Source organism: Manis javanica, chromosome 2 (genome assembly GCF_040802235.1).
Source record: "Manis javanica isolate MJ-LG chromosome 2, MJ_LKY, whole genome shotgun sequence".
Taxonomy (NCBI): Eukaryota; Metazoa; Chordata; class Mammalia; order Pholidota; family Manidae; genus Manis; species Manis javanica.
This window is the reverse complement of record NC_133157.1, coordinates 132,564,362-132,708,540: the sequence shown is the minus strand read 5'-3', so window position 1 is coordinate 132,708,540 and position 144,179 is coordinate 132,564,362. Positions and strand designations below refer to the sequence as shown.

At 40.8% G+C, this 144,179-nt stretch overlaps 1 long non-coding RNA gene across 2 annotated transcripts; it reads right to left on the bottom strand.

Moving 5' to 3' along the window:
• Window positions 1-99,039: 99,039 nt before the first annotated feature.
• LOC140845226 (uncharacterized) lies at window positions 99,040-101,516 on the bottom strand. 2 transcript variants are annotated; one of them, XR_012124001.1, is made up of 3 exons: window positions 101,327-101,516; window positions 100,349-100,505; window positions 99,040-99,640 (listed from the first exon to the last, which is right to left on the bottom strand). It is a non-coding gene; the product is annotated as an uncharacterized lncRNA (long non-coding RNA). The 2 variants fall into 2 exon arrangements; XR_012124000.1 differs by having other exon boundaries at window positions 99,040-99,637.
• Between the last annotated feature and the right edge of the window lie 42,663 nt (window positions 101,517-144,179).

The window sequence follows — 144,179 nt, the reverse complement described above, 5'->3', positions numbered from 1 at the left end:
TGCCTGGCTGTCTTCAAAAACACCCACGTCAGAAAAGTGTTGAAGAGCCAAATGAGGCTTTTGCTGGTGTGTGATTTTGCAGTAATGTTGTCATGATACCTTCACCAACATATGTAATGACTTATAAGGTGGGCTGCTTGGAAATTAAGGGTAGCAATAAAAATAATCCTATTGTATTTTAATGTTTTTCTTCACATCTGCAAGGACTCAGTTAGACTTAAATTATTGCCCTAACAGGCAAAGGGAGGAGAGGGCATTCTTGTGCCTCCCTTTTAGAGGGGAGAGACATTTCCCTTCAGGAGAAATCAGGCTGGAAACAGCCATTTAACTATATTACTATTAAGTGGAAACATTCCTTGATTTTTAAATGATATTTGACAGCGGCTCAATTGTTTTGATGGTAGTTTACTCCAGAAGGCACATATCTCTTTAGTAAGTCTTTCTATTTGAAATATAAAATACATATAAAAACTGTACACACCAGTTTTTATGTACACATCTGTAGAAAGCTTGATTGTAGTCATGGAATGAACATACCAGCATGGCCATCCCCTTAAGAGAGGTACAAAGCATACAATGTTCCAGAAAAAACCCTTTCCACCACCAGCTCAGCCAAGAATTGCCATCTCCTAATTTCTGCCATCATAGATTATTGTTTGCTTCAATCATTTTTATAAATGGAACCATATGCTATCCTTTTTTAATATATAACTTTTTGTAATAACTTATTGCATTCATATGAGATTTTGTGATTTTTTTTGTTTTCAATTCTGTCTAGTTTTCCATGGTATGACTATATGATGACTTATTTATCCAGTCTATGCTTGATGACCATTTAGTAGTTTCCAGTTTGGAGCTGTTTCACATAAAGATGTCATGAATATTCTCCAATAATGTCCTTGACTGGCTAGGGCATTGGCTATGTAAGTGAAGCTCTGTTGGACACTGTCAGATAGATTTGTCAACCAGTTAATCAAAGTTTCCCTCATTTCCCGCAGGCCAGGAGGGTTCTATTTGCTCCACACCCTCATCGATTTGTTGTCTTGTCCCTTAGCCTTCCTGGTGTGTATGCAGAGATATCTTATCATGGTGATAATTTACTTTTCTCTGATGATTGATGAAACTGAGCACCTTTTCATATGTTTATAGGCCATTTTAATATCTTTTTTATGAACTGTATATGCAAGTCATTATCCATCTTTTCCATTGGCTTGTCTTTACGTATTCTGTACATAAAGTGTTTGTTAAAGCATATATCCTTTTCTCATTGTCTCAAGCCTGCAAATGCTATAGCACTTACTTTGGGTTTTCACAGATGACTGACCACAGCCTGGTCATTTCAGGCATTGGAGACCCTGTTCTGTCTAAATCGAGAACATGAGACCAACTAGTGGAGCTCATAGTTTCAACATTCAGATATTTCTATTGTCTTTGGCAAAGGATTACACTAACATTGTTCCTAAACTATTAATAATAGAATTAATAAATACAGCATGTAACTATAAATCACTTTCTTTAAATCACTGTTGGATATGTATAAAAAAATTTAAGTTTCTTGAATTTTGTGCCATGTTTTATATCAGTATTTTAATATTACCAACATGTATTTTCAAGATTTCAAACATATTATTTAAAATTCAAGCTTTCAATATAGTTATTATATTTCATTGTTCTTTTTAATGTAAAGTCATCTTTAAAACTTTTACTTAGCCTTCCTTTGGGGTTTACAAATACTCTATAATCTGATTAGAGGCACTATGATTAAATAATGTTTTCTTTTAAAATTGTTCACTTTCTTTAAAGATACATCTTTTTGATACCAACCTTTGATATTAAATGGTATAAAATTTATTAATACATCTCTTTTCTGATAATTGGCACTTTCTGCCTTGCAATACTATAAATCTTCTTTTCACAAAAATAACATAAATTTGCCACAACTAATCATCAGGGAAATGCAAATCTAAACCACAAGGAGGTATCACCTCACACCAGTGGGAACCCTCCTACCCTGCTGGTGGTCTGTGAATTGGTGCAGCCACTGTGGAAGGCAGTATGGAGCTTCCTCAAAAAATCAAAAATAGAAACACCATATGACCCAGTAATTCCATTTCTGGGAATTTACCTCAAGAAAACAAAATCACTAATTCGAAAAGATATATGCACCACTATGTTTTTTGCAGTGTTATTTACAATAGCACAGATATGGAAGCAAACAAAGTGTCCATCAGTAGACGAAGGGATAAAGACACACACACATGTGCATGTGCAAGCAGTGTGCTACCAGCTGACTCAATGCTTTAGCTCCTTCCTTTGCTCCCACAGGATGAGCTGAGATGGCCTGTCGGGTCCTTTGCAGGTATAGCCTCTGGAAAGTAACCCAACCTGGTCCAGCTGGCTGTCCTGACACCTGACACTCACATTCAGGTCTGGCTCAACAATTTCCCATGCCAAAATAAGATGGGGATTTGTTGTTATGTTGTGAAATCAGAAGATTCACTTTGAGGACCTAATGGAGTCCTTGAAAGTTGATATCCAGTCACTGCAGACATTTAGACAAACTTGCAAGCATGTCTTCCACACTAGACAATAGGAAAGGGACTGGGGCCCATGCAGCTTGCCCTTTCCCTGAATCCTAACACACTGGCTGGCACGAAGGACACTTGCAATTACCTGGATGCATGATGATGAACTCACTGGAGACTAGAGGAAGGAATAAGGACAGTCTGCTGGAAACCGCTCATCTGACATTGCTGGAAACCCTTCAGGGAACAGACAAGGAGAGGCCACATATGTGAACATTCAAGAAGTCAAAGGACAGATCATAGGGCATCGGTCATGCACTTGACTCCATGATCCTCTGAAAATGTCTCCAACAGCCTAGCTAAATCAACAGGAACTCACAGTAACTCCCAGTGGGCTTTAGAAAGCAAACGTGACATGTGGGAATCTAAATCCAGGATGTGTGAGTTATATGCAACAGTAACTATGAAAAAAAGCAATCATTTCCAGGAGCCAGGAGGTTTACACTAAAGAAAAACTGCAAACATCCCATTCTGGAAATGTTTTACAAGTATATTTTTATGGATTAAATTTTTGTCATACAGTATCATCAAGATTCTGTCACATTTCAATGTTATTGATTTGAAACACAAGTGGGTTTTGATATCATTTATTCTGGGCTACACACTGTGTAATTATTCAAATGCTTCATTTTCATTTGGACTTTCCTATTTGTTTTAAATGTTATTACTTGCTCCAGTGCTTTTTCATTTTAGTGAGCACACTGATAAATATTTCTATCAATTGGAGATGTAGTTTTTGCATAAGTAACTAAAATGCTAGTACCATGGTTTAATACAATATCAGACACCACAGGATCCCATAGCAGCAATTAGGAAGTTTGTCTGCATTTGTGTAATCATAAAGGCCTTACGGAAAGGTTTAGAGAGTGCTGATAATTAGTAATTTTAATGCTTCATATCTTTCTAAAAGGCCTAAGGCACAAAGCCAGGGCTGCTCTGAGGTAAATGGTGAAGTATACTAGCTGTGCTTTTCATATATCTCATCCTCTCCTCTCGGTTCATGACTGATTCTCCAAGTCAGGGCAGGGGTACCCTTAGTCAGGTCAGCCTTGTAGATACATCTCAGTCCTTATTCCATGGTCTTCATATCAGGACACTCAGTGTTCCTCTCCACTGAGTGGACATTGGCCGCCTGCTTTGTCTGCCACTGTTGGAGGCTGACAAAATAGTCTCCTGAGAATGTAGCGCACACTCTACAGGGACTGCGTCCAATGGGCCCTGGCCTGCGTAAATCGGTGTTATTCCTAGAACCTCTGTTGTTTGGTTCCTGCCCCCTGATCCTTCTAACTTCACTGCTAACATAGTCAGTTCACTGACACAGTTGATTCTTCATTGTATTTTCACCAGTGGCAAAAAAAAGTGAGGTGCCTTTTCTCTTGTTAAATAAAACTGAATTTATTCAAGAATACAGGGGAGTATTTTCCTGGATTCCTTGAACAGGATCAGTGACCCAGTATAGGAAATCTGCACGCTGTCAAACAAAGCCTGCTTTTCCCTGCACCCAACTGCTCATTTGCATGGCCCAGAACTCAGCAGGAGCAACAGCACCTGCACCCCTCATGGTCCCCAGTGCTGAGACTGTTAGCCTTTCTGCACGGACCAGTGATGGGAAGGATGGACCACAACTGCTGAGTTTTGACTTGCCCTTAGGTCAGGGAGTTACAGACCAAAAACTGAACATAAAAGTATACACACTTATGCAACCACACTCTGATAATATTGCAGATTATGAAACAGCAAGCTAGCACCAATTGTTTTTCATGGTCAGTATTCCAACAATTACCCCATTTAGATAATGACTCCTGCGTAAAGTTCCTACAAAGTGAAGTTCACAAAAATTGACAATATGAAAATATGTTCAGGGTTAGAAACTGACGAGACAAAAATGTAAGAATTGAAACCCAGAAAAATCTACCAAAGTATAGTAATTACCCTGTGCCCTGCTTCACGAGATGTCCACATATTATAAAAGCAGTTCTCAACAAAAACTGTGACATCATCTTTTTCTTTTCATGCAAAGTGGAGCTAGGATTTGAACCTGGAATTTGAACTGGTTCTAGAGACAGTGCTCTGAACCACTATGAAAGACAGCCTCAGAGCTAAATAGGTGTGCATTTGAACCATAAGGGATATTGGAAAAATATGTATATTAACTCATAAATATTACCTACTGCTGCCTTCTTTCTACAAAGTCTTGTTTATCTTTCCACTTTTGTTAACAAAGCATTTGGAATTATTCGGACAATATGTTGTAAGGCAGCGGTCAAGAGTTTTCTTTTTCTTTTTTTCTCCTTTCTTTTCTATATGGGTACTTATTTAATTAACCAATAGCAATTACTGAAAAGATGCCCTCGTTCCTTATTTTGTTGGCTCTAAGCTTCTTAAATCAAGTGTTACTGTTTCATTTCTTCATTTAGTTAGTTAGCTATTTCGTTACTTCCTTCTGGTATCACTGTTCTATTCCACTGGTCTGGCTGGTTATCCTGTCTTAATGAATGTGGCTTTCAAATGTCTTGCTTGATACCTGGTAATTTAAGATCCTGACCACATTTTTCTTAAAATTTTTCTTGGATATATTGGCCTTTGACATTTCTATATAGATATGAAATAAGTTTATCGATTTCCACACTGAAAAGAACTATACTGTATTTTGATTGAGATTTCATTAAGTCTATACACAATGTTCATTTTTACAATATAGTCTTTCAAAATGTACATGGGATATTTGTCATTTTATTTAACGTACGTCTTCATTTGCCTTAACAATATTAGTTTCTGTGGGTTCTTGCTCAACTTCCATTAGATTTATTCATATGCACTTAGAGCTTTGGGTGTTGCTAATGGTAGTTTATAAAATTTTGTTTCCCCAAAATTGTTTTTAAACTGGTTTATGCTAGCACTTATAAAATAAAATTCCTTTTTTATATATTCAACTTATATCCACTATCATTGCTAAATTTGCTTAATTCTAATTGCTTCTCTTGAAACATATTTGGATTTTCTCCAAAAGCAAACATGACATATATGAATAATGTTGGCTTACTTTAGTCCTTTATAATCTATGTTTGTTTGCTATCTTTCCTTGCCTTGTTACACAGACTAGGACCTCTAGAACAATAATTTCTTGAATTGGTGAATCAATTCAATCCATCTTTGTCTTGTTTCTAAGCTTATAGGGAATTTGCTCAGCTTTTCACAGTTACCCATTATAGTTGCTATATTTTTTTTAGATAATTTATCCAGTACAGAGATTTCTTTTTGTTACCTGATTTGCTAATAGATTTTTATCACAAATTGGTGTATCATTTTCCCAAAAGTTTTTCTGCATTATTTGGATGAAAATATGAATTTGTTTCTCTCTTCCATGAATGTGGTAATTATACTGGGTTTAATTTGCTGTATTCTTTATAGTTTCTGGAGGTCAATGCCGACATACTTGTTTATAATCTCTTCTTTTTTAAAAATAAAAGGATTTAATTTCCCTAAATCTCAGTTTTAGCCACATCAATGTCATTTCTTCAACTTTCATTTAGTTCAAAATACATTCTGGTATTGTGATTTATGCACTCTTATATACAGTGACTTATTCTTTGGCTCATAAGTTATCCAGAACACATGTTACTTAATCTTAAAATATATGCAAAATTTTGAAAATCCTTATTTTTCATTATACAGTTTGATTCCGCTATGTATAGAAACTCTTTTTTGTATGAATTGTATCATTTGTTATTTGTTGAGACTCAAAATGTGACTCAGTTTATGGTCAGTTTTGGTAAATACCCTCAGTGTTCTCAAAAACACGTGTGCTCTGCAGCTGTTGGGCAGCGTTCTTCATGATCAATGAGGTCGTGTCAGTTCTTCACGGTGTTCAGGTTCTTCATATCCATACTGAATTGCGTTCTATTAGTCATCTACTTACTGTTAGAATTATAGATGAGTCTACTGCATTCAAGTTTTAATTGTGATACTAAAACTATTTTTAAAAGGGAAAACTTTTACCTGGTAGGTTAAAACTTTCGCCTTTAAAAAAAATGTTTCTCTTCATCTCTCCTATTCCGTTTTTGCTTAAAGAAATCCACTTTGCCTGATATTTGTGTAGTTACATATTCTTATATTTTTGGTTAATGATTGCATGGTATAACTTTCTCCATCCAAATTCAACTATTTATTTCTGTATGTGGTGTGTGTGTCTCTGAAGCAGTTGTGTTCTGTTTTATATCCAACCTTTACACACAACACTTATAGTGGTTTTTCTAACTACCTCTCCTATTTGACTCTCTGGTTTCACTTTTTCTTTTCAATTGAATTGTCTTTCTTTTGAAAAACTTAGTTTTTTTTGTAATTTTGTCTTGCACGCTATCACCTTGGCAATTTCTGTTCTCTTAGAAAATTGACTAACCAAAGGCTAGGGCAAAGGTTAGTAAAAACAATCTTTACCACTTCTCAGATAATTCAGACTCATGAATATTCAACACCATCAATGGCTTCTAACATCTCTGAAATTTCATATACATTTAAATTCTATCTATAGTTTAAATTCCATGCATTATTTTGCTATTTCATATAACTAATGTTTATTTAGATTTGAATATTTATTACTCTGTGGATAGCTACATCCTTCCTTCCATCCCTGATCATTTTCTTTCTAAGAGAAAAACATTTTTCTAGTGTCCTTTTAATCCATGTCTGCTCAGAAACAATTATCTTAATTTTGGCTTGTTGAAAAGTCTTTATTTTGCCTTCATTTGTGAAGCACATGTTTCCTTATAGAATTCCATATTGGAATAATTTTTGCCATCATGTTGAAAACATCATCCCATGTTTCCTGGTTTTACTGCTGCTGTTGAGATGTCAGATGTCAATTATAATATTGTTCCTTTGAGGTTGATGGCTTTTTTTTTTCCTTGGCTTGGGTATTTGTAAGACTTTTTCTGTATTTGGTTTACAGCAGTTTTTTGAGGATAAATCTGGGTGGCTCCCTTTTTATTCCCCTGTTTTGAGTTTGTAGAGATTTTCAAATTTGTGGCTTGAAGTATCTAATCAGTTTTATAGAGAATATGGCTTTTACAAATAAGTTAGATTAAATGTCCTGCTTTGTTGTATTACTTTCTCTCTGCACTTCAGGCTTAAAATTTTCTTCAGATCCATCTCCAGCTGTGTTTAATATGCTGTTAAGTCCACCCGGTATGTTAATTACTGTGTTTTTAAGCTCTGGGTTTTTTTCATGTGATTCTTTTATGGCGCTTTCAGTTCTCTGCAGAAAGTACATAGTGAGTTTTATTATTTTTATTTTTATTTACTTTAATTGTCATATAACATATATACTATGACAGTTACAGTTTCAACAACTCTTAAAGTGCATAGTTCAGTGGGATTAAGTGCATTAATGTTGATCACCAGCACTGCTTTTCATTATCCCAATTTTTCATTATCCCAGATGAAATTTCATACCCATGAGGCAACACATCCCCCTGCCAGCCACCGCCAGCCCCTGAGGACCACTACTCTACTTTCTATTTCTATGAATTTGGCTCTTCTTGGTACTTCCTGTAAGTGGAATCATGCAGCATTTGTCCTTTTGTGACTAGCTGACTTCACTTCGCAGAATGTCCTCAAGGCTCATCTATGCTGTAGCTTTTATCAGAATTTCCTTCTTTTTAAGTCTGGATAATATTCCATTGTCTGGATGGGCCACATTGTGTTTACCGATTCATCCCTCATTGGACATTTGGGTTGCCTCTGCCTTTCGGCCATTGTGAATAATGTTGCTGTGAATATGGGCTAGCAAATCTCTCTTCACATCCTCCCCTTCAATGCTTTTGGTTGTGTACCTAGAAGTGGAATTGCTGGATTGTGTGGCGATTCTATGTTTGATATTTTGGGGAACTGCATACTGCTTTCCACAGTGGCTGTGCCAACGTCACGTTTCTATCAGAACAGTCTTCCAGTTTCTCTGCATCCTTACCGAGACTCGTTTGTTTGCACGTTCGATAGGAGCCATGCTAAGGGGTTTGCAGTGCTATCTTGTGGTTTCAATTTCCATTTCCCTAATGGTAAGTGATGTTGAGCATCTTTTCATGTGCTCATCAGCCACTTACACATCTTCTATGAAGATACGTCTATGGAAGTCTTGTTCATTTCTAAATTGGGTGGATTTTTCTTTTTGTCATTGAATTTTATTCCTGAGCATATTAACATACTTATTTTAAAATTCATGTCTGATAATTCCATTATGCCAATCTTCTACTGGATTTACTCCATATGTTATGGACTGAATATTGGTGTCCCACTCAAATTCATATGCTATGAAGCCCCAGTCTTTAAAGTAACTGCATTTGGAGACGAGTCCTTTATTTTAACCTTGGTTAAATGAAGTCATAGGGGTGGGGCCCTGATCCAGTAAGACACCAGAGAAGCCAGAGAGCTCACTCTCTCTCTCTCTCCACCATGTGAGGACACAGGGAGAAGGCGGGCAGGACTAGGACGCTCACCAGGAGCAGAATCAGCTAGAAGCCTGATCTTGGACTTTCATTCTCCCAAACTGGGAGAAATACTTTCTGTTGTCTAAAGTCTAAACCCCCCAGTCTGGTATTTTGTTATGGCAGTCCACGCTGGCTGAAACTGACTAGATTCCTTTTTCTCTCAGGTCCTGAGGAGCACATTGCTGTATATCTGCTTCTTTGTGGTTGTATAGCATGTATTGTTTATAAATAAATATATAAAGATATTTTGAGATGGTGGATGAGATTATCTTCCTTCAGAGAGGATGTATTTACTTTTGCTTCCTAAACACAGTTATGCTTTGGGCTCCAATATCCCCATCACTTTGTCCCAAAGAGACAGGCAGATGTTCCATTTCCAAGTCTGTGCTCACTTGGGGTGCCCTCTAAGAAGTTCAAACCAGCTACTGGAAGACTTACCAGGGCCTCCACCCTTGGAAATTCTGAATTCTAGTATGCAGTTTCCCAGCTGAATGCTGTGCTTGGTCATATTAATGCATCTGACATTACTTCTGATGTTTGTTGACTGTGTCAAGCCCCTTCACTCCCCTTCCCTTCCTTAGCAGGAGATTGGGCCGAACTTGTCTGTCTTTTCAAGAAATATGCACAATTGCCCAGAAATTCAAACCACACAAGATGCAGCCTATGTACATGGGAGCCTTCACTCCACACCTGCCCCAAACCACCGTATAATTCAATGAGCTTCCTGAACCCATTAAGCTATGTTCACACTTGCTGGGGAGCCTCCCTGGGAAACTTTACTCTGTGAGATAAACTTTCCTTGCATGTGTTGCTCATAAGTCTCAACACTCAACCAAAGTTTGGGTAGAAAATCCATTCTGTTTCTGCAGAATGGTGCCAATATTAGCCTATCAGTCTTTGATTCTACATTTTATAATTGGGCAATTCCTCAGTGGGGGAAATATGCCAAATATTTAGTTCACCTCCTGGATTTTGGGGTCTTGTCTCTGCAAATCCTTGTGACCATTAAGTTTGTTCGCAAACTGTGCACTTAAAAAAATCCAGCTTAGAGAGCTGTGCTTAGCAGGAGACAGGGCCAAACAAACTTGTCTGTTTTTTCTGGAAATTTAACTCCTCAAACCCATAGATTATTCTTTTTTTTTAAACATTCTTAAATTTAGGAATCATGTTCAGTGCATTCCACTGGTGTTGTAATCAGAAAGAATAATAAGGTTTGCAAATGTGATCCATGCTTGAATTTAAGTAAGCATAGCAGGTTGCATTGTTCACAATTACGTCCTTCATTTCCTCGTGGGGTGACTAGGCATCCTGCCCTATTGAGTGTACAGGCAGCATGGCTTATGCTCTGGGTAATGAGATGCTATAGAAATAATGTGTGCCATTTCCAAGAAAAAGCTGATAGAATCATGGCAGAGACACTTGAGAATAAGGAGACATTTCAGGACATGTTTAAAAATCATGAAGTGCCAGATTCCTTGATAGTGACTTGCCCGCTGTGGGTGAGGTAAGGTTTTGTCGCCTCACAGGTGCTGTCTGGATGCGATGTCAGAGCTGACTTAGTGGCTCCTATAGTCTGGTACTGGCTCCCTGGGGACCTGCCACGGGAAGAACCCTTCCTCTGAGCCACACCCCATCCACCTAGGCTTCTCCCAGAAAACCAGAGCCTCAAGTTAGACCCTCTGCTTACAGCCAAGCCCAGCCAGCGTGCAGCTGAGTCCAGCCTACATCAGGCCAAAGCCAGCTGACTTACAAATCTGTAAACACAAAAAACAGATTCCTGTGGTTGTGTGCCATAGCAGAGGCCATCGGCTCGCTGCCCGGGGATCTCAGTCTTGATCATGTTCGGGAACTCTAGCTAAACCCTAATTGCTGGTATCTGCACACTTCCTCTGAGCTGAATCCGGCCTTCGTGCCTACATGCAAGGGGAGTTAGCTCCTCCTGGGAGCATAAAAAACAGATGGATTTTTATGTCATCATACCCACACATAAATAGATACACATTTTGAAACAGCAGTCTATGGGTGGTGGTTGAAACTATCAGACTGAGTGGGATGACAACAGGAGAGACTGTGTCTAGAGAAAAACGGGGCACACCACTTAGTACAGCGTTGATGACGAAGCCAGGAAGAGGCCTGAGGAAGAGACGCTAGAGAAATAAACACACAGTCAGGAGAGCAGCGGCACAGGACCCAGAGGAGCGGAGCTTTCCAGAGAGTGCTGACAGCAGAGCTCCGCAGAGCAGGAAGGTCCATTAAGGGAGAACTGAAGGTTCGATATTGTAAAACCAACGTGGATAATAATTAGGAATGGTTTTGGAGAAGAAGCAATAAATGCGTAAAAACAGAAAGCTGACTTCAGCGAGTTTCCCGGTCAATGCTGAGCAGAGAAGGGAGACAGTGGAAATGTCCTATGACTCAAAGAACCCTCCTGAGAACATAAACCATATTAGGAAGCAGTTCAAGTCCCACCCCATGAGGCTCAGCGTATATTGCAGCTGTGACCCCACACAAGGGTTAGGGCAACTGCATTTGTAAATGCAAAGTTCTTAGTAACCACATCAGAAAGAATAAAGAAAGTAATGAGATTTTAATACTATGTTTTACTCCTATTTCAAAAATGTATCATTCCAACATGTAATCAATGTGAAATATTATGCGCAGGTTATTTTTTTTTTTGCACTGTAACTCGTTAAACTCTGGTGTGCATTTGCACTACCTACATCTCAATTCAGATGAGCCACATTTCAAGTGCTCACAGATGCATGTGGCCAGGGAGGACTGTCATCAGCACAGGGGCAGGATTCTCAATGCAGTAAAGGTACACTCAAAAGAGAAAACAAAGCCAAATTATTAACAAACTGTGTTATAATGCAGAAAAATCTTTATCAATGTGCTTATGGGCTGAATGACAGAATTAATTTAGGAAACCTCTCAGTTGACTGTTTGGATGTTAGATAATAGCTAATTGACTATCATGTTTCAAGAAGGAGATACTGTGATTTACAACCTCAGGAAGAATGATGTGTGTATCATCCAGGAAAATGGAATATCAGTGGTAGATTGTGCATTTTATCTCAGAATATACAGAAAGTTGTCATTTATATACATGGACTGCCTAAATGCCATGTTTTTCTGATTTAATAAATGATCATCAAATCACTGTTTTCTGAATTATTTGGAACACCTCATGGGGACTATTTCTAATCTAAATTATTGTGAGTATATTGCAAAACTTATTTTAAAAGCTTTATAGATATGGCTTTGAAATATGTCCAAGCATTTCCAACATAAATCCTATGGGAGCATATTACATTGACTGATCACCCTCAAATTTAACTGGCAGTGGCTTTTCTATTACCCTAACTCCAAAAATACTTTATAACCAGCAAAAATAAATGTTCCAAGTAAGAAACATGGGATGGGTTGGACATCAAGAACAAAATCAGGTAGCTGGAGCCCTAACGCTTTCATACACCTCTCAGAATCGGAAGGGGCAGCTGAGATACGAACAATGTTATGTTCTTTCTGGGAATATTTCTCAGGCTGCTCTGTTGCATGGAGCTTGGTAAATGCTCTCAGGAAATTCTTCTAAGCTCTCCTGTGCAGTTCCTAGTTACGAACCTTGGAAAGCATAGGTGACATCAATCCAGGGCTGTCAGATTGATAATTTAAAAAGGGAAGGGCATACATGAGATATACTTACACTAAAACAAACAAAACTATTCACTATTCATCCAAATGTAAATTGAACCAGATGTGCTGTTTTATCCAGCCACTGTTTTCCTCATCAATTTCCCAGTATTAAGACATTCCCTGGAAGATTGTGGGGTTTTATGCTGCCAGAGCTGGCCTCAAATCTTCATCTCTACAGCTGCCATAGGTCCTGTGCACAGATTCAGGCATCCCAGCATTGGAGTCAAAGCCACGGCACCAGTAACGATCTAGCCAGCCTGCTGCCCTATGGCATGCAGAAGGCAGTTACCTTGAGGACCAGTCAGCCACCACGTTCTGTTCTGAGAGGGCTCAGCCTGATGCCCTGTGACCTTGAAGCCCCAGCCTTCCCTAATTCTCCCACTGTGGCACCTGCTCTGGGAATGAGGGCCTCACTCTTGCTGCCCCTTTGTGCACAGTTGCGTCTCCTCATGTCTAGCCTCCTAGCTGGTCTTGCAAATGAGAGGTTGGGAACCCATGTGCTTGCATTGTTCTTAATATGCTCAGTTTCCAGCAGCTCTGAAACCATGATTTTCTCCAGCTAGACAGTCATGAACTGTTAAAAAGACCATGGGATGTTTTTAGAAGATTTCACTCAGTGTGAAAATTCACAACCTTAGGTGGAAAGTAATGTGTCACCTTCTCCGAATAGGGGGAATCTCTTCAGAGACAAAGGACTTTGGAGGAGTCCTGTCCCAATCCATGCCTTCCCTGGAGGACCTGCTGAGCAGTGGGGAACCAAGTCCCTTGCTCCATGTTGTCTGGTGATATTTCCTCATTTCCTTTACATATTTTAATGCAATCAGTACAGTTCACATCTGCAGAGCAATCAAATTACCAAGTCAACATAATCCAATGAAATGCTGAAGAGCCAAATAATCAAATTCAGGTTAATATTAATTGCTACACTTTCCGCACCTGGATTCAGAAAAGAAGAGGAGATGGAGAGAAGGTGGAACAGGAAGATAGTAGGAGAGGCGAGCTATTCACTATCCATTAAATAATTACTATCGTGTCGTCTGAGGTTGTTCAAGCTTTTTCTCCTCTGGCTTATCCTGAAATCTTTAATCTATAAAAAATGAGCTTTTTTGTCATCGTTTGTAGTGAGTACATAATTACAGGCATAGTTTAGCATCATCCAATGTGCATAAAACTTGGTGAGTTACTCAGGAACATACAAGCAGGTAAGTAGGAAGAAGGAGGCAGTGTGTTCTTTCCCATGTCTGGGGCTTTGTATACATAAAATTGCTTCTCAGCTTCATATTTATTTAATTCCTACAATGTTAAAAAAAATGTATGCCTATAAATAAATGGATCTTTTATGTCAAGAATAACTTAACTATAAACATGTCATGCTTCCAACTACCTTCTATTTTCTCTGCGAGGAATGAATCTCATTAAGGTAGAATAGCAAGAGGTAGAAATTCTTTATTTAATTCTGATTGTCTCTTTCACTCTGTTTAACTCTGGGTATCACTTCAGTTCTGAATCTGAGTTTCTTCACTTGGAAAATATGGGGTTTATAATATTGATCTTGCTTTACTGATGATTATTAAATAAAATAATTCATTTGAAATGGTAGAAAACCATAAGATAATGTCCCAGGAGGTTGCAGAGGTGATGCAGTTGATTTTTGAAAGTGACAGTGAGGAAATCTGAGTAAGATGTGGACTGTACTTGGTAACAGTGGATTAATGTTGGTCCATGATATGTGGCAAATGTGCCCCACTAACATAAGATGTGAGAACTAAGGGAAAGTGGGTGTGGGGTCTGGCAATTCTCTGTAATATCATCTCATAGTTTCTGAAAATAAAGGGTTTATTTAAAAAATTAAAAAGTTAGAAAACATAAAAAAAACAAAGGAAAGCAGGACGTGCACGTGCATGGTGGCACAGGGTCCAGGCTGAAGAATGAAACAAGAGCACATTTATATGCTGTTACAGAGCAAGGGGTCTGTTGGCATCACCCCCACGTGCCCACCACACCCTCCCAGAGTGGAACAGGAGGGGTGGCTCCATGCTTCTGGGCAGCGTGACCAGGAATGTGAGATCCCAAAGGGCCCCTCACTGAGATGATTGGCATGTGAGTCGTGACCTTGGGAAGCACACTTACCATCATGAAGCTCAGGGATACCCGCTGACCGACTCAGTCCTGAAGCGACTCTGTGGTTACATTGCCCGGCAGAGTCTCTGGGAAGCCAAAAGCCTTCCCTCACCAGAATTTTGTATGGCCTTGCTGACGGATAGCTTCCTTTTGGGGTCTACTTCTTTCCCAGGTAGGCAGACTAATGAAGCAACTTCAGAGTCTTGAGTGAGTCAAATTTATATTCAGGCTACCATGGTTTTATTTTTGGGAAATTTTATCAATGAATTATGAAATATTCATCTCTGCTTTACAGCTAAATCATTTCAGGATAAGTCTAGAACTCAGAACCACCTGAATCCTATTTTACACTGATGATACTCTCATCGGGGACCAAAATTTAGCATTTTGTAGTGAACTCAGCCGATGTTCGGAGCCATGCCTCCAGCATGCGTGGATGTCCGCGCCACTGGAGAGGCCGTGGTGGACTTGGAAACGTCTCTCTCCAGAGTTGGAGAGCAGCAGTGCCAAACCACCTCTCCTCCCCTCATCTCCCCGTCCCCTCTCCCTCTCCCCGTCAGTCACTCTTCCTTCTGCAGATCCCAACCCTCAACCCCAGCCGTGCCCCGGGCATCAGCTTTCCTGGAAGGCATTTCTTCCTGTCTCCAGACCCATCCTTCCTGCACAGAAGAGCTGTAATTAGGTACAAAAGCCAGGATGTTTGAGGGCTGCCTGTGGAGGGTCCTGAAACTGCTCTCTCACTCCCCACCAGCCCCTGTGAGCCACGCGGCGCCTTGTAACCGAAGGGAACCGACCTGAGCTGCTACAGTGAGGACTCCGGCCTGGTCAGGGCACCTGCTGCTTCATGGTGCGTTTCTCGGCTGCTGTGACAGCGCTGTGCTCCTGGAGGGCGGAGGATGCAGAGGGGAGATCAGCTGTATTTGCTTTCGAATAGGAGAGCAGACCATCACATCTTCCTTTACACCATAAAGTTGTTCTTTTTTAACTTGTATTGCTTGAAACACACAGACAGGAAGGAGGGTAATGAACTCCGGTGTCAGTGCCGTCCAGCGCCAGTATCCCTCACGGCCTCCCATCGAGTCTGGGGCTTTGCCTCACAGTCCCCTGGCCCCTCCCTTCCTTCCTCACCGTTGCTGGATTATTTAAGACAGATCTTTGGCAACATGTCCTTTAACTCAAACATTTTCTTCTGCATTTCTGATTGAAAAGAAGATGTGTGCATGTCAGGTCAGTATACCAACTGTACCATTGTTGCCCCTAAGAGAGTTTAAAATAAGATTTAGAGTCGTTTAATGACTTATCCATATTTTAATACCTAATTATCTCAAATAAAATGTGTGGGGTTTTTGTTTTGTTTTGTTTTGTTTGGTAAATATTTGCTTCTCTGAATTAAGATCCAAATAAGGCATAAATATTGGGGTTTGTGGACCTGAGAGTTGCCAATGTAGAACACTCTGCTTTCTCTGAGGGGCGTGTGGGGCTCAGGCACAGAGTCCAGGATAATTCCAGAGACTGTGTGCCTCTTGCATGCTCAGATTTGGAAAGTCTGCACCTGATGGACAGTGAGACAGTGTGATGGATAATGAGCCATTTTCACCTGGCCATTTCCGTTGCTTCTGAGACTACACTTTCCTTTTTTTCAATACAAAACAATAGCTACTGAACATCCTGACCTTTACCAAGTCCACCTTGGGGCAAGTGAAAAGGAAGGAAGACAGAAAATGTAGAAGCCATATGGTTGAAGAGGAGAGAGGATTACTCACTGAACATTCTTTGCTATCATAGTGTAGGGGGAAAAATCATAGGTTTTATGAAAAATATGATTTTTTGTCATAGGAGAAATCAGAGAAGCTAAGGCACCTTCTTGAGGAAGACAGTGGTGGGTGTTGGCTAAGAACTCGGGATATCAGGAGAGAAATTGTTAAAGCTCTAGGCTTGTCAGTTTGAAATGTTACTTACCTTCTTGAAGCCCGGCTTTCTGTGTGTAAAGGGGAGCAGCAAGGGGATTCCCCTTGGGTATTGGTTGACTTCACAGGAGGTAGCTTGGGTCTAACTAGAGATGCTGCATCATGTCACCACTATGCTCTCCACCATCCTCGAGGTTAGTTTTCAAAACTTAGAACACACTAGTAGCCACCATGGGAGTGGAGGCCAGCTCTTTGGGGACACGAGCCTCAAGTTGTGTTCAATGACTAGACATGTTGGACGTTCTCAGGCCTGGAGAGTCATGAAAAGAGCATCTCTTCCTGGGGTGACTGGACCTGCCTTCAATTCCAGGGGATGATGGGGGCTGACTCCTAGAGCCAGGGCTCTGGGTTGCTCCTTGACAGGGCTTGGGTGAGTCACTATTGGGGAGGTGGGAGTGAGAATGGGGTTCTGGCATGAGTCTCTCAACTCATTTTCAAGCAGGCAAGGGTAGGATTGGCTTGGAAGGAACAGGCTCAGCTGGGTTGGTTGCTGTCAAATGAGAAAACACCATGGGGGTATGTTACCCTTGCCTTCTGGGCCAAAGCTTGTCCTAGCCTCTGCACCCCCAGAAGCCCTCTGAGACTCCTGGTCTTAGTGCCTCCACTCCAGTGTGCATTCTGCTCCATGACCAGGCTCCAGGTGGGCTTCATCCCAGGGAGAAGTCCACATTCTGTACAGTGTACAGTTGAGCAGATCAGCAGCTGAGGTGGCTTCAGAATGGGCAGGGGTCCCCAGCTGATCTACATATTGATTGGAAATGAAATTCTAATCAAATCCCTGAAAACTATTTTATAGACTTAGACAAATTTAATAATGATGATAATTAATAATACTAATCATTATTATTATTCAAACTTGGAAGGATTTCATCTCATACCACTTTTGGGTTTTGTGTTTACACAAATAATTCATGTCCAGCTTGAAAATGCTTAAAATATAAATGCCTTTTGCGGGGAGCATCTCAGACTTTTAAGAAGTGTATATATGTCATACCATCCCTACAGAAACTTTGCAAACTAAATGCCTGAGGGTTCAGCTTCACTTGAATGATTTTAAATTTCACTGATATAAATGTCCAAAGTTCCTATATTCCAGCTGTATGGTTTTAAGAGCTCAGAGTCCATTCACTGTATTAGCAGTAATCCTTGAATGTTCTATGCTCTCATGGAAACTCGGTTCCACCCCACCTGCTTCTAACCTCCACAAAAATGCACTCAAGTCAGGGCACCATTTTACTATAATGCTAGGGCTGCCAGAGCAGAGAGAAGGCTCTGCTCTCACAGGGGCCGACACACAAAGTTCTCACAGGGCCCCTCAGGCATGGTGCACCTTGATCCAGTGTTCTGTGCTCCTTCAAAAGAAATAGTCCCAGAATCTGAGCTTACAGAGGCACCACCAGCCTTCAATTGAGCAAATGAACATCCAAATTCTGCATTTGCTTGAAATCAACTGGGAAACTGCCATGATATGGGAAGACCACAATAAACAGAAACATTTATTTAATTATTACTAATAACTAATTGTTAATTAATGTTATTACTATCAATGATATTGAATATCAGTGTCTTTAGTTGTAACATTTATAGCTGCCAAATCTTTTCATGTATTGTAATATTAAATAGGGTATTACTTCTATCCTTTGGAAATTGTTTAAATTCAGATTTGTAAAATTGCATTAGGTAATATATTATTAGCACAAAAATCTCTGGATTTTGAGTATCTCAGATCCACTAACTATCATACACCTGAAATGATGTGAAAATATGAAGCAATACAGCATAAAAATTCTTTATTGCTTCAAAGGTGCAAGTTCTATCTGAATTCAACCAGTAGGTACGTGTTCATACATACCACTAACGGTTTAGAAAGCAGATTCTTTCATAAACTCGGTTGGAGATGGCTTACTCTCTGTGTACATCCCAATATCATCTGATACCAGGTATGAAATATTAAAGGACTAGCATAATGGCTCTTTAAATAGTGTACCTGGTAGTGTATGGTATATGTGACCAAACAACCTAAAATATCGAGGAAGATATTTACAATGTAAAGTTAGCCATTTTCAATGTTCTGAGTGTGATCCAGGATGTGTAACTGCCATATGTGCAAATCTGACATGGGAGAATGAAGGTGGATGGGCTTCGTCTCATCAGTGGAGAGCTCAGGACTCTGCATGAACCTGTCAGCAGGTCAGTGCATTTCTGCAGGTACGTGAGACGGCCCTCTGGAGACAAACTGGTGAAGTGACATGCCAGCCTCGGGAGCAGAGAGTTCTCTGTCAGGTGAGACTCAAAGCCAAGTACTGGAAGTGACTGAATTTCAACCAGTGTTCTCAATGGGTTTCGGAAATACACATGTATGCAAGTGTGTACTCTGAGGCTTGATGTTTCTGCATCTTTCTTTTTAGTGGACAAACCATTAAATTAAACAACTTCCTATGTCAGGAAATGACTTGGTTCACCTTAAATTCTTTAGCCAACACAACATCTAAATTTTGTGAATAAAAACTCCATGATAATTTTGCATCCTTGCTACCAAAAGGGTAAACTTCATGATGGCAGTTTCGGCATCCAGTGGACTTAATGAGAAATGCAGACTCTTGGGCTCCTGTATTGACTGGGGGGTCAGATCACCTACAGCAAGACCCCTCAGCTGGGGGTGCTTGCCAGCCTCTGAAGAGCACTGCTCTATGCCGCACTTCCCCCGTTTCTGAGATGGAAAGGACAATTACTAGGAAACATTGTAATCATTTGGTTTCATTTCATAATCTTTGTAAAAGTCATTACGTCCTTTGAATTGCTTGGTCATGCTGGCTAATAATTTCAGTTCTGGCCTCTAAATGTCATTCAGAAGATTGGCTAAGAAAATCAAAATGAAGAATATTAAATTATGAGGACTTGTTCCATTCACTGCTTTTTTCCCAATCTGGAGAGCTTTATTTTTAGATGAATAATTGCATCCTTTGTACTGAGAACAAATTAATAATCACTTATATTTAACAATTCCAGTTTCACCATTGGAAAGGCTTACGTACCCAGAGTAGAAGACTGCAATGACAATTGCTTAAAATTTAGCCTGCCTTGTGGAAAAGAAATCTGTATTCCAAGGGCAGCTGGTGTTAAATGGGGACATTTGGGTTACTAGGCAAATATTAAATTAGATGAGTTTGCAGAAGCCATAAACATGTTATTCCAGAACCCTACAAGAAGTAATAACAAATAGGCTTTGAAATCACATTTTAATTAGTCAGACAAACTGTTTTACACAGAAACCCTGACACAGCACCAGCTATGGGGCCATGAAGCTAGTTAAACATATAGATACAAGCCAGTCTATTTGGAAATAAAAATGTACCACTTAATAAGCAGTTTTACTCAAAATAATGACTTCCGTAAATCATTATAACTAGAATATTATTGAACTGAGAATATGCCCTATTTGACTTTATTATTATTTGGCCTTATCTCTGGATACCATAACAAAGTTCCATTTATTAGATGCATTTTTCAATAATATGAAATTGTATTAATATGAAAAAAACAAGCAGAAACTGTCAGAACCAAGATTGTCAGAAAAACACAGTCAAAGGTTTACAGCAACTGAGCAAATGCTGACCCAAGAAAAGTCAAATTAGAAATGGGAGGAATGTGATCCCCACCTTCTGCTGGCAGCTGCAGTTCTGAAGATAGACGCTCAGGCCATCCGTGCGGGCCCCAGCCCTGTCCAAGGAGGGCAGAGTGAACTGTGTGAGCAAATGGCATCTATTCTAACTTGTCTGCTCTGAAGGACTAGAGAAAAGGTACTTTTCTGTTTCTGCTAACTCAGACCTCACTCAGGCCAGAAAGTCAAGGGTACTGCTTGAAAACATCGAATAACCTTGCACGGAAGATTAAAACCAGCCTCACAGGCACAGAGAACAGATTAGTGGTTGCAAAAGGTTGAAGTGGAGGGTGGAAAAAAATGGGTGGACTGGCTTTTATTTTCCAGTTTAGATAAATTGGATAAAAATTTTTTAAATGTATATGGAAGGGAAATTTATGCTCTTTTTCTTTTTGTCTTTGCAGGATGGATATTTGGAGCTACTCTGACATTTTGTTGATGTCACTACCCCAGAATGTTTTATATCTTTTAAAAAGCATTACTGGAAGAAAGATGCTGTGGAAGAACAAAAAACTTAGAAGGAAACAGTGACTTTCTTACTGTTTGTAACATATATTAAACTCTTCAAGCAGAATGAAAAATTAGCAAAAAATAAGTGTGTTTGCAAGGTAGTGAGTGATAAAGATTATTCAACTGTAGGGTAATAGCTAACCATCTGAAAAAAAACATGCACTATGATCGATACACAAATTAAATTACTGCATTCACTTCTTATGTAATGAAGGTGATTATGTGATATCAAGGTATGTAGAAGAAATTTCTAAAGAAAATTTCTAAAGAAAACAAGAGAAACCACACACAGTACCTTGTATAGAATATCAAAAAATACATGACAACTTGGAAAAACATGTTGGCTTTATTTCAGAAAAATAACATAACACTATAACAATAATACAGGTAAATATATATTAAGTAATACTCTTTATAGTTAAGAATACTATTTAACATATAACAAATGATATATATTAAAATATATATGGAAACTACAGTTTTTAACTGATTATTTAGCTTCATTTTTCAATAATATCATAAACAGTTGACAACTTTAATTGCTTCTGAGACTAACTCTTTAAATGTTTTTCAAAAGTCCATCTAAAAAATTTATATTGTGTTTAACCAATGAAAACCTTTCCTTTTTTGAGCATTTAGGACACTTCTAATTCTTATCCATTATGAAAACACTATGATAAATATCTTCTATATGCAACCTTGTGCATATGTCTGATAGTTCTTTTGGAAAAAATTTCCTGAAGTGACATTTCTGATTCAATTTATCTCACTGAATTTTTCAACTTATCTCACTAAAATGATTTATTTAGTAATTAAATATATTTGTACTCCCATAAATGTTTTATCAAAAATAAGAATCCTCTGTTTTCTCATTCTTTATAAAAAATTTCAATCTTCTAAAAGGGAAATTATGTTTATTTGTTTTGCATTACTAATAGAAAATTTTCTTTTGTGAGTGCATTTATTTATTTTTCTTTATGAAATTTTTATTTAAAATACTTAACCACCTCTTTTAGGGTACTCTTTTCACTGATTTTTAAGTTTTGCACATTAAGGTTATAATATAACACATTGTGGTATGTTATAAATACATTCCATGTTTTTCTTCTGCATTTCATTTCCTTATTCTATTTTCCTTTACTTTTCAAGTTTTCTAGAATTACTGCAGTCAAAAAGTCAGGAGGAAATTAATGAATCCATAGATGACATTTATTCTAAAACAAGGATTTGGAAAATTGAAAGAAAGGAAAAAATTGCTGACATGTGGAGGAAGAATCTTGAACATTTCGTCCAATCTTTTTTGTAGATGACGAATCCAGTTTCAGAGAGGGAGGGAAATGTGATCAGGGTCATGCCCCTCACTGATGACAGAATGACAAATATGACCAAAGCTTCCAGGCCATGTTTATTCTTTATAGATGAAGCCCAGAGGCATTTAAAATGACAAGATCAAAACTCACATCTCTTATCTTTGACACCACACTTCTCTTTTCCATTAAAAAAAATCCATAAAAAGTATTTTGTCCAGTGGCTTGCTTAATACTGAAAAAAATTAAAAGTAGATGAGCCCAATACAGATAAAAATTAGAAACACTGCTTGCTTCTGAACTTTAAATGTAGAAATTCTTATCTATATGAAATAAATAGAAGCTGATAAAATTCAGATTATAGTGTCAGATGACTCAAATACCCAACTGCACTCTGAACCCAGCCATCTATCTCACTAAGTGTTCTGATAGTTTTCAGGGAACAAAGTTAAATGATAATAGGAACCAAAGTGTCATGCTATCAGTAGCTGTGATTTTTATCCTATAAGCTTTTGTGGAAAAGACTTGGAAATTGGATGTGAACCAAATGAAATTGTTCCCAAAATTTTAGCCATGGACCACCTTTCTTGTTCCTGTAGAACACAGAATCCTGGGCCAGGGATAGAGTCAAGGAGTCACTCTGATCAATATATTTTTTTGTTAATGCTACCACTAATGAATGTACCTTGTTAATGATCTAAAATTTAATCAACAAGACTGAAATTTCTCTACCATAAGGAGGAATGAGAAATGGAGTAAAAATTGGGAAATTTGATAGACATATAAAGCTATACTCCTTAGAATAAATAAGAACTTGATAAATATTCATTGATGCTCCTCCTACTCATGATGGAAATTCCTAACCATTGCAAAGAATAAAATGCAGTAATTAGAGATGATTAGGATTCTCAAAATCATACATTCAGGTGAAATGAAATATTTCTCCAGAAATCTTCAAATGACAGTTTTCTGAATTAATTTTAAGTTGGGATAACCCAGAATGAGCTGAACCTATCCTACTGATTACTCATGCTGAGAGAATATAATTATGATGATTCTAATATTGTTCAAAATAATTACTTTGGTTCAGCAAGTTCAACAAAAACTTGCACTAATATGAGACCATTTGGAGATAATGTAAAGATAATCATGAGCAAAATCTGGAAGAAATATTTAAGTGTCAGACCTGAAAACCAACCTGGAGATCTTAGGCAATGTTTTTTAAAAAACTTGATATTGTTCTTTGATTGTGCAATTTATCATTTTTCATTGAAAGGGGTGTTGGCTTTAATTGTGATTCCAAATAGCATGCATTCTACAAGTCAGTTCAGTTTTTGTTTTTGTATAGTCATAAACATTTTAAAATAATTTTAATTGGTGGGCTAACTTTATGAAGGGTAGAGATTTTATTTTAATTTATTAACTACCTTCTTTGAGAACATTTGAATGAGAAGCTGTAATTGAAATTTTGGATGGAGATTTTGGAGGACTCAAAATCATTACCTATTTATTCTAAATGAAAAAATAAATAAATATAACAAGGCACCTCAGCATTAAATGAATTTTTCAATGGACTTGAGAAACATGACATTTTCTGAAGACAAAGGAAATGCGTATTAGAATGTTCAGACCAATTCTAACTTAAAATTTGAGACTATTCATACCCAGCAAATTTTTCCTTAATATTAATTACTGAAAGTTCCAGACTGATATGTCAATGTTAAAATGTTAAATGTAGAGAGAAAAACAAATCAACCAATAGTTAAAAATTTGAACTGTTTATTCACTTATGCATCAAATATTTATGGAACTCCTATTAAATTTTAGGCTTTGATCTCTGTTCAGGAATATTTCTATTAGCCATGTTTTCCAGATTTACCTGATCCTAATATTCACCTGAAATCAGTGGCAATGATTGTCCAGTTTCCTATTGTTTCCTCCTACCATCTTTACAATGTGGCAGTTATCCTCTTATTTTAAGATTTTAAGGTGCCGTTCTATCTCCAACATCATGATCAATTCAAGGCAGGAGGAAGAAAAGAAGTGTATCAGGAATGCAAAAACATCTCCCAGGTCCTTAGAACTTCTGGCCCATGTCTCATTAGCAAGAACTGTGGCCCAGGGCCACTGTTTACTGTAAATAAGTCAGGAAAATGTGCATTATATCTGGATATATTGCTTCCCCAAGCAAAATTAAGGTTTGGTCATCAATAAAGAAGGGCATGATATACATTGGGCAGACAACCAACAGTGTCTGCTTATCACTTGATGAGAAAGACCTAAGTGTTTAAGGAAATGATAAGATTGAATAAAATCAGTGTGTAAGATTTTGTAAGACAACTATTGCTTCTTATTTGGTATCAAGACCAAATATACCTCTCCCTACTTTATGGCCTTCAGAATCTATGTTGGCCTGAATCTTTGTTTCTTTCTACATGAATTCTCTTAATTCATATTTTTAATCCAAGTGTGTGTGTTAATAAAACTGAGTTTCCACAACTGGTTGTGTGTCAAGGTCTAATTGTATGAGAGGTGCCAGAATGATGGTTTCCACATAGGGAGGCAATGCCATACAAGTGCATGCAAGGCAGACAGCAAGGTGAGGGATGGGAGCATTCTGTGATCCATCCAATTCTACCTGAAGGAAAGCAACAGAGTGAATTTAAGAAATGTTTTTGGCCCATGGTAGGTGGATGATACCTTGTTCCTTCTCATGCAAGGAAGTTCTTTGCACTTGGTATTTTTCATGTGTGCTGCTCAGAGGCCCTGGCTTGCCTGGAATTTCTATTGAGATTCAACTCGAGCTGCAATTCTAAAATGTAAGAATGTCTACTGCACAGATTCTAAAGCAGAATACACTTTGGTTAGTCCAAGAGGAAATGAATGGTGAAGGTCAGTTAGATAAGGTAATGGTTTGAGAATTTGGGGGAAGATCAAAGCCAGACTTTGAAACCACCTATGCGCGCACAACACTCAACTACACCGAGCTCCTGGCCCCAGCCCACACCCACGTGGCACCGGAAACCGCTGCCGCCCCTGAACTGGATGGGGCTCTACCTCAGCCGCATACCCCCAGCGCGACGGTGCCAGACCCGGGGCCTCGTACCAGTCAGTGCTCTGGCGTCAGAGGGCAGGGACCTGCTCATTCTCTGGGAGCAGCGCCCCCGATGCTTCCTGAAACACACGGAGGGGTTGAGAGGAACTGCCCGTCCTCAAGTGAGCCATGCTCCCACTGCAAATCCTATTCCAGGGTGGTTTCAATGAAATGCCCAAATCATTTTGATTCCATTTAAATAATGACACATGAGAAATACATCCCTAGAACTCTTAGTGACAGTAATTGAGAAAGAGATGGTGCCAACCTCAGTAACCTGCAAGTCTGTTTCAGAAAAACAAAACAAAATACCCCTCCCCCGCACATACACATGAAGCAATAAAACATAAGCTTGATTAAGTTACAGCTGTCTACCTTCTTGCTTACAAGTCCTTTTGTTAAAAACCTGTTTTCTAATATTTTCCATCTCTCTGCTTTCTTATTCAGTCTCCTGATCTCCTATTCAATCTATAACTCTCTCATACAGTGTCTAGAAATGGGGATTGTATTAAGAACATTTAATTGAAAGCCACTGAGCCTGTACATAGTAGGGTATTTCACAGAGACATTCTTTTCTCTTATGCACTTTTCCGGGGCATGTTCAGGCTCTGCCTTGCGGAGCTTTAGGAAATGGATAATGGTATTTCAAATAATACACAAAGAAAAGCTGTAATTAATAGTCTTCTTTTGAAGCCCCAAATCATGTTTTTTTTCAGCAAGAAAAATAGGCTTAAGGCTAGAATTTGTTATGAAGGCAAGGTTTTCAAAACAGGGTTAGCCTGTCAAAAGTCAAGAGGAGAAGGTGAAGATTGCAGGTTTTCTCAAACAAAGCAGAGAAGATTCTGTGTTTATTACTGTCACATCATGTGGATTGGCTCCAAGTATGACAGGATAAGGTTTAGAGTTTGGAAAAGGCCTTGCTTAGTGAAAGGATAAGGGAGGAAGAGGGGTGTGAGTAGATCAGGGTCTCAACCCCCTGCATCTCAGACTGGAGGAGGTATCTTTGGAAGAACCCATCTGTGTGGGGCCTGGAGAATGGGGCTGGTGACACATTCCAGCTGCCACCTGTAGGAGGCTGCAGGCTGCTAGGAGCAACCCTGCCCTGGCCATTCCCACGTGCAGGTGCAGAGAGCTGGATGGCTGGGGGAGGGCAGGAGAGAGATTCAGATACCATTGTGTGCCCTGATTCATCTTCTGTGCATAAATCCTGAAGACGGATCCCTTTGAAATAACTGGAGAGCAACAGCAGAGGGTCTCTGCCCCCTTCCTGCATAGGATGCTGAGGTCCCTCATTTAGCCAGCCCTTGACCACTTTAGATTCAACCTTGTCATAGGCAGGCAGGAGACACTCCTGAGAACAGCTTTCCATGGCTACCCTCTTTCTTGGGGGTGAAAACCATGCAGAAACAAATGCCCCTCAGAAAGGAGCTATCACCTGAGCTAAGAATCCTGTCAGAAGAGGGTGTGGTTGCAGAACTGGCTTTGAGATGGCCTTGCAGATCTGGGATGGTGCAGAGATGGGGCCAAAACGAGTTTAGAGTTGCAGGTGCATCTCAGCTGTGGGGTCATTTGGAAGAACGCTGAGCCTGAGCAATCCCAGTGAATGCCCTCCTGGGCACCAGAGGTTGGCAGGGGATTCCACTGAGGCAATGAGTGTCTTAGGCAGACATAAATTATTTATTATATGTGTGTGTGTACATATATGTATATATGAATAAACATATGCGCATATGTCTCACCACTTCTAACTATACATGTAATTTATACATATGTGTAAAGTACTTAAAGCCAGGGAAAATGAAACCTTTCTATTCCATACTTAGAAAGGTAGACATTTTACTTCTCAGATATAACAGCTGTTATCTGAATTTCCCTGTGTTCCTCTCAAATAAAAATGATCTTTTTTTTCCACAGGAAACAAAAAATAAATAAGGTTCTGGATTAATCTTATCAGCAATTCTGGCATGTTATTTATCTGCTTGTTTACCAGGTCTTTCCCAAGATTGTTCTTCCTGGATGCTCACACCTTGTCCACTGTGTCTGCCCCACTGATGCCAAGCACACAGCATGTGTGTGAATGATGTCTCTTGGTCATGCTCAAGCTTTCTAGGATTTCATTCTGGTTTTGTACTTTTAGACATTTAAATCATAGGAGCCCCCATTCCCACCCTCTGTTACAGGTACAAATCAGCAGAAGCCCAGGCCTGCCCTGTAGGAAGATTTTGCTGTTAATTTGATTCTTGCTTTATCATTACAAAGAACAACAGTTCTATCCTTCATGTCCAAAACAGCTGACCACCCACCTGTCCCTTCAGAAGTGACCTGCCCTCCACATGTCTCGGAGACAACATGAGGCTTCTCCAGCTGCTCAGCTGCTCGAGTTCTTTGCTTTGCAACAGGGAGCATAACACATATGGCCTCAGAACCCACTAGGCACTCCAGAAGATGGACCTGAGCTGAAACCCCATTTGTCATAGGGACCTCCCAAACCCCACTCTGACTGGTGGCCACAGTGACATTTAGGTTTCCTAGAAGAAGTGTCAGTTCAAGGCCATTGTGCAGAGTCCCTAAAGGTCTGATGATTTCCTTTTCCCCAGTGTACAGTCACCCTGGTAAAAGGCCTCAGGTCCCTTTGGGAAAGGCTGGGAGGCAGACTAACAGTATGAATTTTTGGCGCTGTACCGGGGTTCATCCTGGGGGCCTGACCTTCCCTTCATTCGGGAGCACCTGGGTCTGTAAATTAGCTCTTGAAGACAGATGAGGTGGTCCTGGCCAATTGTCAGCTACAAAGTTTGCTCTCCCTTTCCTTAGTTTTTGGACTAAATATGGAGATTATACTCTCACAGTCTTCATTCAGAATAGGGAAGCTGCAATTCCACCTTGCAACATTCCCTGCAGTGTCTGTCTTTGAACCTGGCTTCTGGAAAATGACCCTAGAGAAAAAATTTCCTTCGAGAAACTCTTCTCAGAAATTCACTCATGATATTAGCAGCATAAGGCTCCTGAATTTATTCTCCCACCCCACCTCCAACAGTGAAGTCCTTGATTCAGGCTTTTAAAAATGTATTTAACCTCTGAACTCATTTCTTTATAACTAAAAAGTATACTTCAGAATAAAAAGCCCTTAACTGAGATACCATCTATGGGAATTCCAGCTGTGGACAGGATGGCAGATGAAGTACAAGTCCAGGGTTCCTTCCATGCCTGAGCCCATGGCCTGCCACTCAGGGCCCCACCCAGAATCTTCTAAAGCTTTCCACAGGGATATTCACTGGGAGCTCCCTCTTCTACTCCTAAAGTCGGGGTGTCCATGGACCTCATTCTCTAAACCAGAGCCTGCTCAGGGAAGGCTTCTGACCATTCTCTGAAGAACAAGAGGAAGTCAGGGCCATTGAAGATCACCTTCAGGGATGGTCTCTAAAACAACTGGACGCTGCAAGGTATGTATGGTTAAGCAGTGATATCTAAGCACTCATACCCTAAAATCTAGCTTATTAGTCCCTAAATTTAAAAAAATATATGCATTCTCTGAGAATAAAATTGGAAATGCCAAAAAAGCCCCAAAGCTATTTCAGTTGATGATCAACCCATATTTTCATTAGAAATGTGAATACGGTGTGTGACACAATGCATAAAGAATAAGGCTTTGTTTGGCAGAGGTATAACATGGGGGTTTTAGTAATCTGTCCCTTATTGTGAGTCTAAATTGGAATGCCTGGATAATAATTTAGCCTAAGCCACCAGGAAGAGATGGTGACTTATATAAATCATACACCACTGAGTATATAGCTCACTAAACAAATACCAACAGAAAGAATAATGTTTGCCTAATGGTGGTGAAATGTCAGACAAAACGTAGACTCAGCAAAGCAATCTCCATCAGCCTGCACAGAATAATCCCCTAAAACACAACGTTTAAGGGCATGGGTATCTCCATTTCCTTTGGTCTTCGCAAGGGGAGGGAGGTGCCCGTCTTTGGATGGAAGAGAAGATTTTTTGTTGTTCTCTGTCTGTGTCGAGGTTTGGTGGGAGAAGAGTGAAAAAGATGAATTCAAAGAAAGAGAAGAAGTCTGGAAGGAAGGATGCAAACAGGAAAAAATGGAGAGGCAAGAGGATGGATTTTTGATTAACAGAACTTGATTTCTTTTAAATACAGATCATTATTACCCTCAAGACTATAATAAGTCACTTCTCTACCCTGCTCGCTGCTGTTCACCTATGAAAATGCCTTGCACACAGTATGGACTCAAATACTGAGGAAAGAAGGGAAAGGGGAGGAAGGGAAGTTCAAGGGAAATTAAAGTGAATTAGGCTAGATGCGTTTCAAATACGTACTAGCAATCACACCATAGTATTTTCTGGGTGTATTTTAGTTCCATTCTTATTACTGTATTTTTTGAATAGCAATTAAAAGATGGAAAGTTAAACATCAGTTCTCTTTTACTCTAAACTATGTCTTTGATTTACTAATCTGAAGACCAATATAAAAGAACAGTGGGCTCCATGATAACAACCTTGAGGTTATGGATGGTGTAGACTTTGCAATACCATTATGTTCACTCAGGAGTTCATGCACATTAAGAATCCAAACATTTATTAGAAATGCTTATAGCAATGTTTGTCAGATAGCCAGGCATAAGTTTGTTGGTTATTTAGGCTACTTAATTTTTGGGTGGGGTAGGAGATATAGTTTCTGAGCTGTGACCTTGAAATCTGGGCAAGGTGGAATAATGTCTAATCAGGATGAACATTTGAATCTGAGTATGAATATCTTATAAATGAACAACAAGCATCTCCTTCAAAGTAAACTACAGTTATTGAATGGGACATTGTGTTATGTACTATGTAAGAATAAAATGAAAAAAATGTATTCCCTTCTCTCAAGGATCTTATCATTTATATATGCCAGATGTGAAAAGATGTTAAGTAACAAAAAAACTTACTGAACATGCAGAATGACCAAATGCTAAATGATAGTGGGCATACATGTTCTGAGTTTGTAGGATGGAATGAGTAGGGCAGAGTTAATCTAGAAATTATCTCTGATGATTATGGGGTGCATCTGTCAAAAATATAACTGATGTAGGAAAATATGTTTGGAGATTACAAATCAATTTTTATGTGTCAGAAGGCATCATGGTTTGTGATTTGACAGAGGGACTGTTTAAATCAGTGGTAAGACAATCCCTGAGTGGCCTAAAATGGGCTATTTGATGTGTTACAATTTGAGCTTGAATAATGAGATACAGAGGCTGTGCTCTGGCAGTGATTATGGAAGTAGTTCAAAGGCCTTGGATGTTCCTACTGAATCAAGCGTGCACTCCTGGCAAGGTGATATGGTCTACCCTGTCTCATCACAGATGGCATCCCATGGCTACCAGTGTCTTGGGTGATGCCATTGAAACATTTGTGAAACCAGTCTGAGTAGAGAGAATGGAAGCCACGAGGACCAATGCTCTCCCTGTGTAGTAACCCAAGGTCTTGCTTCCCAGCATCGCTAAGGGGAGTAAAGGAAGCAGTAAATGCTGGCATGTCGGTGACATTCTCAGCACCAGCTATGCTACTGATGGATCTTCATTTCATAGTCTTTGTCACCACTTGGAATGAAACACACAAATCATTGGACACTTTTCTTACTGTGATCAAATCTGGAGGTCAGAGTACATAGAGGACATGTCATATTCCTGCAAAGTAAGCCACGGTGCGAGGAAGCAGAGATCCCAAGCTGGACAGACCAGACATTGAAGACCATCTAATCCTTTTCTCTTATTTTGCAGCAGGAGGAGATTGATTCTGGAGAGACTGGTTAAACTTCCCAAGCATGCCTACTCATCTGAAACTCAACAGGGTCTAAAATCCAGCATATCAAACTCCCAGGCCTGTGTTCCTTCCTCTCTGCCACCCGTCACCTCCCTGGTGATTTCATTCTCAACCCAAAATTAACAGCACAGAATGCTCATGAATCTCATTATGGATTATGAGTACTAGGGTATAATGCAGGTAATTCATACAGTCTCATCTGAAGCAAATGTGTGGTTTCAATGAAGATTTATGGGCAATAAAAAGAGCAGTATTGGGAACAGTGAATATTCCAAGCTCCATAGTGATGGCTGTGTCTACTCTGAGTCAGACGGGTTGATCCAACTCAATCCACCAAATTCTTCATATGCTGAGATTCTGCATTTCTCTCAAGTAATGCTATTACTGCTATTATGATAGTAGATCCAGTGTACATGGGAGCACTTTCAAGAGTGGGCTGGTCTTTGTGTTGTGAACTTTTTGGTTCCTGTGAGGGTTTTATTCTTCACTGAAAATTATTTTGTCATTCTGGTTTTTAATTGGGTTTTTATATATGTCCTTATTCAGGAAACTGATCTGAACATTGAGAGAACAGTACCATAAGCATTCCTGTCTCTGTGTATGGCTACACTTAACATTATCAGTGAATGATTTGGACTTCAGGGCTTAGACCGCCATCTGCGCCATTGGCACAGGTGGGTCCATACCAAAAAATAAAATAACTTAATGTGCTTAAAAGAAGCATTCTGGGTTGGTCAAGCTAAGGGTTAGACCCTGAAGATGAGAAATTAAATATGTACGTGTGTGTGTGTGTATGTGTGTGTGTGTGTGTGTGTGTGCATGTGTGCGTGTGTGTGCCTGTGATGATCCATTTGGGAGGCATGTGATGGCCTGTGATGATCCATTTGGGAGGCATGGTCTAATGCGTAGTGACCAAGCTGCCTAACTTCCCAGGTTTCTTTGTGCACAACCGAGTCTGTCCTCATTACTGTCCAATTCTGTGAGTTATACATAGATCACACTTGGACTCCTGGGAAAGTAACACCTAACACTCTGTCCTCTTCATCCTCTTAACAAATTCCTGCACTCCTCCCTAAAAGGAACTCATTCTTTCAGAATTTCCTATTTTTCCCTGAAAATGGAGAAAAGAAAAATTTACTTGACTTGGATTATATGCTTTGTCTTCAGATGGTTGAAGTGATAAGCTTGTGTCTGGGAGTAAAATCACAAGCAGTCAACATTGTCTGCTCTTATTTTTCATGGGTGATGATCAGAGGGCCTAATCATGAAAAGCACCACTAAAAAAAGCTTCATTATTTGTTTTGTTTGTTCTGTTTTTCTTAGCAAATGTTTCAAAAGAAAAGCATGCATTCTCAAGCTGGCCATTACACACGGGTATTTGCAAATTACCGTTCCTTAATTTATGTATGTAAATTACATGTTTTATATATATATATTGTATATTTCATTAAAATATTTCTTCAAAAAACAATAGATTTATTTTTCTTGAGCACAGCACTATTTTTCAAACCACATGTGTAAACATCACCACAATCCTGGCAGGAAGTGCTATTTGTGGTACCTGCAGTACCCAGGGCTCCTAAAATCCCAGCTTGATATATTCATTGAACTCAGTAACATACATCTTTTGAGGTAAGATGAAAGAGTTTGCCTGCATCATGATAAATGTGCAATTCACAAAATGTTTATAAACAAGAAAATGCCAGGGCTCCTGCATGGCCATAAAGGTAAAAGATCCTAAACTGTATTTGGGACAATCTCTTGCCAGTGGTGAACTGGGCCTGAGCTTACCCAGGGCTGCTACATAAAAGTTCTCATTATAGTCTGCACGGCACACTTTGTCAGGAGCACTGGGTCAGGAGCGGAGCCTCTGGACTCAGGCTCCTGGTCCTACCGCAGCGCCGCAGGGTTCCGCAGCCTCAGGCGAGTTTCCATTCGCTCAGCAGTGAAGTGATGATGACAGTGGGATTCTGCTTCTCAAGCCATTAGCCTTGCGCCCAGCACCGAGGAAGGATTCAATAAATGCTAATGATGCCATTGGGGATTGTTTGTTGGAACACCGCTGTTCTCTGCATTATATATTATGGGGAACAGCTGAGTCATACATATAAAACACATATGGCGATTTTAGAAGCGAGCCCCTGTGCAAAATGCCACCCCACCTGACAAGGTTCAAACATGTGTCATCAGAACATTACACCGATGGTCAGGTGACGGTTGGAGCATCTCAAAGAGGCAGAGAGTGACATAGCAAGCGCTGAGAGAAATTCGGTCCTGCAGTGCTTGGGTTAGCAGGGAAATGACTGTCCCCGAAGGAAGGCATGAGTGATGGAAGGTGGGGCTTCAGCAGCTTGCCCCTCCTCTCCTTAGACACCTGGGCCAGCTGAGGGACTGGTCCAGATCAGGTGCTGAGAGTTTTATTTCAGTCCTGTGGGCAAGGAACAGGGGCTGATATCCAGTGACCCAGACGGTTTCTCAGTCACAGCTTCTGAAGCTTGGAATGGATTGGAGATTAGAGAGCACTTTATGCCAAGAGCAAAAAACACCGAATGGCTATTATCCCTCAAGGTTTACAGTCCACATGCATAGTTCTGAGTTTAAACTTCCAGAGTTATCCCAAGAGTAAATTTCTGGTCAAATTGGTGTCATACAATGGCTTGACAAGAGCTGACCAAGGTGATTTCAGGTTGGGTAGAAACAAGGAGTCAGACACAGGGACAGAAGTGAGAGAGACACCACGGAAATCACCAGCCCGAAGAGTGCAGAAGCCAGCGGGAACCCCCATCGCTGACACACCAGCTGCACTGGCTTCCGGTCACCAGGCCCACAGCCTGTGCAAGTGTACACGTGGTCCAGGTCCCTCTCTTTCTCTCTTTTTTATTTTTATTTTTTGCCTTTCCTGAATTTCTATAGAATAATGCTCTCATGGTCACAGACCCTAGATAATGTTAGATTCCTCTTGAAATTTTACTCTTTCACTTAATCTTTCCCTTGATCATTATTTTTAAGGGTATCTTGGGTGTGAGCCATTGCTGAAATGCTAGGGCTGGGCAGTCGAAGGAAAGAGAGAGTTGTATGAAAGGATTTTGGCACCAAGAGTGAAGAGGAGCTCATAAATCCCAGTGCATCCTAATAGGTCATCATACAAATGTTTTTTAAGAATGAGAATCTACTACATATCCAGCATTATCTGGGTGCTACAGGATGAAAAGAGTTAGTTTTATTTCTTTAGCTTTGCTTGGGACACAGAGACTTCCAAAGAATCCCTCTGATCAGACTTAGACGGAAATGCACGGTTTCAGACTCCCTTGAAGCAAGCTCCTTCCCTTTACCACTGCAAACGTTTTCCTGGTATTGCTCTGGCAGTTTTGTTGTTCTGTTTGTATCTGTTGCTTTTGTTACTATTGTAGGTTTAACCATGAAGAAAGAAATTTTAAATACTTATATCATTATGCAATTAACTGTGAATAATCTAATTAATTTAAATAGAGTCTGAATTTCATTCTAATAGAGAAGCCGGGGTAAGTCAACTGAGTCTTAGATGTAACTTGCAGACATTTACAGGAAACCTAATTTAAGCTTTCTGTCGAATGCTGACTACAGGCAGGGGCTGTTAGCATGTTACCGTTACTCCCATCTTCATAGCAGTAGGTAGTACGGACCTATTACAACAGCAGTGAACTATATATAATCAATACGTATTACACCATTAGAAAAACCTGAACATTTATGTTACCTTGTGGTTCAGAAATCTAGGTATTGTCATCATACTTAATAAATAGCTTTAAAAACAAACATCTAGGAATCCCTGAAGTGAAAATAACTGAGCAATTTCCAACATTTAAAATTTACCAAAATGTTGAAAATAAATCGTCTTGAAATTCTGCTTATATTCCCCTGCTAAAACATTGCCTGTTATTGCTGTTTGTTCAATAGAATGTGCTTAATAGTGTCAACCAATGGTTATAGCCTTATTAGATGAATAGCTCATCTAACAGTTTTGTCTCTTCAGAGTAACCAAAGCCTAGAATTCTAAGCAAGTAAAGTCCCTACTAGTCAGTCAGGACTGTAAAGCAGCACAGTGTAGTAATAGCACTCTCTTAATGTGCTCTTCAATGGTCACCCTGTTAAGAGGCTTTCCTGAGTCCAGCCCTTTCTACTCACCCCTGCCAAATTTGTTTCCTACTCCTACATGCAAATATTAGATTATGCTGCTCTCCTGTGTATAATTCTCCATAAATGAAAGGGTAAGTTGTTGGCATGTGTGGACCTCCAGCCTCATCCGCTCTGCCTCCCAGTCTTATCCTGCAACATCCCTACCCTCTGTCTCTAAATGTGCCACCCCATTTCTTGTAATGGTGCCCCAATGCCTACAGTGAACACTCTCCTGCTGTTTTAGAAATCCATTCAGTTTCAAAATGTCCCTCACGTTCTCGCGGATTGCAGTTTCCACTGTGCAGTCAGCTCTGACGTCTCCTGATACTTGGTTGGCTCTCCTGCACGTGCCTACAGTTTCTGGACAGTGTGGCTGTGATAGAGCGCTACATGCAATTGTTGACTTACACGTCAGTCCTTTTCTCCAGATGGTAATGCCCTTAATGTTAGAAACAACATTGTATTGTTTCTAACCCTGAGGTTCAGGCTTGCTCAGAATATGGTGAGGGCATGCATTAATTTTTTCCTATAAACTCTGTATACTCCAGAAGACTGAAATAATTAGCCCAGAGGATTGTATAAGGGGTAGGGATTCACTCCTTCTAGACTGAAACACTAAAGTCAGGCCATAGAGTACAGGGTTGAAGGAAGACCCCTCCATTCTCCAAGGAGCTGCAACTGATTACAGTCCCTGAAACTATTTCTTCCATCATCTAGTAACTTACAAATTAGGATTTCCTAAAACTTTGTCAGACTATTCTACTAGATACTACCCTTTGCATAAAAATTATTTGATGATCCTCAGCATAAAAAAAACTGAAACAAAACAAAAAGATAATAGAAAAATGTTTCTTTGAGGACTTTTGATTCTTAATTAACTCTGAACTTAGAAATAGAGAAAATGGTCATATAGACCCTGGATTATGTTTAGGTACATTCCTTCTGCAAGACTCTCCTCTAAGATAAGGAGTAAGACAAGGATGCTTACCTTGATCATTTCTACTCAATATAGTACTGGAAATTCTAGCCAGAGAAATGAGGCCACAAAAAGAAAAGAAAAGAAAAGAGAAACAAAGAAAAAGAAAAGAAATTAAAGACATTTAAATTGGAAAGGAAGAGGTAAAATTATCTCCATTAGCAGATGACATGGTCTTACATATAGAAAACTCTAAAGACTCCACCAAAAAAACTATTAGAACTAATAAACAAATTCAGTAAAGTTACAAGATACAAAAAAAGAAATAAAAATCTGTTGCCTTTCATATAACAATGAACTGTCCAAAAAGAAAACTAAGAAAACAATTCCATTTACTATAGCATCAAAAGAATAAAATAATTAAGAATAAACTTATGAAGAAGGTGAAAGTTTTATGCACTAAAAACTATAATTCATTGTTAAAGAGATTAAAGAAGACACAAATTAATGGAAAGACATCCCATGTTCATGGATTGAAATAATTAATATTATTAAAATGTCCATACTACCCAAAGTAATCTACAGATTCTCTACTATTCCATCCAGATTCCAATGACACTTTTTACAGAAATAGAAAAAACAATCTTAAAATTCATATGGGAAAACAACAACAAAAAAACCTCATAAGAGCTGATGTGATCAGAGAAAGAATAAAATAGGAGGCATTACAGTTTATGATTTCAAAAATATACTACAAAGCACAGCATTAGAACAGTGTGGTACTGGCATAAAGACAGACATATACACCAATGAAACAGATATCCAAAATAAAAGCCACACAAATTTCAGGCAACTGAACTCCAATGAGGGCTCCTAGAACACTCAATGGGGAAAGGATAGCCTTTTCAACAAAAGGTGTTAGGAAAACTGGTTATCAATAAGCGAAAGAATGAAATTGGACCCCAATTTCAAACCATACACAGAAATAAACTCAAAATGGATTAAGATTTAGGTGTAAGACTTGAACTATAAAACTCCTAGAAGAAAACAGGAGAAAAGTTTTATGACATTTGTCTTACTGATGATTTCATGGATCTAACACCAAAATCACAGTAAATAAACAAACAAATAATAGGTGTGACTATATTGAGCTATATAAAAAGCTTCTGCACAGCAAACAACCAACAAAATAAAATGGCAACCTATAGAATAGGAGGAAATATTTGCAAGCTGTATATACAATAAGAGGTTAATTTACAAAATATATAAGAAATTCCCACAATTCAGAAGCAATAAGATAAACAGGTCCATTAAAAATGGGCAAAGGACTTGAATAGACATTTCTCCAAAGAAGACACACAAATAGCCAACATATGTATATATATAAAAGGTGCTCAACATCACTAATCATCAGGGAAATGCAAATCAAAACCGTAAGGAGGTATCGCTTTACACCTGTTAGGGTGACTATATAAAAAAGACAAGAGATAAATGTTGGCATGGATGTCAAGGAGTCTGAACCCTGTAACTGCTGAGGGAATACAGATTGGTGCAGCCACCATGGAAAACTATGGAATTTCAACCAAAAAAAACTAAAAATAGAACTACCATATAATCCAGCAATCCCAATTCTGTGCATATACCCAAACAAACTGAAATCGAAGAGATCCCTGCCCTCCCATGCTCACTGCAGCATTATTCACAATAGCCAAGACAGGGAAACAGTCCAAATACCCATCAGCAGGTGAATGGATAAAGAAAGGTGGTAGACACATACAACAGAAAATAATTCAGCCTTAAAAAGAAAGAAATCCTACCATTTGGCAGCAACATGAATGGACCTAGAGGACATTTTGCTAATGGAAAAAAAGGAACCACAGGACAAATACCACATAATCCCACTTATGAGGTATCTAATATTGTCAAAGGCATAGAAGCAGAGACTAGGATGGTGGTTCCCTGGGCTGTGAGGAGGAGGATACGGGAAGTTGGTGTCCAGAGGAAATAAAATTATAGTTATACTGACTCATTTAATCTCTGTGCTGTGTCCTCCTCTCTAGAAAGGGGATAATCACGTAACCCATAAGGTGTTGAACATTCAGTAAATGGTTTAACGTATAAAAAGCCTTTCTGACATTTCCCACTTACTGTGCTGTACACCTGCTGCCCAGCGTGGAAGAACCCGGCTCAGACAGCCGACCTGGGGAGGTTCGGACCTGAGGGAGGGTGGCCGCTGGGCTCTGAGAATGGATTTGGATAGTAGGGAAGGATGTGATAGAAATGTTGGCAAAGGGGGATAAAACTGGAACCTACAGAGAAATAATTGAGCATCAGATGACAGTGGGACAAAAATACCCTGGGCCTGACTTGAAGTGAGTTATTTTGTTTGTACTGGAGAAAAATTTGCATAGCTTGGATTAAATTTCTCCCTGAATTTCATTCCAAAAATTCTCTAATTTTAGTTGGAAACTGATAAATCAATCTGTGGAAACAGACTCCTCCCAGGTAATTTGTATTTTAATTATAGCTTTCTGGAAACACAAAGACTCCATCCACTGCAGTGAACTGGATGGTAGACAGTAATTCCTAGTTGGGAGGATTTTTTAAGCAGCTTCACATTTTTGTGTCTCTATAGATTTAGGTTCTATCAGCATCAACCAACAGTTCGGGTGTATATGGCTTAAACGGCAGGCAAAGAATCAACTCTGAGGTGCATTATTTCATCAGTTTAATTCACCTGTGTTCTCTTACAATAGTGGGGAGGATGAAATGGTGAAACATGTCAAGTTCCTGGAAAATCAGGAGTCTGGGCTGAATACTTACAGTCTGACTGCAGTCCAGCTAGGTGTGCAATGTTATGGTCAATTGTTAATTTTACTACAGGTGTCTGATAGAGGAAAAGATAGTGGCATAATTTTAAAGCAACTCTCTTTTCTCCCTTAGAGCAGTTTCTCAGCAGACGTGCAGGGGTCCTGTGAGCCAGCACTGTAACGGGAGGGGAGATGCTCCGAGGGTCCTCTTGCCAAGGAGCACTGCCATCAGGTGATACCGAATCTGGAAGAGATCTTTGTGCACACACACTAAAAAAGCAATGACTTAGGGGTTCATCCTTATATATAATGGAAAACTTAAATAATATATATGAGTCCAATAAAAGCACTCATTTCTCACAAAATGACCTGAACTGCCCATTTGTAAATTTCTTAAGAAAATGATCCAGTTTTAAATTTACTTGTGAATACTAGTATAGTGCTGGACATGGTAAGTTGGTGGTGAATGATATTGCTTTACTTATTAAATTTGTTATTATTTAAAGTGGAATTCTCATGGGGCTTCATTTAAGTAATGAAATGAGAAATATTTTCTATGGCATTAATTCAGTAACTATTACTAATTATTTATGGCTTTGATCAGCAATGATCTTCTTAGTGTCTTTAGTAGGTCCCTGAATAGAGGGCTTACTCTAATTTCCCTGAGTGTGAGAGAGCAGAAATTTACTGGATCACTCAATAGTTGGCACATATGGGCCCTAATGATCTTGCATGCTAGGGTATGGAGCAGCCAACCATCCATTCTCAAATTAGGCTTCTTCTCTGCATGTGAATTTGTCTAGACAAAGAGAAATGAGTGTGCCAAGGGCTGAAAGCAAATTTCCTGTTTGGTTATTGACTTTATTTCTTAGGGTAAGTTTAAAAACTCTGTCATTCATCCTGAGTTTTGTTATTATGAGTCACTATCCACAGTTTTATCACCCTGTGCTTTTCAACAAATATCTGGGCAGCTGCCTCTATCCCCAGGCCACTTTCCTTTTCTTTTGCTGCTTTTCGAACTCCCACAGCTCCTGTCTTATTGGATTGAGCACAACATATCTGCTAGGAGATTTGGCTTCCATAAGACCTGGAAAAAAGTCTGATTCAAGTCTGGCATGCCAAGCTTCAGTCCACGAGGTATTCTTTAAAAATGCAAAAGTGCAAAATTCCTGTGGCATCAGAGAGAAGTCCAACTAGATTAATAAATATGTACAGATTTCATTACCTGGTAAAACACTGAAGCAATTCAACACATCTACAGAAATATATAATATGCCATAAAATTTGTTATAGGCCTGTATATCAAAAGGTTACTAAAATTAATACAATACATTGTTACATTAATATTTGTATCAAATGCATACCTTCCTTGATATTCATTACATTTTACACCTACCTGCAAATTTATTCTGATAAAATGCTTTTCTTGTTTTTCTCCATCATGTTCATGTTCTATCCTGAGTGGCCTTGACCTGTAACTCTACAGTGATCTTGCTTTCCTTCCATTCTCTCACTTTCTCCTCCAGGCTCTCATTAACCATGGCTCAGGCAACTGACAAATGTAAGTGAATACTCCAGACATATATTAGTATTCTTGAGGATTATTTTAATGAAGGATTAAATAGCTTTAATTATCTGGGTCTACCTCTCCACAAAGGCATGCATATCGCAGCACAGAGACCACGTCTTCCCACCATCACAGAGATCCTGCTTGGAGGGCTTTAGGATAAAAGGACAATGACTGAGTCCCTGGGTGCATTAGCAACACTGGTGGGGGAAATCATGCCCAGAAAGAAGGAGCGTTTCCCACTGGGTTGGAAACATGCATAATAGCTACTTGTCCTTCTGGACTCCATCCAAAGAGGATCTGAAAGTATTAAAGTTAGGAAGTGTTATTTTATTGGGCTTTTGTTTGGAAAGATTTTATTTCTTTTCAATAAGAACACTAAAAGAGAAAGGATTTATCATAATCATAGTATGTTACAGCTGAAGTAAACTAGATTTAAAATTTGAATATTCCAGAATAGGATGGGCTGTAGTGAGAAAATTGTGGAAATATCCATGGCCATTCAGCTAGTGAGAATTAAGGAGATAATTTTAAGTTTCCTCTGTCAAATTTGTGTCTCACAAATATTGCTTTGTTATAGTGTCCTGCCAGCTTTGGTTGTTCCATACTAAGATGATATCTGATATTTGGAGACATTTTAGAAAGACAACAATGTATGGTAATAATGTAATTTGAAGGGACAGTTCAGCTGATCAGCAACATGCTTCAAGAAATACTGAGAAATAGAATGTGCTGTTTTGGGTCTTGATTATCTGAAACTTTATGATCATATCTTATATATTCTGGTAATGTATATCTCTAATAATCTACACTTCCAATAAGTCATTAATAAATAGACTAATATTAAAAAATAAATAAATAGATGAATATTTAGTACAAGGTACACATGACAAGAGTTGCCTGGATAGATAGTCTGTATTATCCATTCTACAACATAGTTCATAGATTTTTTCTGGTTGATTTAAAATAAAGTTGAGTTCATTTTCTCCATTTTTCTCTACACTAACTTTTCAGTCAGCATGCTCTGCTAACATGGAAAAGCTTTTGCCACAAACTCTCAGAACAAGTGAAAGGCAGAAGTGATTATAGCAAATGAGTAATCCTTTGAGAATTTGTATCAGCTTGTTCTGTCAACATCTAAGCAAGATAAACAAATGGTCATTGATACTGGCCATATTAATTAATAGCCTTTAAATTTACAGATTTAAATTTTTTATTATACTCATGACAATTTATGACATAAATAAAAAATACATCAGATCCATAATTTTTAGCAATAGACCTTCAAATACACAGGTTTTATATTTTAAATTCCCTCTTAAATTGTCTAATTGTTTTGTTTCATATTGAATATGAAAAATGCTTGAAAAACTCTGGGATAGGCAATGAGAAATCTGTGTCACGATAAGATCAAATATGTGTTTTATCCAAAAAGCCAAGTACATGAGCTAAGGTAGAACAGAAAACTAAAGGAGGCCAGTGTGACATCTTCAGGTGATTTAACATTGAAATTAACATCTTGGAGACTATAAATGCAAACGAGGTAGTAGAAAGACATTATAAACTCTCATTCCTGTTCTTATTTCATCAGGCTACTCAGAAAATTGAAATTCTGTGTGAGATTTGGGCCAGGCAACCTCCATGCCTTGACTTCTCTACTTGTGTTCAGGGATGCTTAATCCTTGAATCTGCACGTGCCTCACCTTCTCACCACCTACTTGCTAAGACAAGGACACTTGATGTCAATTTTATGTGAATTATCATTTTTTGTCTGGAATCTTCTTTCCCATCCATCTTTTTTCTTCCCAACTTAACTTTTTCCATTTCTTGCACCAGAATCCATTTCTCAGGTTGCATCACGTGACACTAATTTGATCAGTTCAAGTGCAATGAATAAGACTATGACCAGAGATGCCTGAGACGTAGAAGTGGGAAGCCCATAGTACTGGATCTCAGAGAGCTCATAGATGTTATGGTAGCAGTGTCATGTTGCAAAGTAGAGTGAATGTGTTTAGGGGAATTCAAAGTTTTATAGTTCTCCAAAGAAAAACATCAGGAGCTCAAATTTCAATCTGTGCAACTGTTTTATAAAAGGTGTGAGTGGGCAATATTCCCTCAGATAGGCAGGTAGGAAAGTGGCTAGGTGTTTATTAATTGTCATGGATTTGCAAATATATGCTTACCAAACTACCAGCTTCTCATCTACACCTAGGTAAATCTACAGTAAGAGAGACAGTTTACAAATTTGTCTCTTTCTTTTCATTTCTCTTTTAAGTCTTAATCTTAGCCAGCCATGAAAATGAAATGAGCTTAAATCTTACAGTTGAATCATTTGAAAAATATTTAGGTCAAACGCTTATCTCTCAACAGGTTAAAATCTCTATTAAAGGAGGCCATACGGGCTATCAACATGAGAACCTCATTGTTCAGTCCACTGTGGAATTCCAAGGTTAATTGTGTCAGGTATGGGCCCTGTGCCACATGTTAAAAATCCAGGATATTCACAGGGGCAAGCAAAATGTTTTCCTCCCATGATGCAAGAAAAGGAGCTAAGGAACCAGAAAGGCAGGAAAATTGAATTGGCGTAATTCTCTATTTAATAACACATTTCTAGGGAAAAAAGAACTTACAGGATTTCATCAGGTTGAGATTTACTTTGAATATAAAGAGAAAAGTAGTCATGTGCAAGTAACAGGGCATTAAAAAAGAAGAAACTGAATCAGTTTGCCAGATTTCTAATGCACTTATTTTTTTCCTATTTTGTGGCAGGATGATAAAAGAACTCTGACCTGCACTTCTGCTGATAGGTACCTAGTTGAGGGGCATGCCTTCTATTTAGGAGCTATTTTTAAATGCCCTGAGCCCTTGTATTTCTTTGTGTCTGCCATGTGCAAAGGGTTGGAGGGCACTTTCAAAGGAGAATGTTTTCATGAGTTCCATAGCACCATCTTGACCTGAAGTGCACCTGACACCAGAGACTTGGCTGCACTCGGGACTGTTGTGGCATTTCTATTGGCCACCTTCAAATTCTCTCTTGTTGCAAAGTCACATATAAATAAAACATGAGTAAATACAAAAAGACATAATTTTTTGAAAACAGAATTAACACATGTACAGAAAAGTGATACTTACAACCATTTAAAAATGAGAAAGACTAATTTCAATTCCTATTTTTTCCCCATTTCCACATCCCATGTCAGTTATATGAGGGAGTGTCAAGGAATTTCTAGTATTTCAAAGCTGTGCACAGTGAGAAATGAAGAACACCACTTCCTGTATGGGGCAATATTTTTTACAACTAGTGAAAGTAATTGTTTCTCAGTAGATGTTTCAATGTGCTGTTAACCTCAGACTTTATTATATGTATGGCTACACAGTACTTTAGTCACCAGACAGTGCTTGGAGACAAGGGTAATTTCATAATAATACTCTGATTTGACAAAAAAAAGTTATTTATTTTTTAAGTTTTAGAACAGATAACACTGAAACAACAGAGCCACTTAGAGCTGTTTAGAAATCTAATAGATCTCTTAAATTATTTGGCAAAACATATCCAAGGGAATAAAATATATTTATGCTTAAAATAAATGGAAATACAGAGAGACAAGTCAACTGTACCAAAGAAAAACAGTACATGCCAAAGGAAATATGCAGATTTTAGGAATTTTTTTGAGAAGTACTTTTAATACAGAAATCTGAGAAAATTCGAGAATTTTCTGTTGAGAGCCATTTAAACTTCAGCAATTGTGAGAATTGTTAGCTACCTAATTTTCACCTTTATAAGGTATACTCAGTAATCTCTACTTAAACCGTTTTCAGATACATATGCCTTTTTCTTTAATTTAATAGTTTTTTGCAAATGTATTATTTTTCAAGCCCAAACACATGTCACTATAGACAGGGAAGTTATAATTGGGCTAAATACTTGCACACTGAGATTAGCAGAATTATACCAAATGTACACATTATTCTATAGTGTAAGCTATTTTCTTCATGTCCTTTGAATGTATCCAGAATTTCACTTTGGAAGAAAGTAAAATTTTCCAATGGCCTCAGCTGCATGTGTCCTATAAACTAATCCTTTGCGTTTTCAAGATTTTCTCTCTATGCCTGTGGGAACCCAATTTCCATGCCTTTCCGCAAATACTTCCCCTTACCAAAATTGCTCTTGGTAATTTGATAGTTACCTTTTCTCTTTTTTTCCTGAGATCAGCTCATAATTTTTGAAGTGTCCCTTAGTCAAAATGGGTTAAGAGCCTGTGAGCAAAACAAGTTCTATATAAAGTGTTCCTGATTCTGTGCACAAAATAGTTATAAAGGCACCCAACATTTGGAAGTGAGTCCTATTTTCATGGTGTCAGGGGTTACTTCTATATTCTCATTTACAGTCCTAAGGAGTTCCCTCACCCAAGGTGGTGTATCAGCCCCAGTTTGAAGGTGAGCAGCCAGCTGACCAGCTTATGGCTGGGGTCATATTTTAAGAGCCAATATGGTGAGTCAGTTGTGAGCTGGTAGATACTAATTTCTGCCTAATCACTGTTTTTAAGTGGTCACTTAATAAAGAAAGTTCAAATCCATCTTTGGGGAATCTGAGCAGGACTATTTATGACGGTTCCAGTCTCATTAGCATATTAATCCAGTTATGGGTTCCGTTTGTGTTTGAAAATGGTCATTGACCAGGTATTCGATTCAGCGGTTCAAAATAGTTTTTGGTCCTTATGATCTCATAAAGACATGTATTTTTTTCAACCCAAACATTTTTTAATAATGTTTTAAATTCCATATTAATTGACATTCCAGTAAGGCAGGAAATATTCAATTTTCTGTGTTAACATCATGCTGACTTTCAATATAAAAGATTTATATAGAAACACTTGTTCTGTAGAATGCATTTTGTAATTACATCCTAAAAAGCACATTGATGACACCTTCAATGTAGAATTAATGATATTACAATGCTTACTATTGATTTGTATAATGACCAACATAATAAGCATTATAGATTTTCCCATTAGATTCCAAATAAAAATGTCTCTTTAATAATAGAAAGTCCCTTAATGAATGATTGGCGAGGACTTCAACTGAATCCTCCATGTTTTCATCAGATCGCCTGCCAACTTCAGGAGGAAGCCACCAACTAGAAGGCAACCAAAGGGAGGCTTGACGTCAAACAAGAAGAATGTACCAAGGGGACGTTGCCTGCTGGGGGGGATTTTGCAAGTTTCTCTCCTGGGAATATTAATTTAAAAAGTAAATTTACAGTGGTGAAGTGTTATTATCTTCAAACTGGCAAGTGTAGGATGTTCAACAATGACCTCCAAAAAGATACGTCCATGTCCAACCACATGAATCTTTTGAATGTGAACTTATTTGGAAAGAAGGGTCTTTGCAGATGTAGTTAACATAAGGAGCATAAATTTATATAATCCTGGAGTTTCCAGGTGGTCCTAAATCCAATGATAAGTGTTCTTAACAGAGACTAAAGAGGAGAAAACACAGCCCCACACAGAGTAGGAAATGTGAGCACAGAGGCAGAACTGGAGGGGTGCACCCAAAACCAGGGACTCTTGGGGTCAACCAGGGGCTGGACTGGTTGAGGAAGGATCCTCCCCAGAACCCCCAGAGGTGGCGCAACCTCTAGGGCACCTTTATCTTGGACTCTTGGCTCCAGACTGAGAGAATCTGTTTCTGTTCTTTCAGGCCACCCGGTATGTGGTGATTAGTTCCAGCAGCCTCTGGAAGCTGACCCGGGCTTCCCATGGGTGGATGCCCAGTGAATCCAGGAGAGGCTTCCGAGGAGGTCCTGTGCTCTCTTGATTCCCTAAGACCTTCTGCTGGGAGTGTCTTCAAGGAAAGATAAAAATGTATTTAAAAAAACATTGATTTTGTAATTCAGATAATGTGTTAACAAGTGATCAGGAAAAGCAGCAGACCAGTATCCGCAAGAAAGCAAAAATAGCACATGCTGTCACTCAGATGAGCATGCTCATGCCGACAAAACCCGGATTTCCTCTTCCTCTTGGAAGCCCTATGTGGGAAGTCAAATGAAAGCCAAGAGGTTGCTTATTGGGAATAAGATCAGAACGAAGATCAGTTAGCAAATCTTATTATTTAATGACATCCAAGCTACCTAGCCCCAAACATCTATTCTAATACAGATAATTTATTGCCAATAAGATCAGAATATTAAAAATCCATTTTTAAGGCTCTCCTTTTTTGATGTCACTAGAAATATTTGCTTCTGGGTTTTCTTTTCTCTTTTTTTTTAATACCCTCCTTGCAAACCTCAAGACTCCCTCCTGTTGGAGGTATGCTTCCTTTCTGCGTGTGATTTCCTTGCTCAGACCCGGACAAGTCTTCCCCATCTGGGAGACTGATAAGAGTCGCAGAGTGACTTTACAGTTGCTCTGCTCTCATCCACTGAAAGTTATTTGAGAGGTTATCTCTCGGAGGGCGTTTCTGTCCCGCTGCTCAGGTCTGCAGGCACCTGACATGAAGTCCTGCGTACCAGCAGGCGATATTCCCCCAGCATGACTCATCTTTCCCATCACCAATCCAAATCCCAAGTCGCAAAATTTTGCAGATAAAAATTAGATTGGATATAAAAAATAGCTGACCTTCAGATAAAGTCATTTTTTAAGAATTTCTGTTAGATGTGACAAAATAAGAAAATAAAAATGTAGGCTGCTCCTGAGAGTGAGCTGATAATGGCCGGAAGAGAGACCTCTTTCTCGAAAATTGCTCACCCTTTGTTATCAAGAGAAAAATAATCACGTATTAAGCCAAATACACTCTCTGTATGCTTCCTACTTTGAAAAAAGAACCACGTTTTCCCAGGAAAAGACAAGGGCAGCTGGAATACAGTTCAGGCCATTCACCAGAGACACATAAAGGCTTATTCATAGAAGGCCAAATATTAAATACATGATAAAAACTGAAAATTAAGTTTTTGTTTTCAAAGAACTCCTTTGGCTGCCATATTTACTATATTCTAGCTCAGTAATTATTCTGAGTTTACCATATAAAAGACTTTCAATCACAGCTTTAGGATGAAGCACTCCTTAGAGTGCACACAAATTGAAAATCCTAATTTCCTCTATTTGAAGGCCTTTTTCTTATTTTTAGATTTTAGAAGATGGAAGTTGTGGTCAGAAAAATTACTGGATGGTGTTCACTGTTCCACTTAAATTAAGTGATACCCTATTTATTCCTCACATAAATTGGTTTGCACAAGAATCTACTTGGGTGTGTCAGACACAAACTCCTACTTTTCTCCCATATATAATCTACTTTTGGTGACACTTTAAATCAATGGTTAGTCATGGAGCACAAGGTATGCTAAGTTATTAAATGACAATATTAATTCAGGGTCCCCTTAAGAAAAGTGTCATAGAGTTTTTCTTCTTCCAGATAAGTAGTCCAGACAGAATGGCCTAGATTCCCTGAAAAAGCATTTTTCCTGAAGCCTCTCATAGACATTCAGGACACAAACCCCAGGCTAGACGCAAATTGTTCTAATTAGGATCATTATGTTTTTAGTTGTATTGACTTATAATTGACATTCAAAAACTTGCACATATTTAATATATACATCTTGACGAGTTTGAACATGTGATACATCTGGGGTATCATGACCCCAATCAAGTTACACAATATATCCACCACCCCCAAAAACTGTCCTTGTGTTCCTTTTTGGTGTGTGTGATGTACATGTTATTTTCTGTAAGAACACTTAACACGTGCTCGATCCTTTTAGCACCACACAGTATTGTTTGCTATAGGCACCATGAGGTACAGCAGAGCTCTAGAAGGAGTTTGTTTTGCATCACAGAAACTTTATACCCATTGAATAACCTTCTATTTCCACCCCCTAACCCCAGCAACCACCACTCTTCACTCTACTGTGAGTTTGATATTTCAGATTCCTCAAATGAGTGGAATCATGCAGCATTTGTCCTTCTGTGACTGACTTACTTCACTTGGCATAATGTTGTCAAGGTCCATCCATATTGTTGCAAAGGGCAGAATTTCCATCTTTGACAGGATCAAACTAAAATGCTTTTTCACATCAAAACAAACAGTCCACAGAATGAAAAAAGTAACATATGAAATAGGAGAAACTATTTGCAAACCTTCTATCAGGTGAGGGGTTAATTTCCAAAATATATGAAGAACTCCTACAACTCAATAACAAATAACCCAATTAAAAAAATTACGGTAGTATATGAATAGAGATTTTTCCAGAGAAGACATATAGGTGCTACAGACACATGAAAAGGTGCTCCACATCACTAATCCCCAGAGAAGTGGAGATCAAAACCACAGTGAAAGATCTCTTTACACCTGTGAGAATTATTATTATCAAAAAGACAAGAAATAACAAGTGTTGGCGAATATGTGGAGAAAAGAGAACACTTGTGCACTGTTGGGAATGTAATTGGTGCAGCCACTGGAAAACAGTATAGAGTTTCCTCAAAAAATTAAGAAAAGAGCCAGCATCTGATCCAGCAATTCCATTCCTGGGCATTTATCTAAAAGAACTGAAATCACAATCTTGAAAAGGTACCTCCACCCCATGTTCACTGCAGCGTGATTCACAACAGGACATGGAAACAACCTGAATGTCTGTTGATGTATGAGTGGGTAAATAAAGTAAATGCAATCTATATACATACGCAATGGGATATTGTTCAGCCTTAAAAAGAGAAGAGTGATTTCTTAAAGACTAGTGTCTACTGACACCAACTCCAGCAAGTTATGTTTTTGAGGGAGGTTTAAATGAACTTCAATCATTAGACTTTTGGATGCTTAAATCTATGTTCCTTGGTCTACAGTGAATCACTCAAATGCTTTTCCTGTAATAAAGACAAGGTTTGTGGACCTGCTTATCTTATTAATTGAATTAGTTATCTATTGTCACAATGATACTGCATAACAAATGAGCACAAAACCTCTGTGGCCCTCAGCATGCCCCTTGGGACAGCTCTCCCGTTCCTGGCTGCTCCAGAGTGCTGCCTGATGGGTGGTTTTGTCTAACACATTCCTTTCATCCTCCTTCCAGGAACAACGTTACAGTTTGGGGTCCTCTGTCCCAGGATGATGACTTGTCAAGAGCGAGCACATGCCTGATTGCACAAGCACTTTTCTACCCTGCTTGCATCATATTTGCTGGGCCAAAGTGATTCCTGTGATGGAGGCCATATTTAAGGTGGACGTGACCACTGCATTCCACCACAAAGGCCAAGGATATGGAGAAGAGCTGTTTTTTTCAATGTTCTAAGTCTTCTCTCTGCCCACAAATACTCATTTGCTTCCACTTGAAAAAGTAGGCTCACACTCACCCCAGGATGCCCCAAAGCTCATCACAGTGTTAGGATTGCTGTTCAGGATCTTGGGACATCTGCGGTGGGGACTGGCCCTGCCCCAGAGGTGACATCTTGACCTGCAAAGACATTGGAAGATAAATCTTCTACGGTGTTCACCCTGCTTCCACCACAGGCAGTTTCTAGTTAAGATGCCTTCCTGTATTTTAACAGTTGTAATCTGTTATTTGCTAGTACTTTTGCCAAAGCAAGCAATGGAGAAGTAAACAGTCAAACAATAAACACAGCAATCGAAAAACCTGCTGGCTTTCTGGGTTTCAGATCTGAGTTTCCCCATGTTCCAAAAGCCTTATCTGTGTGTGTGTGTGTGTGTGTGTGTGTGTGTGTGTGTGTGTGTGTGTGTGTTTCAATGCTTCTCTTTTCTAGACACAATCAGAGCTACTGTGTGCATTTTAGGATGCTATGAGACAACACAAATTCCTAAACACATTTTTGCCTCAGCTAGGAAAGTCCACTAAACACCAACTGAAGTTGGTTCAGATGATTTGACAATAAAGTTCCTTCAGATGATTTGAGAATAAAGATCGTTGATTTTATTTTTATTCTGAAGCTGTGTTATAACTTAAGACAATTTTCTTTGCCAGAGGCTGAAGAAGAGAAACACTGTTTTCATTCTAATCCCCAGAATCCTGGAATTTCTGGGATCTAGGTAGCAGCTCCTCCAGATTACCCCTTAAAATGGGCCAGTTCTTCAAAGTGTTCATCTGTTTCCTGAAGTATCTTATAATACACAGCTAATAAGACAAAGACAGTTTAAGCCATCTGTTTACAAGTCCACTGTGCAAATCCAAAGACCATTAGTGATCTATTTTACTTCCTGAGCTCTCAGGTGCAACATTTCTGCCACACCTCTTGGACTGGGCCAGAAGCACCACTATTTCCTCAGCATCTGTCTCTGGTCCCAGTGCCCAGTTGGCTTCACCATCACATTATTATTTTATTTTTTAATTTTTTTTATTATTATTTTTTATTTTGGTATCATAAATCTACAATTACATGAAGAATATTATGTTAAGTAGGCCTCCCCCTTCACCAAGTCCTCCCCCAAAACCCCATTACAGTCACTGTCCATCAGTGTAGTAAGATGCTATAGAATCACTACTTGACTTCTCTGTGTTGCACAGCCCTCCCTGTGCCCTCCCCCCACCTCACTTTATACATGCTAATCGTAAGGCCCCCTTTCTACTTCCCTGCCCTAATCCTTCCCTTCCCCCCAATCCTCTCCAGTCCCTTTCCCTTTGGTAACTATTAGTCCATTCTTGGCTACTGTGATTCTGCTGCAGTTTTGTTCCTTCAGTTTTTCTTTGTTCTTATACTCCACGCATGAGTGAAATCATTTGGTACTTGTCTTTCTCCGCCTGGCTTATTTCATTGAACATAATACCCTCTAGCTCCATCCATGTTGTTGCAAATGGTAGGACTTGTTTTCTTCTTATGGCTGAATAATATTCCATTGTGTATATGTACCACATCTTCTTTATCCATTCACCTATTGATGGACACTTAGGTTGCTTCCATTTCTTGGCTATTGTAAATAGTGCTGCGATAAACATAGAGGTGCATCTGTCTTTTTCAAACTGGACTGCTGTATTCTTAGGGTAAATTCCTAGAAGTGAAATTCCTGGGTCAAATGGTGTTTCTATTTTGAGCTTTTTGAGGAAACTCCTCAAAAATCGAATGCTTTTTCAGCATCTATGGAGATGATCATGTGGTTTTTGTCCTTCTTTTTGTTGATGTGGTGGATGATGTTGATGGATTTTCGAATGTTGTACCATCCTTGCATCCCTCGGATGAATCCCACTTGCTCGTGGTGTATGATCCTTTTGATGTATTTTTGAATTCAGGTTGCAAATATTTTGTTGAGTATTCTTGCATCTATGTTCATCAGGGATATTTGTCTGTAATTTTCTTTTTTGATGGGGTCTTTGCGTGGTTTTGGTGTTAGGGTGATGTTGGCTTCATAGAGTGAGTTTGGGAGTATTCCCTCCTCTTCTGTTTTTTGGAAAACATTAAGAAGAATGTGTATTGTGTCTTCTCTGTATGTCTGATAAAATTCCGAGGTAAATCCATCTGGCTCGGGTTTTGTTCTTGGGTAATTTTTTGATTACTGCTTCAGTTTCTTTGCTGGTAATTGGTTTGTTTAGATTTTCTGTTTCTTCCTTGGTCAGTCTTGGAAAGTTGTATTTTTCTAGGAAGTTGTTCATTTCTTCTAGGTTTTCCAGCTTCTTATCATATAGGTTTTCATAGTAGTCTCTAATAATTCTTTGTATTTCTGTGGGGTCCATTGTGATTTTTCCATTCTCATTTCTGATTCTGTTGATGAGTGTTAATTCTCTTTTTCTCTCAGTAAGTCTGGCTAGAGGCTTATCTATTTTGTTTATTTTCTCAAATAACCAGCTCTTGGTTTCACTGATTTTTTTCTATTGTTTTATTCTTCTCAATTTTATTTATTTCTTCTCTAATCATTATTATGTCCCTCCTTCTGCTGACTTTGGGACTCATTTGTTCTTCTTTTTCCAATTTTGATAATTGTGACTTTAGACTATTCATTTGTGATTGTTCTTCCTTCTTTAAATATGCCTGGTTTGCTATATACTTTCCTCTTAAGACTGCTTTCACTGCATCCCACAGAAGTTGGGGCTTTGTGTTGTTGTTGTCATTTGTTTCCATATATTGCTTGATCTCCATTTTAATTTGGTCATTGATCCATTGATTATTTAGAAGGATGTTGTTAAGCCTCCATGTGTTTGTGAGCCTTTTCGCTTTCTTTGTAGAATTTATTTTTAGTTTTATACCTTTGTGGTTTGAAAAGTTGGTTGGTAGAATTTCTATCTTTTGGAATTTACTAAGGCTCTTTTTGTGGCCTAGTATGTGGTCTATTCTGGAGGATGTTGCATGTGCTCTTGAGAAGAATGTGTATCCTGTTGCTTTTGGATGTAGAGTTTTGTAGATGTCTATTAGGTCCATCTGTTCTAGTGTGTTGTTCAGTGCCTCTGTGTCCTTACATTTTCTGTCTGGTGGATCTACCCTTTGGAGTGAGTGGTGTGTTGAAGTCTCCTAAAATGAATGCATTGGATTCTATTTCCTCCTTTAATTCTGTTAGTATTTGTTTCACATATGCTGGTGCTCCTGTATTGGGTGCATATATATTTATAATGGTTATATCCTCTTGTTGGACTGAGGCCTTTATCATTATGTAATGTCCTTCTTTATCTCTTGTTACTTTCTTTGTTCTGAAGTCTATTTTGTCTGATACTAGTACTGCAACACCTGTTTTTTTCTCCCTGCTATTTGCATGAAATATCTTTTTCCATCCCTTGACTTTTAGTCTGTGCATGTCTTTGGGTTTGAGGTGAGTCTCTTATAAGTAGCATATAGATGGGTCTTGCTTTTTTATCCATTCTATTACTGTGTATGTTTTGATTGGTACATTCATTCCATTTACATTTAGGGTGATTATTGAAAGATATGTACTTATTGCCATTACAGGCTTTAGATTCGTGGTTACCAAAGGCTCAAGGTTAGCTTCTTTACTATCTTACTGTCTAACTTAACTCACTTACTGAGCTATTATAAACATGGTCTGATGATTCTTTATTTCTCTCCCTTCTTATTCCTCCTCCTCCCTTCTTTATATGTTGGGTGTTTTATTCTGTGCTCTTTTGTGTTTCCTTTGACTGCTTTTGTGGGTAGTTGATTTTATTTTTTGCCTTTAGTTAGTATTTGGTTGGTCTGTTTTCTTTGCTGTGATTTTATTTTCTCTGGTGACATCTATTTAGCCTTAGGAGTGCTCCCATCAAGAGCAGTCCCTCTAAAATACCCTGTAGAGGTGGTTTGTGGGAGGTAAATTCCCTCAACTTTTGCCTTGTTTAATCCCTTCTTCATATTTAAATGATAATCGTAGTGGATACAGTATTGTTGGTTCAAGGCCCTTCTGTTTCATTGCATTAAATGTATCATGTCATTATCTTCTGGCCTGTAAGGTTTCTGTTGAGAAGTCTGATGATAGCCTGATGGGTTTTCCTTTTTCGGTGACCTTTTTCCTCTCTCTAGCTGCCTTTAAAACTCTATCCTTGTCTTTGATCTTTGCCATTTTAATTATTATGTGTCTTGGTGTTGTCTCCCTTGGGTCCCTTGTGTTGGGAGATCTGTGGACTTCCATGGTCTGAGAGACTATTTCCTTCCCCAGATTTCAGCAATTATTGCTAGTTTGTGGCCTTCCTTTCCTGTGAGAACGGCAACCCCTAGTGGCTTGTGCAGGGCATCTTCACGGAGACGGGGCCTCTGAGTCTAGCCCTGGCAGCTGCTGTGGGGGTGGCCAGCCTCAGGCTGCTACTCTATGGTGGAGCCATGCTGGAGGGGGAACAGGCAGGAGGCTGTTTATCACCTTTAGGGGCCTCAGAGCTGTGCTGCCGCCCAGGGGGTTAGGGTACCCGGAGTTCTCCAGGATTCCCAGCTTCTGGGCTGAGTGTGCCGGGATGCTTCCGTCCATTTGTGAGGCTCCTGTGCCTTTTAGACTTTCAAAAAGCACTTGCTTTTCTTTTGTCCCAAGGGCACCAGCTGCAGGGACCCACTCACAGATTTTACTGTCCTATTTCCCTAGTATCTAGTACACCATGTACTGAGTGTCTGCACTCCCAGTGCAGATGGCTAGGGCTGGGTATTCAGCAGTCCTGAGCTCCCTCTCCCTACCCACTCTGACTCCTCTCCTCCCGCTGGTGAACTGGTGTAGGGGTGGCACTTGGGTCCCGCCGGGCCACGGCTTGTATCTTACCCCCTTCATGAAGGGCTGGGTTCTCACAGGTGTAGATGTAGCCTGGCGGTTGTACTGTATCTTCTGTTCTCTCTTTTAGGAATAGTTGTATTTGTTGTATTTTCAAAAATATATATGGTTTTGGGAGGAGATTTCCGTTGCTCTACTCATGCCGCCATCTTGGCTCCTCCTCCTCCATCAATTTTAAACTTGTAGCAGACAACCTGTCCCAAACCAATGCCAAATATTTCAGGTGTTGGCTTTGATGGCACTTTGGTATGAGAATACTACCACATGTTACATATTTATTGCCTCATTGATGCTGCCTGAGACACAGCTGAAGTCTTGGGGAAAACTTATTTGGGTAGCTCACAGGCATGCACGCCTACAGTCCAGGCTGGTTGGTGGAACATACCATCACGATCTCTGCTGGCTTACAAACTCTCTTGTTTTATATAAAAAATGCAGGTGAAATTTCTGTTCTACACACACTTAATTGTGTGAACACACCACACACATTCTTCCCAAATCTACACACGAAATTGATGTTCCAGGGGAAGCCCTGTGTTCATTTCTATGTAGTCACCCAAGAGAAACCAAAGCATGTTATCACACAAACACATAATCCCAAGTGTTCCTAAAATCTTTATTCAATATAGGCAAAATCTGGAAACAACAAATGCCTCTTGACAAGGAAATGGATTAAAAAATGTGATGTATTCATACAATGGACAAATAATCAACAATAAAAAGGAATGAGCTAGTGAGGCATGCAACAACATGGATGGATCTCAGAAATAGTTTTCTGGGTGAGCAGATGCAAGCACAAAATAACACATTAAATGGCGCTATTTGTAGGAACTCTAGACCAGACAAATGAACTCCACACTGACAGGAAGCATGGTGGTGCTGGCACAGGTGATGCTGATGGTGGTTGCATGGAAGCTGCCTGAGGGAACTGGAGGATGGGGGAAATACTCTGATTTTTTAATAAGGTGATGCTTACACAGAAGCATAAATTTGTTAAAACTCACCAAAATGCCCACTCAAAATGTATGCATTTCATCATATGTAACTCACAGTATGAAAAGTTGGTCAAATAAAAGGATATGGTAAAGTCATTTTCCTTCAAAGAGGAGAACTTTCCATTGATACAGACATTTAATGTCCACTGTAAGCCTATGAGGAATGTTCCACTAATACATCCACATTACAGAGAAGCCGAATGAGAGTAACCAGGGGTGGAAATGCAGGATTCAACCATGGAATGTGACCTCAGGGTGCTGGAGCCCTGTCATACCACCTCCACAGTGACCTTGAAAGCTGGGCATGACTACAGGCTCCTGAATGGTCCATGTATTTTCACTTGAATGCCAGGGTAGCTACCCATGTTGGTAGGAAAGGCCAGGAGTGTTAACCATACCCACCTGTTGAATTTGGCAATGGGGTGTGTGATAGAAAACTGTAAACCAGAGAATTTGTTTTTACAGAGGTTTCTTAACATGGATTCATCATGAAAATAGAAAAAAAATATAAACTACATAAATGTTCAAGTTGAGGAATAAAGTTCATGACAGATGTGCTATAAAAAAAAAAGAAAGAAAAGAGAAAGTTTCCAAACAACTCAGTAATTCATATAATTCCCAAAGTAGCTTGGAAACTCTGAAAGATAATTTTGTTACCTGATGGCATAGCTTGTATGCAAACTAATTTCTGTATACTTACCATCTCTGCAAATACCCTGGGGCCCAAATCATCAGTAAACAAAGCAAGAATCTAGGTCATCTTAAGTCAGTCTATTGATCCAAGCAAATATGCAAACCAGGTCTCCCACATCCATAGATGTCTCTAGGCAGGTGTGTATATGTACCTGCACTAGGACTTGCCAGCAATGACACGTGTCACTTCTTTATCACCCAACTGGAAGATGGGCCATCAGAATGCCACCATCATCAGAACGCCCAGACCCAACCAGTTGACATGGAAGGGATGGATGGACACATGCCATTTTTAATCCAGAAAAAATAAATTGCATTTTGAATTTTTATGAATACAGAGGTTAAAATGAGAACCCAAAGAGATGCTAAACCAATGGAGTTCCAAAATGCTCTCTGACAGAAAATGTATCTTAGAAAAATTACTTTCTCTAAAAAAGCAAAATCTTAAAAGTTGTCTTCTAAATATAGACACCAGAAGTGGGTTTTTTTAGAAAAGCACCAAAGATGGCCAATTATGTTGCAATTTCTTCAGAAACAGAGGATTAAATATTGATGCCCAATCAATAGATAAAGCACGGAAGGTGACAAGTTAAGTGATTTCAAATTGGACTTTAGACAATAACACTAAGTCCTCCTAAAGCCCTTGTTCAGCTGCTCTAACTACAGCATTTGTTAAAAACAGTTTTCATTCTGTAGTTTAGTGGAAAATCAAATATTTGATTCAGCTCTTAGAATGACTTTCTTGAACGAGTTGGACTTTTCCATCATTAAAGATAAATCCATACTCCTTTTTTTCCTTACAGCATCTTTTTTATGGAAGTGATATCCAGTGTGCAGCATATGCCACTGAAAAACAAAAGGGGTGTGTGCATGTAATAACAGTGGGGTCTGCACCATCTCAGAATCAACATGACCCATTAAAAGCTACATGCTCTCCATGGATCTGGAGGCGATCATTTCACAAAAGCCTCTGAAAGAGGAAGTACCCCACTGCTGTGTTTTTTCCAAAACCATAAGGCTTCTGAGAATGATTTGTATATATGTTGCTTTTTATACGTGGTGCCACGGATCCTCACCTTGGACTTCCATTTAAATATTTAGCCATCTGTATAAAAACAGAGGAAGTGTGGATTATATCCTAGAGGCAGCCCTGAGTCGTGACTGTCAGATAAGTGAAACTGAGGTTTGGCATTCGACTGTATTCAAAAGGAGCAGAAATCAGGCTATTGAAATGGGGGTAATAAAAATGCTTTGTATTTCAAGTGGACAAAGGTGGTTGATTTCATGTGCTTGTTTCTAGGAGGGGCCAGCCCGCATAATCAGACTTTTATAGCCCAGAAAATGCAAAGCCTGGAGACAAGAAGCTGTCTGACATTTTTCTTACTTCTAGTGGAGTAGGGTCCGCCCAGGGGATGTCAGAGAGAAGTCGGCCTTCTGGAGCAGAATGGGATGGACACTGCCACTATCAGGAGTTCATCGGAAAAGGGGAAAACAAAAATCAGACGTTGCTTGCTGTAACACTCGCCGCCTCCAACCTCCGTCTATTACAGTTCTTCAGCTGATGTTCGTTATTTGCGATTATGCGACTACTGGGCAACATTTTGGCTAAATTGTCCCTTCTTGTGGGCCTGATGCCTTCCTCTGCTCATCTCCTCTTAATCTGGTCGGGGGTTCTCAATCAGTTTGATGGGCTGCGCTCTGATTAAGCTCTTGGAGCTTTTGAATTCCCCTCAGAATCTCAAACCTGGGTCTGCAGCCCTGCTTCTCCTGGTCTGCTGGAGGCTGGATGCACCCCTCCCATGAGGAGTAATAGAAATTCCTGTTCTATTCGGTTTGCTGCAGAGACCAGTAGATATTTCTCTCCTCAGGTCATGCAGGGCCCAAACGAGAACCTGACTTTTCTTCTCTGATTGGTGAATGAGGCAACTGCTCCCTGGCAGTTACTGCCTCTGTTGATGCAAGGATTGTAAATCACTTTGAATCTGAGACAAAATCTAAGAACAGTTTTGTCCTGAGATACTTGGGGAACATGAATATCACTTCAGGTTAGAATTCTCAGATCTTCTGGCTAAAGTGAATCAAGAACCATGCAGTTTTATTTCTCTGGGGAAAGTCTTGCTAGAGCCAGGGCCGGTCAAAATGCAGCACTGTTTGGCAAACACTAAGCAAAGGGAAGGAGAGTCGTGCTGGGAAGTGAAACTGAGGTGGCCCTCAGAACAGGGCATTTACCCAGGTTGGGCTGACACAGACATGAAATGTTAGAATGGTCATGGGGTGCAGCATAAATTTTATGCTAAGGCCAAAGCGGTCATTGAGAAATGCATTTGAGAGTAGAAACCATGATGCCTAAAACAATCTTGGCGACAATGGTGCCTCAGGACCATCAGACCCCACATGGCCATTCCATCGTCATGGCCCCCACTTCCCTCCTTCATTAATTCAGCTAACTCAGTCATTTAACAAACACCTTTGTGGTGGGGGCGGGGGTCCTATCCTGTGCCACCTTGTGAAGTCCTTGGGAACACAGATGAGAAGACATACTATGGGGTCTCAGAAATTACAGCATGCAAATGTTATAGTTAACCTGTAGAAATTAGTGTGTGGCTATATATCTGAGCTCTGGCTGGCCAGGATGGAGAATCTCTGCCTGGGTAGGCTCTGAATGCAGACTCTGCCTCTCCCGGAGAACCTCTAACCCCTGGGACAGTGCTGGCCAGGCACAGTTGGGATTCCCAGCTCACCACAGCCTAATATTTCTGAGTGGAGCATTTGTCATGTTTTAATTTCTTAGTTTGAGCAACTTACACATGTACGTGCCTGTGTCCCCTTGGTGATGCACCCCAGGAAAGCTGTCCTGCCCTCTCCCCACAGCAGGATTTATCATGCACCTGTTTCACTGTCTGGGTGCCACAGTGGATCCCCAAAAAGCGCATCTAGCTCCATGGTCAGGTGGCCCCCTGCTCTATTTTTGTTGTGGAAGAATCTTAACATGTGCTGAGAAAATGAAGTCTTGTCTCTCAACAAATGCTGAAGTGTATAGTGAGGCATCCTTAGCAGTGATGGCATTTGGATCCAGGGAGAGAAATTTCTATGCTTACATTAAATTTGCTTTTTGTTCTGAACAGACTCAAGGCTGTTGTCTGCTCGTGTCAACCCAAAAGCAATACCACATTCTGCCTTAGTTTGCACTGCTTTCTCCCTTCAGCTGCTGCTGAAACACACGGGGCTGTGCTGTCCAAATTCATGTGCAAACCAAAGCCCGCACCAGCGTCTGATTTATTCCACGCTACCTTTCTAGGATGAAAACTGGGCTCTACTGGAGATTTTGAGTAAGTGACTCCAATTTGAGTGTCAATGTTTTCCTCCCTAAATATTATTTTTGTCAATATAAAGTGAAATCATTCAGTTAAGGAACCTGATCTACTGTCTGGAACACAAGAAGTATAAAATAACAATAGTTGTGGTGATTATGAATATATTATAATTTGTTATGATTGTCACTACCTAGAATACTCAGCCTGGCTCACACACATAGTAAACATTCAACATATTATAATTATTAATATTATTATAAAAGCATAACTATATTTTATTGATGTAAAGCTGAGTTTCGGTTTCAATTCAATACCAGCATCACACACAACAAGGAAAATAACAGACATTTTTATTAAAATCAGAAAGGCAAACTACATACTATATATATAATTATACTTCAGTCAAAAATCCCAAATGGCTTTTATTTTGAAACTTGACAGTATAATTACACATTTCTTCTGCAATAATAAGACATAATAGTCAAGGAAATAAAGAAGAAACAATATGAGAAAGGCATTTCACAGCGGATATTTCAGAAGCTATAATAAGTTTTAAGGAAGTATTAATTCAAGAACAGGTATATTGATGGAGAGAACAGAATCCTAAAATTAGACCCATTTACAAGGATATTTGAGATATGATGAGTGAAATTTCTAATAATTAGAACTATGTTAAGTTCATGAATGGCTCTATGATAATTGGTTCATATGTGGAAAACACTTGACTGTGATTATTTTTTGTGCAATACACAAGTGTAAGTTATAGATAGGTTAAATATTCAAATATAAAATGAAACCAAGACAATATTTAATTGTATATTAAATAGTTGAATGAGGTAGAAGACTTCAAATGTCATAATCTTTAAAAGATAGGACTAATGCATAAAAAAACTTCACATAAAAATCACATTAAAATGTGAAGTGTAAGGACACTTCTCTAAAATAGAGAAAATGTTTATAATCTTAACAACTACTTTGTGTCCTTGTACACAGGTCTTACAAAATATAAATTAACTAAAACTGTACCACAGCAACAATAAAATCATTGAAAAATTATGCACAAAAGATTGTTTAAAATAACCATCTATCCATTTGAAAAGAAAATGTTCAGCCTTACTAGCCAATGCCTCCTGAGTTTCGTGGAGGGAGAACTGTTAAAACTTCCAACTCCGACCATGCTTCCGTGATTATGTCCTTTACTTCTGTCAATTTCGCATCACAGTTTTGAAGCTGCACATTTGTGCACATACGCAATTAAGTATGTTATGTCTACACAATGAACTGACACTTTTATAATTAAGAAATACTTGCTCATCTATGGGGATTTTCTTGCTTTGAAATACACTTTATTGAAATTAAGGTGACACATCTAATTGCATTTAGACTGTGTGGGACTATCCTAACGTCTCAAACTCTCTTTTTTCTTCAAACGTTTTTTCTCTCTCTCTTTTTTCCTGTGCATCAGCTTGGATAATTTCAACAAGCAAGCCCCTGATTACTCACATATTGAATTCTGAATCCAGGCAGTCATAGCTGTTTTTTCCTTTCAGTCTGGAGGACTGGCTTGAGCAGTGTGATCTGTGCGTGTGTGTTTTTTAAAATTTTGGGGGAAGTGTTCTTTATACCTTTATCTTTAAAAGCCATTGAAAATTCCAAGTTACCAGTGTCTTTTTCTTTTTGCCCTTTAAAGGTGCTGTACTGCTGTATTAGAGTATGAGATCTCAGTACAAATGTGGGATAGTTTTTACATATACAGATAGATAAATTCAAAACCATGTACAGCTCCGGTCATGCATATGGGGCCATGTGTGCCATACTTCCTCACCTGGAAGCCATGACACTACAGGAATGGTGAGCACACCCAGGGCCCTCTTCTTTGTTCATAATCACCATTTTTCATGAAGGGCACCAGCACCATTTGGAGAAACTGCTGATTCTAGGGCTGGGGCAGAGAAGATGCGAGACCAGCCTAGAGACTCCCCGGGTGGCAGGAAGTGAAGATGTGCTCAAAAGGCGGGAGGAGGCCCGTGCCCATAACCTGAAAGAATTCCTTATGGCCACAGCTGTTAGAGCATAAGCTAAAAATAGTAATAATGGTTTTGGACTAAGTATCCTTCAGAGTACATTGAGAAACATAAAGTATGGAATATATAAATAATATACAAATCAATTAGAAAAAGAAAGAAATCTTTTCAGAAGAATGTCCAATGAAACAGTATGTACAGGTCCCTCTTCCTGCAGCAAGCAGCTTAATTTTCCTCCCCCGTGGGGCTCACTGACTGGCTCCCCTTCACCGAAAAAAGCTTCTCCTATGTGTTGTCCGGTGTCACACTTGCTTCTCATAGAGGGAGTCTGATCTTTTCTTTACCATCATGACTGGGACCTAAAATCCTCAGCCTTACTAGGATTAAAAAAATAAATAAAACAAATTCATAAAGTTTTTCTGTTGGGAGCCACACAAAGACAACAAGATGGCCACAGTTCATGAGGTTCCTGCTTCACTTCTTGGAGATTAGCTACGAGCCCGCGCGCGCCAAGAGATACTCTTCTCCCCCTCCTTCCCCATTGTCGTATACCAATCAGAATGTAACTCGCTGCGCCACCCCTGCTATGCAGCCAATCCCCTGCCTACAAGTATCCTATGGCCCACTCTGCCCCTGAACACTGGTGTATATCTACCCCCGTCTTACAATAAAATTTGAAGGCTTGATCAGAATACTGTCTTGCCTTCGCTCTTCTCTCGCCCCCATTTTCTTTCAGGTCGGATCCCCCTCGTCCCCACGAATAACTAAGTCCCGCTGGACGGGACAAGTGGCGCCCAACGTGGGGCCAGAGGCGCGGATCCTTCGCAGGCGGACCCCCGAGTAAGATATCGTCTGGCCAGACCCCTTCTTGATGAAACAATAGGAGACGCCTTTCGCCGCTCACGGAGGTCGTCGTCCCTGGTGAGTACCGGCCGCCTTATAAGAAAATGGGAACTAGATTAAGTAAAGAAGCGGTCTTCATAAGAGACCTAAAAAGTTCGCTTAGGGAGAGAGGAGTTCGAGTTAAAAAGAAAGACTTGGTAAAGTTTTTTATTTTTGTTGATGAAGTCTGTCCGTGGTTTATTGTTAATGGCCCCGAAATTCATCCTAAAAAATGGCAGAAAGTAGGTAGAGATTTAAATGATTATCTTATCAAAAACGGCCCTGACTCTGTTCCTGTTTCAGTATTTTCCTATTGGAGTCTTATCAGAGACATTGTTGAAAATACTGACCCTGATAAACGTCAACTCTTGTCAGTGGCAGAATATTGCCTCCGCCCCCTATCTCGGGCGGCCTCAAAATCGTCTCTTTCGAGTGATCCCCCTGCTCCAAAATCAGCTAAATCCCCCTCCCCTAGCCTGACACCATCTTTGCTCGGTGCCCTCCATGATACCCCTCCCAAATGTTGCATTTATCCGCCTCTCCCTCGAGATTCGGACTTTGTCGATACACAAAAGGTTTTTCCGGTCGTGACTAAGAGCCAAAATAGCGAACCTTTAGATCCGGGAGACGCGGCTGAACTAGAAGACGAGGCGGCCAGGTATCACAACCCAGATTGGCCCCTTGCCGCCCCGTCGCTTAACCCCCCTTCTTACACTCCCCCTATTCGGCCTCCCAATGTTTGCGCCCCGGCCTTTTTGCCCCCGTCGGCCCCTCCGCTACCCCCTCCGGCTCCCGGTCCTGTTAGCCCCCCTACCAGCACTGAAGACCTAATAGCACAGATAGTAGAACAAAGAATAACTTGCCATCTCCAAAAATTGGTTGTCTCCCAACCAGTTCGTCCCTCATTATCTTCGCAAAGGAGCCTCTCTAAGAAACCGCTTACAGCCACAAAACCTAAAAAACTGCTCTTTCCTGTTCTTACCCGGGCCTCCGCCCGCTCTGGCCCCACCTCCACAACACGTAGCCCGGAAGAGGGCGATCTTGAAAGCGATGGTGAAGACGCCCCTGCTGCTCAGGAATTAGAAAGTGAGGGGGAAGAGCAGGCTGAGCCAGAGCCGGCCGAACCTGCCGATGGCCCTAGAGAATTTCACAAAATCCATTTCAAAAGCTTAAAAGAGCTGAACGCAGCCGTTAAAGCTTATGGCCCCAATGCCCCTTTTACCCTTTCTGTTCTTGATTCGCTGTCTCGAGGAGGACATTTACTCCCAGGTGAATGGCTGCGTATAGTCCAGGCTGTGCTTACCCGTGGTCAGTTTTTAACTTGGAAGGCAGATTTTGCTGACCGCTGTCAGACCATCGCTGCTGCCAATGTAAAAGACCCTCATTCCCCAACAGCGTCCTGGACGTTTGATAAGCTTACGGGACAGGGCAGATATATCTCTGAAACCAGGCAGCAGCGCCTTCCCCTTGGTCTTTTATCTCAAGTGAAAGATGCCGCTTTGGGCGCTTGGATATCACTCCCTGCCTCCGGGACTGCTAACACTCCTCTAACTAAGATCACTCAAAGCTCGCAAGAAGACTATAGCGAATTTGTTAGCAGATTGTTAGAGGCCGCCGAAAGGACCCTTGGTTCCGCGGCTGCCAATGATAAGATTGTAAAACAGCTAGCCTATGAAAACGCCAATTCGGCATGTCGAGCCGTCCTCCGCGGTAAGACTCGAGACAAAACTCTTGATGAAATGCTGAGAATGTGTAGAGATGTCGATCCTTTTACATCCAAAGTCCAAGCCCTTTTAGCTGTAGGTGCCGCTGTTCAGACTCCCCCGGCTTCTTATCCTCCTTCCTTCCCCAGGGGCGCACCGCCTATGCGTAACTGCTTTAAATGTGGACAGCCAGGCCATTTCGCTCGCCAATGCCCTACCTCAGCTCCTCCTCCTAGAGTTGAGTCAGTCCCCGGTATTTGCCCTCGCTGCCATAAGGGGCGGCACTGGGCCAAAGAGTGCCGTAACAATCCAACAAATCCTTTTTATAGTACCACAAATCCTTTCACCCCCCCTTTTCAGGGAAACGGGCTGAGGGGCCAGCCCCGGGCCCCCCAGCCAATTCCATTTCAGCCGGCCTCGGGGAACAGCCTAGCTGTAGCACTCCCGCCCTCTATCGGGCCACACCCGGGAGTGCAGGACTTGACCTCTGTGCCTCCTCCTCAACAATATTAACGCCTGAAGAGGGAGTTACAATTATTTCCACAGGAATTTATGGCCCACCTCCCAAAGATACTTATTTTCTAATTTTAGGGCGAGCTTCCACCACAATAAACGGCCTTATTGTCCACCCTTCCTTAGTTGACAATGACTATACTGGAGAAATAAAAATTCTTGCTAGTGCTCCCCAGTGCCCTGTCAGCATTATGAAAGGTCAGCGCCTTGCGCAGGCACTCCCCCTCCCTTTAAGTACATCTCACCCTGCTATTCATAAGAAGCGAGGCTCCTCTACCCCAGGTTCTTCAGACTTATATTGGATCCAAGCTATTACTAAAGAACGCCCCACTCTTAAGCTTAAGATCCAAGGAAAAGTATTTGAAGGAATTTTAGATTCGGGGGCCGACTCTACGGTCATATCTCAGGCTTCATGGCCCTCCAGCTGGCCCTTACACGCTTCCTTGACCCATCTACAAGGAATTGGGCAGTCAAGAAACACCTTACAGAGCTCACAGTTACTAAACTGGGAAGATGAAGAAGGAAATACCGGATTCATTCAACCCTTCGTAGTTCCTGGGTTGCCAGTAAATCTTTGGGGAAGAGATATCCTTTCTCAAATGAAAGTCATCATGTGTAGCCCTAATGAAGTTGTAACACAGCAGATGCTCTCACAGGGTTACCTCCCTGGTCAGGGGTTGGGCAAACTAAAACAGGGAGATCCCAACCCGATACTGGCCACGCCTAAGATAGACCGCTCAGGTTTAGGGTTTGAAAAACATTTTTCGTAAGGGCCGTTGCTCCTCCTGCACTCCAGGCAGACAAAATTACTTGGAAAAGTGATGTTCCTGTCTGGATCGATCAATGGCCCCTTACCACTACAAAATTAAATGCAGCCATAGAGTTAGTGCAGGAACAGCTGGCTGCTGGACATATTGAACCTTCTACATCCCCTTGGAACACCCCAATCTTTGTAATTCAAAAGAAATCAGGCAAGTGGAGGCTCCTACAAGACCTCAGGGCGGTCAATAAGACCATGGTCCCTATGGGCGCATTACAACCGGGAATTCCCTCTCCAATAGCCATTCCTAAAGGGTATGTCAAATTAGTAATTGATCTAAAAGATTGCTTTTTCTCCATACCTTTGCATCCTGATGATTGCAAACGTTTTGCCTTTAGTATACCCATTACCAATTGTGTAGGGCCTTCTCCCCGGTTTCAGTGGAGAGTTCTCCCACAAGGAATGGCCAACAGCCCTACTCTTTGCCAAAAGTTTGTAGCCCAGACTATAGACCCCTTTAGGTTGCTCTTCCCCACTTTGTATATTATCCATTATATGGACGATATTCTTCTTGCCGGTCCTGACCAGCAACAGCTCTATGCGGCCAGTCAACAGCTAGTCACTGCCCTCCGAGATCGAGGACTACAAATTTCCCCAGAAAAGGTCCAGGTCCACCCCCCCCAACTATTTTTAGGCTTTGAATTATTTTCTAATAAAATCCTCACTCAAAAAATTCAGTTAAAGAGAAGCTCCTTAAACACTCTTAATGATTTTCAGCGTCTGCTAGGAGACATCAACTGGCTCAGGCCTTATTTAAAGCTGACCACCGGAGAGTTAAAGCCTTTGTTTGATGTCCTACGTGGAGACCCTGATCCTTCCTCCCCCCGCTCGCTCTCATCAGAAGCACAAAGGGCATTAACCATTGTAGAGCGGGCTATTTCTGAACAGACCATTAGCTACTTCTCTCCACATCTAAGTTTGTGGCTGCTCATTTTCCCTACCCCCTTCTCCCCTACAGGAGTCCTTTGGCAAAACCATCCACTATTTTGGGTTCATTTGCCAGCCTCCCCCCCTAGAGTCTTAGCTACCTATCCTCAATTAGTTGCTGCCCTCTTACGTTTAGGCCGAGAGGCAGCTCTCAAGTTGTTTGGGAGAGACCCTGAAGTTATAACCCTCCCATACAATACATCTCAATTACAATGGCTTATTCAACATGATGATGATTGGGCAATTAGCTGCACCTCCTTCCAGGGGACAATAGACAATCATTACCCTGCAGACAGATTAGTCCAGTTCCTTCAAAAGACCCCGGTTGTCTTTCCCAAAAGGACTAAAACCACGCCAATTGCTGGGGCCGTAATGGTGTTCTCTGATGGGTCCTCCTCCGGCATAGCCGCTTTCAGTATTAATGGGCAAGTTACTCGAATACAGACAGACCTCTCTTCTGCACAGCTTGTTGAACTAACTGCAATAATCAAGGTTTTTGAGCTTTTAATAGATGCCCCCTTTAACCTTTACACTGATAGTGCCTATGTAGCAACCTCTGTTCCCCTATTAGAGACAGTGCCTTACATACGTCCCTCTACAAATGCTTCCCCCCTATTCGCAAAATTGCAAAAATTAATTTTAAGCCGCGATGCCCCTTTTTTCATCGGGCACATACGCGCTCACACTGGCCTTCCAGGGCCGCTTGCCAAAGGCAATGACAGGGTTGATCTGGCGACTCAATTAGTAGCCTCTGTCACGCCAGACTCACCCTTGGCTGCAGCCCAACGGGCTCATGAACTACATCATCTCAATGCTCACACTCTTAGACTCAAATTTTCAATCACCCGAGAACAGGCCCGCCAAATAGTTCGACAATGTCAAGGATGTCTAACTCTCCTCCCAGAGCCTCATAACGGAATCAACCCCCGGGGGATAGTCCCAGGAGAGATATGGCAAATGGATGTCACTCATTACCCTCCCTTTGGTAAATTAAAATATATCCATGTGTCTATTGACACATGTAGTGGTTTCCTATGTGCATCCTTGCAAACGGGAGAGGCAACTAAAAATGTTATTACCCATGTTCTCTCATGCCTGGCATATCTACCACAACCTAAAATCTTAAAAACTGACAATGGGCCTGGATACGCCAGCTCTAGCTTTAAACAGTTCTGTGCGCAGTTAGATATTAAGCACGTAACAGGAATTCCCTATAATCCCCAAGGCCAAGGCATTGTTGAAAGAGCCCACTTAACCCTTAAAAACATGTTATTCAAACTTCAGTCGGGGGGAGAAGTACTCTATCCGAGAACAGGTAATGCAAAGACACTCCTAAATCATGCACTGTTTGTTCTCAATTTCCTTACTTATGACTCCGCGGGTAAAACCGCTGCTGATCGCCTTTGGCATCCCTCCACGGCAGATAATTATGCACAGGCTATGTGGAGAGATCCGATGACCAACACATGGCACGGGCCTGACCCTGTGCTCATATGGGGGAAAGGACATGCTTGTATATATGATGCTAAGGCACAAAATGCCCGATGGCTCCCAGATAGGCTCATTAAACTCCTAGACACAAATAGAGGCAAAAACAATAATAATTCCAGTCCAGGGCATATTAACCCCTGAGAAGCCTTCCCTTTCTGTTTATTTTCAGGAGGCAAAAATGAAGATATGTACACTATTGACCCTCGTCATGACCTTTCGCCCCGTTTGGACCCATCAGATTTCCAATTTCACCTGGACAGTCACCAATGAAGCAGGAGACGTCGTTTTCAGCTCTTCCACCTTAGCAAGTACCCCCCCATGGCCTGTTCTTGCCCCTGATCTCTGTGACTTGGCCGCTGGAGCTTCTGCGGCCTGGGGGACCCCAGACATTTACTTTCCTTTTTCCACCTCCCCTGAGACCTACCCTGAGGGACAATCTACCACTTCTCCTGGGTGTAACAACACCCCTAGGAGAACCTACCTCAGAGAAACAGAATTTTATGTCTGCCCGGGAGCTCATAGAGATCGAGCCCTTAACTATAAATGTGGATATAGAGACTCCTATTTCTGTGACTCCTGGGGGTGTGAGACTACGGGAGATGCTAGTTGGAAGCCTAGCTCCACCTGGGATTATATAACTGTAAGTAGGGCTTGGAATCCCAAGCCTAACTCAACTGTTACCCCAGAATGTCAAAGCACCCAATCCACAAGAGGGCGATGTACACCGCTCTCCATTACCTTTACTGACAAGGGAAAAAGGGCCCCTATTGATGGATGGCTCAGGGGACATGAATGGGGGCTAAGGCTTTATGTTTCAGGAAAAGACCCTGGGCTCACTTTTAAAATCAAATTAATTCGATCCATTCCAAACGCCAACAAGCACGTTGTCCTTGGCCCTATTGCCCCTAAGGCAAGAGACCCAAGACCTTCTAACCCTTCTCCCCTGTCTACTAGTACTGTTTTCCAGGCCTTGCTCCCCCCGGTTTTACCCTCCACAGGCGAAATCCTTAAAGGCCTGGCTAATATGACTGCAAAATCCCTTAACTCCACTGGATATAGCGAGTGCTGGTTATGTTTCTCCCCCGTTCCCCCGTTTTACGAAGGGATAGCAGTTTTAGTAAACACCTCAGCAGACCTCATACTTACCAATGACTCCAGCAAGACTCGCTGGTCAGACCCCTCCCGTTTTTCAGAGACCTCTCCGGGTCTCACATTGACGCAGCTTTCGGGAATAGGCCTCTGTATACATAGCCCCCTCTTGCGTCTACCCCCTCAGCTAGTACCCATTTGTAACAGCTCCTTCTCACCCCCGCTGTCCTATGAATTCCTTGTCGCGCCCAACGGTACTTATTTTGCTTGCTCCTTTGGCATAACGCCCTCTGTTAACCCGCGCTTATTAATATCTAACAATGAATATTGTGTTTTAGTCATGCTCATGCCCAAGATTTTCATACATCCCACCGAAGACCTCCTTCCATATTACTCGGGCTCTACTCGCACTAAGCGTGAGCCAGTAACCGCCATTACCTTATCTGTATTATTAGGACTAGGAGCAGCTGGGGCTGGAACAGGCATTGCCTCCATAATTACTTCTAAACAACAATATTATGCTCTTAGTCAAGCTATTGATAAAGACATACAAAATCTGCAAGAGGGTTTAGACAGCCTGAAAGAATCTGTTGTCTCTCTCTCTGAGGTAGTGCTCCAAAATCGCCGAGGGTTAGACCTCCTTTTCCTGAAAGAAGGAGGCCTCTGCGCTGCTCTTAAAGAAGAATGTTGCTTCTATAAAGACAAAACAGGGTTAGTGCAAGATAGCATTGATAAAGTTAAGAAAAACCTAGAAGCCAGGCAAAAACAAAGAGAAAAGGATGAGGCCTGGTATAAAAACTGGACCTCTGCCACCCCTTGGTTAACTACTCTGATCCCCACCATCCTTGGACCCTTGGCAGGATTCTTCCTTTTAGTGTCTCTTGGCCCTTGGGCCTTAAGAAAACTGACAGTTTTTATTCGAGAGCAAGTTGACCAGCTCGTCAAGCCAGCGGTTGCTGTTCATTATCACAGACTTACGGCCTGTGATGAAGAGTCTTACACCGAGCCAACCAATGCTCCCGGTCTCCGGTTTTCAACTTTACAGGCGTCTCAACCATGGTACCATCGATTCTGGCACCGTACTTAATGTGGCCCATATGCTGGTCAGCCAGAGCCAGACATACCCCTAACTATGAGGGTATGGGCATCGAGATGAGTGCGAGACAAAGTACCGCAAGGGAGGGTTCTTCCTAGAACCTCTCTGGTCCTCCCTGAGAATACGCCTGGCTTGCATAGAGGTTGGTATCCATATGTACATAAAGCCTTGATATATTAAGGTCAATTTGGCTTTCAGCTCTGCCTCTCCTCCCTAAAAGATACCGAGAGCATTTGCAGAATGTTACCCTGCTGGAGGAGCCAGGCCTCTATTCCCTCACTCGATTAAGGCCCACCTTTCTAAAATAAATAGAAAGAGAGGAGATGTTGGGAGCCACACAAAGACAACAAGATGGCCACAGTTCATGAGGTTCCTGCTTCACTTCTTGGAGATTAGCTACGAGCCCGCGCGCGCCAACAAGGAAGCCCGCGCGCGCCAAGAGATACTCTTCTCCCCCTCCTTCCCCATTGTCGTATACCAATCAGAATGTAACTCGCTGCGCCACCCCTGCTATGCAGCCAATCCCCTGCCTACAAGTATCCTATGGCCCACTCTGCCCCTGAACACTGGTGTATATCTACCCCCGTCTTACAATAAAATTTGAAGGCTTGATCAGAATACTGTCTTGCCTTCGCTCTTCTCTCGCCCCCATTTTCTTTCAGGTCGGATCCCCCTCGTCCCCACGAATAACTAAGTCCCGCTGGACGGGACATTTTTCCAAAGCAATTGCCATTTTAAATTAAGAGTATTCAGTGACAGTAAGAGAAACTGACTCAGAGTTTAAGTTGGTGTAAAATTTCTGGTTGTCAAGTTGTCAACATGTAAAAAAGTAGTAAAAACGTGCATGTCCTTTGATTCCAAAATTGCATTTTTAATGAAACAAAAATGAATGGAAAAGTTATGATCATGGAAAGAAAGGAAGAAAGAAAAACAAGACTCTCCAGTCTTTATAACCTATATTTTAGAGTGATTACATTGCAGCCACTGGGGCCAGGAAAGAATGTTTTGTTCCTCCTGTGCCTTATGCTGGAAGGTGTTGATCCTGAAACAGAATATGAAGCAAGCCTCAGGCCTGGGAGCAAGACAAGGAAGAATTATGTTGGTCTCCAGGGCAACATGGACATGACGATGATGGGTTTCCCGGGCCCCGGGAAGCACTGGATCAGCGTCACCTCAGGAAGGCAGAGGCTAAGGGCTGGTGTGTAGCAAAGACACCTAGAAATGCCCAGTGAAGCTCCAGCAGCTCCAGTCCAGTGTTGGCTCTGGAATCTGAGCCCAAGGCAAGGGCTCTTGATAGGATCCTGGCTAACAGGGAAGGAGAAGGAGACAGGAGAGCAGCCTGCTTTCTGGGTCTCTGGGGTTCGGACTTCCCAGCCTGCAGACTGTGGTGCCCTGGCTGCAACTATCAACACAGTAACTGGAAAGGGAGCACATCGTTGCGTCACAGTCTGCATGGGCCACCCGCTTCCTCCAGCACAGACACTGTGGGCTCACCCAGTGCCCAGCAAATTGCTTTCTGTGGAGCAACAGATAGTAAATACCTGAGGCTTTACAGGCATAACAATCTCTGTAGCAAGCATTCAATGCTGCAGGCCTAAAGCAGCTGTAGACAATAGGTAAAGCAGGGGCATGCTGTGTTCCAATAAAACTTTATTTACACAGGAGGCAGGGTCCTAGGGTGTCATGTGCTGACCCCTCTCTGGTGTACAATGGACACTCTTAATCTCCTAATCTCACCTGCCTGACTTTGCTTTTGTAGCTCTTTTCTCCAATACCCTTTCCTTTGATTAAATTACTGCTACTGCAGACATCAAATATTACTAGATAATTAATTTCTCATGCCTGCTTTCTTAGTCATTTTAAACTATTATCTCTGTTCCAAATAGAAGACTATCTTATAGTATTAGGGTTAGGGTGCATGATAAATATTTATGCATATAAATACATAATGTTTATATATACAACAAATATATAAATGTATATATGTATCAGAGATTTCTTCTAAAAGCATATATTGTAATTCAGCTACATGCAATATGAGAATCCAAACAAAAGCATTTTCTTCTTCCCTTTTTAGGGTTTCAAAAATGGGACAAAAAAGCATCTTACAGAGCAATGCATGAAAATCAAGCCAAAAATAAAAACAGTTCATTGGAATTTGATCAGTTCAGAATATGGAAACCTGCAACTAATCCTGTAAAAAGATTGTTAGAAGTCAAAACACTCCACTTGTTTACAGAAATACATACATGTTTAATATGCTCAGGAAGTCCATTCACTTTCCAAAAGAAAGAAAAGTTCCTACAGCAGATGTGTACTTAGGTTTGAAAAAATTTATAAAAGGAAACAAGACATTTAATCTGAGATTTATCAACAGAGAAATGCAATGCATTTTAACAGAGACCCAGCACAACTAATTAAAATTGATTAGATGGCAATTATTCAGTATTATAGGAAGAAAGTGGGGAATATTGTGGCTAGCATTTCAAAAAATATCATCAAACTTTCAAGACATTAGCATGCTGGTGTTGAATATGATATTTATACAGTGGGCATTGAAGAGAAGATTAAATTGCCTTTTTATGTAAGAAATTGGATAAAGAACAGGAATCAAGTAAATCCAAAGTGTAATTTTCTCATGAACATGAATTGATGGGACGTGCTCGGGTCAAAGATAATGTGTGTCATTATACAGCTGAGGCAGGAATCTAACATTTCTTTGGCCCTGGTATAAAATTTAAAGTGACATGCTTTTATTTTCCACTGGGACAGCTGTTCTAATTCTCCAATGAGAACTGGCCCCAGCTGGCATGTTTTAGATAGAAATACACGTGGGTAATAACCATGGACTATAGAGGAGTGCTGGCTAACCAGGAATCAAATTAAGGGTAAGTAAAAGCTTTGTTTATATTTCTTTTGCTTTTAAACCTTCCCAGAGATCTGATTATATATTATTAGCTTGGATATTTATGGGTTAGGAACCCCAGGAGTAAAATAGCATATTTAGCTTCAAGAGATTGCTTGGTTGTATGTGTGTGCTGTAGCACACCTATGCACACACATATCTTCCTATATATGCACAAGGAAGGACAGAATACAGTACCATTTGTTCTGACTTCATTGGTCTGGACCTACAGCAGTGCCTTTTAAATCTGCTTTGATCTACTTCCCTTCAGGAAGGAATACAGTGCTTTCAGTCAGATACCCAAGGCCCAGGTAGGGGACCAAGACTCTAAGGGTACTTCCCAGCAATGGTGGATCTGAAAATGGTGGATTTCTGCACAGATTGCAAGGGCATATTATTTTCCCACTGCATTCCGTGTCTGAGGAGCTCCCTGCTGGCTTCAGTTCATGTTTTGCCAGTCTTGTTTATGTCTAACAGGGGTTCAGAGCTGTCAGATATTAGGGAGAACTGATAAGAAGGCACTGGAGGAGGAAATGCGGAGACCCTATATTCAATGTTCATTTTATGCCTGCTGTCATTTAATTTGTGGAGTGGACCAGTCGGCAGGGTTTATTCCCATGTTACCTGGAAGAAAACAGGTATGGAGAGTTTAATTTGCCAGTGACACATAGCTTGGACAGAGAAACTCCATTGTGTGAACCTGGAACCATCCCAGTACAAAGAATATGTTTGTCATGCGACACTTTGATGGTTTATAGTCTAATAAATGTAAATTATTTAAGTTTCCTGTGAGTGACACAAGTGAACACCAACTTGGGTATTTTAAGAAATGTTTTTAGTTGTTTTGCAACAGACCCAATTGTCCAGGTGATGGAAATAAACAACACGGGCCGGGCTCACGTCCTGGACAGCTCCACTTGCTCAGAAGTGCGTGCCTAGCGGCCCTGTGCTGAGAGCTGAGTCATCTGCCCTGTCACAGTGAGAAAGTGGAGCTGCGAGAGCTCTGCCTTGCGTTGCCATCTGACGGACGTGGATGTTCCCATGTGGTCTGTTCAGCAGGGGACGGCTTTCAGGCTCGCACTGCTGGGCAGCTATGTGGGGTGCCAGCAGTGATCAACATGTGCCAAGTCTGCAAAGGTTCCTGACTTCAGGCATTGGAATATCGAGGCACTTTTACAAATGGTGGAGATAATTCTAGTGTGCTTGGCTTGTAGCATGTTTACAAATATTTCTAAGATTTAAACCTCGTTCCTCTGTCTTAGAAAACATGGTGCACGAGAAGAAAAATAATATCTTAGAATTGTAGCATAGGTGGAAAAGAGAGACGCCGTTCAGTGCCACCTGATTCCCAGGGTAGGAAACGTCCTGGATGACCTCCTCCTCCAGAGCACTGAGCACTTTCCAAACAAGCCCGTCTGTGTCAGTGTCCCGTTATGGAGTCGTATCGACTCTGCTTTCCTAACGATACCCCACGTGTCCTCCGTTCTTCCGTTTTTCCACAGGAACCATGTTGGATATTGAATGCTGCTCGAAAACCTGTTTTACTCTTGTTCTCTAACTTTGTCCTTCAGACCAAATAACCTGAGTTTCTGTGATTTTCCCATGTGGAATTTTTTCCTGGCTGATGCTTCTGATCTCTGGTCTTTGCACCATCTCTGGATCCATTCATAAATATTTTTCTTATTCCAAAGCATCTACATTAAAACAGGTCCAGATGTGGTCCAACTGTCTAACGAAGATGTCACCAGCTGTGGCCCACATAACCTTGATCTAGACCTAAATACTGATTGCAGCAAATTAAATGGACAGTCCCTTTCACCTGTCCCTTTTTCTGGAGACTCAGATTGGACTGTGGTTTGTTTTTTTTTTTACAGACTTTCTGGTAATTTTTCTTTTAAGTTCATTCTTAGCATGTCAAAGAATATCTTCTCATAGAAATTAAGTTTTGAAATGAAATGTAGCAATTCTGAATATTCTCCATTGAGTTTCACCTTTTAAAAAAATGAATCATTGCCTCAACTAATAAAAATAATTTAAAAACTATGTGTCTCTTCCCAGTATATATCTCATCCTGTTTAGCTGGAAAAGAACGATGACAGACTCTGATGGCAGGCCACCCCAAACTGTCTTTTGAAAGTGTTCGTTCTTTTATTCCCCCCCTCCTACTTTTTTCTGATAATTCAACCACCTGTGCATCCTCTCAATCTCCCTTTAGCTATGATATCACGGCTTCCAGCTTAAGAAGCTGGTATCTGTTTAGCCATAGCAATCCACTCATCTCAGCCCTGAGTCTTTCTGTGACCCCCGTGTGCCATGTTCAGCTGCCTCACATGCATCCCTGTGTTTGGAGGTTTCCTACAGGCCCGTGGGTTAGCCTAGTTCTGACTAAACAGCCCCCTCACCCACCACTCACCTTCCATGGTTTCAGTTATCCACAGTCAGCCAAGGGCCAGAAGCAGATGACCCTCCCGATGTCAGGTCAGAAGGTCACTAGCAGCCTAAGGCCCGTGTCATCCACCTCACCCCGTCTCATACATGGGCACTTTGTCATCCCACATCCTCACACAAAGAAGGATGGTGCAGCACAGTATGATGTTTTAAGAGAAACCATGCTCACAGAACGCTGTAGCAATGCACTGTTGTGATTGTTCTACTTTATTATCAGTCACTGTTGTTACTCTTTTCCTGTGCCTGATATAGAGCTTAGCCTTTATCACAGGTGTGCATGTATAGAAATCATAGTATCTGTAGGGTCCAGTGTTATACAGGGTTCTCAGTTTCAGGCATCCCCTGGGGGTCTTGGGCTGTATCTCCAGTGGGTAAGATGGGGCAATATTATTAGTTTATGAAGTCACTCATTAATTCTTCACACAGATCATTACTCATCCTTAATATTCACTTCCTAGATGAACACCTGGCTCTCCTCTGCCCTCCAGTCTGATAATGGCAACAAAATAAAGTAAGAGCCTTCTGTGGGGCCTTGACTGCTTTCTGTGTCTGGAGGGATGGTGGTGGGCAGGACAGGGGAGCACTGGCCCTGCATGGCTGCAGCACGATAGGTAGGAAACGGGAGACCCTGTGGGGAAGGGTTGTTACCAGGACCCAAAGGGATGGCCTTTACTTCCGTTGCCCTGCTCTTCAACTCTGCCCATTCCCTTCCCTCCCCAAAGATGCTTCCTTCATTTCAGGAAGCAGTGGCCCTCTGTGGGCTCTCGCACCCGAGTCTGCTTCCCAGCCACACATGCCCATCACTTGACAACCGAAGGGAAAATCTGGCAGGCATCACATTCAATTTTACAGTTGCTTTCCACACTTCAGTGGATTTTAGTCATAGAAGCTGAGTAACAAGGAAAGTATTTTAGACAGTGGCACTTTGTAAGTAGACTGTTTTAAAATTTTTTGACAGTTCTAACTTTTTTTTGTTTTATTGTCTTCCAAATAACAGGTCATTTGAGTAACACAGACACATATGGAAAATGAGGATACTAAATCTGAAAAGGCCCATGGTGCAAACCCTCCATGTAGCTTCTTGCACAGGCTCTTAGCATCTCTGGGGTGAGAAGACCAGGGAGAACAGGTCAGGCAGCAGGGGCTGCATGTGTAGCTCCAAGTGTTATGCTCCAACAGAAAGCAAAATAGACCCTGGAGACACACTTGTTTTGCTATCAGTATTTTATTTGTACTTTAGGAAACAAGCACTGATTTAGGCAAATTATATAAAGGAGGCATCAAAGAATGCTTCCCTTAAGAGATTATATTAAAATAGACATGTAGCTCTAACTAGATGGGTGGTGATTGTTCACTTATCTCATAATGACAGGCTAGTGGGGTGAACTGTGCCCCTGCAAAAAAGATATGTTCAATTCCTAACCCAGCAGCTGTGAGTATGACCTTATTTGGAAATGGAGTCTTGGCAGATGTGATCAAGTTAAGAAGAGTCATACTGGTGCAGGGTGACTCAGCTCCCCTAGGATTGGTGTCCCTATAGGTGGAATAGGAGTGAGATTTGGAGACAGAGACACCGAGGGAGGTGGACTGTGTGCTGATGGGGGCAGCGACCAGAGCAGTGCGGCTGCGAGCCAGAAGCCGCTGACCCCACCCGCCCTGGAGCCAGGAGAGCAGCCTGGCCAGAGAGGATCCAGCTCTGCCAATGCCTTGATTTGGACACCTGGTCTCCAGAACTGTGGGGGAACAAATTCCTGTTGTCTCAGGCCCTGTGTGTGGTCTTTGCCATGGGGGCAAACTAATGCACGTGAAGACCACGGGCACTGGAATGGGAAGACAGACCCACTGGTCCAGCGTCAGGTGTTCTTAGGAGGCATGTTGTTGCATATTAAAGAAAGAGGAACTAAAGCAATGAAAAGCAAGTAAAGGAACAAAACTCAACAAGATCTCTGTCACAGAGACCACCTACGAGTCATCGTCACTTAGGTTCTCTGTTGATTCATCTCCACTAAAGGGAGGTAACCCGAAATGAGGCTGGATTTGAAGAATTAGGTATTGTCAGGGTGAGGTGACAGATTTTTACAGAACAGCCTAACATCATATGGTACAAGAAGTGTTGATAGCTGCCTTACATAGAGAGGAAATTAAATTCTAAAATGAATGTAGCAACTTCACATGCCCAAGATGTCATTAAGAGGTGAAATTGACTCACTTATTTGTTCAAGAATGGGTTTGAGTCACTCATACCTGGTGGAGAAGAGCAACTTCAACCCCCAAATGCATCAAAATGTATGAAACAAACTATGGGCCCACCACTATGGGCAGTGTCGGTGGGTCCAAGGATCTGCCCTTCCTTCCCCCACCTGGTGTACCCCGTCAGGGCTTGGCTTTCCTGCTGAAGTACTGCTGGAAGAAGCTGATCCTGCTGGTAATGTATGAGTGTTGTCTTGTTGTGTCCGTGGAGTGAAAGAGGTGGGGTGAGGCAGTGGGTGGACATTCCATTCTCCCCACCAGGGTCCCTGGGCCCACTGGGGACCTAGGCTTACACTCTTCAGCAACAATGCAATATGAGGCAGCCCCTCGCTGGTGACCCAGAGGCCGAGCAAGGATGTATGCCCACATTACTATTCAGAGGTCACTACTCAGGTGATGTACTTTCTTCAGGAAGGTGTCAGTGGGGGGTCTGGGGGGCCTGAAATCCTACCCCATCCTCCTGCAACAGGCATCATGAGCCAGCACTTTTGCCAGGGTGGTCCTGAGGAAGGGTACATGATACACACTCCCACCCCCTGCCACATGTCAGTGGAGGGACTGCTTGCTGAGAAGATGAACAAGTATAGGAGGAGGAGGGTAAGGGAGAGAAGGAGGCTGAGTAGAGTCCCCTAATATTCAAAATGTCCAAGATAAAATCAAAAATCACCTGCCATACCAAGAGCTGGGAGAATTACAACTGGAATAAGAGAGAGCAAATGAAGAGAAAACAACAAGCTGGCTCAGATGTTGGCATTATCTGATGAGGATTTTTAAGTAGCTTCATGAAAGTACTTCTATGACCAGATATGAGCTCTAAGGAAGTAAATGAAAAAATATAAAATATCAGCAGACATTATTTAAAAAAAAGAGAACCAAATGGAAATTATACAATTGAAAAATAGAGTAAATGGAATAAAAAAAGGGGATTAATAGTATACAGTAAAGATGACAGAATAGAATCAGTGAATCTGAGGACAGATGAACAGAATTTATCCAGTTTGAACAATAGGGAAAATAAACTGAAAAAAAATAAAAAGAAAAGCACAGTGTCTTCGGGGCCTGAGGGACACAACAAAAAGCTGACTTTCACATCACCTGTGTCCCCGAAGAGGAGGAGATGAAGGAGGACTGAAAACATTTCCAAAATAATGGCTAAAACATCTCCAAATTTAGCAAAAACAAACAAAAAAGCATAAATCTACAGGTTCACGACCCTGAGTAAAACCCAAACAGGATAAACTCAAAGATGTCAGAGCCAAGACACATCATAATTAAACTTCTGAAAACTAAAACAGAAACAGAAATCGGCCACAGCCAGAGAAATGATGTATGTTCGCCACGGGAATCCAAGCAGGTGACCACAGGGTCCTCTGAGTCCTAGCGGGCTGACAGAGGCCACAGCGTCTGTATTGAGCCAGGGCTGGGGGCGATTCTCCATCTGGGGAAATGGCCTGTCGACTGAGGCAGGAAGAGACTTCCGGTCCTCGCTCACACACCCTCCCTGCAAGGCAGTCCAGAAAGGAAACACGAGAAGAACCCTGGGAGCTCGAGGAGAAGGCAGAACATCAGGTGGGTCAGAGCACAAGTAGGTGTCCTCCCCACGGTGTCCCAAGCCACGTGTGGGGGGCGAGGCATGGATTGTGTGACAGTGTGGCGTGGCACTCAACACACACCTATGTGGAGGCAGTACTTACAACTATTATGCTGAGACCACCAACGGAGAAAGGCACATAGTGAAAGCAGGGTTTCTGCACCCCATGTACACTGACACCAGCAGGCACATGAGCAGACTGCCCAGTAGGCCATGTCAATCACACAGGCATTTTGAGTCCAAGAGCGTGGGGGAAATTATAAGATGTGACACCCTAAAACACCATAAATAAATCAAGATGGAATCTAAATCTGTCACATTTCTGATTTCTTAAAGACTTTTCATTGAAATAAGTTATTAATAAAAGGTGAGTATGTTTGACATGTAGCAAACTAGAAAAATAGAGAAGCATGTCTGTGAGAGACAGAGACAGAGATAACAGAGGGACAAAGATAGGGAGTCCTGGACAGAGAAAGAGAGACACAGAGACAGAAACAGACAAAGGGACAGAGACAGAAAGTCGGGAGGCAGAGTGACTCTGTGTTTTCTATACAGAGATGAGGGAAAGAAGCAGGATTGTGAAACACCACCCAGTGCATCAGAGCGTACACACTGTTCTCTGGAGCAGGTACATAGGTTACTGCAGTGTCAAAATATAAATAAATGTCAAAAAATAAGTGTCAAAAAATAAATAAATCTAGTTTGGAGCTAATCTTCCATGAATGAAAACAGCTTATCCGACCCTTCAGAATCTTTGCATTACTTCCTTTTCCTCACACCTATTCATTTACTTGCCAAATTGCATTGCTTTGGCCTCAGGAAGGTTTCTGGAAGCCAACCCTGCTCCTGTTAGGTGAAGAAAGGAGTTGAGCTCTGACTTGACGAGGCCTGGAAAGGTGGGCCAAGACCTCCTGAGCTGCAGGTGCCCACTGTTTGCTCCTGAGCCATGCATTCCCCACAGCAGGCTGCAGCCCACCCGGACGCCTCACGGTAGGCTTCAACTAGCAAGTCATTTCTCAGATTCATTTGTATTGAGAGACTTGTTTTCTTGTGTAAAGGTTTAGTTACCTGGGAAGAAACTGGATTGTCATTTGGGGCTTAGAAGAGATTCTATTTAATTTGCTAAAAGTGCACCACCATGCCCCGCTCAGCTTCTGTGCTGACTGGCTGCCTCTGTACATGTGGCTAGGCCTTCAGCTTGGACACTGCTGGACCAGCAAAAACCGTCAGTCACCCTGTCCTGGGAACTGAGACAAAACTGTGTGAGCCCAGCGAACGTTCTCCCCCACTAGCAAGGACGAATAGCTATGGCTGGGAGGGGACTACACAGGAAGAAGGTTAAGAAACGTCTGCCCTCCGTGTGCGGGAGGCTGTCCAGACTCTTCTTACCGTGTGTAATTGGATGCATGACATTTCTGTAAAACTGATCTTCAGCCCCTGGCAGAAGATTATTATATATCACATGTTCTGTTTGCGTACATCCTGATGAAGAAGAAACACCTCTGCAGCCACAACCCCAGAGAAGCTGCTTGAGGCTGACGGCAAGGCCGAGCCCTCGACCCCATGCCCTTCCTGCGCACTCAGCCCAGCTTCCCAGGGCAGCTTCGCCTTCCAGGCGTACGGCCCCTTGTCCTCCTTGGTACCTTTTGTACTATTCAGACCATGGGGACTGTCTTAATTTTAAATTTAGAAAATATTCTCAAGGAAAACATATTGCCTGCACAGTTGAAAATGTCAAAAAAACATACCCAGAGGAAATAGGCCAAAAAAAAAAAAAAAGGTATTGTCGAAGGCCCAGGCCATGTAAAGTTCTTTGTTAACTTTCAGAAAACAAAAGTGACATTTTGGTAGATTTACAAATAATTTCTTTTCAGAAGAGAAAATAATTCCAAAGGTGATGGTCTCCTTTCCCTGCGGTGCATGGTCTGGGTTTCTGGCTTGACAAGCGTCTCTCATTATTCCCTTAACTGGCCATGAAGCTGCACGTGTGTTTCATGTGTTCCGCTCTACCAGCTTCCTTACTACTTGTTATATACATCTTTGAAATTCATTCTGTATTTTTACAAGGATTATGTTTTTACATTTTTTTTCTATTTATACATAGACAAAAATAGAGAGACAAGTCTGCCATACATTGTAGGCACTAATCTGCTTTGTACAATTGGGAAAACCGTGTTCTGTGCATTAAATCTTCACTATTTACACAATAATTTGAGTACAAGGGCTTATTTAAGATTTGAAGATACTTACGATTTAAAATGGTTTATTGCACAGAGTAAGTAGACATAAAATTGTCAGTTGAATGTCTTTGTTGGAGAGAAATTACAAAGGAAGATGGCTTCTAATTCCCAGCCATAGTCTAGTTCTAACCAAACAATACAGACCTCAGACTTCCTTTGCTGTTGATGGCCTTCACAGTTTTGAGGGTTTTGCTCTGGTATTTTGTAGACTGTCCCTCAACTGGGATTTGCCAGATGTTTTCCTCACAATTATCCTGGGATTACACGTTTCTGTTAGGGAGACCAGAGGGCCAAATGCCATTCCATCACACCCTATCAAGAGTATAAACTGCTCACTTCACTGATCACGTTTGCTGTCTGCCTTGAGGGTGGGTCTGAAGTAGTGTTTTTCAAGTTTTTGCACCAGAAAGTTCTTCTTTTTCCCTGTTTCCATACCTCATTCTTTAGAGAGAAGTCATTTATTTGGTCCACACTTAAGGAATAGCAATGATGCACTACCTCTTCAGGGGGCAGTTATCTACATAAATTATTGAGAATTCTTATGTGTGGGAGATTTGTCTTGTCACCATTTATTCATTTATTATTTACTCAGTGTACTGAGTTCAATGTTAATGTCATCCAGAAATGCTCAGAATCACATCTGAACAAATATCTGGGCATCCTGTGGCTCAGTCACACTGACATATAAAAGTTAACCATCATAATACATAATCTTACTTTCTTAAAAAACGTAGCTTTACTTCAAGAAACCTATTTGCAAATACACATTTGGAGTATAGACTGTTTTGATTTCTACTGTCAGAATAGTGTAAACTATTTCTTAGGACTTAAATGAATGCCACACTGATTTTGAGACTTCTATTACTTACTGAGAGTTAATCACCGCCAACTATAAAACTCTATCCATTCTTCCTTGCAAGTATGGACATAAGGAAGTTACATGCAAAACTACTCATCGTCCAGGACAGTTAGGATGCATTTAAAATTTAGGGGCTGCCTGTGGTAAAAGACATTTGCGCTGACTGCTGGCTCTGTTGGAAGTGCTATCTGCCTCCCTCATGTCCTGGAGTGGAGTGTTTTTCACGGTGGATGAAATGCAAAATTTATGAATGGTGACAACACCATCTTCATTTCCCGCTTGGTGGGCACATCCTTCTGCTGGGTTGTGGACTAGGGCAATAGAAGAGAAGAAGAGAAGACAAATGTGCTTTCTATTGATCTCACCTCTATTGATTGCACCGGTATTGATCAAACTACTAAACACTGTAGCACAATGGCTCAATAAAACATGGACACAATTGGAAACATTCAGAGTAAGAACAGTTTGGAGTGTTATATGCGATGGTGTAGGGAGCTACACAGAGGGACACAGGTGTGGCAAAGGGCGGTGTTGGGAGAATGTGTCACATACATTGAGAATAGAGGCAATAGCTTTGCTTTGTTTAATCACTAACATTTGGTACAGCAGCTCTAACACATCTGTTGTATTTGTCTTTGTGATGCATGATAAAAGGCTCAAGACATGAAAGAGCCACATAGAATTACCTTCCTTTACTAACCCAACAATAGGAATAATATCTTCAGGGTGAAGCCATAGAAAAGGATTACATTAACCATATAAAATGCATTTACGTTTTTATCAATGTACAAGGCTATTCAAAGAAGTATTTGATGAGAAGATTGAATGAGCAAAAGGTTAAAAACAATAGAGATTTTTCAGAATTCAAATTCAGTTTTGTCTATAATAGTAATTTAGTGTATGTCATTTCTTCTACAAGCAGCTCTTTCAAGATGCAATTATTTGGTGACAATATATATACATATATACTCACTTTAAAGATCAGGATAATAACAGGTAGATTTTTATTTTCCGCTTCTGTAGACTACATTTTTTGTTGTTACAATTCCACTGTCAGTCATTCAGTCAATGTAGTTATACCCAATATTGTATTTGAGAAGTATGATAGTTATTTTTATGTGTCATCCTGATTGGGCTAAGGGATACCCAGAGAGCCAGTAAAAGATTATTTATGGGTGTGTCTGTGAGGGTGTTTCCTGGAAAGATGAGCATCCAAATCTGTGGACTGATGTGGAGCAGTTGGCCCTCCCCTACATCAGGGCTTCATCCCATCCCACAGGCTTGAGTAGGACAACAGCCAGAGGCAGGGGAATTTGCTCTGAGCTCCTCTCCTCCTGCTCTCATGTCTTGGTTGAATCTTCTTTACTTTCATGAATTTAACTATGATATCTCTAGGTGTGAATCTGTTAGAGTTTGTTCTGCTTGGAATTCATTGATCTTACTAGATTTCTAGCTTAGTTTTTCATCAAATGTCTTTTCTGTCACTTTATATTTGTCTTCTCCTTCAAGTACTCCCATTATGCAGATGGAAGTATAGTTGATGGGGTCCTACAGTTTATGAATCTCTCTTCAGTTTTCTTCACTCTTTTTTTCTGGTCCTGAGAATGAACTCTCTCGTGATTTAATTTCCTGATATTCTGCAAGTTCAAATCTGTTCTTGGACCCCTCTGTTTAATTCATTTAAGTTATTAAACTTTTCAATTCCTAAGTTTTTATTTGGTTCTATTTATAATTTACATCTATTGACATTCTCAACTTGGCAAGACATGTCATAATATTTTATTATATTTTTTAGGCATAGTTTCCTTTACTTTGAAAATGAATTATCTTATTTAATGTCTTCACCTGCTACGTCCAACATGTGGGCCCTCTTGGGCCCATGATCTGTTAGCTGCTTTCTCCCCCTGTGAATGTGGTGTATGCTCCTGTTTCTTTGCATGTCTTACATTATTTTGTTGAAACTTAACTTCTTTGATAATACATTTTAGAAATTCTGGCTCTAGATCCTTCCCCCTGGGTCTGTTGTTCATTTATCTTTGTTTTTCTTATTGAAGGTTTTTGTTCTGTGTCTTTTCTGAGTTGATTCTGTAGCTTCTGTATCCCCTCAAATTTGTTGCTACTGATTTTACTGTTAGAATTTTTGAAGTTGCTTTATTTTTCAGTCTGGCTTACAGTACCCACAGGATGAGTATAATTTCATGGTCTGCCCATGATAGGTCAGAATTTCTTCAGTGCTTTGGCTGTTTGCCTCCCACTTCTGGACCAGAGGAAATATGTGGGAAAGCACACCTTCACACTTGGGCAAGAATGCAAGACAGCCTTCATTTTCTCATCCTGCCTGAGCAGGGGCTTCACGTTAGCTAGAGAAGCAATGGGGCCTCGTCCTTTCCTACATCTCTCCTGTGCACACACACAAACTTCCCCATGCTTGCAGCCTTCTAGATCTCTGAGACTATGTCACAGCTTTTCAGAGTTCCCTGTTGGCCATCTAATTCTCCAGGAATTCCTTGTAAATTCCCAGCCAAGCTTTCATTTGCCCAGCTAAGATCACAGCCTCCGGCAGCCAGGTACCAAAGATTGCTACTTCTGGTGATACGCTGAGAGAAGGCCGTTTTTATCCACTGATCTTAGCTCTGAGTCAAATAAAATAACAGAAAAGGTACTAACCGATGGACACCATGGCTAATTATGGATACAAAATAAATATAAAATAAATGGCAGGCATCTCTTCCTGTAGCTCTTCTGTATTATGACACTAATTAACATGACCATAAGTTCACTATTATTTTACAAAATCTACATGTTCCCCATGTGTTTTATTGTTTCTCATCCTTGTTGCATACAGTTGAAGATAATTAATTGTTTTAAAAAAAAGAATATAGTTTGTAATTGTTTCAAGAAGATCTACCGGTCACACAAAACAAAGTCAGTAAAGATTTGGAACTGAATTAAAACTGACCACATATTGACCTCCAATGAGTTCTGCACAATGATGTAAAGGGCATATAAAAGTGTAGGCAAAGGGTCTGTTTGTGTTTATACAGAGGATCAAAGCCTAATTTGGCTACCCTGAAAATGAACTAAGATACGATATGAAAAAAAACTTCCAACATCAGCACTCTCGGGAAGACTTATGCCAGAAGATGACCATCAAAAAACCCCAACGAAGATCCATGCACTGCTACAGGTGTAGATGCACTCATCCCACCAGTTCCTGGACTTGCTATGGGAATGAAGAAGGAGATATCTAAGCTGGCCTGTGCATACAGCAAAACAACAAATTTGACAGGATCTAAACTGTTGGATCTCAACCAAAATTAGGAGAAGTGCAAATTGTAGCGCTCCAAAATCTTACAACTACAGACTATTTACTGTTAAAAGAACATATGGTATGTGAACAGTTCCCAGGAATGGGTTGTTTTAATTTGTCTGATTTCTCTCAGACTGTTCAAGTTCAGTTGGACAATATTACCATATTATAGATAAGTTTTCACAAATGCCTAAGGTGCCTAACTGGTTTTCTTGGTTTCACTGGAGATGGCTGGTAATTACAGGTATGCTTTGGTTACGTAACTGTACTCCTATTATGTTAATGTGTGTGTGCAATTTAATTAGTAGTTTAAAACCTATACATGCTGAAGTTACTCTACAAGAAGGTATGTCAAAGAAATAATCAATCTTCCCAGGTTTTCTTCCACCTGCTACTTCTATAGCTTTTCTTCTTCCTTCCTAATTATAACCCTTAAGTAGAATTCGTGCCTCATATCGAATTTACCGAGCATCATAATTCTTCCAAGTGGTAAAGACACCTCAAGACAAATGCTGGGCATAGAAGCCACAGGGCATAAAATATGCAAAGAAGTAAAAAGCTAACCTTTTCAAACAATAAGGCTTCTCTCTCACTTACCAACTTAACATTTCCCTGTATGGCCCCAGAAGATGACTGGTTAGCCAGAGACGGGTAAGATTCCTCAAGGGAGGAACAACCTAAGACAGGCACAGTTGCAGGGGGGCCATCAGGTGAGAAAATGGGGATCAACAGAGGTAAGGCTTAGAACCTCACCCCCCCACCCCCGTTCTGAGAGAAATCTTCTGCCTCCATGGATGTATTATTGCCCTTGTCTAGCTTGGATTAACACATAGTCTACAGGCACACACCTGATCATCTACATTTGCTCTCTTACAACACTAAACTATGTTTTCTACCTTTATCTTGTATCTACCTACTACTTCAGCATTTTATTAAAAATAATAATAATAATAAAGAGAGAAATGTGGTATCCACATATAAATCAAGTATAAAAATCAAATGAATATTCATATTTGAACTGACTGTTTATAGTTCATAATGCATGATCAAAACCAAAAGCCTCTGTGATGAATGCCCTTGTAATGTTCACCATGTAACTCATTCATTATGTAAGAATTTGTTCTCCATGTAAGAACTTGTTCGTTATGCTTCAGAAGATTGGAGACTGACGAAAATTAGGCTTGGGGTGGATTAATGATTGTGCATTGAGCATTGACCCCCCTATACAGAATTTTATTGTGGTTAACAACCATTTGATCAATAAATATGAGAGATGCCCTCACAAAAAAAAAACAACAACAACAATAAAAAAAAAAAAAGTGCACACTTTCAATTATAAAATAAATAAGTAACCGGGATGTAATGTATAGCATAAGGAATATAGTCAAAATATTGTAACAACTTGGTATGGTGATAGCTGGTACCTAGAATTATCATGTATATAAATGTTAAATCACTGTGTTGTACACCTGAAACTGATGTAATACTGTGTGTCAACTACCCTTCAATAAAAAAAAAAACTGACCACATATTATTCATTATTTAGACTACTATTTTCATGTACATGGAGAACTAAGCCTTCCATTTATTCTTTCATTTTTATTCATGGACAGTATTTTCATTTTATTGAAACATGCATTGTTCTGGGCATTCATAATGTATAATAAATTTTCTAATTTATTTGACTCTGACAAATTGCAAAGTAATTGATGATAAACCATCTTCATACTCATGCATTTGAAGCTACTGATAGAAAAAAATATTTGAAAACTTCTTTTTTCAGCACCAATTACCTCTAAACAATATTTGTTTCCAATTAAACTTTCAATGGAAGGTGTTGCAAAGAAAAATACTTTTTTTAATTTGATAAAACTTGAAGGCAAGACATATATAGATTTAAAAGATAAGGATTTACAAAATGAAATTGTCCTAAATAGGTGGCCTGAAATAATAGTGCTTTAGTGCTGATTTACATAGCTGAAATTATTGTTTCAAAATTGAGACTGGTAAATGTGATTTTACCTCTCTAGTATCAAATATCTGTTCATCTAGAAAGATCTGATGAACATGCAAATAGTGAAAATCTTAAGATGTTGCACAAACTTATTTTTAAAATAAGTTACCAGATTAAGATAGAGTACTTTTTGACTCCAACAGAACTCAGTGGCCTGACAGGATACTTTATGAAAAATCATGGACATGGAATTTACAATGTTGCAGCTGTCTGCCTAGCTATTTTTTTTTTTTTTTGTCTCTTGGTCTTACTGTGTTTCCATTTCTCAAAAATTTCCCAATACTTTAAATATATGTTGTTGTTTTTAAATGTCATCATCACATATGTAATTCTTCCACAACAATACTCTTGATACGTATGTCATCACCAAACTCTTAATACCTTTTCCTCTTTAGGAAATGGAGAGTGACTTTGATTTTGATTTTCATAGTTCATAAGGAACGTGGTTGTCATATTGAAATGAATGTGCAGTTGACTCGCAGCCACTAGCTGAACGACTTAGTCATCTCACCTTCCAAGTCTGCATTTTAAATGCCTAACATGTAAAGGCTGCTCTTGCTGGGTGTTATCTGGAGGTGAAAGCTTGGAACAATTAAAAGCGCAAGAATACCCTTCAGAGTCCTTTGTTCTCCTGTTGTCCCGATTCTAATTCAAAGCATACACATGGTGCTATAATGAATGCCCTTATTCCAAAATTGCTCTCATTAATTTTCCATCTCTCTATTTCTCTTTGAATGACTCATTGTACTGCAGGAAGACTTGTATGTACTCAGCTGCCCCTTAAATCATGCCCCGGCCTGCCTGTAGCCCAAGCCTCATCCTTCAGGGATGCATGTTACCTGTACAGACACAGGTAAATAGCCTCTGTCAAAGCTTCTGTCTTCCTGTCTTCTCCGGGCCACATTAATTCCCGAGTCCTGGCCTGGAAAATACTCCTTTTCCCGTATCAAAGACAGAATGTGTCTCTAAAGTTCAAGGCGACCTCATCCAGGCAGACCTGTGACATGTCACTGTCATGAGCCTTCTTCATCTCCATGTTGGAGAGAGCCTTTCCTGCACCCATCCCATGGGGTCATTATTCCTAATTTCTATTTTGGAATCATCAAACATATGTGAGTCGAAGCAATCTTAGGGTCAGACCAGTTTTTATTTTCCAGTGTGGTGGTCACTGGCTTTAAACTGCTCATGCCATTGAAAGATAGAATTACATATTTTTCCTTACTGAATAAAATGGTAATGTCTTATAGCTTGTTTTTTTTTAATAAACCTTTTTTATTATAGAATTTTTTTTCACTTACAGAGAAATTATGAACATGATGTAGAAAGCACATAGCCCAAACCCAGTGTCCCCTGTTCCTAATGTCTTTGTAGCCTGGAGTGGTATGATATACCTGCCGCAAGGAAGGAACCAGTACTGATACATTATCATTAACTGAAGTCCATGTATTATCCATATTTCTTTAGATTTTTACATGCTGTCCCTTTTCTTTCCAGAATCCCATGAACATCGCCATGTCCCACTGAGTCATCACATCTCCCAGGCTCCCCTGGGCTGGGACAGTGTCTCCAACTTTTCCTTATTTGGGGTGACCTTTGAGCTTTAAGGAGGAGTGGCCAGTATTTTGTATAATGTACTAAATTGGGACTTACCTGATTTTCTCTCATGACTAGGCTAACTTTCATTTATTTGGAGGAATACCACAAAGTGGTGTTCTCATCGCCCCTTGTGAAGGGCTCATGCATCCATCTGAACCTGGGGTGGACGCTGAGCTTGAGGCCCAGCTGAAGCTTGTGTGGCAATTTTTTCCACATGAGACACAAAGTCATTCTTTTTACTCCCTTCATTACTGTGTCTCATGGGAGGACATCACTAAGTGGAGAGCAGGGAAGGCATGGTGACATGCTCACCCCCTTGAGGGTGGAGCTTCAAATAAGTACTAGGAACTCTTCTGCAGAAGAGGTTCATCACACCTCCGCTTATTTAATCTTTTCTTTATATCAGTGTGACCTTATGGATATTTATTTTATACTATGCATAATAATCCAATCATTGTTACTGTCACTATTTTGTTCCACAAATTGTCCCAGCTTTCAGCATTGAAAACTGTTCAGTTGGCTTCTGTGGTCTTTTGACAGAGCCCACCATTGTGTGTGTGCATGCATGTATGTACGTGTAACACTTTCTTGCTTTCTGTCACTCTCATATGCTCCAGGCTCTTGTATATTTCCTGCCCTGGTCCTAGCATCAGCCATTTCTCCAAAGAGCCCCATTACTGGAAAATGGTAAGAAATTTAGAAATAATGTTTGTACTTATTGCTATTGGGTAGTCATTGCTTCTAGACATTCTCTGCTAATACAACAGAGAAATACGTGTGTGCATTAACCCTGTATGCCCACTTACGTATAAGTATTTCTGGATGTAATTGTCTGTATCTGTATTAAGCTAAGCATGAGTCCATAGTGATGTCTTCAATCCTAACGCAGACCCCCATGGGTCATTCCAGGCCCCTGTGTCAATTATTTGTAACCTCCCAGGTCAACAGTGAGGAGATGCCCCTACCCTCTTCCATCCATTTACTTAGTTGTTTGATTCCAGCGCATATGTATGGTGCTTTCAGAATCGTTCTCTGGTTCCCCATGGGGAACACCTTTATCAACTAGATTACGCAGTGTTGCTTTTAGATTTAGTCTTAGGTTCCTTTCATTTCCAAACGACTTAGGTCAGCTGCCCCCACCCTCACCTGCTTAGGGTGATGGTCCCACACGTTTGTAAAATGGCATGACTTGTCACCCTCTGCATCCATCCTGGGATCCCTTGATAGTTAAGTAAGTTTTCATACATTGAGTTTTGCTCTTTGTGCTGACATTTCCACAGGCTTTGACATTTCCCCACCACTGTGGTCTACACACAGAATCGGTTCACAGCCCTTTTCCCTGATCACCCATCACCCCACTGAGGATCTTGCAGCCAATGATCTTTTTAGTGTCTCTCCAGCACAGCCTTTTCCAGAATGGCCTATCCATGGAGTCACGCAGTGTGCAGCCTTTTCAGCTGGTTTCTTTCACATCGTGTTTTGCGTGCAAGCTTCACTCAGGTCTGTGACTGCTTGTGTGATCTCTCAGTCTCAGTTAGTTTCCCTTTTGGACCACAGCTTTATTTTCCATATCACATTTTATCCACTGTTTTTCCAGTATCTCCCTGAAGGGCATCTGGTGTGGCCCAGTTTCTGGTGATTAAGAATAACGATGCCATAAGCACTGTGGGCAGGTCTTTGCTTGAACATAGGTTCCAAATCAGGTGGTAAACACCTCAGATGGTGACGGAGGCACACCTGGGGCACCTGGGGCAGGTGCTTTAGGAAAAGCCCCAAAGTCTCCCAAGGCAATGGTACTCTTTCCTTCCCATGTGGGTGAGAACAACTTGTTTTTTTATCTTTGTGCTGGTTTTGCTCTCTACTGTCAAAGGCCTGTTTTTTAAGGAGTCTCACTCACATGTTATCAGTTAGTCGTGATGGTTTGTGGACCCCAGATGCCCCCTCTTCTCCTGACACCTTGTTTCCATTTCCTTCTTTTCCTCTCCTGCTGCTATTTTATTTTCTGTAAAGGCTAGTGTTAGTGTTTTTATTTTTTATTCATTTTTGTCTTTCGAGCTCTATTTTTATCTTTCTTCCTCAGCTGGAGTGAGGGGAAGTGCCTCTCTTCTGCTGTGTTAATTTCAATCTACCATCTTTTTACCTCCAGCAGGTACCTCCTGTCAGGCCAAGAGTGAAGAAACTAATTATCTTAGCAGTTGATTAGACCCAGGTCAACTGCAGATGTCAGTGTCAGCTGGGCACCTGGCTAAAATGAACATGGGCATGGCTAAAGGTAAGCTGCTGGCCAGGACTGTGTTCCGTGTAGATGAAGATGAGATGGAAACAGTGTCTGATAATCATCCAACCTGGTTAAATATACCATGTGAGCATAAAAGGATACAAACAGTTTTTATCCTTTCCTTTCCAAACTACTATCACCACATGTTTATAGAAGTCACACATGAAGGAGTCAGAATGAGATGTTCTTATAAATGAGAATTGAATTTAAAAACATTATTACATATGGGGAGTATCACGTTCAAGTGAAATTATAACACAGAAAATCTTCAGGAAGATGCTTATGTTAAGGGCTGCCATTTATTGTAGAATATACCATGTTCTAGGCAATGAGCAGGGCATTCTAGGTAGATGAAAGAAAATAGATACATAGATGCTGAAGATAGATAGATAGATAGATTAGATAGAAAGGTAGATAGATGATAAATAGATAGATAGATAGATAGATAGATAGATAGATAGATAGATAGATAAATAGATAATAAATTGATAGATGATGGATGGATGGTGGGGCTTTCAATAGAGATGTGCAGATACACCCATATCGTGTCCAGTTCTGCTCGCTTTGTTTACATGTAACATGTTCTGACATGTCTTAGTACCCTCCGTTCTGTTGCTGAGGGAGCCACGCAGAGTGCCAGTGAGCTGATGGTGGACTGGACATCCTCCACAAAGCACCTAGAGAGCAGAGTCATGTTTGGACCCAATCACAGGGCTTGTCACAGCCAATCCACTGCCTTCCAATTTCTAAATAAAAACATCCATTTTCTCAGTGGCTGTTTTCATACTTTAATTCTATCCACAGCCTGTAAGGTATGCATCAGTGTTTTACACACGTGGGCACAGAAACTCTAAGATACGAAGCAACCTGTCACGACTCCAGAGCCTGTACCAGGGAGGTGCTCCCTGTCGCAGGCTGGTCTCAGGCTGGAGCCTGCCCTCCTGACGGGACCACCATGAGACCCCCATAAAGCAGGCCTCACCCAGGCTCACACCGCCACACTGGGTCTACCCTGTGCTGGGACATCTCCTCTCCTGTTACCCATGAAACTGTTACCCATGAAACTGGGATGTTCCGGCCTTTGTCTACCAACATGAGTGAATTTTGCTGTGATCTTTTTCTGTTTTTCTCAGAGCAATAAAGTTTATGTGTACTATGGTGATGGGGCATAGTACTAAGTCTCTTTTTTGAGGAGACACTTTTTCCTAGGAGTTGAGCTGAAAACAAGTTATATAGCAAAAGACATAAAAGTCAGAGGCACGAACAAAAAGATGGCAGCATGAGAGGAGAGACAGAAGCTTCCTCCTAAAACTGGATACAATTAGAAAATTTAATTGGTGCAACTAATACTGTGAGAGTAACAGGAAAGAGGATGGCGTCAGACTGCACACACCTAGAGAAAAGAGCAGACCTCAGCAAAACGGGGTAATGTACCAGCTGTAGCTCGTGGGACCCAAGCCCCTCCCCAACCAGAGTTCACTGGCGGGAGGAAGAGAAATGGAGCAGGGAGGGCATGGAAGGCATGGGACTGCTGAATATCTAGCTCCAGAGATCTGCTCTGGGAGCACAAACCTACATTTCATGGTGCTTTCATGAGACTCGCATGACTACTAGGTCGGAAAGTTAATACAGGCAGAGTTCCTGGGGAGACTGGGATTCTGGCTGCTTGTGGAAAGCTGGGATCCATATCTGGCTGCTCTAGGACAAAAACTTACACCTGTGTGACTGGCCCATTGGCTCAGGCAGTGGAGACAGGCACAGGAGACAGGAGGCGAGGAACAGCTCTTTCCTACCTCCAGGCACCAGTACCGCTCCCCTTTGACCCCTGACATTGCTTCAGGGGCTCAGCAGCTCCAGAATAGAGCTTCTGGACACTAGAGGGCACCATATACAAACATGAAACACCAAAGGAACCTTGTCCAGAGTAAAATTGTTACAAACAACTCCCGAGAAAGATTTAAATGATATGGACCTCGTAACTCCTCCTGAAAGGGAGTTCAAAATAATAATTATCAACATCCTAATGGAGGTATGGAAAGACATCCAAGAACTCAGGAATGAATTCAGGTCAAAGATCCAATCGTTAAAGAACACGATGGAGGGTATTAAAAGCAGGTTGGATGTGGTGGAGGAGACAACAAATGACATAGAAACTAGAGAAGAGGAATACAAAGAAGCTGAGGCACAGAGAGAAAAAAGGATCTCAAAGAATGAAAGAATATTGAGAGAACTGTGTGACCAATCCAAGTGGAACAATATTCACATTATAGGGATACCAGAAGAAGAAGAGAGAGAGAAAGGAAAAGAAAGTGTCTTTGAGGGGGTAGTTGCTGAAAACTTCCCCAATCTGGGGAAGGAAATAGTCTCTCAGGCCATGGAGATCCACAGATCTCCCAACACAAGGGACCGAAGGAAGACAACACCAAGACACATAGTAATTAAAATGGGAAAGATCAAGGATAAGGACAGACTGTTAAAAGCAGCCAGAGGCAGAAATAAGATCACATACAAAGGAAAGCCCATCAGACTAACATCAGTCTTCTCAGGAGAAACCTTACAGGCCAGAAGGGAGTGGCATGATGTATTTAATGCCATGAAGCAGAAGGGCCTGGAACCAAGATTACTTTATCCAGTAAGACTGTCATTTAAATTTGAAGGATGGATTAAACAGTTTCAAGATAAGCAAAAGCTGAGAGAGTTTACCTCCCACAAACCATCTCTGCAGTCTATTTTGGAGGGACTGCTATAGATGGAAGGGTTCCTAGGGTTGGATAGCTGTCACCAGAGGTAGTAAAACCACGGTAGGGAGGGTGGAGCAGCTGATTGCGAGGCAAATGCAAAATTAAATTGGCTATCCCCAAAGTCAATCAAGGGATAGACAAAAAGTACAGAATTTGATACCTAATATATAAAGAATGAAGGAGGAAGAAAAAGGAGGAGAAATAGAAAATAACCTTTAGATTGTGTTTGTAACAGCATACTAAGTGAGTTAAGTTAGACTCTTAGGTAGTAAGGAAAGTAATCTGGAACATTTGGTAACAACGAATCTAAAGCCTGAAATGGCAATAAGTACATCCCTATCAATAATCACCCTAAATGTAAATGGACTGAATGCACCAATCAAAAGACATAGAGTCACTGAATGGATAAGAAAACAAGACCTATCTATATGCTGCTTACAAGAGACTCACCTCAAACCCAAAGACATGCACAGACTAAAAGTCAAGGGATGGAAAAAGATATTTCATGCAAACAATAGGGAGAAAAAAGCAGGCATTGCAGTACTAGTATCAGACAAAATAGACTTCAAAACAAAGAAAATAACAAGAGATGAAGGACATTACATAATGATAAAGGGCTCAGTCCAACAAGAGGATATAACCATTATAAATATATATGCACCCAATACAGGAGCACCAGCATATGTGAAATAAATACTAACATAACTACAGGAGGAAATAGAATGCAATGCATTCATTTTAGGAGACTTCAACACACCATTCACTCCAAAGGACAGATCCACCAGACAGAATATAAGTAAGGACACAGAGGCACTGAACAACACACTAGAACTAATGGACTAAATAGACATCTATAGAACCCTACATCCAAAAGCAACAGGATACACATTCTTCTCAAGTGCACATGGAACATTCTCCAGAATAGACCACATACTAGCCCACAAAAAGAGCCTCAGTAAATTCCAAAAGTTTGAAATTCTACCAACCAACTTTTCAGACCACAAAGGTATAAAACTAGAAATAAATTGTACAAAGAAAGCAAAAAGGCTCACAAACACATGGAGGCTTAACAACATGCTTCTAAATAGTCAATGGATCAATGACCAAATTAAAATGGAGATCCAGCAATATATGGAAATAAATGACAACAACAACACAAAGCCCCAACTTCTGTGGGACGCAGCGAAAGCAGTCTTAAGAGGAAAGTATATAGCAATCCAGGCATATTTAAAGAAGGAAGAACAAACCCCAATGAATAATCTAACATCACAATTATCAAAATTGGAAAAAGAAGAACAAATGAGGCCTAAAGTCAGCAGAAAGAGGGACATAATAAAGATCAGAGAAGAAATAAACAAAATTGAGAAGAATAAAATAACAGAAAAAATAAATGAAACCAAGAGTACACTAACAAATAGAAACTCATCCCATGCTCTTGGCTAGAAAGAATTAATATCGTCAGAATGGCCATCCTGCCCAAAGTAATATACAGATTTGATGCAATCCCTATCAAATGACCAACAACTTTCTTCAACAAACTGAAGCAAATAATTCAAAAATTCATATAGAAACACCAAGACCCCAAATAGCCAAAGCAATCCTGAGAAAGAAGAATGAAGTGGGGGGTATCTCATTCCCCAACTTCAAGCTCTACTACAAAGCCACAGCAATCAAGACAATTTTGTACTGGCACAAGAATAGAGCCACATACCAGTGGAACAGATTAGAGACTCCAGACATTAACCCAAACATATATGGTCAATTAATATTCAATAAAGAAGCCATGGACATATAATGGGGAAATGACAGTCTATTCAACAGATGGTGCTGGCAAAACTGGACAGCTGCATGTAAGAGAATGAAACTGGATCACTGTCTCACCCCATACACAAAAGTAAATTTGAAATGGATCAAAGACCTGAATGTAAGTCATGAAACCATAAAACTCTTAGAAAAAAACATAGGCAAAAATCTCTTAGACATTAACATGAGTGACCTCTTCTTGAACTTATCCCCCTGGGCAAGGAAAACAAAAGCAAAAATGAACAAGTGTGACTATATCAAGCTGAAAAGCTTCTGTACAGCAAAGGACACCATCAATAGAACAAAAAGGTATCCTACAGTATGGGAGAATATATTCATAAATGACAGATCCGATAAAGGGTTGATATCCAAAATATATAAAGAGCTCATGCACCTCAACAAACAAAAAGCAAATAACCCAATTAAAAAATGGGCAGAGGAGCTGAACAGACAGTTCTCCAAAGAAGAAATTCAGATGGCCAACAGGCACATGAAAAGATGCTCCACATCACTAGTCATCAGAGAAATGCAAATTAAAACCACAATGAGATATCACCTCACACCAGTAAGGATGGCTACCATCCAAAAGACAAAAAACAACAAATGTTGGCAAGGTTGTGGAGAAAGGGGAACTCTCCTACACTGCTGGTGGGAATTTAAATTAGTTCAACCATTGTGGAAAGCAGTATGGAGGTTCTTCAAAATGCTCAAAACAGACTTACCATTTGACCCAGGAATTCCACTCCTAGGAATTTACCCTAAGAACACAGCAATCAACTTTGAGAAAGACAGATGCACCCCTATGTTCATTGTAGCACTATTTACAATAGCCAAGAATTGGAAGCAACCTAAATGTTCATCGGTAGATGTATGGATAAAGAAGATGTGGTACATATACACAATGGAATACTACTCAGCCGTAAGAAGAGGGCAAATCCTACCATTTGCAGCAACATGGATGGACCTGGAGGGTATTATGCTCAGTGAAATAAGCCAAGCGGAGAAAGACAAATACCAAATGATTTCACTCATTGGTGGAGTATAAGAACAAAGGAAAAACAGAAGGAACAAAACAGCAGCGGAATCACAGAACCCAGGAATGGACAAACAGGTACCAAAGGGAAAGGGACTGGGGAGGATGGGAGGGTAGGGAGGGATAAGGGTGGGGAAGAAGAAAGGGGGTATTATGATTGGCATGTATAATGTGTGAGGTGGGGTAAAGGGGGGGGCCATGCAACACAGAGAAGACAAGTAGTGATTCTACAACATCTTACTATGCTGATGGACAGTGACTGTAAGGGGATTTGTGGGGGGGACCTAGTATAGGGGAGAGCCTAGTAAACATAATGTTCTTCATGTAATTGTAGATTAATGATAACAAAATAAAAATAAATAAATGGATAGATAAATGAATAAATAAATAAGCCTGAGGCAAAGGCCAGTGGGAGTCTGAGGAGAGTGTGTGTCTCCTTGTGACAGCCACATCAAAGCTTGTTCAGAGAATAGTATTTAATCAGACATTTTTCCAGAGTGCCTAAAATGGCCAAAGTCTGATCTACACACTCACCGTATTGGAGGTGATGCTCCAGGCTTGAGGTAATGAGGATTTCTGTGTCTTGTCAGTGTCTGGGAAGCAGGCTGAGGTAAATGAAGGAAATGCTGTTTGAAACAGGGTCAGACAGATGGACTACGAAGGTCAGATTAGGCCTCACGTTCTGTGATGAGATAAGCAATTTTTTCATATTTCTCTGTTTATCTTTCTCAGGACCAAACACAGCCCCTCTTGTCCCCACAGGCCCAGTCTCTGGAGTCAGCCCTTCCAAGGTGGAGGGGTCAAGGTGGTGCACTCGGTGTTTGGTAACATGTCCCTCTTAAGCAGCAGGCTTGTGTCTGAACTGGGGCTTCCGGAAAACCATTTGTGTGACAAATAAGAAGTGGACATCCCTCCACCCTGAACATTGTCCCCAGTGCTTAGGACGTGGTGAGTGCAGCCCAGACAGAGAGGCACCCTGCATTAAGGAGTGGATAACTTAGTGGAGATCGTAAGAATTAATCAGAGAGACATCTTTCCGACTGGAGAGTTCGAGAAGACATTCTTGTAACTAGAAACATCCTCAAGTCAGCCCTTGCACCCGCTTACCTTTCATGCCCAGGTGGACCTTGCCATAACATTTGCTTAAACACATTTGTAACCATAGTCAAATAATTCAGGAGCAAGAAAACGGATACACTTTAATAAAATCACTTGTCGTTCACAGTGGGGTGACTTCTGACTTGGATGGTATCTCTTTATGCTTTTCGGGTCCCTTCCAGACCCCATCATAAAACTCCAGGATTAAAACCTTCACGGCACAAGAAACGCTGCCTCGAAATGACCACCGACTTGAATTCTGCTCAATAGAACCCTCTCTCTGATCTCACCCGTGTCTCAGGAAAGGCAGATGATTCCTGTCTTAGATCTTTTTGTTGCTCCATCCTCTGCCAACTCAAGTGGTTAGAGGCAATTCTAACGCTTTTTGTCCTATTGTTCCAGTAGGTCTGAGAACATACTTAGAAACGCATCATTAGCATCAAATCCCACATTCTTGAAGCTCTTGTTTTAATAGAAAACAAGGCACCTCTCCTCCCTCTTTGTAGGAGAGTTTGCAGTTTGGGTAGTGCTGACGGGCTTGCTTGATGTTCCTAACTCCACACATTCATCCGGAGCTCTGTGGATGGCTGGCAGGGCGAAAATGGAACTGGGTGGGTGCCCTCAGTGAGCAGGGGTGTGGCGCGGCAAAGCTGTGGTATTATGGGGTCAGGAAGGAGTACCCCATCCTCCTGCCACTCGTCAACTGGCCAAACTCTCTCTTGTGTTGGCCACCAACCACCATATGAACATGGTTTCTATTTATCAAACCCAAAGTGACTTTTGTTTTGTTATTTTTAATATAAAGGAAACAAAAAGTGTGGAAGAGAAAGCATAGTAAGTCAGGAAATCGGCCAGGCAATTCTCCAGTAATGTCTCTGAAAAAAGAGCATACTGGTAGTTTTTCGTTTGTCCAATCGCAGACAGGGACTGAAGATTTCAGCAATGTCAGCACAGGCAGGTGGGGTTCACCCATGGACAGAACCCCTGTTTCTTCAGACTGTAAACCTCTTACATTCAAGGCCTCTGAAGCAGACAGGAAGTAGACAGGGCTTCGGCATCACTGTATTTTTCTCCTCAGCAGAAAGTCATAAAAGAAGAGTAACTGGGAGTTAGACATGGAAGGCACATAATTTACTACAAGGGCTTGACTGCCATCACAGCAGGAAATGACAGAGTTTGGCCAAGGGGCACCCACTGTGCCCAACCTCACTCATTATTTCACCAGGGGCCCAGCCAGGTAGGAAAGTAGGCCAGGCACATTTTTGCCGCAGAGAACCGTGGCTTTGGAAATAGTGAGTGTGCATTATGTAGCCAGTTTTTGTGCATTTTACCTGCCTATTCATTCTGATGCTCATCTAGAGCCTCCTGTTTCCTTAGTAATTTCTCCCCCTTTTCCCTGCCTTTGTGTGTTATCAGTTAACGTGCTATTAAAAATGTTTTAGGAGAAAATTATAATTTATAACAATGTATCTTGTTTAACAATAACCTGACCATTATTGTTATTCTTTCTCCAGTTAAAAGGGAACTGTGTAGCACTGATGAAGTACAGAGCATGTTGATGATACCCTCAGGAGGTCAGCGGGGGTTAACAGAGCCACCTGCCGAGGACCCAGCCGGATGGCTCAGGACCCCTCTGCCGGTGTCACCCGTGAGCCATGTGGGGCTCCTTCAGCCCTGCGGGGAGGCAGAGACAGGAGAGGGGCCCCAGTACAGCCTCAGGACTGTTCGTATTTGAATCTTGGAAGCCTGAATGTCACAGAAGGCCCCCCACTGAATGTTACCTGGAAATATTTGGCTGCCACAAAATTCATTATCCAGCTCGCTTGCTCTCCAGATGGCTCGCCCTCTGCACACGCTTGCTCCACGGAGCTGCAGGGGATGGATGGGGTCACAAGGAAGCTTGAGCACGAGCCTCCGATGTACATGAATGCTCTGTCCCTAATGAACAAAGTAGATATAAGCAGAGCTTTCCAGGAGGCTGACGGCTGCACCAGGGGTCCCTTTTCGCAGGGCCTGAATCTGAGTGTGTGGGCCCCACTTTGGAAGCATTGATCACTAACATCTGGAGTCACTGAGAACATGGCTGAGGCACACCCAGCTTTCCCACATGCTGCACATGTAATTGTCATATGGTAGTTTCTGTCACTTGGTGTTGAGTGACCATCATTGGTTTCTCGGGACATTTGTTCCTGAGTTATCAGTCAGGGCAAACAGAAGGAAATGAACATGATTAAACATAGCAAGTCAAACTGCAGAATGGACATTTGATGAAAGTGACAGGTAGGGACAACTGTCCAGAGGGATTTCCCAGAGAGGAGGGCTACTTCCTCTCAGGCTGGGGATAAATATGAACAATGCCTCCAATCAAACAAATGGCCATCCTCTCAGCATGTGGGCAGCCTTGGGACAGACAACTGGTCAAACTCTTCCATGATGTCCCATCTTCTATGAGGGACAACTATTCTAGCTTTGTAATGGAGGAATGTCTGGGTTGATTACTCTGGCTGATAACATTATACTTGCTCTATGCAAACAGGGCCATAGGGGAGGTAAGGAGGACTTCCACCGCCTTAACTGGGCAACACCCCTCCTCAGGGCTGCTGCTGAGCCCACCCACTGAAGACCACAGGTCACACTGACATGGGCGTGCAGGCTATGCCTTGAGCCCTGTGCACAGAACTGGGTGGAGATCCAGTGATATGCCAGTGCCTGGCTGTACCCGTTGGGAAGCCCTGGTATGTGCTGAGGGGCCCCCTTACCTGGTAAAGCCCCTGCAGCTGCAACTTGAGACTACCGTTGTTTACCATGGCTGCCTTACAGCTCTAAGAGGCCTCTGCACCAACCCTTCTTCCAGAGAGGTGGTCCTCCGTGTCTGCTTACAGCTCCTGCTGGCCCCAGGAGTCATGCTGCCTCCCTTCCACCCAGGGGTTTCCCATTTGTGGGACACCAAGGCTGCTGCTGTTCATGAAGGAAATGACACTGCTCAACATCTGAAACAATACTGGGTGTGTTATTTGCATAAGTCTGCCATGACTGTGCCAGTTTCCCTGAGCAAAACAGAGAGCTGATTTGTGTGGGGATTTTGGCAGGCAGAGATTGGTGGATTTCAGTGGCAGACACAGCTAGGAGCTGGTTGGCCTTCTGGCTATGAAAGCGTGTGATTGGCATGCACCATTGCCAGCTGACCAACTTGGAGGAGAAAGGGAGCTTTTCTGATTGGCTGGCTTCAAGAGTAGTCACTGGAGCAAGTTTTACAAAATCAAGAGTTTCTACACATGCTTTTGTAAACTTATATATTTTAATCTACATTATATTATGACATCCCTTTATACTAAAAGTTATTTGTAACTCACACAATATATTTGAGACTTCCCTTGTTGATAGAAGTACAAGTTTTTTATCCCTAAAAGTTTTACTGTTAATTCCTACATAATCTAATAATTCCTTTAGTTGAATTCTTAAAGTCGGAATCACTAGACCAAATGGTACTAATGGTTTGATGGCATTCACACACAAAGCCATCTACACATGTAGTTTGGGTGTATCTTTTTAACTTTTTATCCTGAAATATTTATAGACTCACAGCAAGTTGCACAAAAATGTGCAGGGAGGTTCCATGTACCATTCACTTAATTTCTCCAAGTGGTAACATCTTGAACAAGTGCAGAACATCAAGAACAGAAATTGGCATGGGGATCATCCACAGAGCTTGTCCAGACCTGTTAGTAATATGCACCCGCTTGTGCATCTTGATTTTATACCATTCCCAGTGAAGATGCAGAACTGCTCCAGCCCCAAAGGCGCCCTCTGATGTGCCCCCGCCCATGGCTAACCCCGGCAACTGTAACGGCACCTCCATCTCTATAGTTGTTTTATGTCAAGAATGTTGTGCAAAGGGACTCACACGGTATGTAACACTGGGAGATTGGCTGCCTTCAATCAGCATGATTCCCTTGAAATACATCCAAGTTGTTTGTAGAATAATTGATTTAGCCCTTCACCCACTAAAAGACATTTGTGTTTTTTTTCTTTTTTCCTATTATGAATAAGCTTTATGACCATTCATACAAGTTTCTGTGTGAGCCCAAGTTTCGTTTTTGTTTTTTTCTTCCCATTGCTGAATACCTTCTGCCAGTACCAGTGCCAGGGACACAGTAAATGATCAATAGATAATTTCCAATAAATGGATGAATTAATGAACCCATTTGATCCATTTCTTCTCATCATAAAACCTTTCTTCCCTATTTTTAGCCTCTCTGACTTTCTGCTTTGTTATCTTTTTAGGGCTTCCTTATAGCTTCTCCATTTCTTTCCATTCACTTATACAAGCATGAAAACCAAAGCACATTGGAAACAGCTGCTCTATTGATCATCCTTACCTGAAATCAGAATGTAAACATCAATATTTTAGGTTGTTTGCCAAATATTGCCAAATTTCTCTCCTAGATGATTTTAACTTTCTTCTCTACCACGGTGGCAAAAGACCTATTTTCTAGTCCCATTACCAAAAATGGTTAGTATCATTTAAAATCTTTTCCAATCTGATGAGGTATTAATTTGTAGGAACAGGTGTTCTCAAGTCTCATGTTTGCCCTCTCATTAGCACACTGGTCACTAGAATTCTTACATTCTTTTCCCCAAATTCAGTCTGAGATGGCCCACTGTTCAATTAAATTCTTTTTCTTAGAACCCAGCTCATTTAAGATTTTTATTTCTCAACTGTGAGGTGCATCTTCAAGCGGATTATTGTCTGATTCAATTTATTAGAGGAACCATAGAAAAATAGCACATTGTGTTTCCATGGTTTATGTCTTATTCCATAAGCTGCTTTCATGTGTCATTGTAAAATATGGAACCCATTTCTTACATTAGCTGGTAACTATAAATAAACTATAGGAAAAGAGGAGGTATTAACTGACATGCCTAAGGGAAATTCTTTTCTTTGATGTGTTAGCCTTAAGAAAAGTAAAAACATTTATGAATGCTATTAAACACTGCAGTTAACACTAAATGTGGAGAAAAAAAATGAGTATAAGATTGCCCAGAATGAAAATGTACATACTAAAAAATGTGTATAAATTGAGTTCATATGTAATTCAGATTCAAATATCAGAGTAAAAGGTTGAGAAGAAACCTGGGTATTATAATACAACGATTTTGCAACTGCACTGGGTTGAATAGTGTCCTTCAAATATCTACCCAGAATCTGTGAATGTGACCTTATTTGGAAATAGGATCTTTGCAGATGTGACCCAGTAAAGGTAAATTCGTACTGGTTTATGGCACACCCTATTCAGTGACTAATTTCCTTGTAAGGAGATGAAATTTGGACCAAGACACACACGGAGAAGTCCATGTGATGATGGAGGCAGAGACTGAAGCAATGCATCTATAAACCAGAGAACGCAAAGAACTATTGGCACACCAGAGGCTGCAACAGGCAGGCAGGATCCTTTTCTAGAGTAGTCAGACAGAGCCTGGCCCTGCAGACACCTTGAATTTGGACTTGTAGCTCTCAGAACTATGAGAGAATCAAGTTCCCTTTTTTTAGCCACTTATGCTAACTTGTAACAGCAACTGCAGGAAATTCACCCAGCAACTGTTCCCAAGTTTCTTTACACCTCACAGAAACATTCCAGAATAAAAACACAAACAGGTCAGTGATCACAGAAAGATTTCTGGGATGTGATTGAGGAATGTAGGTGACGATCTCTGATTTCAGCACCTGTTTCAAGTCTTGAATTCATCCAGAGTTTAGATGACTATGTGGAGTTTATGGACTCTTCCTTCTGGTTTCCAGCAGGAAGGAATAGGAAAGGGGTTACATTCCAGAGAATAGTCTTGGAGGAAGTTGAGAAGACTGGGAAACAAGTACTAGTCCCACAGTGTTGACTGTTTACCTTCAGTCAGTTTTCATGCTGTAAATGGAGAACATTCACAGACTTGCAGAATCTTAGAGCCAAAAATGTCATTCAAACTGCACTCCTCATCTTATTCTAAAGGAATATTGCTCCGGCAGTATCCACGTGCATGTCCATGAGGCAGACTGGTATATTGCAGACATTTGTGTTGCCTAATAACAAGCAGCCAAGAAAGGGAATTCACATCATTGAGTGTCCATAGGCAATTTCCTTGGGTTCTAAGGGTGAGGTAAGAATGAGGAACAAAAAACTAAACAAAGAATTCAGACCCTCCCAGATGAGACAAACACACATTCTAGAATACGGGATAGAGATACAAATCAAGATGTTACTTGATGGTTACAAATCAAAAGGCTACATGCAGAGGTGGGTGAGGTCAAGTACACACTGGGATGGGGAGTTCCCACAGCCTGCCAGGGTGAGAAGTGAAAGGTCAGAGGTTAGGAGTGAAAGACGAACAATGGGAGCTATGACCCCCATCAGAGACAAGAAATTCAATTAGGAAATAAGTGAGGAAATACTCCTCAATCTTCTAAAGTCTTTGGCAGTTTGTGGTCTTGAGCACAAAGTTATGGGACCTTCTTGGTATGCATGTTATAAGAAACAAAGAGAAAGGACATTGAAACTTCAGAGATGAAAATAAACATTTCTGAATACACTCAATGTGCTAAATTGTAGAGACACTTAATAACTTATTTTATAATGGAGCATGATTAGCACTATGCAGAATTTCTCATCCATGAACTGGTAGATTTAGAGACATTAATAAGAAAATCTAGGTGATGACTAGCAGGATGGAAACACCTAGTCGATCATAAATCACTGAGTATTCCCAACATATGAGAAGCATCCGTCATACTGCCAACAGACACTTGCACATGTACCTGCTCACAAACAACCCTTATAACTCCAGGAGCTTATTTATCTATCAAGAGACAATTAAATTGTAACTGGGAAAGGTCGAACAGAGAACTTGTTTTTCAATTTGTTCATTGATAATGTATCAGGAATCTGTAAAGGACTATGATGTAAATCCTTTTCAATCACCTTCTTTGTATAAGGGTCTAAAACTATACATAAATGTCCATACATGAATCAAAAACTGGAATGACCTTCCCTACAACACTACAATACTGGAAGAATAGCAGACATTTACTAGGCAGTCTTTTCCCAGGCTTTTATTTCTTTTTCCCAGGTTTTTATTTATTTTTGTCACTTGTTGTGGTTGTCTGCTTATTTTTCATGTGAACTCTTTGTTTCTCCACAACCTTTGTGTGCCCGGAGTAGAAATAGTTTCCAGGGATACTTTTTCTTTCTTAATTCTTTTGTTTCTCTTTTAATTTTTGTTAAGTTATTGTTCAATTAAAATAAAGGTATTAACCATTAACTTCACAACAAAGAAATCCATTGTTTGTGGACGAATTTTTTATTACCTAGAAGACATTTCATGAATGGTGTCTTGTGTGTGTGTGTGTGTGTGTGTGTGTGTGCGTGTGTGCAAGGCACACAGGAACAGAATTGTGAGTTTAACTTTGAAGGTTTGGAGATGTTACCTGCAGTGGCAGAAATTGGAGAAAGGTCAAAGGAGATATTGCAGAAATTTAGGAAAGGAAGGCCTGAGATCCTGGCCTGCCACAGCAGAGATTGTAAAAATATTTCTGTAAATTTTACAACACTTTTTGAATTCCTCAAATGAAGTTAAAAACGTTGTGAAACCAGATGATAGGTAAAAAAAATTTGTTGTTCAGCGCTAGAACCATGCCTAGATTCTAAACATTCTTAACTGTACCTTCTTAACTGATAAATTGGAGGCCATAAAAATGGACCATTCTTTGAGCCTCGGGTTTTGCAGTGTCGAGGCCCCTTGCTAATTACCTTTAATATAGCCCCAGAAAGAAACTGAGCAACAGAAATCATTTCCTCTCCCTTTTCTCCTTCTATGAAGCATATGGCCTAATCTATCCTGTGAAAACTCCAATTTATTTTAGCATTCATGAACCTTCATGACTAATTTCCTGAGCCAAACTGTAATTACTTTAATTCCACACTGCTGGAGAGAATTTGAAAACAGGACTTCTTTAGAAGAAAATTAACTTATATAATGAGTGAAGAGATAAATCATATTAGCTCTAATTAAAGTATATTAACATTTTGGTTGCATATGAATAAAACTCAGACACAATGAAAGCAGGTTTCTCATAAAGAGTCAATTTATGGAGATTTATGAAGATTTTAGGAACTTGCAAAATTTCATTACTTAACATCTCTATTAAGATCTTTACAAGCATGCATAATGAAAAGCCTAATAAAAGATTTAATAAATGGACTTTTGCTTAAAGTCACACTGATTCAGTGCAAGCAACGATTTTAAACCCATAATGGACATTAAAATGATAATTGTCAATTTAAAAATACATCTGCTATCTCCATAGCGAGAAATGAAGTAGGAAGTCAGAGAGCCATCTTCCACTGAGGAGTAATTCCAGTTTCTCTTTCCATCCCCAGAGTGTGATGATTACCTTAGTCTTCTCCATTATTTACCTAGTATCTAAACAACTACAAGGTCTGAGGGGAAATGAGCATGAATGTTTAATGTCTATGAAACTCTATTTCAAATCTTTGCCTTTCGCATCAACCCAAGATCTTTTAGCTTTACTCTCTCTGTCTTGGATGAGTGTTCCAACACAGACAGGTTAACTTATTCAAGTTAAACTTGAGGGTGAAAAAATAGAATTCTTTTCCAGAAATCTCTTTCATTAGAGTCATACAATGACACACAGCCAGGTGATTTAATTTTCAGTATTGCTCCTAAATACTGTAAAGGAGATGCTCTCAAACATAGTCACACACAAATTCTGTGTGTCTAATTGGGAGGTGAGATTTGCATCCAGCATTTACCACGGTACTCCCTAATTCCAAGAGGGCATACGCCCTGCCCCACTTGGTGTGGCATTCATAACCACCTCCCTCATTGGCCACCGGTGCTCTCATCCTTAACTGTTTCAGTTCCCCAGAGCCACAAACATTTCAGAGTGGGCCTGATGTTCCTGTCATTCACACATCCCTGTTTACAGGTCCCATCCATTTTTACAGTTTTCAAGTAACACACCATCACTCTAAGCATATAAACACAGCCTTTTAGAAAACAGCTTTGTTCACTCAGCAAAAATAGGCACTCATAGATCATCAAACAATAAGGATACGTGTTTTAACAGTGTAAACGCCATACTAAAGTCTGTGGAAACGTATTCCAGCACCAGCATTAGTGCCAGCAATTCAGTATTGCAAGCAGATGCTTTATCTTGTAGTGTTGTGCTAAAAGTGGGTGCTTTGAGTGGACAAGCTCTCATTTCCACATGCATCATCTCTCCAACTCTTTGAGAATATTTTTTGAATTGCATTTTTAAACCTATGAATTATATTGTTATAGATACCAGGAAATGAAGAAATTAGAAAATTTTTAGGACTTTCAGACCACTCAGAGAATGAATGGCAATTTAAAAACAGAGAGAAGGGAAGGTAATTGCTCAAGAAAGACAAGAAAAACTAATGACTGAACATTTTCTGCTAGTATGGTGGGGAAAAAATCGTAAACCATCCTAGGGCCGCAAAACAATGGTAATTCTGAGTAGGATGTATATTTTAAAAGCTTAATGGAGATATCCATAAATTAAGGGAAAGAGAGGTAGAAAACCACAGAGATAAAAGTAACAAGCAATCAAGCAGAAGCTTCCCCTGGGGGTTCCTTGATGAATGTGATGTTACAGCAGATGCCCTGCAACTTATTTGGGGGTGGCCCCCACAGCAGACAGGAGCATAACCCCTGGGACTCAGGGATATGCACCCTAATGTTTAGAGACGACCATGGCCAGCCAGTCTCACACTGTGTGGAGACTTGAAAATACACAGCCAGTATGTTCTGAAAATCCTCAAATCATGAACTGATTGTAAGAGATAGTTTAACTTATTTTTAAATGATCCTGGGTTTGCACTGAGTAGAACCAAAAGCAAGTACTTCTGAGAAATATGCCTCGCACCAATCATTAGGGTTTCCGAAGATAAACTGCAATTGACCCTGCTCTTAATAAAGCACACAGATCCCACACACTCAGAAATGAAGGCACTGTAGGAAGCTCAAAGAAGCTATAGCCAGAAAAATCAGATGCACAAAAAGACATGGGGATTATGAGATACAGACTATAAACTAAGCACAAATTATGAAGGAGAAGATTGTTATGCTCAAAAACATTCACATTAGAAAATTTTATTTATAAAAATCATAAAGAAAGGGTCATGAATCTTGTCTAAGACATAGCACACTTCCCCTAAGATAAACAATATTCCTCTATGTTATTTTCTAAAAGGTTTAAAGGTTTGTCATTCATATTTAAGTCTCTAGCTTCTGAAATTGATTTTTCTCTAAGATGTGTTGGGACCTAATTTCATATTTTTTATATGTATAAACACCGTCCATAGAAGTAGATTCATAGCAAATACATTCTGCGTTTTACCTTATTTTCTAACTATTTAGAATACTTAGAATTCATATATTTTCAGTACCAAAAGGGAAAATGGAAAAGCTTCAGACAGATTTAGAAGATAATAGGAGTATTGTACAAAGATTAGATTTTCAGTGAGAGCAAAGTAGACTTTTACGGGCAGAAGGCTTTTCAAAAGAGATAAAATAGACCCTGTTTTGTAATCAAGGTCAGATCTTCTGTGCAAACAGTGGGTTCCATGTAGCAGAAACGTGGCCTTACTCAAATTTATAATCACGGTATGGTATGCTGGATTGTGCTGGGAATGTGCTAGTTTCAGAACAGTTGCAAGATGAGAAACTTAAGAAATGAGCTAGATGTTGTACTACGTTCCTAAAGATATTGGAAGGTGCAGCTTGGCCTTGTGACTGGCTCTGGTCGGTGTACAGATCACTTCATGGCTGTTGGCAGACGGCGTCTTCCTTGCTTTGGCTCCTACAGTTCCTGGGGGTCTGTGCGCACCAAGCCGCGGTGTTGCCTCATTGCAGGACAGCCATAAGATGACCGAATTCAGCCAGCAGAGGTGCCTCAACAGCATGGCAAACTGGCTCTCCCTATTAATAATTCTTGCAAAATACTGCATAGCAGGAAATAGATGCAACCTGAAGAGACAAACATATTCATAGCACAATGAGATTCCAGGGTTGGGTGTGTATACGTCTGAAAGAAACTTAACCATTAGCTGTCACTTGTTAAATTTCTGTTTCAGGTGTTCACTCCTTTACTGAATTTGTCAAAACCTTTTCACATGCTACGATGTGCCTTCAGGGAGTCCCCTTAGGAGACCCCCAGAACCCCTCCCCCCCACACCACCAATGCAAAGGCTGAAACCAGCACTTCCCTTGTTCTTATTCTTTAGGTGAAGGAGCAGTGGCATAATCAGGATTCTACTGTGCTGTGCTGACAATATCACTGATGGAAATAAACACATTCTGCTCTTATTTACTACTTCATCTTTCTTACATAGATTGTTTGAATAACTTAGTGCAAACTCAACATTTTGTGTAAATCAGAAATAATCATTTCTGCCTCCTGTTTCCAATATGGCAAACAGCCACCAAAATTTTCAAGTAGATATTCTAATTCTCTGATGGATGTATCTGTTATCTCATATTGTTCACAAACATTAAATAGTTCAAAAGCTACTGAAAAAGTATAATTTGTTTCCTGGATAAACCATTTTCACATGTCAGTGTTTTCAAGAGTGTATCTGCAATTATACCTATTGTTTATTATTTTTGGAAAATGTTTTCAATTTTTTACTTCCTAGACTAAGTAGCAGGACATTCATAAGGTTACAATTAAGTATAGAAGGATAATCTAGCATTAGGTCCTGCAATTTATGTTTTGACAAATCTTTCTAATTACAAGCCTGGTGATGCCCACACAGGTTATATCTATACAAGAAAATGCAAAGGTATTTTCTTTGTCATAGTGCTTGTGTATTTACAGAGCATGTTGGAAAATAACCCTTGACACTTGCCATGAAAATGCTTCTATTTTCAGAGGGGCTTACAAAATATGCTTTCCTGGCCTATCAGATAAATGACCCTTCTGAAGTAGCATAAAGTAGAAAACTTACCAAGTGACTTAAAGTTGTAAAATTACTACTTTCTCAGCAAAGTACTGGATGAGTAATTTTAATTTCCTGAGTCTTTGGCAAGCATGTGACTGCATTAGCCAAGCCATCAATCTTCTTCCTGATTACTAGAACGGCCTCTGCCGCCCTGCTCTCCAGCAGCCTCGCACAGGGCAGATCTTCATTTACGCTGTGCACCCTCTTCATGGGTACCCTCACTTCCACCCTTACTCCTTAAACAAGTTTGTAACATCTCAATTTCATAAGCGAACAACATGCTAGACTAATTTACGCAGTGGATCAGCCACTTCTTTCCCCAAGGGCTTAAGGAGAATATAGGTGGTGACGCCTAGAATGAGGTTGTGTTCCTGCCCCAGGAACAGCTTGACTATTTGGCAGACTTAACTGGTCAAACCAGTGAAAATCACAGAAGGCACTGGGAGAGCTTAAAGACAGCAAAGCAATGGTACATCCGTAGGAGTGTCTTCCATGGCGGTTCACTGGCGATGGTGTTAGCAGGGCTCTGCACACTTTACCTGCCGGTTTGCAGGGGCCTCTCCACTGAGTATTTTAGATGGAGGACATTTGATTTCCACAGACCTCCCCAAAACCCTAAAATGAAACCACCCTCATCATACTTAGCAGACACACAATACTGAATTCAAATTTATGGTCCATGTATCAGATGTGCCCCAAGAAACTGAGCCCAACTGAAATTACAACGTGCCATCAGAGTTGGTCAAAACTCCAAACTGAAATCTGAATCGAAGCCGTGCTTTTATTAATTATATTATAAAAGAAACCAATAATTTTCTCCCCTCAAAAAAAATGGTGAAATGTAAATGAGTACCTATGTAACTTCTTAATATATAGAAACAGAGCAAGGATGAGCACATTTTTCTAGACCACACCTGAACCAACACACATTTCAATACTTTCTTAGGTTCAGATCTAGCTGGTTGACTCCAGCCATGATAAGACACAGATACTCGTATTTGGTGGCTGCCTCTGGTCTGTTTCCCTAGGGCTTTCCCTTAAATGAGAAGGCCCACTGGGATGTCTCTGCATGTCTGTATCACTGTGTCGCTAAGTGCCGCACTCTTAGAAGCTGACAACAACACGCACGCGTATTTCGTTGAGGTGCTCCAGGCCTGGACACGGCAGAGCTGGTCCTGCCCCCAGGGCTGCAGGGAAGGGGCCAGCTCACAGCGCTTCTCTCTGGAGCTGGGGGAATGAGGGCCTTCAGCTCATGGCATGTTGGCAGTATCAGTTCCTCGCTGTTGTAGGGTGAGGCCACCATCCTGTTGCTGGCTATCACTAGGCCCACTCTTGGTGCCTGAAGGCCACCAGACTCCTTCTGCACATGGCCCTCCACATGCCCTCTGTTGATTAGAATCTCTCTTACAGGAAGAGCCCAGCCTCTTTAAATGTCTCAGCTGATTAGGTTGGTGCCATCCACATAATTTCTCTTTCAATTAACTGACTAGTAGCCTACTAATGAGGATGACAGCCCATCATAGCTCCAGGTCACACTACAGAGGAGGGATTATGTAAGACAGGGTCCCTGGAGTAGGAGTCTTGGGACATCTTAGAGCTTTGCGCCACAATGTCCACTTGGGATATGGGGGAATCATGATATTTATGACCTCTTTCTTCCCAAATGCCAGGATGGGGAGGCCTCTTCTTTGGGATTATAACACCCACACTCTAACATTCAAGTTCTAGAACTTAACACCAGGCAAACTCATGAATTTCAAAGGAACAGACACTTTTGATTTTATTTTGTTTGCTCTTATGCAGATTTTCTCCTTTTTGATATATATTGGACTCCACATGTAGGAAGCTAACCAAGTAGCTCAGTTATGCAAAAAACATTTTTTAAAATCCCATCGAATAACATCTTTATCTCATCTTCTTTCCATTCTACTGACTCCAAAGCCAAGGCTACTTCCATGGTTTGGCCAGAGAAATGTGCCCCTTCTTGCACATTGAAGGTGGTGCCCTCTGACTCTGTTTACACACCATCACGGTTCTGTCAGCTCTCTAGCTACAACATGGTTCAACCATTGTCTGCTTGGGGTTCCTCTCCTTCCTCAGTCTTACGCCTAATGTTGGGGTATAGGGTTAGAGTGAAGACGAGGAGGAGACCGCCCATTTTACGTCTGTCATCTGAAACAACAAAACCTATACATATTTCTAAAATAAATTCCACATCATTTTGTTTTAATAATGAGTTAATATTGTCACACAACCAGACTTAAGTTCCTTTCAGATAAGGATTGTAAGATTTCTTCATATCTGAATCAAGATACCAGGAGGGGCTAGAGATGTCAAAGGCTGTCAAGCAACAATGCGACACACAACACACCTATTAGAATGACTGAATTCCAAAAAATGTATGACATCAACTGCTAGTGAACATGCAGACCAGCAGGAACTCTCACTCACTGCTCATGGGATGCAGATGGTGCAGCCACTTGGGAGCCAGTCTGGCTTCTCTTAAGAAATATGTAGGCAGATAGACTGACCATACTATCCAGCAATCACACTCCCAGATACTTACCCAAGTTATCTGAATACATACATCCACAAAATTCTATAAGCTAATATTTATGGCAGCTTTAAACATAACTGCCTAAAAGTGGAAGTAGACAAAATGTCTATCAAAAGGTGAGTGTACAAACTGTGGTACATCCAGACAATGAAATATTATTCAGAAATAAGAAATGAGCACTTTAGCCAGGAAAAGAAGCCATAGGGGAGGCTCCCAACGGGTTGGAGAACTGTGCAGAAAAACACCAGTTGGTATCCAGAGGAAGGGTAGCAGTGAATCACCTTGTGACCATCTGCTGCCAATATTTGCACTGAAACAATCTCTCAAGAATTAGGAAATCCAAAGTAGAGCCTCCAGGCTGTTCTTTCCCCTGGGCTTGCCCCTGGGTAATGAGCCTCAAGGGTGGCAGAGACCAGGTGGCATGTCTGTGGAGATGTGCAGAAATAAGCAGTATCATTTTCCCAAATGCAGCAGACACCTTTCCCCCACGTTCTCTCACTCCTGCAACAACCACATCATGCAAAGTGCCCTGCTCCTGGCTGACCCCAGTCCAGAGAGGCCAGCAGGCTTCCCCAGGTGGGGCCACAAGTTCACTGCACAGACCGCTTTGTCTGTCACCACAAAGACAAGACATGAGGTCCCCGGAGATCACAGAAGCTGGTTCTTCTGTCTCCCACAGGCAGATTGTCTGTCTCCTTAAACTAAGCATTTGAGGTAGATGACTTCAACGTGGAGAGGGCCATCCATCCAAGCAAATAGCTTCACCTAGGTCCCAATGTCTTAGTTCAGTGGGACAGAACTTCTGTACTTCTCTACGCAGTAGAGTGGACCTTGAACAAAATACTGCTTTGTTTTATAGACACAAAATCTGGAGGGTTGTGTTAAAAAACGAATATGATTTTATCTGCTAAGGATCTCTGATCCAGAGTTGATGGGTGCCTTCCGGCCCTTTCATTTATGCTTACCAAGGCACGCTCTTCTTAAATTATTCTGAACTCACAAGCATCTGAAAGGCAAGACACATTGATTTCCTCATTATGTCAGGAAATGGCAAGTTAAGCAAATTTCTAAACCCTTTCAAAGACCAGGGTCTGTTCAGAAGTGATAAGACAGGACACCATATGTAAGTTGGTGAGGTTTTGTGTGGAGGCCATTCTCAGTGGAAGTACTTTTGTCCTGGAGATTTTTCCTCTCCCCACAGTGCTGGGAGAAAACGGGAGGGGAGGGAAGGAGAGCTCCAGGGCTGATTCCTCACGTCCAGCAGTGTACACGGTGAGAGCGGGGAAAGCTCTGTGCTCAATTGTTTTACGCTTGTTTGCTCCACAGTTTCCCTCACCTCCTTAAACAGATTGTTAGAGTGCAAAGGTTAGTTATTCTCATCAACCACAGACGCATGATGCCCAGAGCAAAAGTAACTTCAGGGATTTTTAATCTAGTAGTAAGATCTTGAGGATGGAAAAACAAGCCAGTTCTTAAAGTCTGGAGAAGGGGAACTTGCCAAAAGAGAAATGATAGTAGCTTGACTCAAAATGTTTCTTCTACAGGCCGCGCCTTCCCATTCATCTTACCAGTGCACTTGGCCGAACAGGAGGGTCGGTGGCCGGCTAGGAAGAAGAGGAGGAGTGACAGTGGCTTGGAGAATTATAAATTAAAGGACAGTAGTGGGTAATCTGAAAGGTCAAAGGAATAAAAAGAAGGTCTTCTGAGAAGAATCAATTTCAGACCTGAGTGAAATTCTCTAAGGATGGGAATTTATTCGTGTTTGGAGACTCTCGACATTTCCATTAACTGAAAAAAAATATGAATAATCTAATCTATACACATTTGATTTCTAAGTAGAAATCAGTGCATTAAATACTCATTTGGATGTTACAATTAAACAGTACACAACACATCAATTTCACGGTATCCTGGTGCTTTTTTTTTTTTTTTTAAACTTCTGTGAAGCTTTTAAAGGTCCGGGCATGGTTATCCACTCTCACTTGTGTTTCTGCTGAGTCAGGCAGGCAACTGGTTCCTAAAACTTTTGAGAGCTTTAATTTGTTTTAAGGCCATATAATTCAGCAACTGTTAGTTAAGGATAAATATGCTTCTATCTAAATACAGGCACTTGGAACAGGTGAAACCAGTATTTGTTTATTTTTGCTGTTGTTTTCATCTAAGCCTGTTTTGCACTTGTTACTATGTACACAACCATTCATTTCACTAATCTCCAAATATTTTTGGTGAAACAACTAGGAGTTTCAGGAAAGATAAACAACCTGGAAATGCTTCTTCACTCCCATCTGTGCTGAAGCCACTGGGTGATTTGGGGCAGATTTGTTAATGTGCAAGACTGTTTAACAAAGAGGGTGTCTGCTGGGTTTTGGGATCACGGATTCAATACGTATCTCCAGCTTGTGCGAGGCTCAGTATGGAGAGGAAGGGATAGGAACCTGTGGCTTCTGTGTATGTACTCCCCTTACGCAGACTATTGGATGCTGAGACTTAACTGCTTTAGAATGCTCTTTTTTCACAGATAAATAAAAGGTGATTAAAGCATTAAAAAAAATTTACAAAGTTAAAAATCTTAAAGCAAAAACAGAAGCCTAGGCTTTCCAAGATTCACATGCTCGGCAAAGCAAAGCATATGGCACAGGATCCCTAGGTTTGCTAGGGCATCACATAAAATCAAGGAAGGACATTTATTTTGAGGTCTACAACATCATAAAGCCTCATTACACTTAGATATAATAATCATGATTTAATTAAGTATATCTTAGATTTTAAGTATGCTACTCTGTGGCTTTGCTTACCATCATTTCCTTCCTCATTTTTTAATTTATAACAGCCTGTATGGAATTATTTATTTTGTGACATTAAAGAAGTGTATAGCTCATAGCAGGTGCCTCTGTTGAGCACTGTAGCTATTTTGTGGATTCCAACACATTTTGTATTGTTTTTCCATCTGGACATTGGTGATCACATTTCTCCTCTCAGGGTGCATGAGAACAGAGATTCCAGGGAAGGAAATTCTAATTTTTCTGCAGATGGACCAAGTCAAAAAAGGTCTAACTTGGCTCTTTTCAGCAACTTTCCCTTCACTCAAATAATTGCAAATAACACAGTTTGGCAGACCATCTCTTTAATGTTACATTTTATTTTCTTGACCTTCCTCATGACAAGTTTATAAAAATCCTTGAAAGTGGAATGTGTCACATATATCACTTATTCATTGGAAGCATATTTGCTGAGCATGTACACAGGAGCCCCAAGGAAAGAATGGGGGATGAGAGATGGCATCAGCTTTCAAGAGGCCGGATATCTTCAGCAACCACTTCCTTTGGGGGGTGCATCGAACACACAACGGCACCATCCTGGAAAGGCAACCTGCACCTCGAAGGCAACACAGGATACAAGTGAACTCAGTAAGAACAGTACAAGCATCTGTTTCTTTCCTTTTATATCAAAGAATAAGGAAATGGGTTGCAGAGTCAGAGAATGACCTCCCAACAGGCATATACACACACACACCAAAGAACTTACGAGCAATTTCAGATAGTGCTTTTGCTGGACTGTGTGTGTGTGTGTGTGTGTGTGCATGCAGACATGCACATACAATTTATGCAACTAATAAATGATTGGAAGTAGGAATAGAAAATGATGGGCATTATAATTTCGTGGCGTCTAAGATGCTCTCCTACTTTTCTTTGTTCGTTGAGCTTTCTCCAGCTCCAGAAGGTCTGTCATCACAAGCTACTTCCTAGCTCTGGTTTGCTTTATTTCTCACCTGTGACCAAGACACATGAATACCTGTAACAAGTACTCAAAAATAGGTGCTTGAAAAACAGGTAAATGGGATCTGAAGCTCACCAATCCAGTTGTTAAGAGGTGATGATTAGGGTCCCTTCATCCAAGTATTTTGCATATGGCTGGGACACAAAGAAAAACAAATAAACCTGAGACAATATTTTTAGATGTGTGCCAAATACGTGTATTTGCCACATGTCGCTCTGTATCCACAGGAAATGCAGGTAGGAGGCTTCAGGGCTTCTGTCTGCAAAAGGTTTGCACAAAGTAATTCATGTAAATGGTTACTGGTATATTCCATGGGCCATGTGCTCCACGGGAGACCAGATTCAGTCTCTCACTTTGGTTTCAAAGATCCCCTGTGCAGGAATTATCAGATTCTTAGTATCATTTAATCCAGCAGGCAATTAAACTGGAGATCTTGGTTTGTCAGCAGCCTTAGTATATCAGCCCTTTTCCGATGTCTGCTTATCAGTTTACTATTGATCTTAATGGAAAGGGAGGTAAGGACTCAATTGTCTTCACCTCGGAAACAGGACAAAGCTGACAAGAAATAGAAATATGAGCACAGTGAGAATGTGCAGATTTACCTCCGTCATTTTGCTCCAAATATGGTTAGAATATTTACATCTTTAAAGAGCAACCAATAGAAGCTATATTGAATTACAGCTTTATCATTGAATTATACCCCCCCTCTTACTTTGACAAAAGAGGGACAAAAACTTCTACAGCTTGAAAGACAAAAAACCTACTCCAAGCATTTTATTGTTATTGCCCTTTGTTGTCTTAACGGATAATCAGCCCCTCTGAATAGCTAACCTTGTAAAGTTTTGCCATAAAATTCAAATTAGTTACATAATCGGAGTTACATATGTTAAAAGAGGGCTTAGGACTTCAGTTGGCAGCCTTTAACTTTAGAGTTCCCCAAATGACAACTAACGCCAAATACACACAATTTCTATCATGTCCAGTCAGCCCTCACCTGTTTCCAACATGGGCAGAAATAGTAAAGATGTGTCCTCAATTGTATATTAAGCCCCACGTATAATCAAAACCCTCCACCAAGTGCCATCATTCTTATGACATGTTTCCAAGCCAAGCCAAGGTGCAGTAATAAACTGGCACAAGAACAACACTTCGGAAATGCTGTCCTTTGTCTTCCTCATTTTTCACTTTCTCATTGAACTCACTCTTCAGACACCGAAGTCATTCTTGAAATGAGCCACTTGTTTATTTCTTCATCTATGTGACTTTGATTGCTAGTAAAATTTATTTCATATTTCCATTTAAATATTGGCTGTTACATTCTCAAAATCCAGTCTGGTCTCCTCACCTTGTCCTTGTCTTATGAACATGTCCTTATCGTAGCCTTGCTCTGGCATTTAGCACTGTGCCTTGAAAGAAATAGGTCTACAATAATTTTGATTTAACTGTATTTCAGTGTAGATATGTCAGCTAGGATGCTATTTTCTGAATTTCTATTTATTTTCTGGCTTTTCACCCCTCAAAAGAGTGCAAACTCTTTGGGAACGAAAATTACAGGTTACATTGCTGAACCAGTGTCCTGGTCAAGCAGGCAATACAACTGGTCAACCCATGGCATCAGTAACATGCTCAGTGCAATTTGGAGGAGCAAGAACACTAAAATCTTAGTTATCCTGACATAGCCAATGAGTCAAGAATGTAATATTTTAAGGTGGTTTTAAAAAATAGCCTGACAAATTCAGTGCAATCAGTGAAATGGGTAAGACTCATTTTTACTCCATAATTTAGTTTCTTCCCTTCTTTTTAAAAAGGAAAACTAGGTCAGCAAAAATGTGAAAGGGTTATATAATAATCACTGCAAATCACTTGGAGTTCTGGTTCAAGGGGTTTTAACCTGGTAATAAATTATCCTTCTGAGATGAGGCTCCCAGTTAATTATGTCCATTACTCTAATTTTATTTAATATCTAGAGTGGAAGTAAGGAGAAGAGATCACAACTCACCACCAAAGGCTCGTACATTTTCCCTTTACTAGACTGAAGAATATTCTAAATGTTCTGCACCATTGCTGGCAGGGGTCCTTTCATTTTGTGCTGAACAAAGAAGCGAAAAATGAGTTGGTAGGAGGGCAGAGAAGTCATTTTTCTATTTGTAGACATCCACCGGAACTGCCTCTTTGTTATTATCGCTCTACCCAGGTCATTAGCAAAGGGATCATTCGTCCCCATCAAGGCGCTGGATATTCCACCTGGTCTGCATGCCCTGCCTCAGGACTCAAGGTTCTAATACCATAAAAGCCCAATTAACCAGAAACCACATAATCAATCAGAATTCTCCCTGCAGGAATAGGTAAGTCATAAAAAAATCGTAAGAAAGGAAGTTTGGCCAGGAATTTAGACAGAAAAACCGCTAATAACCTATGCTTAAATATCTAATTCAGCACCTATGCTTTCTCTCATAATGAAATGGTGTTTCTTCATCATTTCCTTGACAAACTTCAAGAACTTCAGTCATAAAAAGATTCAATCATGGTTAGTAGTCTTTACTTACCTGCCACTTAAATGTAACTTGACTACTTTAAAGTGATTTCTAACTGCTCAGGCTTAAAGAAGCACCTGGTTTCTCAGACAGTATCTCTCATGGCACAACAAGAATACTTGAATGCTTGTGTAGCTCTTTAGCTTCTGGGCAATCAAAGTTCATCCTATATATACTGATCTGCAGTACAGACTTAAATTACATACATTTGGACATTTTCCTACAGTGCATTTTCAATGGCTTTTTGAAGAGCTGTCTTTTATGTCTACCAAACTTCATGCCTCTTCTTTCTGCATTCTTAATTTTTGGAGGATTAGGCCGGATCTTCTCTTTTATGCTGTGATCAAGTGAAAGATAAACCTTTAATGCCTTCATATTAAATCTGAAGATTAGATGTATATGACAAGCATACAGGTAATTCTTGTCCCAGCTAAACTCTGCTGTAAGAGCCCTGGCTATTTCTCAGGCACACAAGCACCCGTTAGGCTTAGCCATGCCCCACTCTCGGAAGCATGTCTAGAAAAAGGAACATCCTGGTGTAATGGGTCCGCTGAACTATTTTGACTGGCTAAGTTGTACACAAGACAGCTCTAACATTTTGCTCTAATGATTGTCCCAAAACTGTTAAGTAAATCTCTTTCATGTCTGGTGGCACACCCCGTAATACTTTGAGCAGGTAGCAGTCCTTCCTGTGTGGCATGGCTTCTTGAGAATAGCTCTGGAGACCTTCAGTTAGCCATCATCTACGTGGGCATGGAGAGCCACCTCCCAGAGCAGCAGGCTCCTCCGGAGGTGAGTGCTTCCCGGGTGTCCCCACAGTCACAGGTGAGCCTGAAGTGCTCACTGCAGGCCCTTTCATGCTGCTCAGAACCACTTCTGCCTTAGTGTAAGTTCACGCTGTGCTTATATTAACTGTTCCTACCATCCCAGGTCTCTTTTGTCTTTTAAAAAAAACACGAAAGAGAAGGGAGGCTCAAAATGGGCCTGGAAATGTTTCAGCACAGAAGGGAAACACAGGCAGATACCATTCAAACAAAAGTGGCTCGAAGGCCGACCATGCAGAGGTCCTGGAGGACTCAGGAGAAGCCGATGGAAAGCAGAATGGCTGTCCTGGGATGGGGATAAGGTGGGCAGCGAATCTAATGCCTTCTCTTCTCCCAGGAAGAAAGATGGTGGTTTGGCAAGGTGGAACCGGGGCTTAAAAGAGCAAGGCAGCCTCTCTGCTTAGTGGTGCCTTAGTAGAGTCTACAGGCTCTGTGGGCTTAAGGAAAGTGGCCAGGAATGAACAATCTGAGGGGCTTGGCCCTGAGCAAGGCATATTGCAAACTCCAAGGTTTGGTGCCCAGGTGCACCAGGGCAAGGCTACCTCTGCAGATGCTGAGGTAGAAGTGTTTACCTTGGGTTTGGGGATAACAAAAATATGGTGCCCCCACTGCTATTCCCAGGCAACAAGGAAGCTATGATACTTCAAAACAAAACTGCAGCTCCTTTTCCTGTCCTAGTGGGGTCAGGAGAGTGACAGCATCCAAGTGTGAGGAAAGGGGAATGGCCATTTAACTCAAGCTTGTTTAAACCTGAATGAATAATGTTCCAATCAAAATGCCATATAACCAAACTGTTCAATGACACAGTTTTGTGTTGCTTTGTCATCAGAGTGACTATTTCATATTATCCATGAAGGGCTAAAGAAGAGAAAATGGTACGTTGTAATATTCAATGAAAGGAATTAACCTGTGGGGAAATTCATGAAAACTCCCCCTGACAGACATGCTACATCCATCTTGAGATGCTTATTGGATAGCAGGGGAAAAATCCACACATGTATAATGCAGCTTTCCCACATATGGCCTGGAGAAGTCAATTTCTCAGTCAGACTAAGATGCTTGTTCCTGAGACCCCCCACCCCCAGGCAATGAGGACACTGGCTGAGGAAGTGTCATGGCAAGAAGATGAGATCCTAGGGGAACTCCGCATATGAACTGGGGCATTGTACTCCAGAAATGAGATGATTGATTTTAAAATATTTTTAATGCTTTTCAAATTTTATACAATGAAAATGTATTATATTTTAAGAAAGAGAAAATAAAAGAGAAATTCCGGCAGAAGAAGACCTACTGAGAAAAAAGTTGCAAAAAATTTCCACATTTTTATAATTTAGTAGTGCTTTAGCATTTTAATTTTTAATATAAGTATGTTATCCATGATTTTGTGGGCATACATCGTGAAGAGTTGGCAACAGTTGGATATGAAAATTAAATCATTTTAAAACCATGGTCAATATCTTCATACTGATGGTTAGATATTATTAAAACAATTACAGTAACAAAACTGAGAGCCTCTGAGGCTATCTAAAACATCAAATATTATGACACCCTCTTAAGTTACATTCAATAGCCTTTTAAGTCTATTGATTGAGACTATTTTACCAATAGCACTATTAGAATCACCAGTAATAACTACAATTGATTAGGTACATAATAGTTGCTGGGATAAGCATGAAGATCATTTATATTTATTACCTATTATCTACATGAAATTTTTCAAGACAAAAGTTATTTTTCCTATTTTATTATTTAAAAAGATTAAGGCTATGATAATTTAGTATCTTGGCTAAGAGCACATAGTAAATGTTGGATTTGTTATCGTGAACACAGGTTAACCTACTCCAAAGAGAGAAATTTGTTAATTTTTCTTATTTCAGAGTTCCTTTACAAAGATAGTTTATCTGATATTTTGGAAGAGAACTATCTGAGAATGGTTTCATGTGCATGCCTTTCAAACTATACAATTTTAATCAGTGCCTAGTACCTAAGACTATTACTGGAAGACTAAGGGTTTCTTTCTTATGTTACACAGGAAAATTATTTTTCTCATAAAAGAAAGACAAATTCTGGGTTTCATGTTGTAGGAATAAACACATCTCTGTAACTCTTCCTTTTTTAATGCTTGTTATGAGAAGAAAATAAAATACACACACACACACAAGCAAAACTTTTTTCTAAGATAGATAATCCAAAAAGATTCTGTCCTTTCCTTGTAACTGGAGATATTACAGCAATTAAATTAGAGAAGTTTACTTGACAGCATAAAACTATGACAGAAATTAAGATGTAACTCTCTAAATGGTAAGAAACATAACTTTCAATAACTGATCAAAGAATTAAGGAAAGGGAGGCAAAGATTTATCAGAAAATGTTAAAAAGGAGGGAGGGAACTGCCTGGAGTGATACCCACATGCCTTTGAAAGAACAGAGCACAAAGCTCCTGGGCTTCAGATCAGATCCCACAGTCAGCCCTGCTCCACACACCTGCTCACACACTGGCTGCCTCGTCCTCCTCAGGGGGGCCAGCTGCAGCACTGGGGACAATGCCCCGAGTTCCGACCTTGTTCGATTTTTCTGCCTCACCCCCCATACTGTCTCTCTCCCACACTATCAGCTGGTCAACTGCCATCCTTAGGCCTTGTTTAAATAAGGGATGGAAAAGGTTATGGTCTCTTCTGAGAAGCCTTCATCGAACCTCTCCAGTCAGTGCCAGGAAATTTCTAAGCTCTCATAACCCCATGGAAACACCTGCCCATATCTGCCCAGGGCTGGCTGGATGGGTGTCCTATGCCTCACACTCAAAAGGGCCCTATACTTATTTTAATGCTCTAATATTACCATTTTGAAATTCTTACTAATTTTATATTTGAACTTCTTTGTAATTTGCATGTGGTGGAACACAGGAGCATGTGTGTGAGCAGAGAGTATACACACAAAACATATGCCCAGTATTCTTATAGAGCATCTGGGATGCTCCATAGCACAGAACTCTGGCAGACCCATGGTGTTTCGAAATTCAAAGGTACTCAGAATGAGTACAACATATGTAATGAAGCCACTAGAACCACTAAGAACCTGACAGGCCACACTTGCTGTGTAAATGAGAACTGGTTTAGGACACAGATACAAGGCAATCATGGTCTAAGCAACACAGATAACCAGGGAACTCAACCATATCCCTTCTTGCTTGGGTCACTTCCCTGTATTTATCGACTATTTATGCTGAAAACACTGACATGGGATGAAAAGGAAAGATAGGAAATCCCATAATTCTTGCTCCTTTGAATTTCCCATTACTCACCAGTAAAATGAAAGCAGAGAATGCCTGTGTAATGTGCACACATCAAAAGTTGAAATAAAAGCAATTGAGTTACATTTGAGCAGCATTTGCACCATTCAGTAAGAATGAAATCCATGTGCATGTATGAGCTGTGGTTCATCATGGAAAATAAATGCTTTTATTTGCATTTAAACCTGGAATATGAGGTTACAGATACAGAAAATGAGGAGAGAGGCTAGAGTGATTCATGTGGTTGTGGATCAAAGCAAGAGACATCAGTATGAACTTAATATAGTCACAGATGGATACATATAGCAATACATATAGACATGGGAATAATAAGAGCAATTTCTTTGCTGAGTCAGCTGAGAAGGCTAAAAACAATGACCCTCAGTAACAAAGAGCATATCTAGCACCCAGATCTTGGTTTCTAACACCATTCTCAAAAAAAAAAGTCCTCTTGAGGAGATGGATGGTCAAAGACACAGCAGGAGATACACAAGATTACCCCAGAACATTGCAGTGTTGAAAAATTATGAAGTACTCAAAAAATGAAACAAAACTCAGCAACAGCAAAATACAGCAAGAACAAAGTACAATGAAATGAGTAGGTCAAAAGGACACAAGAACCAAAAAGAATACTTTTTGACTCGTAAGTTGAATTCCTATTAAAATATACAGATTTTCAGAGTAGATAGTAAATAAAACCCAATTATATGTTATGTAAAAGACCCCTCATTTAAACAATGAAATATTAACAGAAAAGGGATAAAGACAGATAAGCAATGATAAACCTAATAAGGGGAAAGCAGGAGTTACTGTATTAATTTCAGATGAAACAGACTTCAGAGCAAAGAAGATAATCAGGGATAATGAGGAACATTACCTAAAGATAAAAAGGCCAGTTCTCCAAGAAGACATACAAAGCTCAACACATATGCACCTATCAACAGAGCACCCAAATACAGGAGGCAAAAATGGATAAAACTGCAAGGAGAAATAGATGAATCCACTATTGTAGTTGGGGACTTCATTACCCATTTTTAGTTGATAAAGGACACTTGTGGATAATCAGAAAGGGTTAGATGACCTGAATAAGTCCACCACTCAAATGAATCTAAAGTAACATCTACAGAAGGCTCCATCCAACAAACAGAATACACATTCTTCTCAAGTTTCACATGGAATTTTCATCAAGATAGACTACATTCTGGGACATAAAATAGACTTAATGTTTTGAAAAAAATAGAAACCTTGCAAAGTATGTTTTCAGACCATAGTGAAATTAAACTAGGAATCAACAATGAAGAGTATAACTGCAAAATTCCCAAATACTTAGGGAGGGTGGGAAGACTTCTCAATAACCCATGGCTCAATGAAGAATCCTCAAGAGAAATTAAAATATGTTTTCATCTAAATTATAAGAAAAAGTTATCTAAATTTGTAGGGTATAGTAAAAATAATGCTTGGAGTGAAATTTATAGCATATATTAGAACACAATGAAGATCTGAAATCAACTACCTAAACCTCCCTCTTAGGAAACCAGGGAAAGAAGAGTAATTTAAATCTGAGTCAGTAAGGACAGAAAGTAATAAAAACCAAAGCAGAAATCAATAAACTTGAAAATAGGAAAACTATAAAGAAAGTCAATGAAAACAAAAGCTGATTGTTTGAAAATATCAATAAAATTGATAAACCTATAACTAGGCTTACCAAGAAAACAGGGAGGGAAGATACAAAATGCCAATACCATATAAGAAGCAGGAGTCATCACTACAGAATTCCATGGACATTAAAAGGATAATAAAGGACTACACATCACTTTAAGTCCACAATTTTGACAACTTAATGTGAAATGACTAATTCCTTGAAGGACACAAACTACTCAAAAAGAAATAGAAAATCTCAAGAGTCCTGTATCTATTAACAAAATCGAATTGATAAAGACTTTGCAAAAAAAGAATTACCAGGCCCACATGGTTTCAGTAGTGAATTCTACCAACCAAACAGTTAAGATAAAAACAATACTATTTCACAATTTTTTTTCAGAAAGTTGAAGCAGAGGGTATACTTTTTCACTCTTTCTATGAGGTCAGAATTACTCTGATATAAAAACCAAATACAGACATTGCAAGAAAATTAAAATACAAACCAATATCACTCATGAACTAAAATTCTCAAAAATATATTAGTGGTTTTTAGGGCACTGCAATGCTCTCCAATGCTTTCAGAACTGCAGCAACAGCACAGGTGGGTGGAGCAGAGCAGGTGGACAGGGTAGAGCAGGTGGTTGACCGTGGACTTGGAGCACCAGCTTCTGCTCCCATCACTGTCAGACCCCTGGTGGTGTATGTCTTCTTGCTTTCAGCATAAGTTGGGTACACAGAGGCTCACTTGTGACAGATCACATTCTCTGGTCCGCTTGGCTCTTCCCATTAGTGGCCTGTGTCGAGATGCCGTCCTATGGGCAGAGGAACTCGTAATGGTCCTGAGGCCTGGGAGAAGCTCTGTTATCCTAAGGACCTGGACAATTTTGAGAGTAGATGGCAGATGCACTCTTATCTGGAGATGCTCTGACAATTCTATCAGAAAAGAGAATAGTAGAGGTAGTAAGGCACTTACAGTGTTTTGAGAACGCCCTCCTCAAAGCTGCCCTCACCATCACCATCACTGTCTTTTCCATGACATCATTTGAATTAGAAGTGGCTCTTAGCAGTTTTAGGTGATGGCAATTGTTTTCATCAGACAACAGTATCATCCTGGATTCTAACCTCACCTTTACTAAACCAGTTGAATAGTCCTGAGGAAATGTCCATATTCAGGAGTTTTATTCTGCCCCAAATCTGAGAGCTGAAAAGCTCATAAAAGAAGGTGCAAAGCTGAAGATCAGGGAAAAACACAGTTGTCTTGGTCCTAAACTATAACTGCCTATGGTTCCAACAGTGTTCTTTTGAAACTCTCCTTGGTGAAATCAATTCACAGATGGCCAATTGAGTAATTGCCTCTCAAGTAGTGCAAAGTTAGAAAATCTGTATAGCAAACTTATTTTCAGAAAGTCAATACCAGCTGCTTATTGTAAGTATTTCAAAGTTATCAGAAAAAATGGTATTCTTTCTGATGGAGAACAAAGGTATAAATTAGCCCTAGGAAAGTTAGAGAATGACAGTAGGGATGTGATGGATCATGTGACTGAGCCCACACAGACATACCAGAAACATTAGGTGCCAGGAAGAGAAGCAGTAGAAAATCAGGAGAATGTTACCCAGTGAACAAGAGTGTGGTGAGTACAAAAACTCTGATTGAGAGATTGCATTGATTGGGTGGAACAAGTAGGGATGCATCAGTAGAAGGCTGGTTACATTGGGTGACAGAATGTACTATCAAGGTAGTAGGAAAGAAATCTCTGACTTCCAGAAAACATGCTTATCATTCACTCTCCACTGCCATGTCATCAAAGCGGCAGATGGCAAGAGCTAATGAAGCTAGAGAAACATCAATATCTGCTTGAAAGAATTGTTGGTGAATTCCAAGAAGCTGCTAAAAATATTGATAATTTTCCCAAGATTTAATGTCTGGAAGTAAATCATTAATTATTTAACTATATCAGAGGGGCAGAGGGAGCTTGTTTTTCTAAGTACAATAATAATATGAAAGTAAAGAGCAGGCTTCTATTCATTATTAATATTTGATTAGGAAAAAATCCCTGGGTTTCAAATCAATAGTCCAAGATCAGCTACTAATTATCTGTTTGGCCTTGGACAAAATATTTAATATTTCTTGGCATCAGCTCTCTCCTTTAGAAAATAAGGTGTGAGGGTGAACAGGCAGACACAAATGATTTTTAGGGCCATAAAACTACTCTGTGCAATATTATAATGGTGGATCTGCATCCTTACCCATTTGTCCAGACCCACCGAATGTGAACCACCAAGAGAGACCCTGATGTGAACTTTGATCTCTAGGCGACGGTGACGTGTCCATGCAGGTTCATCGGCTGTAACCACTGTTCCACATGGTGGGGGTGCTGGCAGTGAGGGAGGCTGTGTGTTTGCGAAGCGGGGCAGGTGATGTGTGGGCATCTCTGTACTGTCTTAATTTTTAGGTTATCCTAAAACTGCTCTAAAAATAGTCTTTTTAAAAAATGAGGTGTCCAGTGATTTTCATACTGAACTCTGTGCCACTGTCAGAACTAGGGGGACTCTCTTAGGGTATCAGAGACAGAAGAACTCGGGCAGAGCAAGGAACACCCACCCACACACCACCCCCGATGCCCCAGCACATAAGGTCTTTATCAAGAAGAGCTCTTTATCAAGAATTCTGCCGTTCTCTGGGGAAGACTTGGTTTGAAGCAGTGGTTCTGTTGATGAAAACATATTTGAAAAATAATGGCTTTGATGGTCCCTCATAAGTAATGGGTCACAAAGTCAATCCTATTTTCATGAAGAAAAGCAACCAAGCTGTCAATCAAAACTCCCACCCCCACCCTGATCTTCTACAATTGAACACATCCACTTCTTGAGCTCACACTTCCAGCCTCCAAGAGTGAAAAGTAAATGTTTGCTGTTTAAGGCCCCTCTGTGGTGGTGTAGAGCCCAAGCTGGCTGAGGTGCCCGGCCCTGTGAATCCCTGGCTGTCTGTGACAGTCCGGGGCTCAGAGTAGGGCAATGGTCCCGGGGCTTTGATGGCCAATTCTTAGGAATGTCTGCCTCTCTTTAGACTTACTACATACACATTTCTTCAGCTCTGGTGACTTAACTGAAATTCTGAGATAACTGGAAGTCACTTAATACTAGTTATACCACTAAATAAAGGAAAGGATGATGGCTTGTCAGAAGTGAAGAGTGTGAAATACACTTCCTGCAACACACACAAAGGAAGCGCTCCTAGAAGGTGCTCTCTTGTGTTGGCTATCTTGGCACCCTTGATGGAACTTGATGTACCCAGAACTCAGAGCAAATTAATGGAACATTATGTGCTGTTCAGCTTGACCCCAAACCTGATCTAGGAGAAGGAGAAGAAAAGTCTAAGAAGAGATACATTACTTTTTCCTTTGAGGCCCTTCCAACAAAGGCATCAAACCCACACCCAGTGTAGCACTGCCTTATAAGGACAAGAACTATGCCACATTCGGGGTGCCCTGTATGCTCCTGTGGGGTTCAGAGGGATTGCAATATCTCAAGTTTCTAGTCTTTTTATCCCCTCTGCTTTCCATCCCAGCTCTAATGTTTGACAGTTTCATTTCCATAACTCATTAAATATTCAATGATTCATAATAACCGTTTTCCATGTAATTTTATTGTTCACATTCTGGCACAACTTCTTGTGCCAAGTAAAAAACTATATAAATACCCACTGAAATAAGGACATTCTGCTTCTCATTTTCGTTGCCTTAATATTGTCAAAGGAGCTTGTTGTGAAAGACTTCAAGATATTACTGTGGCCGCTCAAAGTTATAACTCTGTGCAAATGGGAATATGGAACAAAGAGCCAGAAGGCAGGGAAATTCAACCATGATCTCGCTAACTGGAGAGGGAGCTAAGAGAGTGTGAAAATCAGAGAATAATCAATTTCCTCCAGGAATAAGGTGCTGCTGCATGTCATTACTGATCATCTCAAAGGCATAAGAAAGGCAGAGGCTGGAAAAGTTTGAGCAAGAGGTCCTCCCAGTAGCAGGGCTGGATTTCCCCACTAGAGGAAACAGTCCCTGAACTGCACCTAACATTTTATAATGGATCTCTTAAATTTGACAAGACTTTGCTCTCTAGCGAAGGAAAGAAAAAGAGAAAAATCCCTACTTACCTCTAATTGCATTTGCTGCATAGTGCTGGATGTGACTTCCAAAGTAGTGAAATCATGTCTCATGAGGCACACGAATGGACAACCATTTATTAGCATGCTTTTCTCAATATTTTGAATCCTTTTTTAGCGGTTTTGAGAAGTCCTTCAGAAGCTCTAAGTGTTCCTGTCCTCTATTCCTTGGCTCTTGTCTGCAGCCCTCATTTCAGCAGCGTTGGTGGGCCAGGCCTTCATGCTCCCACCCTCTTCCCCCACCGCAACTGAGGCGCCACCTCCATGGATCAGTGCCTCCTCCCTCCCTGCTGGCAGCCAAGCAGTGGGGAAGTGGTCTCAGCTGCAAAGTCAAGGTCAAGAATCTCTTGTGAAACCCTAGGATGCCACACACCCACTGATGGATGTCATTGGCTCCCCACTGCTCTGGAATAATTGTCAAAGTCCTAAAGAAACTCCCAACCTGTGCACTCGGTGTCTCCACCTCCACCTTCCCCCTCCCTGGGCCTCACCCTCCCCTGCCTACTTTCACTAGTGGACGCAGGGTGCACGTGGAAGTCCCCCAGGAATCACATGCTTGTCCTGCCTGTGTCTCTGAGTTCCTAAAAACACCTGGGCCTTCCGTGTCCTCTTGGCACTGTAGGGAAACCTATGAGACTTGAAACTGGTAGAAAAGGCAAAGTCAACACAAATATCTAAAATTCCAAACACATCGGTTCTAGATGGGAAACTGAGGAGTCGTGTTTCCCTGAGAGGTCAAATTCCTTCCTGTTGTTTGCCAGTCTCTTCCAGTCTGCAGGTGTAATGTATGCGCCGGATCCCAGAGGTGGCTGATTCAGTACCACTCACACCTTCAAAAGTCTCCATGATCTCCTCAGGAGCAGGTCCCATAAGAGGGCACCTTCCTACCAGCATGATCTCTGTTTCAGTATTTTAGTAGAAATTCCAACAATGTCACTATGAAGACATAGTTAATGCAGAGTGGTGACTACTTGCATGCTGAATGCATCAAAATCATTCTGCCTCAGACCTGCTCCTAATTTGCTTCCTTTGAGATGCATCCTTTCAAATAACTTTATAGTTTTCTTGTTATTCTGAAATGATATGCAAATTAATGTAAATGTACTGTGAATCTTTTTTCTCTTTTGTTATTATTTCTAGTGATTAGCATTAATAAGATTGTGCCCTTTTTTCTTGCATTTCGGCCACGTTCCTGGAATTGGGAAGGACCTAGCCTGGGAGATGCGACCATGCCATGGGCTTTGTCTGCAGTGCAAGGACTGGAAATGTGCGATTTCATTCAGGGCAATGGCACTCTCAGACATTTCAAAAGAGGTCTGATAAAAACAGACACACAGAGAAGCCACACATTAATACAACGTGCAGATTGGCACTATCTGGAGAAGAGAACTATTCTGAAGAGTGTGAACTAATTACTAAGTCGTGCTATGGGTATTTTAAATCCTTAAGTTCTAATGAAATGTTCAGGCCTTTACACAATATATGATTGAATCCTAGGAAAATGTCGATATCAATGTCTCATTTTTGGTAATTGGCATTTTTAAAATCTACACCATCAACATAAATACAAGCCAGATGCTCAAACACAGCAAATAAGACAGGGAAAGCCAGTGTTCATCTGTGTGCTGGTGGGAAGACGCACACCTAGATTGCCCACGAGCACATTTCGTTATGCTCGTGTGGGTTCTCATGCTAAAACTCAACTTGTGCACTCCTGGCTCAGGACCACTTGCAGCCAGCTGAAATTGTTCTATCATATGTTTCCTAGTATAGATTTCATACAACTTAGCTGCACCATCAAATACTTGGTTCACAAGACACATGTGGCCATTTAAATTTATTAACTAAAATGGAAAAAATATAAAATTCTCATCTTTGGTCACACTAGCCACATTTCAAGTGTTTAGTTGGCCCATCTGAACCCTAAACATTAATTAGATGACTGCATTAAACAGGGCAGCTACAGGACTGCTATGCCCAATATGGAAGAAAGTTTGACTGGAAAGAGCTTTTCACAGCTTTTTCTGTTGCACTATGCATGGTGAGTCTTTTTTATAGCTGAAAAGAGCTGGCTCAATGCAGAGTACACCTACTGACTCCAGGCACTATAGGTTAAAATCACTTTCAACCCTCTTTCATGTACACTGGAACTCCAACTAGGGCCTTGCCGTTAACTCAGCAAGAGGACCTGCCAGCCTCCTCCCCTAGCAGATGCTCATTTAGCTTAGGAGGAGAGCCAAACAATAATAGTAATTGTAATAGCAGTGATAATTATAGTTAATGTCATGCAAATTGCTGGAAATCAGGGGCTATAAAAAGACGAACTCCATAATGCCGCAAATATATTTCAACTAAGGGCTTCTGCAAAATTACACACCAGATTAATATCTCTCTGCATCTGCCCTTCTATTCTATTCTCTCTATGGCAGTAGCCTCTACTTTTCATTTCTTTCCTCATCCTCATCCCAAACATCTGCAACATTTTAAATGAAGCACCAGCTAGCATTATTGAGCATGTCCTACGTGCTGGACCCTACAATGAGTGCCTAGTGGATATTGATCCACTTAATTACCCAGCATCCTTGTGAAGATGATACCATTACTAACTCTACTCTGCAAATAAGAAATGAGGTATTTAGAGAGAGAAAGGGACTTGTCCACAGTCACACAAATGGAAAGAATCAGATAACCTCTGCCAGGGTAAACCATATTTCACATCCAGTTTTATTGCTGCTCTCATTCTAAAAACCTTATGGACTCATTAACTAAAATTTTTCAATGCTAAAGAAAACTGTGGGCAATCTCCCACGAAAAAAAATGCATATTCAAAAATAAAATTTAATTTCCAACTGCTTTATGGATCTCAGCTTACAGAGCAACAATCCATGTATTTCTTCCTATGCATCCTTGCTTAACATCCAAAGCATTGACTTACTGTTTAGATTCTGCATTCCACCATGCCTCTAAGACCTTACTCTGCATCTACTCATTCTGTTTAAGACTCACAAAGCAAATCAACTAGGAAATGCCCACATTTTTGTCTGAATATTCCTGCTCATTCATAGAGCTCTCCCAAACTCCTCTTGGCAGAGATAACTGCCCACCAAATATTTATCTGGCCCTTCTAAGAAGAGATTGTGCATCCAGCGTGGACTAGCCACCTATCTGTATGGTTATTCTGAGGCATTTTTCTCATTAATGGAATGTGAATGGGGGAATGACGTCCACCACCTCCAGGCAGATGATCATGAGATTAACATAGCAACCCTGGAAGCTACTTGTTAAATGTGGTGATGCTACAGGAAGGATGTCCTGCCCATGAACTGTGTGCTGGAGAAGAGTCCCCTGAAGCCAGGAATATTTAATTTCAAATTTGATTGAGAAAGTCTTAAATTACCTTTACTATAAAATCTTTAGGTGGGGAGCCAAGATGGCGGCGTGAGTAGAGCAGTGGAAATCTCCTCCCAAAAACACATAGAGCTATGAAAATATAACAAAGAAAAATCTTCCTAAAATAGAGACCACAGGACACAGGACAACATCCAGACCACATCCACACCTGCAAGAACCCAGCGCCTTGTGAAGGGGGTAAGATACAAGCCCCAGCCCGGTGGGACCCGAGCGCCCCTCCCCCCGGCTCCCGGCGGGTGGAGAGAAACCGGAGCAGTTTTTTTTTTTTTTTTTTTTGGCGAGCGCTTTTTGGAAGCCTTAGAGGGACGGGCCCCCTTTGCTGGGGAGGCAGGGTGGCGGGACCGGTGAGGAGGTGCCTGGGAACGGCGCCGGAGGACAAAGAATATCCCGCGTTTCTCCCTGCGAGACCTGGGGGCGGGTGCCTGAGACCGGTGCCTGAGGACGGAGGAGGTCGCGCGTTTTTCCCCTTTTTTTTTTTTTCTCTTTTTGGCGAGCGCTTTTGGAAGCCTTGAAGGGACGGGGACCCCAGTGCTAGGGAGGCACGGTGGCGGGACTGGTGAGCGGGTGGCTGGGACCGGCACCTGAGGACAAAGAATATCCCCCGTTTTTCCTTGCGGGACCGGTGGGCGGGTGCCTGAGACCGGCACTTGAGGACAGAGGAAATCGCGCGTTTTTCCCCTTTTTTTTTTCTCTTTTCTGCGAGTGCTTTTTGGAAGCCTAAAAGGGACAGGGACCCCGGTGCTAGGGAGGCAGGGCGGCGGGACTGGTGAGCGGGTGCCTGGGACCGGCACCTGAGGACAAAGAATATCCCGCATTTTTCCCTGTGGGACCGGTGGGTGGGTGCCTGAGACCAGCACCTGAGGACGGAAGAAATCGCGCGTTTTTCCCCTTTTTTTTCTCTCTTTTTGCTGAGTGCTTTTTGGAAGCCTTGAAGGGACAGGGAACCCGGTGCTAGGGAGGCAGGGCGGCGGGACTGGTGAGCGGGTGCGTGGGACCAGTGCCTGAGGACAAAGAATATTGAGCGTTCCTTCCCTGCGGGACCGGTGGGTGGGTGCTTTTTGGAAGCCTTGAAAGGACAGGGACCCTGGTGCTAGGGAGACAGGGCAGCAGGACCAGTGAGCGGGTGCCTGGGACCGGCACCTGAGGACAAAAAAAAAAAAAAAAAAAAATCGCTTGTTTTTTCCTTTTTTTTCCTTTTTTTTTTTTCTCTTTGTTTCTGTTCCCTCTCTCATTGTTGCTGCTGTTGTTTTGGTTTGGAGAGTGCTTTTTGGAAATCTTAAAGGGGCAGGACAGGTCACTTAGACCAGAAGCAGGGAATCTGGGGATCTCTGGGCACTCTAACCCCCTGGGCAGCAGGGAGCACAGAGGCCCCTTACGGAGATAAATAGTCTCCTGGCTGCTCCCCCTCCAACGGGGCTCCACCATTTTGGAGGAACAGCCCCAGCCAGGCCAAGCCCACAGCAACAGCGGAGATAAACCCCAAAGCAACTGGGCAGGAAGCAGAAGCCCTGTCTGCGCACAGCTGCCCAGCACAAGCCACTAGAGGTCGCTATTCTCCCAGGAAAAGGCTACAAACCAACAAGAAGGGAAGCTCTTCCAGCGGTCATGTGTACCAGCTCTGCAAACTATCTCTATCACCATGAAAAGGCAAAACTACAGGCAGACAAAGATCACAGAGACAACACCTGAGAAGGAGACAGACCTAACTAGTCTTCCTGAAAAAGAATTCAAAATAAAAATCATGAACATGCTGACAGAGATGCAGAAAAAAATGCAAGAGCAATGGGATGAGATGCAGAGAAAAATGCAAGAGCAGTGGGATGAAGTCCGGAAGGAGATCACAGATGTCAGGAAAGAGATCACAGAAGTGAAACAATCCCTGGAAGGATTTATAAGCAGAATGGATAAGATGCAAGAGGCCATTGAAGGAATAGAAGCCAGAGAACAGGAACGTATAGAAGCTGACATAGAGAGAGATAAAAGGATCTCCAGGAATGAAACAACACTAAGAGAAATATGTGACCAATACAAAAGGAAAAACATTCGTATTATAGGGATACCAGAAGAGGAAGAAAGAGGAAAAGGGATAGAAAGGGTCTTTGAAGAAATAATTGCTGAAAACTTCCCCAAACTGGGGGAGGAAATAATCGAACAGACCATGGAATTATACAGAACCCCCAACAGAAAGGATCCAAGGAGGACAACACCAAGACACATAATAATTAAAATGGCAAGGATCAAGGACAAGGAAAGAGTTTTAAAGGCAGCTAGAGAGAAAAAGGTCACCTATAAAGGAAAACCAATCAGGCTAACATCAGACTTCTCAACAGAAACCCTACAGGCCAGAAGAGAATGGCATGATATACTTAATGCAATGAAACAGAAGGGCCTTGAACCAAGGATACTGTATCCAGCACGACTATCATTTAAATATGATGGTGGGATCAAACAATTCCCAGACAAGCAAAAGCTGAGGGAATTTGCTTCCCACAAACCACCTCTACAGGGCATCCTACAGGGACTGCTCTAGATGGGAGCACCCCTAAAAAGAGCACAGAACAAAACACACAACATATGAAGAATGGAGGAGGAGGAATAAGAAGGGAGAGAAGAAAAGACTCTCCAGACAGTGTATATAACAGCTCAATAAGTGAGCTAAGTTAGGCAGTAAGATACTAAAGAAGCTAACCTTGAACCTTTGGTAACCACGAATCTAAAGCCTGCAATGGCAATAAGTACATATCTTTCAATAGTCACCCTAAATGTAAATGGACTTAATGCACCAATCAAAAGACATAGAGTAATAGAATGGATAAAAAAGCAAGACCCATCTATATGCTGCTTACAAGAAACTCACCTTAAACCCAAAGATAAGCATAGACTAAAAGTTAAGGGATGGAAAAACATATTTCAGGCAAACAACAGTGAGAAGAAAGCAGGGGTTGCAGTACTAATATCAGACAAAATAGACTTCAAAACAAAGAAAGTAACAAGAGATAAAGAAGGCCACTACATAATGATAAAGGGCTTAGTCCAACAAGAGGATATAACCATTCTAAATATATATGCACCCAATACAGGAGCACCAGCATATGTGAAGCAAATACTAACAGAACTAAAGAGGGAAATAGACTGCAATGCATTCATTGTAGGAGACTTCAACACACCACTCACCCCAAAGGATAGATCCACCGGGCAGAAAATAAGTAAAGACACACAGGCACTGAACAACACACTAGAACAGATGGACCTAATAGACATCTATAGAACTTTACATCCAAAAGCAACAGGATATACATTCTTCTCAAGTGCACATGGAACATTCTCCAGAATAGACCACATACTAGCTCACAAAAAGAGCCTCAGTAAATTCCACAATATTGAAATTCTACCAACCAATTTTTCAGACCACAAAGGTATGAAAGTAGAAATAAATTCTACAAAGAAAACAAAAAGGCTCACAAACACATGGAGGCTTAACAACATGCTACTAAATAATCAATGGATCAATGAACAAATCAAAATAGAGATCAAGGAATATATAGAAACAAATGACAACAACAACACTAAGCCCCAACTTCTGTGGGATGCAGCGAAAGCAGTCTTAAGAGGAAAGTATATAGCAATCCAGGCACACTTGAAGAAGGAAGAACAATCCCAAATGAATAGTCTAACATCACAACTATTAAAACTGGAAAAAGAAGAACAAATGAGGCCTAAAGTCAGCAGAAGGAGGGACATAATAAAGATCAGAGAAGAAATAAACAAAATTGAGAAGAATAAAACAATAGCAAAAATCAATGAAACCAAGAGCTGGTTCTTTGAGAAAATAAACAAAATAGATAAGCCTCTAGCCCAACTTATTAAGAGAAAAAGAGAGTCAACACAAATCAACATAATCAGAAATGAGAATGGAAAAATCACGACAGACTCCACAGAAATACAAAGAATTATTAAAGACTACTATGAAAACCTATATGCCAACAAGCTGGAAAACCTAGAAGAAATGGACAACTTCCTAGAAAAATACAACCTCCCAAGACTGACCAAGGAAGAAACACAAAAGTTAAACAAACCAATTACGAGCAAAGAAATTGAAACAGTAATCAAAAAACTACCCAAGAACAAAATCCCGGGGCCGGACGGATTTACCTCGGAATTTTATCAGACACACAGAGAAGACATAATACCCATTCTCCTTAAAGTGTTCCACAAAATAGAAGAAGAGGGAATACTCCCAAACTCATTCTATGAAGCCAACATCACCCTAATACCAAAACCAGGAAAAGACCCCACCAAAAAAGAAAATTACAGACCAATATCCCTGATGAATGTAGATGCAAAAATACTCAATAAAATATTAGCAAACAGAATTCAACAGTATATCAAAAGGATCATACACCATGACCAAGTGGGGTTCATCCCAGGGATGCAAGGATGGTACAACATTCGAAAATCCATCAACATCATCCACCACATCAACAAAAAGAAAGACAAAAACCACATGATCATCTCCATAGATGCTGAAAAAGCATTTGACAAAATTCAATATCCATTCATGATAAAAACTCTCAGCAAAATGGGAATAGAGGGCAAGTACCTCAACATAATAAAGGCCATATATCATAAACCCACAGCCAGCATTATACTGAACAGCGAGAAGCTGAAAGCATTTCCACTGAGATCGGGAACCAGACAGGGATGCCCACTCTCCCCACTGTTATCTAACATAGTACTGGAGGTCCTAGCCACGGCAATCAGACAAAACAAAGAAATACAAGGAATCCAGATTGGTAAAGAAGAAGTTAAACTGTCACTATTTGCAGATGATATGATACTGTACATAAAAAACCCTAAAGACTCCACTCCAAAACTACTAGAACTGATATCAGAATACAGCAAAGTTGCAGGATACAAAATCAACACACAGAAATCTGTAGCTTTCCTATACACTAACAACGAATCAATAGAAAGAGAAATCAGGAAAACAATTCCATTCACCATTGCATCAAAAAGAATAAAATACCTAGGAATAAACCTAACCAAGGAAGTGAAAGACTTATACTCTGAAAACTACAAGTCACTCTTAAGAGAAATTAAAGGGGACACTAATAAATGGAAACTCATCCCATGCTCATGGCTAGGAAGAATTAATATCGTCAAAATGGCCATCCTGCCGAAAGCAATATACAAATTTGATGCAATCCCTCTCAAATTACCAGCAACATTCTTCAATGAATTGGAACAAATAATTCAAAAATTCATATGGAAACACCAAAGACCCCGAATAGCCAAAGCAATCCTGAAAAAGAAGAATAAAGTAGGGGGAATCTCACTCCCCAACTTCAAGCTCTACTACAAAGCCATAGTAATCAAGACAATTTGGTACTGGCACAAGAACAGAGCCACAGACCAGTGGAACAGATTAGAGACCCCAGAAATTAACCCAAACATATATGGTCAATTAATATTTGATAAAGGAGCCATGGACATACAATGGCAAAATGACAGTCTCTTCAACAGATGGTGCTGGCAAAACTGGACAGCTACATGTAGGAGAATGAAACTGGACCATTGTCTAACCCCATATACAAAGGTAAACTCAAAATGGATCAAAGACCTGAATGTAAATCACGAAACCATTAAACTCTTGGAAAAAAACATAGGCAAAAACCTCTTAGATATAAACATGAGTGATCTCTTCTTGAACATATCTCCCCGGGCAAGGAAAACAACAGCAAAAATGAGCAAGTGGGACTACATTAAGCTGAAAAGCTTCTGTACAGCGAAAGACACCATCAATAGAACAAAAAGGAACCCTACAGTATGGGAGAATATATTTGAAAATGACAGATCTGATAAAGGCTTGACGTCCAGAATATATAAAGAGCTCACACGCCTCAACAAACAAAAAACAAATAACCCAATTAAAAAATGGGCAGACGAACTGAACAGACAGTTCTCCAAAAAAGAAATACAGATGGCCAAGAGACACATGAAAAGATGCTCCACATCGCTAATTATCAGAGAAATGCAAATTAAAACTACAATGAGGTATCACCTCACACCAGTAAGGATAGCTGCCATCCAAAAGACAAACAACAACAAATGTTGGCGAGGCTGTGGAGAAAGGGGAACCCTCCTACACTGCTGGTGGGAATGTAAATTAGTTCAACCATTGTGGAAAGCAGTATGGAGGTGCATCAAAATGCTCAAAACAGACCTACCATTTGACCCAGGAATTCCACTCCTAGGAATTTACCCTAAGAACGCAGCAATCAAGTTTGAGAAAGACAGATGCACTCCTATGTTTATCGCAGCACTATTTACAATAGCCAAGAATTGGAAGCAACCTAAATGTCCATCTGTAGATGAATGGATAAAGAAGATGTGGTACATATACACAATGGAATACTACTCAGCCATAAGAAGTGGAAAAATCCAACCATTTGCAGCAACATGGATGGAGCTGGAGAGTATTATGCTCAGTGAAATAAGCCAAGCGGAGAAAGAGAAATACCAAATGATTTCACTCATCTGAGGAGTATAGGAACAAAGGAAAAACTGAAGGAACAAAACAGCAGCAGAATTACAGAACCCAAAAATGGACTAACAGGTACCAAAGGGAAAGGAACTGGGGAGGATGGGTGGGCAGAGAGGGATAAGGGGGGGGAAGAAGAAGGGGGGTATTAAGATTAGCATGCATGGGGGGGAGGGAGAAAGGGGAGGGTGGGCTGCACAACACAGAGAGGACAAGTAGTGACTCTACCACATTTTGCTAAGCTGATGGACAGTAACCGTAATGTGGTTGTTAGGGGGGACCTGATATAGGGGAGAGCATAGTAAACATAGTATTCTTCAGGTAAGTGTAGATTAAAAATTTAAAAAAAAAAAAGAAAGAAAGAAAGAAAAGGGGGATTACTCCTTAACAGGATAAAACGATTGGTAAATCAAAGATCAACGCATGCTTTAAATATCCTTAATGTTGATCACTTAAAGGGTGTCAGATGATCAGCTATGGAGGTACTCTTTTCTGATAATATTCCTTTCTCTTAATTAAAAAAAAAAAAAAAAGCAGTTACTGTGTGCTGACCTCCAATGAGTTCTGCACAGTGGTATAGAGGGCATGTCAAAGTGTGGGCAAAGGGTCTGTTTGTTTCTACGCAGAAGATCAAGGCCTAGCTTGGATACCCAGAAAATGAACTAAGATACGATATGAGGAGGAGCTTCCGGCATCAGCACTCTCTGGAGGACTCGTGCCGGGGGATGATCATCAAAAAGCCTCCACAGGGATCCGGACGATGCTGCGGTTGTGGCTGCATCCAGCCCACCGTCTCCTGTACTTGCCATAAGAAGGAGGAGGGAGATGTCTAGGCTGGCATGTGCATACAGTGAGACAACGAATTTGACTGGATCTGTACTGTTGGAACTCAACCAGGAGTTGGGAGGGGTGCAAGTTGTAGCACCCCAAAATCTCATGACTATAGACTATCTATGGTTAAAAGAACATATGGGATGTGAACAGATCCCAGAAATGGGCTGCTTTAATTTGTCTGATGGTTCAAGTACAGTTCGAAAATATCCATCATATCATAGATAAATTTTCACAAATGCCTAGGGTGCCTAAATGGTTTTCTTGGCTTCACTGGAGATGGCTGGTAATTATAGATTTGCTTTGTTTATGTCACCGTATTCCTATTATGTTAATATGTGTGTGCAAATTAGTTAGTAGTTTAAAACCTATACATACTTAAGGTACTATACAAGAAGATATGTCAAAGAAATAATCAATCCTCCCAAGTTTCCTTCATATGCTACATCTATAGCTTTTCTTCTTCCTTCCTAATTACAAACCTTAAATAGAATTCGTGCCTCATATCGAATTTACCGAGTATCATAATTCCTCCAGGTGGTAAAGATACCTCGAGACAAGTGCTGGGCATAGAAGCCACAGGGCATAAATCTGCAAAGAAGTAAAAAGCTAACCTTTGCAAACAATATGGCTTCTCTCTCACTTACCAACTTTACATTTCCCTGTATGGCCCCGGAAGATGACTGGTTAGCCAGAGACGGGTAAGATTCCTCAAGGGAGGAACAACCTAAGACAGGCACAGTCGCAGGGGGGCCATCAGGTGAGAATTTGGGGATCAACAGAGGTGAGGCTCAGAACCTCACCCCCCCTGCTTTGAGAGAAATCTTCTGCATCCGTGGATGTCTTGCTGCCCTTGTCTAGCCTGGATTAATACTTAGTCCATAGGCACACACCTGATCATCTGATCATCTATATTTGCCTTCTTACAGCACTAAACTATGTTTTCTACCTTTATCTTGCATCTACCTACCACTTCAGCATTTTATTAAAAATAATAATAATAATAATAATAGGAGAAATGGGGGATCAACATATAAATCAAGTACAAAAATCAAATGAATATTCATATTTGACCTGATGGTTTATAGGTCATATTGCATGATCAAAACTGAAAGTTTCTGTGATGAATGCCCTTGTACTGTTCACCATGTAAGAATTTATTCACTCTGTAAGAATTCGTTCACCATGTAAGAACTTGTTCGTTATGCTTCAGAAGATTGGAGACTGACGAGAATTAGGCTTGAGATGGATTAATGATTGTACATTGAGGATTGACCCCCCTATACTGAATTTTATTGTTGTTAACAACCATTTGATCAATAAATATGAGAGATGCCCTCTCAAAAAAAAAAAAAAATCTTTAGGTTTGAGAACTTATCTATTTGCATACCTAGTATCACTTTAACTAAGCTATAAAACTGTACCAGGATGAGTGTTGCTGTAGCAAAAAATCAAAACACAATGAGTTAACTACCACTGGGGCAATGGATAGAAAAACGTCAGAGAGTCAGGAAAGTCATAGATGCAAGTTACGCAGTGGCAAAATGTTTCATCAAACTGTCACCTGCGCAAACCAGAGAGGCAGACCAGGTACATGGAGTCTGTAGCTGTGAGCCAAGCAGCTTACACTAAATAAATCTGCATGCTTTCCTCCTGCTGTGTCTCAGGCCCAGGCAGAGACCCTAAGTAAAGCTGTCTCCCCTGCAGGCTCCATGACACCTGAATCATCAGTTTTCTCAACCTTGTTGTGCAAAACTTCATGTGTAGAGTGTAAATGCAACCTGCAGAGAAATAACCAGCAAACTTCCAACTGGATCTGGGAATGGGAGTCACTATTTTTAAAGATCATGCCAGGCATTCTGATGCAAGTTCCCATTAAGAAGGATTGCACAATATTGATCAAGGGAAAATAAGGTGGTTCCTCTAATTGAAATTGTGTAATTAACTTTATAATTAAAATGAAGTGGAAGGAGGGGAAAAGATGGTGGCATGAGAAGTGTGGTGGAAATCTCCTCCCAAAACCACATATATTTTGAAAATACAGAAAATATGACTATTCCTAAAAGAGTGACCAGAAGTAAGAGTACACCAGCCAGTCTACATCTGGGAGAAGTGAATGTCTCACAGAAAAGGGTAAAGTAAAAAGGCGAACAGCAGGACCCAAGCACTTCCCCACCCCCACTCACCAGGTGAAGGAAGAGAATCAGAGAGGAGAGGGAGTGGAAGCACAGGACTGCTAAATACCCAGCCCTAGAAATCTGCCCTGGGACACAGACCCACATTGCATGGTGCTCTGGAGATTAGAGGGTCTAAAAACCAAAGTCAGAGTCTAAGCCTGTGAACAGGCCACAGCTGTATACCCAGGGACAAAAGAAAAGCAGACACTTTAAAAGACTTCTCAACAGTCAGAAGGCTGCTAAAGGAGCAAGGGTTTAGGAGAAGGAACAGGTGGACAAAATCATCCTGGCACACTCAGCCCAGCAGTTTGGGAACTTTCAGGAGCTTCGGGCGCCCTATTCCACTGGTTGGCAAGGCAGTCCCGAGATCCCTCACCATAATAAGCAGCCTGCTGCTCCTTTCTTCCTGCTGGCACCTGTGTGAAAACCTGCTGTCCCAGCATAGCTGCAGACCACCCAGAGGTCAGCCCTGTCTACAGCAATTACACAACTTAAAGCAGAGGCTTCTTCTTGTGTGTGGCTAACCAGCCCAGACAGCACAGACAGGCATATTGACCGTGAAGCACAAAAAGGCTTTGTCCTCCCTGCAAACACCCACACCACTTGCCAGTAACCCCCGCCATCACCCTAGGCCATCCCGAGGGCTGCCTTGTCCATGGCAGTTTAGGGGATTAACCCAGAGGCCACTCTTTGTGCACAGTTAACCAGCACAGACAGTGGAGACAGGCACTGCAATTGGGAAGCATGAAAGGTCTTTGTCCTCATGGCAGAACCTACGCTCCTTGCCTGCAACCCTCCATTGCCCTAGGCCATCCCGAGTGCTGCCCTGCCCACAGCAGTTTAGGGGATTAACCCAGAGGCCATTCCCTGTGCATGGTTAACCAGCACAGATGGCAGAGACAGGCACTGCAACTGGGAAGCAGGAAGGGACTTTGTCTTCCCAGCTGACACCATGCCACTCATGTGACACCACTACCATCACTCCAGAACTATGAAAAGGCAGAACCTTGTTCAACCCAAAATTCCTCAAACACCAGAAAGAGGGCTCAGTGAGACTGAAATCACCAATCTTCCTGAAAAGAATTCAAAATAAAAGTCATAAGCATGCTAATGGAGCTATAGAAAGACACTCAAGAGCTAAGGGATGAATTCAGGGGGAGATATCCAAAATGAAACAAACAATGGAGGAATTTAAAAGCAGATTAGATGAGGTAGAGGAGACAGCAAATGGAATAAAAATTAGAGAGCAGGAATACAGAGAAGCTGAGGCAGTGAGAGAAAAAAGTATCTCTAGGTAGGAAAGAATATGAAGAGAACTGTGTGACCAATCCAAACAGAACAATATTCACATTATAGGGGTACCAGAAGAAGAAGAGAGAAATAAGGATAGGAAGTATCTTGAAGAAATAATTGCTGAAAACTACCCCAGTTTGGGGAAGGAAATACTCTCTCAGGCCATGGAAGCCCACAGATCTCCCAACACAAGGGATCCAAGGAAAACAACACCAAGACATATAATAACTAAAATGGCAAAGACCAAGGACAAGGACAGAGTATTAAAAACAGCCAGAGAGAGAAAAAAAGGTCACCTACAAAGGAAAACCCATCAGGCTATAATCAGACTTTGCAGCAGAAACCTTACAGGCCAGAGGGAGTAGCATGATATGTTCAATGCAATGAAACAGAAGGGCCTTGAACCAAGAATACTCTACCCACAATATTTATATTAGGGATTAAACTATTCCCAGATAAGCAAAAGTTGAGGGAATTTACCTCCCACAAGCCATCTCTACACTGTACTTTAAAGGGACTGCTCTAGATGGAAGTGTGCCTAAG